The following is a 144,179-nucleotide window of genomic DNA, read 5'->3' as shown; positions in this document are numbered from 1 at the left end:
AAATGTGGTCCTGTTCCAGGATTAGTAAGCAAAGCAATTCATTTTCCACGGATATACCTGATTAAAAGTAAAACTACTTTTAAACTACCTACACTGGAGACTGACAACCAGGGGTGGACTGACAACTCATGGGGCCCCCGGGCAATAGGGGATTATGGGGCCCCTGTGTCTTTGCCCAAACTCAGAAAAGCCTATGAAAAAGGTACCAGGGGCATCTCATGGGGCCCCCTACTGACCCGAGTTTCTAAATGGTCAGTCCACCCCTGCTGACAACTAATATAACTAATAAATACCACTCCATATTGTTCATACATGACATATTATTTAAATGCTGACGTGACTATAACTAGACTTTTTAAAATCCCCTTGATCTACATAAACCAAAGGACATTATGGGGTTTATTTACTAAAGCTGGAGAGTCCAAAATCAGACTCCCTTCTGCATAGAAACCAATCAGCTTCCAGGTTTCATTGCCAAAGCTTCATTGAACAAGCTGAGGTTAGAAGCTGATTGGTTTCTATGCAGAAGGGATTGTCTGATTTTGGACTCTCCAGCTTTAGTAAATAAACCCCGTAGTGTCTGATTTTTTTTTTAAACCCTAGCTGAACATCTACAACCCTAAAAACTTGTCTGCTCCAGTGTGGACTGGACACAATCTATATTGCATTTAAATACCCTAACGCTATGTACTCAACACAGCCGGTTGTCAGAGCTTCAAAAAAATATAACATTTAAAGTGCCTAATATATTTCATGTCATCTTCCCGTGTAGAAAGGGAAAAAAATTCAATAAAAATGGCGGACAGGATTGATCTTATTTCACAAATGTTTAGCTGGCTTTCTCCGACGGCCTTCAACAATTATTAATGTAGAAGCATGGCACCATGATGGTGGGTGGGAGATTAGTGAAAGGGGAGTCTGCAGTCAATATGTTGTGTAAAGAGGAGACTACGAGGTTTGCAGTTGGCCCTATGATTAGTTACTGAGTCCAGTTTAGATTAAATTACTTAACATATTGTGCAAAACCCTTCAAGTTTATCCTCACAGATGACTTCTTGCTCAGCTTTGAATATGTGTTTATTTCTTTATTCTGCAGAAGTTCTGCTTGTGTTCACCTTGTGGAATCATACTAGCATGCAGTTTAGTGATGCAGTACAGACTTCTCGACTGCTGAGAAAAACTGCCAGGGAGAAGAGATTACAGCACTAGTCTCCGTTTTCGGGGAGGCTGACGGTGCAGTTCACAGAGGAGCGCTGAGCAAACCTGACAGCAAGATTTAGAGGAGGTGAAGATGATAGAGAGGTAGAAGGGAGAATGAAATAGGGACAACTGTGATAGCTGAGTTACAATAAACTCTGGAGGAGAATGTTTAAAGTGAAACTCCAGGAGTATATAAAAAAATAATGAAAAGAATCAACTTTTGATTAAAAATTAGTATATGAACAGTATTTTTAGGTTCAGTTAATAGAAATACCTGAATGCACATCTTTCAGGCAAAGAGTTAGGGGTAGCACTAGAAAGCAATGAGGCTTTGATGGATGCACATTTGCTGATAGTGACGTACTAACAGGAGGAGAAAGCAGATTCATTTGAGAGATGATTTATCAGTAAGCTTTTACTCTTTCATTGTTCAGTCAGCAGACTGAGTTTCTTTGTTGTTGACCAAACTGTGCTTCTGATGTAGTTGAGGTCCTAGATCTGACTGTGCTGCCTTGCTGGGTGCCTAAATAACAAAACTAGAAGTACAGAATTAGGCAGGCCATAGACAGGCCGTTTATCTGCTGAATTTTCGGCCGATAAACAAAAAATCGGTTGCTGATGTTGCCACCCATGTCCACGAAAAACGGTTGTTTTTCGTGGATTTTCCAGCATGACTGATAAAAATAAATTAGGAAATCCACGAAAAACGGCCGACGGGCTGGCCCCACTTATGGCATGATTATCGGTCGATTTTTTCGTGCGGACGAAAATTCGGCCAATAAACGACCTGTCTATGGCCTGCATTACAAATCCTTTTTTATATAAACCTGTTCCATATATACCTGTATGTATTTAAACTGTGTGTTCAACTGTTTGCCTGAAGTTGTTTAAAAGTCGCTATACAAAATAGAAAAAGCAAATGCAAATGTAGTGGTACTTAAAAATATTCAGAGACTTAAAGGGTAAATTCACATTTCATGAAAGATGAAAAGGTAATTTAACTCCAATTATCCTGGCCACCTCTTTGCACCCTGCTGCAAATAAGGACTGTGATGTGATAGTCACATTCAGGGGCGGACTGACAACTCATGGGGCCCCCGGGCAATAGAGGATCATGGGGCCCCTGTGTCCTTGCCCAAACTCAAAAAAGCCTATGAAAAAGGTACCAGGGGCATCTCATGGGGCCCCCTACTGACCCCGGGCCCTTGGGCAGTGCCCGAGTTTCCAAATGGTCAGTCCACCCCTGCTGTGATGCCCCATGCTGATGGTGTAGCAGACCGTACACTGCACACTGCCATACACATCCCTGGAGTGAGTGTCAATCATAAGGATTTCAATGGCAAGAGTTCACTTGTCAGCATGACCACATAACCATCCTGATCAATGAAAAGTACTTCTTTCTTCTTGGGCACCTTCTTCTTGGACACCAAAAGAAGAAGAGAAGCTCTTTGATGACCAATGAGTGCTAGTCATTGCAGTGTACAGTTTATAGACCTATGCACCGTCAGCATGGGGCATTACAGCCATTATGTGTAGCTGAATCCAAGGGGATGGCTAGGATATTTTTTTATACTTTGCATACTAGCACATTATGGAAGACTTACCTTAGAAAGAAGCCCTCCAGCGGCGCACTGTCACCACTACATGAGGCTTCCATCTTTATCCAGTCTTCCTTCTGGGTCCGCAGGCTTTGGCTGCTTCAATGGATGAGCCACCGATGACGTCACTCCCATGCATGCATGTGGGAGTTTCAGCCATGGCATAAAGCTCTGAAGAAAGGGCTTGGGTATGCTATTCCATCAGAGCGCATACGCCATTATTGTCACTGGCTACTGCTCCATAGAATATCTCCTAAACGGTTCATTTTACCTACAGGTAAGCTTTATTATAGGCTTACCTGTAAGTAATAATTAGAGATGAGCGAATCGAACTTGGCGAAGTGGAATTCGTTTCGAATATTAGGAAAAATTCGATTCGCACCGAATCCGAATTTTAGCAAACTTCGGATGCACGAATCGAATTTTCCCCGATCAGCCGGCAAAAAGTGTCACTGCAGAGAGCTCCGCTATTTCTGACAGTTCTCTGACAGTTCCTTCACATTTACAGCGGTTGAAACATTGTATCTATTTGTTTCCATTTAGGATACAGATGTTTTTATTCGGAAACAAATAGATACAATGTTTCAACCGCTGTAAATGTGAAGGAACTGTCAGAGAACTGTCAGAAATAGCGGAGCTCTCTGCAGATACACTTTTTGCTGTACTGGAATTCTTCTTCTTTTCATTCTTCTTCTTCTTTTTATTCTTCTTCTTCTTCTTCTTCTTTTCATTCTTCTTCTTTTCATTCTTCTTCTTCTTCTTTTCATTCTTCTTCTTCTTTTCATTCTTCTTTTCATTCTTCTTCTTCTTCTTTTCATTCTTCTTCTTCTTCTTTTCATTCTTCTTCTTCTTTTCATTCTTCTTTTCATTCTTCTTCTTCTTCTTTTCATTCTTCTTCTTCTTTTCATTCTTCTTTTCATTCTTCTTCTTCTTCTTTTCATTCTTCTTTTCATTCTTCTCATTCTTCTTTTCATTCTTCTTTTCATTCTTCTTCTCATTCTTCTTTTCATTCTTCTTTTCATTCTTCTCATTCTTCTTTTCATTCTTCTCATTCTTCTTTTCATTCTTCTTTTCATTCTTCTTCTCATTCTTCTTTTCATTCTTCTTTTCATTCTTCTTCTCATTCTTCTTTTCATTCTTCTTCTTCTTCTTTTCATTCTTCTTCTTCTTCTTTTCATTCTTCTTTTCATTCTTCTTCTTCTTCTCCTTTTCATTCTTCTTCTTCTTCTTTTCATTCTTCTTTTCATTCTTCTTTTCATTTTTCTTTTCATTCTTCTTCTCATTCTTCTTCTCATTCTTCTTCTTCTTTTCATTCTTCTTCTTCTTCTTCTCATTATTCTTTTCATTCTTCTTCTTCTTCTTTTCATTCTTCTTCTTCTTCTTTTCATTCTTCTTTTCATTCTTCTTCTTCTTCTTTTCATTCTTCTTCTTCTTTTCATTCTTCTTCTTCTTCTTTTCATTCTTCTTCTTCTTCTTTTCATTCTTCTTTTCATTCTTCTCATTCTTCTTTTCATTCTTCTTTTCATTCTTCTTCTCATTCTTCTTTTCATTCTTCTTCTTCTTTTCATTCTTCTTCTTCTTTTCATTCTTCTTTTCATTCTTCTTCTTCTTCTTCGTCGTGCCCCGTGACTGCCCAAATGAGTGAAGTGTGCGGTGATTCTAAGATCGACGGCACTCATCTGCATGTCATACTGACTGACAGTATTATTTCTCTTCCCCAGCAGACTCCAAGGGCATTTAAATTAAAGGTACAGTGTTCTGCACTAATATAAAGGCTCTCTGAAGCCTAGAAACCCTTTTAATAAGTTAAATTCGCAGCGAATAAATTCGCATCGAATCGAATTTCTCCCGCAAATTCGGCGAATCAGCCGAATCGAATTTTTGAATAATTCTCTCATCTCTAGTAATAATACACAAAGTGACTTTACTACCACTTTAAATAAAATATAAACAGGTTTAGAAATGGGTGACGTAGCCAGGTTAAAAATAAAAGACCATTATGACGAGAGTGTAATAGATACATGAATCAACATTCTCCAATATTCTATGCTGCAGAACACTATAATTATAATTAAAGATTTAAGCCCAGTAGTTTTCAAAACTTCTATAATGGCCAAAAGAATGAAGCAGAGGGGTTAAATAAACAGACCTTTATAGTGAAGGTTACTCTTTAGCTGTGTCAAACTTTCTGAAAACTAAAGCTGGCCATAAATGTTTCAAATCTCAGCCTGTTTAGCAGGGAACGGCCGAGATTCACACCATCTATGGCAGGCTGATTGTACCCAATTCTATTGTTGTATGGTTTGGGTATAACCAGCCTGTTGGATTTCTGATGCAATTATTGTCAGCAGCTATAGTCACCAACAATAATCACTGTGTTCTCCCATCAAGGATGGCTCCCCCCATGGCCCCTGCCGGGAGATAACAATCACTCCATGGGAGGGACACAGTCAGTGTTGATGGGGGAATCAAGTTATTTTGTTTCCTGCAACCCATGGTTGCAGGAGAGAAAATTGCATCCTGTATGGCTGGCTTTACTCTGTAAATTAATCATTAAATACTTCCCTTGCTGTATGTGAAAATGAACACCATTTCATTTTCAAGAAAATCTCCTGTGATATGGCTTCTGAAACTGATACTCTGGGAGCATCGAATTGCTGTGTTCTCAGCTGAGCTCAGTGGTTCCTCTCATCTACCGCCACATACAGAGCTAGTTAACGATGTAGAGGTCAGATGAAGGAACCAATAAGTTCAATGGGGGGCACACTCCTGGAGAGTTTGGCTTCAGAAGATACCTTTCAAGTTGGTCTTTCTTTCACACAATGGGGTGGTGTGGTCAGCAGCAGAGGTAAGTATTCACTTTCTTTTACAGAAGCCTTCCTCAGCTTGGGTTCGGTGAAGCCATAATGTTCTTCTTAAGGTTCCTAGGTGTTCCTTGAGCAGTGAGCAGTGTTGTACTGAATTCCTATTATATGGTAACAACATCGAAGTAGCAGGAGCATTGGAGCAGTGCAGCCTTTCCTTTACTTTCTCACATAAGTAACCACTGACATCAATATTCCCACTGGCCACTGACCCCCAGTTTGTGGAGGCACTGCACTTAGATCACTAATGTAATAGGCATTCTTTCCACTGACTACTAGTATAAGAGAACCATCCCCTCATTGACCACCATGTTGTGTGCTAATATACTGTAAGTAGTTCCCTGAAACCTGAAGATTATTACAAGGGTGTCTCCATGGTGGAAATGTTGAGGTGGTTTTACAGGGTTAGATTAATATTTTTAACCCGTTTTTTTTCTGAGAACTATACTTCTCAGGGAAATTCTGTCTGCAGTTCTCAAAACCTTAAGGAGTTGCACATGACATGCTCTCAGGTAACTTTGAGCTCTGACTTAGTATACAGCACCATGCATTTGACTCTTCACAGCCTTGACCAAGACTTTCATTCTAGTTCTACATGTACATTACGAATTCCTGTCTTTGGGCCAAGAGTTGTCAATTTTAAAGGACAGGTAGTCCTGAGCACTTCTCTTTACACATCTTCATTTTTGTCACTCCCTCCTTCTTATATCTTGTTGTGAACGACCCAGCTTTCAGGCCACCACTACAAAAACATCCAAATTTGTAAACAAAAATATGTGTTGACTGGGGCCACATCCATCTACTGCTGTAGAAAGGATCGGTAAGCAGCGTCTCTTCTTTTTGGTCCACCTCTGTGACCAAGCCCCGGTGGCCAGGGCAAAACACATCAGCAGGCAAGTCTGGAGTGGCTTTGGCTAAGGCCACATCCATCTACTGCTGAAGCATTGGGTAGGTGAGTGGTGTCTCTTCTTCTTCTCAAAAAATCTTTTACACTGTATGTATTAAATACATTGGTATGGGCAATTAAACATATTTTGTATAATCTATTGACTGAGGCCTCCCTCCTTCTTCTCTACTTCATAACTATTAGACTAACCCCCATCTTTCAAAATGTTTCTTTTGATTCATCCCTGAACCCAGTGCTTCTAGTTTGTCACCAAGCTGTACTAACAAACTGTACATTATTATTTTTATTTTATTTCATTGGCCAAATGTTACAGCCACTATTCTAGTCAATAGCTTTCTGACATTAAAAATAAAATAATAAAAAACAAACTTTTTGTTAGATCAGGAAATAGTCAAAAGCCTTGCCATTTTTTTTCAATCGGCTATATGTCTTCTGCAGAACTTATAGGCAGCATACATGGCAAGCTGACAATGCTGCTCCTAATTGTGAGACAGCGGTTTAGCACTGTCAGCCTGCAAAATAAAGGGCTGTTACTGGAAAAATGTCCAACTAAAAAACTCTGCAAATGATTCCCAAAACATGATTTTCATGATAAGACTGTATAAAGAGAGGCATGATGACAAACATTGTTTGAAAAATTGGTTGAAGAATAGGTTGTACGTACACTTTACATATTTTTGAATATGTGTGAGTTTTCAATGGAAGAACTAGAGTGTAATTGCAACTGCAGAACTTGCCCAGCCACTGCACAGTAAATGCTCTGTACTTTTTGCATACCTAATTGAAAAAAAAAAAAAAAAAATCTCAGTTTTAAGTTAGTGTTCAGTTATGAGAACTCCACGATTCAATAAATGTCATTAGTGCATACGGAATGTTTATTAAATTCAGTACACATGAATATTTAGCATAAGAATTAGTAGGTAAATCAAGCATGTGTCTGAATTTGCTCTGTGCAAACATTGCTGAGTTTTCATGCTGTAAAGTACATGTCTGTGTAAGTCTTGTTAAAGCAACCAAATCCTACAAATGTCATTGTGTATGTGTATATGCTGCTATGAGTTCTGCTGTTTTTAAGGCGCATGTCAAGCCAAAAGATTTCATTTTGGAAACACTGGGGCAATCTTAGAACCTCCATTGGGTTTTTAGAGTTATCTCTTGCATTTTGGAGAGATTTCCCCTCTCTTCAAAGTCCTGCTGACAATGATTTCAGCAAACAGGGAGTGAGAGGAACTCTCCAACAGCACAGATGGAAATACAAATACCGTATTTTCCGGCGTATAAGACGACTGGGCGTATAAGACGACCCCCCTACTTTTCCTGTTAAAATATAGGGTTTGGGCTATACTCGCCGTATAAGACTACCCCCCTCTTCCAACCAATCACGGCAAGCAATGTACCAGTATTTTCTGTGCACACTGTGCACACTGCATACAAAGCCTGCTTGGATTGGGTGGGTCAGCTCTCCCTGCCTGCCCAGCCCTGCCTGTCTCCAAGATACCATAAATTGCACAGAACTGCCACAGACATTATAATATTAATAATTACCGTATCTCATAGAAGTTAAGGGGACAAGGTCGGATGCAGCAGTACCATACCGGTACTTCCGAGCTGACACTTCTGCACATGTCTAGGGCAGCAGTAGACGATCACTGATCACCATTCCTCGCAGAACTGCATGAGACGTCGGATGCAGCCGTTCAGTGCTCGATTGATCGTGACTGAAACTGTGACATGCGCAGAATCACTGTGTATCTCTTCTCTGCATATCACAGTTTCAGTCAAGCTCAATCGAGCACTGCTGCATCCGACGTCTCATGCAGTTCTGCGAGCTACGGTGATCCGCGATCGTCTACTGCTGCCGAAGACATGCGCAGTAGTGTCAACCCGGAAGTACGGTAAGGTTTCAGCACAGCACCCGGCGTATAAGACGACCCCCGACTTTGTAGACGATTTCCAGGGGTTAAAATGTCGTCTTATACGCCGGAAAATACGGTACCTCTTCTGTTGAGTAAGGCAAGACTCTAACCCATGGAACCCTTCAACACGTATTTATTCAAACTCTTGAGGCAAACAAGATAATTTGGCGGGCTCACTGACTCTGGTGGGAATGCTCACTTGAAGCAAGGCTCTCCTTCAATTGGTACAAAAAATTTGTCTCAAACTATAAATATACAACAGGAGAACCAAACCAAATGATGAAATAATCCAAATTGATTTGAAGGCTAAGTTCACCTTTTGTAAAATAAATAAATAAATGCACACGATTTTGCCTGTAAAAAAATGTGCATTTATTATTTTTTTAAGCATGGAGTCTGCAAAGCATTGCACCCACAATCAGAAGATTGCAGGTGTAATGTCAAGCTACTACAGAAACTCCTGACAGCTGTCTGTCTATACCTCCATAGGGCAGACAGTTATTCAGCTGCAGGAAGTGTCAGAGAACTATCAGCCATCTGCTGCAGTGTCAGATGAGACTTGTAGTTCATTCATTCATTCATTCATTCATTCACAGATCATTGTGAATGAATGATGTGGCTGTGTGGGCAGAGCCCTGCACAACTGCATTGTTTTTAAATTGTGACAGAGGGTGCCATGCTGCTGCTTTAGTAACATGTTACAGGTATGTTACACCCTAAATATGGGTGTAACATGTAACATGTTACTAAAGGTGAATTTATCCTTCAGTGGTCTATAGTACGGCAAGATTACATAAATAACCAATGCATTTCAATGGTGCATGTTGGACAAATGCTAATTAGAGAAGTGCTCAGTAGGGTATCACACCAATGTTGATTAGAGCAATTTTCAGTGGGGCATGGTGGGTCGATGTTGATTAGAGCAGTGCTTAGTGGGGCATCATGGACTAATGTTGATTTGAGCAATGAACAGTGGGGAGTGGTGAACTGTTGTTGATTAGAGCAGTTCTCAGTGGGGAGTGCTGGACTGATGTTGACTAGAGTAGTGCTCAGTGGGGCGTGGTGGAACAATGTTGAATAGAGCAGTGCCCAGTGGGGTGTGGTGGAATGATGTTGATTACAGCAGTGCTCAGTGGGGCGTGGTGGACTGATGTTGATTACAGCAGTGCTCAGTGGGGAGTTGTGGACTGATGTTGATTACAGCAATGCTCAGTGGGGAGTTGTGGACTGATGTTGATTACAGCAATGCTCAGTGGGGAGTTGCATACTGATGTTGATTAGAATAGTGCTCAGTGGGGTGCTGTGGACCAATGGTGCACAATGTTGAAAGAGCAATGCCTAGTGGGGAGTGGTGGACTGATGTTGATTAGAGCAGTGCTCAGTGGGGCATGTCTGAACAATGTTGATTAGAGCAGTGCTCAGTGGGGTGGGGTGGAATGATGTTGATTACAGCAGTGCTCAGTGGGGCATGTCTGAACAATGTTGATTAGAGCAGTGCTCAGTGGGGTGTGGTGGAATGATGTTGATTACATCAGTGCTCAGTGGGGAATGGTGGACAGATGTTGATTTGAGCAATGCTCAGTGGGGAGTGGTGGACTGATGTTCATTAGAGCAGTGCTCAGTGGGGCATGTCTGAACAATGTTGATTAGAGCAGTGCTCAGGGGGCATGTTAGACAGATGTTGGTTAGAACAGTGCTTTGTGGTGCATGTCGAACCAATGTTGATTAGAGCAGTGCTCAGTGGGGAGTGGTGGACTGTTGTTGATTAGAGCAGTGCTCAGTGGGGGGTGGTGGACCAATGTTGATTAGAGCAGTCCTCCATGGCTTATGGTGGCCCAATGTTGATTAGAGCAGTGCTCAGTGGGGAGTGGTGGACTGATATGTTGATTAGAGCAGTGCTCAATAGGGTGTGGTGGACTGATGTTGCTTAGAGCAGTGATCAGTGGGGCGTGGTAGGCTGATGTTGATTAGAACAGCCTTCAGTGGGAGGTGTCTGACCAATGTTAATTAGAGCAATGCTCAGTGGGGAATGTTGGAATGGTGTTGATTAGAGCAGTGCTCAGGGAGCATATTGGATTGATGTTGATAAGAGCAGTGGTCAGTCATGGGTGTGTAACGCTGCAGAAGAGCTGGGTTTTCTGAGAGCTGTGATTTTTAACTTTGGATGCAGCATTTAGCTAATAAAAAAATTGAAACAGATCCATATTAATGACTGTATGCACAGCCTGCAATACAGTGGAAAACAGAGACAACAGAGTTAGCTTCAAGAGCCTTCAAGACTGAAGGCTCAGGACCATAAAGGTGGCTTAGTAAAGTCCACAGTGGAGTACTCTCTCCTGGAAGGGCCCTATCTGTATGTTACCACTATTGCTCCATACAAAAGCCTTATACCCCTCTCTAACTATACTGAAAAGACTGCCCAGTGTACTACTAGGAGATGCCCCACATTCATCTTATCAATCTACAACCATTGCCACCAGAGTTCACCTCTCTTCACTGTGTGCATAGCAAATAATTCTGTTCCATGCATACCTTGGCAATAAACAGATGTTCTGATCACAATACTGTATCATGTCAATAAACACTGTACCTGTGCAGAAGGAGTGTGTGTACTCCGCTAAGACCAAAGTGCCTCTCCAGCCACCGATACCATTGTGAGTACATTACTACAACAAAGAACATTACACAGCAGGGCTCCCTACACATAGCAGCTCCTTACAATTTTTCTGGCAGAATTGACTATCATATCTGCAAAGTTTTAAACTTTGCTTCTGCATAAAATACATTTTTTACGCTTTACTGGTCCTTTTAAAGAGCAAACAGTAATTTAGTCAAAAAAGAGTTAACGGAAGATACAGCAATGAGCATCTTACTCTCTGTTGCATTATTGTCTTTCACGAGGTCCAATTCAAGACATTTGGAAGAGTTCACAGCATATTTTCCATTTAATAACAGCCCAGAGATTGATTTTGTTCCCTGCTATTTGAAAACAAAATGATGGGCGATGAATGGTGCAGCTGATATTGCTTTCCAGTGCTGTGTATGGCATGTATGAAATTTCCGGCTCATTAGCATATAGAAAAGATGTATGTGAAAGGTCTGGCCTTCAGGGACCACACACGTTTATATGAAGGATGTGTTGGTTCAAATTCACAGGAACTGTGCAGATGTGGGGATACAAAACAAGTGTCGAGCCTCGGCATTATGATGAAACAAAAAGATATTTTACGCTAATGCTAATAGTGTTCCACATGTGATAGTATTTCAACATTCTATATTAAAATAAAACCAAAAACGCTACACTGCTGTTAAATGTATATTTTATTCAAGTACTAATGACTGTTCAAGCTTGCTAAAAGCTTTTTTAAAGGGACTAGTAAGATCTGTAATGCATCTAAACCCAAGAGCAAAAATGTAATATATTTTAGCTTACAAGTACTTAGAGAGTTACTCATCTCCCCCCACCTTCATTTTTCCCTCTGGCGTAACCTGTACGTATGACGTCATTGCGTATTAATGTCGATCTGTGTGTTTGCTGGCCATTCTTGGCGTTCTATATGCCGGAGGCATCACCTTTCCACATTGCTTTTATGTAAGCTTTTTTTATCCTTATTTCACATTTATGTGGATAATTTTAATTAAACAAGAGTTTTTTTAACGTACTTCACCATGGATGGGTCTTTGTTTTTTACCCATTGATGACATCTGCTATTGGGTTCACGAATCAGCTGTGGTGAAGCCAAATCTGTACATTATTTATTGAGCTCAGCATGACAAAACAAGTGACCATTTATAATGTAATGGTCCAACTAGTCTGGTAAGAGGCCCTTTTATATAGTAGTGGAAGTTCTCATCAGTAGCACATTGTTTGGCACTAAAGTGATATACAGTGGCAATAAAAAGTATGTGAACCCCTTGGGATTACGTGGAGTTTTGCATGAATTGGGCATAAAATGTTCTCTGAACGTCATCTAAGTCACAACAATAGAAGAACACAGTCTGCTGAACATAATAATTGCAGGAAAACGTACGACCATCTGTCCGCCAACTGAAGCTCCGCAGAGGATGGGTGATGCAATAGGACAATTACCCAAAGCATACAAGTAATTCAACAAAACAATGGCTGCAACAGCACAGAATACGCCTTCTGGAGTGGCCCAGTCAGAGTCCTGACCTCAAGCCGATTGAAATGTTGTGGCATGACCTTAAGAGAGCGATTCACACCAGACATCCCAAGAATATTGCTACACTGAAACAGTTTTGTGAAGAGGAGTGGTCCAAAATTACTCCAGATCGTTGTGCAGGTCTGATCTGCAACTACAGGAAAGATTTGGTTGAGGTTATTGCTGCCAAAGGAGGGTCAACCAGTTATTAAGTCCAAAGGTTCACATACGTTTTCCTCCCTGCACTGTGAATGTTTACATGTTATGTGCAATTAAACCATGGCAACATCTAATGTTTGTGTAGTATTATGTTCAGCAGACTGTGTTCTTCTATTGTTGTGACTTAGATGACGTTCAGAGCACATTTTATGCCCAATTCATGCAAAACTCCACGTAATCCCAAGGGGTTCACATACCTTTTCTTGCAACTGTAATTGCATCTATAACTCTCACCTGTGGATTGGATATTTCTTAGAAAGAGGAGCTCCAATAGAGAGACACTTTAAGAGATTGCTGTTATCTTTACAAATAACCCAGTAACGTTGTACCAAGATGCTGCCATTAAAGCAGTAGTAAACCGCTGAAATAAAAATTGGTCTTATGCAGGTCTAAGCCATAATATGCTAGTATGCAACACATACTAGTGCATTATGACACATTTACCTGCATATGGAGTCCTTCAGTGCAGCGTTGTCATGGCTTCCCCAGTGCTGCCATCTTCACTGGGTTTCGGGTTCATTAGCTAAGGCCATTTGAATGTCTAGGGCTGAGATGACATCATGCCGTGGCACGGCACTTTGCATTCAAGGGCATACTGTATGCTCATGTTTAAGAGATATTATTATTATTATTATTATTACATCGAGTTTATATAGCGCCAAAGGGTTTGCTCAGCGCTGTACAATAGGGGGGACAATACATGGCACAGTACAACAAAAACAGACAGCGTACGAGGGGTAAGAGGACCCTACTCTTTCAAGCTTACAATCTAGGAGGGAGGGGGCAGTGGAACAATAGGAAGTGGCTGAGGGGGATGAAGTGGCTGAGGGGGATGAAGTGGCTGAGGGGGATGAAGTGGTGGGAGGAATGAGGGAGAATGGCCATTAGGTGAGGGTGGGGTAGGCTTCCCTGAAGAGATGGGTTTTGAGGGAGCGCCTGAATGTGAAGAGGGAAGGCGACAGTCGGATGGATTGGGGCAGTGAGTTCCAGAGGATGGGGGAGGACCTGGAGAAGTCCTGCAGGCGTGCATGGGAGGAGGATACCAGGGAGCAGGATAGAAGGAGGTCCTGTGAGGAGCGAAGGGTACGGGTAGGGTGGTACTTGGGGATCAGGTTGGTGAGGTAGTCAGGGGCAGTGTTATGAACGGCTTTGTAGGTCAGGATTAGAAGTTTAAATTTGATGCGTTGGGCAATCAGGAGCCAGTGGAGGGAGAGGCAGAGGGGGGTGGCAGAGGTGGAGCGGTTGGTGAGGTGGATGAGTCTGGCCGCTGAGTTCAGGATGGTCTGGAGTGGGGAGAGCCTGCACTTGGGTAGGCCAGTGAGAAGAGAGTTGCAATAGTCAAGGCGTGAGATGATGAGGGAGTGTACAAGAAGTTTGGTGGTGTCTGGGGTGAGGAAGGCACGTTTTTTTGGCAATATTGCGGAGATATTCATTGTCACTACAGGTAAACCTGATTGTAAGCTTACCTTGTAGGTACAAGTTAAAATAGGGGCTTAACTACCACTTTAAAGAGCATGAGTGGTCTGCTAAGATCACTTGTGTGCACCAGAAAACTTTAACAAACCTGTAGGTTACAGCCACTTATGTATTCCAGCCAAATATTGACCTTCTATAATTAGTTAACCCCCTTCTGTTGGCAATCATAAGGTCACCTATAATTATTCACTTTTTTCTCCTCAATTGGCAATGCTCTCCTGTTATTAAAGCCCGTGAACATCGAAATCTTTAAATACACATCTAAGCTCTAAGTAATGAGAAGTTGCTTTAATTTAATTTACAAAGACAAAATGTTGCTTTGTGTTTCTGTTAATTCACTTAACTAAGGGAAACACTGCCTTTACCTTGCCTGCCTTTTGCGGAATAAAAAACTCTCATCTGTGATGAAAATAAGCCAAATGTTTATTAACTAGTAAATCACTACTCAGATATATTGTTTCAATAAAAGCTATAGAAAGGCCGCTCTATTTCTGAGTCGCTGTTTAAATCTGTAAGCTGCCACATGCTGCAAGAGGAAGCCTTCCTGTAATACACAACATGCATATGAGTTTGATGAGATAGAACTTAGCTTTAGGGCCTTGATGTAAAATTACTCGCAAACTTTGTCAACTTATTTGTTTTTTTGCTTGAGGCTTGACAAATTAGATTGTAAGCTTTACGTGGCTGGACATCTAGAATAAATTTAATATATTGAGTTGAGTATATTGTAATCTCTATATTAAAATTCATAATCCTTCTTGAAGTTGATATTAACTGGTGTTATGCCGTTAAGAATGAAATAGATAGCCTTTTATTGAAGGTAACAAGTCATTTTTCAGGACTCTTGCAAAAACTATGATGAAAGTAATATTGGTATGGGTTTGATTGGGATGATTTGCATTATATATAAACTCCATTGAAAAAAATCTAAAATAAATTTGAAAATGTTAATGTCATTGCGTAAGTACATTTTGTATTCTATATTTATAAGCCTTTTCCATAACATTACAAGCAAAGGGAAACAAATGGAACAATCCATCACATGATCATTGAGGTTTCACATGGGTTAAACTGCAATAGCTATCTGGGGAACAATCCAGACTATGAAGTTGTTCAAAAAGAGCCCCAAAGAAAGCATTTTTTATCATAAAGTCAGACGGAAAACAATCCTGAACTCAAGGATACAATGGTGAAGTGGTAGATATGACAGTAGAGATCCAGAGGCCCTTTCTCTTGTAAATTAACATGTTCTGGTCCACATAAAATCTGTAGTGTCATGTTAACAAGTATATTGTATGATCAGGAATAAGACATTTAAGGGGGAGTCCCAGTTATGGACATTAGCAAGATGCAAAAGTCATTTTCATTATGTTTAAATCCACAGCTTTTATTAACTGCTTAACACCAAGCTGCCACATATGTGTGTAGCACCCTCCTAGAGTAGGCTGCTAGGAAAATGTTGTTTGGCTGTCTTGTAATCAGAGAAGCAGGGGATTGATTGGTTAGGACTGCTCAGTGTTTCACAGGCTGCTGCTCTGTTACTTTCTCCTCTCTTCTAGAAGATTCTAGAAACATAGTGGAAGGAAGGTGTTAGGTGCCGCCTGGCAGAGTCTCTAGCAGCCCACTGCATGGATTTCCTCAGGGCGCGGGGTCTAAGTCCCAGCCTGCTGTTCACCAGGGCCCCTGATGGTGGGGATGGACTTGGTGCAGACTGGAACCAGGTCGCGACCCCCGAGTGCGTCCAGCGGTGGTAGAGAGTACTGGCAGGGGAGTGCAGGGACGGAATCTGATTGGAAGAGGCAGACAGACCTACTGGTATGATCTGAGCGGGATGGATGGATGGTCGGGTGAGGTATGCGTGGTCAGACAGGCCGGGTCGGTATCGTGCGAGCAGCGAGGTACAGAAGGAGCGAGCAGAGGATGGTCAGGTCACAAGCCAGGTTCAGCAGGATGCGGGCAGCACAGTACCAGGGGTCAAGCAAAAGAGTAGTCAGGCAAACCAGGGGTTAATCAGGAGAATAGCAGGATCAGGAACAAGCAGAGGTCGGCAACGGATACACAGGAACACAGGATCAGGAACAAGTAATAAGACCAAACGGCAATCTGACATACCTGATTCCACATTTAATTAGCCCGCCTCGCGCTGTCATTGGTGCCAGGTGCGTGACCGCGATCGCGAGTGCGCATGTGCGAACCTCGCCACCGCCGTGCGTGCCCAGGTCCTATCGCTCGCCTGGTGGTAAGTGCTGGTGTTCTGCGCATGCGCCGCCCGACACGATGCCGCAGAACACCCGCGTCCTGACAGAAGGACTATTTAATGGACTCCAGACAATCCCTGGGGAGGTGTGCCCAGTAGGTGGTGAGAGAGCCCATAAATAGTTTGAGGCCTGAGCAGCTGGATGCAGTGTTCCTGGGTCCAGTCCTGCATGAGGAGAACCCTCTGCAGGGGCTCTGCTCCCGGGGCAGTAGTGCTGGAGAAGACTTTGTGAAGAAATCGAGGTCCCAGCTAAGCTTAGCTGGGGGGGGCTATTAGGGTCTGGAGAAGCTCATGGGAGAGACCCATCAGGAAGTTGGTTGGGAAAAGTCCAGCTGTCCTATGGTGGTGTGAGTCTACATCTTCCTCACTAGGAAGAGCTTGGTTGATATCCGCTACCGATGATCCTGTGGCTAAGAGAGTAGCTGACCTTCAGTGCTGGAAGAAAAGTGACTGTGTGCAGCATTGTTAAACTTTGGAAAGAGTACAGGTCACCTACAGCATACGAGATCCTGTAGGCCGATCAGCAGTTTGTGCACTGCAGCCAGAAAGAGAGGAGTCCTCAGGTTTTCCAGTTCTACAGTTTTGGGATATCCCATGCTCCCTATCCCTATCCAAGTTCATCGTTCCTAATAAAAACCCTAACAAGAACCCCTAGTCTGTTTTCTGAACCAGTGAAAGAAAGAAAAACATGCTGTTTTCCTGGCTGTGTGTGCCCTAAGGGGGAAATGGGACCCAATTCACTAGTAGCTCTTTAGAGGGTGCGCTACATGTGCGTGCATCTGATGTTTCTTGTTTGTGCTGGGAGTGAGTTCACTCAGAACCCCCAGCAAAGTAATTGTGTTGTTTCCCACAACTTCCTGGGTACTGTTTATGATCAGGGGACATTAGGGTTGGGTTCCCCATCACACGATTACTGTGACAGGAAACCACCATGTTCACATGGTCGGAAAGCCCATGTCACGCCTTTGGCATTACGAACTATTGAAGGGAGAGCTCTCTGACTGCAAAGGGCTGAAAAAGACCTGGCGATCCTGCCATCAAGGTCTTTGCTCTGACACTTCCTGTTAAAGGGTGACGACCCTCTATCTACATCCAATTGTGCACCTTAGTTGTCTTCCTGACACAGATCCTTCCAGTTACACAGGTATGGTTCACTGTTGTCACCATCAGGAAACTTGCTCTGAGAAATGCCATGCAGCTATCACCGGAGGCTGCAGGAGATTAGCAACACTGAGATACAAGGATGTCATGCCTTTGGCATTACGAACTATTAAAGGGAGAGCTCTCTGTCTGCAAAGGGCTGAAAAAGACCTGGCAATCCTGCCATCAAGGTCTTTGCTCTGACACTTCATGTTAAAGGGTGACGACCCTCTATCTACATCCAATTGTGCTCCTTAGTTGTCTTCCTGACACAGATGCTTCCAGTTACACAGGTATGGTCCACTGTTGTCACCATCAGGAAACCTGCTCTGAGAAATACCATGCAGCTATCACCGGAGGCTGCAGGAGATTAGCAACACTGAGATACAACAAGGATGAAAAAAATATTAAAAGCGCGTCCAACCATCTAGTAGCTGGTCTCCCTTTTCTCCCGGTTAAGCAGTATTGTATTAAAATAAAAAATACTGATTGTTCATGATACACAATATTTTGACAAACCAAATGTCATTCAGATAGGGTTCAGTTAGGGATTACATCCACAGTAACATCATATTATTAAATATTAAGGTTGCGATCAGTCACCTCTGGGCACTATGGGCTTGATGGAAATCTAGAAAGCAGCAATGTCAAATCCTCTGCCTGCCACCAGGGTGGTCAGATCAGATCAGTAGAAGGCTCTTACTTATAGTGACACTGATACAGTAAATTTTATAATGCTCCAGGTGAAGACCTTTCACATACATCTTTTCTATATGCTAATGTGCCTGGAAATTTCATACATGCCATACACAGCACTGGAAAGCAATATCAACTGCACCATTCATCGCCCATCATTTTGTTTTCAAATAGCAGGGAACAAAATCAATCTCTGGGCTGTTATTAAATGGAAAATATGCTGTGAACTCCTCCAGATGTCTTGAATTGGACCTCATGAAAGCAGATGATGCAGTGGAGAGCAAAATGTTCATCCTTGTATCTTTCCTTAACCCTTCTAGGAACAGATTACTGTTTCCTCTATAAAAGGACTAGTAAACCTAAAGCGATACTATAGTGATCGTAAAAAATTTCTTTTTTTTTTCTTGTTCAATTATTTCATTAGAGCAGATTGTTAAGTAAAACAATACAGTTTGGTCAGGAGAATATAGTGATAAAAACAAACTGTTCATTTGTATACATCCACAAATAAGTATAACAGAACATCCCATTAAGTACAATAGTGGGATGGGATTAAGGTACAACAGTAGAGAAAAGAACTGTGAAACATAAAGGGAGTCTAAACTCCCCAAACTAAATGAGTTGCTTAAGTACTCAATGGTCAACAGTTGGTAGCAAATGTGGACAGTGGATAAAAGCTTATGAAGAAAGCACAAAAAAAAAATAGAGAGAAAGTGGAGACACCAGAAAAGGGAGAGAGATCAGCAAAAAAAGGAGGTCGACGACTCTGCATTAGGGCAGGAAGGTGTTCAAAAAAGTTTTGTGGATTGCTGGCAAAAAGTTAGGGCTCAAATAGCGAGGTTTCAAAATGGGGAGGAAGAAAGTACTCCACCCATGGTTGCCAGATTTTCCGATGCTGTGGAATTTTATCTAAGATGGTTGTCTCAATTTTAATGTGGATCATTGCTAGGGTAACCCTATTTTTGGTTTCTATAATACAGAGCGATGAGGATTTCCAGGCCTTTGCTATGGTCTATTTCGAGGCTGTAAAAATTTGAATATCAAGTTTCGATTGTACTTTTGTGAGATGAAGACGGCAATGATTCAACAGTGCAAAAGCAGGCTAAGGGAGATTGACTTATCAAATAAGGGGGAGAGAAATCTAAAGATGTCAACCCAAGACTGCTGCACAATTGGGAACATCCACCAAATGTGTACATGATTTCCCTGTTTGTTACAGCCTCAAAAAAGGATTTTTTAAATTACCAAACAGGTCATATTTACCTGCTCTGTGCAATGGTTTTGCTCCAGCTCTGATCCTCCTCTTCTGGGGCCTCCCACTGGTCATCCTGTCTCCTCCCCCCTACAGAGTACCCCCCTAGCAAACCACTTGCTAGGAATGCGGACTCAATCCCGAGTTGCACTGTATGGGTCTATTGACACACACTATGCGGGTCTGCCTCACCTTCCCCCCTCACCTTGTCACTGGATTTTATTGAAAGCAACAGGAGCCAATGAAGGGTTATACACTGATGTATGAAATCTGGATCTTCCTGCAACAAAGATCCTGCCCATAGAACACAGGTGTGCTTACAGGCATAAATGGTTGTCTACCCCCCACAATATTAAATAATATAGATAAGGTGTGATTTATGTGTGTATTTGTACACGTGTTAAATACTAACCAATAATGAAGATTTTAGTATTCTCTACTGATACAAAAGAGGTGATAGTTTACTGATGGCAATGGCTACATTCAGATCAGTTATAAAAACAACACCTGAATACCTAAAAATTTGACATTTTTTAGGTCCGTGTGCAAGAGCCCTAATTGGTGAATAACATGAAAAGCATTACGATGAAGGGAAAATAATCATAGAAGAAATGTATGAAAAATAGAAACAAAAAATATTTTGCCCTAGAAGTATATGAATGCTGCAAAAGTATTTTGCACTTTTTCTACAGACTGTCTGAGTGCTCCTTAAGTGGATTTTGACTTTCTCATGACAACACAGTATTAAATATCCAGCAGTCAAACCCAGCGGTGATATGAAATCTTCAGCAATGCTACGTAGTTAATATCCATGGCATTGCTCCTCTTCTGGACCATGGCCGTCCTACTGACAATAAAGTCACAGATAAAATCAGTAAAATGCAGATATTTAACCATCATAGCTGATGGAGATTAGGCTGGTTTGTGCTGAAACCACAATCATTGAAACTCTCATAACGGTTGTTTGTTTTTGAGCGTTCTTCACCACCGATGTTGCATATGACTTAATTAATATAGTGGGAATATGAAGTCAGTGAAATTGTCATTCCAACACTGGGTAGTGCCAATGACAGCCCTTGGAGCTTTATTTCAAAAGAAAATCTGTGCTATGGGAATAATATGATCCCAAAACAAATATGTCTTATTACAATAAAGTAGAATGAAAGAAAATCAACTTTAAAGTGTCATTAAACCCACATCATTAAAAGCTATTAATAAATGCTGTGAACTCTCATTCACTATGGGATTTGTGTTCTGTATTCTGCAAAAATCCTGGTTGATCCTGTTGTTCTCTATCTCCCCCTTCTGTATATGCACCCAGTGCAGTTGGGGATTTTGCAGAGCAGTGTTCAAAAGTGCTCAGTTTTCAATGAGTTTGTATGCTGAGTATTTCCTTCCTACCACATCTGAGCAGCCCATGTGACTACAGAGCAGGGGCAGACTGACCATTTGGAAACTCGGGCACTGCCCGAGGGCCCGGGGTCTGTAGGGGGCCCCATGAGATGACCCTGGTACCTTTTCCATAGGCTTTTTTGAGTTTGGGCAAGGACACAGGGGCCCCATGATCCCCAGTTGCCCGGGGGCCCCATGAGTTGTCAGTCCGCCCCTGCTACAGAGTCACACATGTGAACATATACACAGTGGTAAATGACAGCCTACTCCTTCCTCTTCCATTCCCATTTACCAGATAAAAATAATGGCGGGGGGATATTACATCTTGATTTATGGAGGCTTCACATCCCTGTTATTCTAAAACATAGGCTGGAGGGGTGTGACACAGCCTGTGACCGGCGGAAATTCACCCATAACATATTGTTGCCAAATATAATACATATTTGATTTCAAATATATATTTGTATGATGATTTAAAACAGTTTATTGATATGAATTAATTATTTTTACTTTGTATCTCAAAAACTGTTTTTTTTTTTTATTTTGAATATGTGGCCAGCAGGAAATGCGTAGAAGCTCCTCCTGCTTATGCTTCCCTGCATACAGGCAGGGATGGTAACAAAACTAATGAACTAAGCCCTAATTGTAAATCATCATCTTTGGCAAATAAATCTATGCCGGATGAGGGTACATGTACCTACGAGCCATCTGGCCAATTGATGCATCTAAAATATAATCTTTATTCAGATATATAAAATGTATGCTAAGCTGTAATTAATACCTATTGGAGTGGAATGTACTGCGCACAACAGTATTACTGGATACCATTACAATTATTTACCTTACATCCAAATGGTTAATAACACCAGACCAGATAAAATACCATACCATGTTAGATGAAGTTACGGCATAAAGAAGACACTGTAGTTCGATCATAAGCCTATCAGATGGAATATATAATCTCTATTAAGCAGATAAAGTTACCCCATGGACAGAACTAATTGGATACTATAATCTGTCTTGCTACAGATATGTAATACGGGTACACTCATCCACGGGCCTTAATGTCAACCTCTAATGGACAAGCCCCATATATCACCATATCCAGTCAAAAATGCTTCACTATCTTGAGGAATGCAAATGGTGCACTATAAAGCGCAGTACAGACCACTCCAAAAAAGGGGGAGGAGATGAGTAAATACCATGTGCATTCAAAAAGTGATCCCAAAGAAAGACCCAAAGAAAAGGAAAAAACGACATGTTTGGCTCAAAAAAACAGAGCTTCGTCAGGAGTATAAAGAATTAAAATAGGTCACATAGTGACTGGAAGTTGTGCTCAGTTTCAAATGGTGGCAAAATGGCACCTATCATTTGTTTCACCTCTATATATAGAGGTGTTGGCCATCAAAATGGCCCCCGCACATGCTCAGTTCCTCAGCAGACGCCTTCTTGTACACAAAAAACAACACCACAGCAGTACATCCATCCACAACACAATACACACTGCTGGTGTGCTCAAACAATGTTAATACCTCACTAATTAAGGACCACAATTACAGTTCATACCATTATATAGCATTTATGGAGCAAAATCAAACAAAAAGCGCAGAGTCCCTAATCGAGTTTGGGATGGGAACAAGTCACATGACAGCTTGAAGGAGCAAAAAGCAGAGAGATGATGTTAATACCAAGTGAAAAATACCTTTATTAAAAGTAGAACACTTACATGTCAGAAATCACCAATCGGCCAGTGGGTAATGACACAGCAGGCTGAGACACCAAAGCCAATCAGCTGAAGGTACACAGAGGTAATGGAAGACCACATGGCATGTAGCAACAGGGGCTTCAAAGGGCCAGCAGTTAGTGTGGATAAAAAGAGCTGGTGGCGTCTCCAGTCGCACTGTGAGGATGGCAGCTGCCAGAATCCTTTAGTGATGTCGGGAGGAGGCAAGCATAATGCATTTCAAGGCTCTCAGCCCTCTTTTTCAAATGCATTTGAAAAAGATTGGTGATTTCTGGCATGTACATACAGTAAGTGTGCTACTTTTAATAAAGGTGTTTTTCATTTAGTAGTAACTTAAGCACCCTGCTTTTTGCTATTTCCTGCTTTATGAGGTGACCCTACCCAGATCTTCCGGGAGCTGCAGAGATGAACCACATGCCATCCATCCATCTGTCAGGATATAAGGTCAGGTTCAGAGACCAGTTACTACAGCAGTTGTAAGGCTTACCTGAAACCAGCAGGATTGGTACCCCAGCGGCCAACCCTGGGAATGACGCAGGCTCACCTGAGGTGCGGGGTCTAAGCATCCACCGGTCTTCCCCAGAGCTCCTAATGGTGGAGATGGATTTGGCTGCGTGTGAATGCCAGGTCGCAGATCTCAGGATCACCCCACCAGGGAATGAGTAGGCTGGAAACCAAAAGCGGATCAAACAGTTCAGGGATCAAACAGAAGCGGAGTCAGTCACAAGCCAAGGGTCGGTCACCAATGGTAGTAGATAGGATGAGGCAGAATCGTAGTCAGTAGCAAGCCAAAGGTCGGTAACGTAGATGAAGACAGCAGCAGGAACAGTAAGCGGGATATTGGCTGGTAAGGCACAATAATCTGGCAAGGAGGAAGTGCATGGACATGGCTTTTATAAGGAAGTTCATGGAAGGAGCAAGGAGTTCAAGGTTCAAGAGAAATCAAGGCACAAGGCAGTATTATCCAAGAATTGTCAAGGGAGCTGTCCAGCATTCCAGATAGCTCAGTGAGAAGAGACATTGCCTCCCACTGCAGAAGGACCAGGTTTGATCCCAGGCTCTGACACCATCTTTCTATTCATCCACCCTTCTTTCATCCATCATCCATCTATTCATCCACCCATTTACCATTGCAATAATTGCTGCTATACCACAGACTCTTATTGTGCTTATCCATGGACTAATTGTTGTCACATAGTTACACAATGTTTTGTGTAATTTGTACACATTTCTTTTGTTTTTGATCATGTAAAAACTGTATATCAATTAGGGAAAAGGGTACTTATGTTTTTTTTAATTAAAATATTTACAGTACCATCTTCCACATGCAGAAAAAGAAGGTACAATGTAAATTATACAGTGTATGTTTAGTATCACTTTAAGTTAACCTGTCCTCATAGCTGCTACTATTTGACAATCACCCTTCTTTAAAAGTAAAGATCCTCAGCAGGTAACCAGGCAATGCCTCAAGGCTAATCTGATTATCATACTCATTAACTGTAGCTGAGGGCAGGTTCTGTATAAGGCAAAGAGATTAATTGGTTGCTGAGGTTGCCCTTCAGTGCCTACACCTTACACAGAACCTGTCCATGAATGCAACATAGATGTGGAAGCGGCACTGAGGGAGCAGTTGCTCGGACCTCATTGACAAAGTGAATGTGGCTGTATTAGGTATATAATGTTAAAAACATCCCCACCATTTTATATATGTGAAGCTTCATAGTACGGAATCTCCCACCCATAGCTCATTGGCCTAGCAAAGACAGCTTGTAGGCAGCTGTAGTATGGACTCCCTGCACAGATGGCACTGTGACGGCCGCTGTCATGCAGATAGGTCAGAGGACATGAGGAATTCTTGTACCTCTAAGGCCTCCATAGATGTCATCAGAAGAGCAGTTGTCTGATGGGATGGTGCAGAGTTGGATGATCTTGGCAGGCATCTATAGTGTGGGCAATGCTAATAGGCAGCACTGTCCCACTGCAGTTTGTGTGAATTTGCGAAGTGGCTAGGTCAAGGACAGGGACCCACTGGTTAGAGACAGTTTGTCTACAGTAGGGAAAGGTTCCAGTGGAGGAGGGTCAGTGTAGTGTCTGCACTCCTCTGTCTCCACCCAGGAGCACCTTCCATTCTTCTGGTGACTTGTTGCCAGATCGCTCTCCAGCTATCTTCTCCATCAGATGTTGCTTGGCATCGTAAGCAATCTAGAGTGTCTTCTGTAATAATGAGACTGTGTTTGCCAGACTTTGTGTAAAGTACGGCAGTGCCAGGCTTGGCCATGTTACACAGGTCCTGTTACCACATTGTGGGAACTTTCATATTAATACATTTTACTGCATTCATCGGTCTCCTGGTGCATTCTCTCCACTCAGGGTACCAAATGCTTGGCCCCACCTACATGCCAATGTCTGGGTCCCAAACATGGTTTGGATCAAACCTTTGCCCTTCCCTACCCATGAGGTGTAGGCAAGTCTTCCTGGGGACACCTGTTCTATTGACAGCTATCAAAGCTGGGATTAAGGTAAATTTCCTCCAACTTCCTGTTATATCTCTAGCACCAGAACTGAAGGAAAGTCTCCTCAACAGGGACATAAGCAATACTAAAAACCTGATAGAGTTTTTTGCCCCTCCCTTCTGCATCTAAACCTAAAATTTAACTCTACTTTTATTGAGAAAAAAACATTCCCACCCCCTGGGTTATCTATGTACATTGCAGAACTTTGTTGCAGATTCTTATCTTGTGTTTTTCTGGAGAGAGAACTGTTTGTTTCTCTGTGTCCATGTGTTGAGTGAATCTGTATGGGACTGGTTTCATTATTTTCAATCAGCTGCTGCACCTGCAGGGCTCTAATGGTAAAAATTGCAGGGTCTGCATCCCTTTAGATTTAATTTTCTATTGGGAGTATCTCACATTTATGTTGTAGGGGGTGCCTGAAATCTGATTTGTATCTTAGTGCAGACTTCTGGGAAAATTAGTGAGACAAACACACAAGCAAGAAATGACATATTTTGTTGGGGGGGGGGGGGGGTGACATTCTGTACACATTCTGTGTACAGAACACCTCCAGGTAGCCATATTGCATTGAAACGTTTTGAATAACATTCAATTACAATATGACTTGTGTTGCAATTGTATCTGCTATTTTTTATTTGTTATTATTTGCTATTTTTTTCACCATGAAAGTGGAGATACCCTTTAAACATATTATGTACACTCATTAATGAGGTAGTAATTATTTTAAAATAATAGTAATTATAACATTTACATTTTAACATCTTCTTATATTGAGTCTTGCCAGCTTTGCATCCATGTAAAAAACTCTGCTTTCAAGTAAAATTTGCATAAATTGCAGTAATAAGGATCACTAACATTTAATCATATATTCATGATTGAGTAATAAAATACCAATATATAGGATCATTTTCCAGCCAAACATATTTAAACATAACATGGTGCAAGAAGCCAGGAAATCCTAAATGGATTTATTTTTATCTTCTCTGAAACACAGCATCAGAAAAAGGAAAGCTACAAACTCTAAAACGATGTTAAAATGGTATCAAGGTTAAAACGTGGGAAAATAAACTGAGGCAGATCTGTATATTTTTTTAAAGGGAAAAGATCATAAAAATGTATATTCTGCAGAAAAATAGGTAAAAGAAAACAAATATATACAACATAAAGCATAGTAGCATTATGACTACTACTACTACTACTACTACTACTACTTCTACTACTACTACTACTACTACTACTACTACTAATTTTAATAATAATAATATAATAATCAAAATAAAAACAATTTAAAAGTCTAATTTGTTGCAATATATGTGAACACTGAAATCTATTTGCTTTGAGTGCAAAAAAAATCAGCACAGGGAACAGTATTTAGTTTCAATGCAAAGTGCCCCTTGTGCTGGTGTTGGCTTTCCTAGTTGAAATCCAAAGTCTTCTTCCCACCCTCCCCCCCCCCCCCCCCATACCCCTGCAATGGTAATCTTTCAGTGCTGTGAGGCTTAAAGTAACACCAAATATTATTTGTTTTTTCTTTTAAATAAAATAGATGCTCTACGTACTGTACCTTCTCTGTGCAACAATATCCCACACTTATACCTCCGAATGCCCATTTAGCAAGCCCAGTTGTATGCTCCCATAGACACCCAGTGACTGCTCTATGGCCCATTTGCTCCTCACAGGAGTTTGACTGACAGCAGCAGGAGCCTATAAAAGCTGTGAAACCAGGAAGAGAGAAGAGTGGTGCTGCAGCTTGGACAGCGTTGGATCAGTGAAAGGAATCAGGTAAATGTTTAGGGATGGTGGGGGTGGAGGGGACAGTTAGTGGATAGTTTTTTTTTTATTTTAATGCTTTAAGGTAAAAATCATTTTGACTTTAGAACCACTTTAATATGAGTGCTGGACCAGTCACAGGCACTCATCAAGAGTGCCAACTATGCCTGCCCTTTCTGCCCCCCTCTTCCCTTTAAAGAAGGTCTACTATAGCTTGCATGAATGAAAAAGCACTCTATGATTGAAGGAGTTAGATCTTTAAGACCTTTAATTTATCCACCTGTCCTCCATTCATATATCACTTTTCTTTGACAAAAGCCAATGGAGGAGGGGGTGGAAAGGGCAGGTATAGTCAGCACTCTTCATGAGTGCCTGTGACAGGTCCAGTGCTTGTATTAACCCCCACAGCCATATTCTTCCAGCACTGTGGAGGTTAATATGAGTGCTGGACCTGTCACAGTCATTCATCAAGAGTGCTGACAATGCCTACCATTTCCACACCCCCTCTTCTGTTCATAAAAGCTATGTACTGTGGCTTCCATCAATGAAAAGTGAATGGAGAACAGGTAGATAAATGAAAGGTCTAACTCCTTTTTTCACTCAAGAGAGGTGGGCAGGAAACCTCGAATTTCAACCAGGACAACTGGCACCAGCAGACTGGACACTTCTCATTCAATGTAAGTATTGTCCCCTGTGCTAAGTAAAAGAAAAAAAGTTACCATAATCAAATTTAAAGCTTTAAAGTTGGTTTCACACTGGTGTGCTGCGGTTTGGCGACAGCGCAGATGTATCTACAATTTTTGTGCGACTGACACATGGTTTTAGCTACAGTCCCACAGACTTTCTATTAGGTTGATAGACTTTTTATTAGGTTGCTCATTTTCGCTGCGGTTTCTGAAAGTGCACCAAAGATACAGCATGCAGGACTTTTGATGCCCTTTTGGAAAATGTGGCAAAAGCATGCAACCTAATAGAAAGGCTATGGCAGCAGGGCTAACCCTGCAGGAAATTCACGGATACATTTGTGCTGTGGCCAAACTGCAGTGCACCATTGTGAAATCGACCTAACAGTTGGTAATTGACTACATTATATAAAGAGGACTTTACCTAAGCTTCCAGAATGTTTATATACCTAGATATGTTCATCTTTGGACCAGCAGTCCATTTTGCAGCCAAAGTGGATCATAGAGCTGACTGGGGACTGGAAGATCCCTCATCATCTCTATGGTCTAAGAAACCATAAGGAACAATCATTTTGTCACTTTTGGTTAGGGCAAATGTAAACACAGCAGTTTTTTTTTTTTACCTCATGCTTTCAAAGATAGAGGAGAGATCTGGGGTCTTATAGACCCCAGATGTCTCCATAAACACACCATGTCATGCTTTACTACTATCACAAGGGATGTTTACATTTCTGGTAATAGGGATACAAGTTTAAAACTAAAAATAATAATTCAAAATAAATAATAATAATTAAAGAAAAAAGTAAAGCTCCTATGTCCCCCCAGAGGCGAATGCATGTCATACATTATAACGAGTACTAGACCACCTTTGTAACTTTAAACTGGCAACCTGTAAAAACCATTAAAGCGTTGCCTATGGAGATTTTTAGGTATCGTATTTTGTCACCATTTCACAAATGTGCACAATTTTAAAGCGTGATTTGTTAAGGTACGTATTGACTAGAAGTAACATCATCTTTTATATTTTATCCAAAAAATTGGGTTATATATTGTGTTTTTCACAGCACTGAAAGACTACCACTGCATTAAAATTCATTAAAGTGTTTTTTTTCCCTAAAATAATTTAATTGTGTTTGAAAAACTGCTGCACAAATACTGTTTGACATTAAAAAAAATTGCAACAACCACCATTTTATTTTCTAGGACCTCTGTAAAAAAAATAAATATATATATATATCTATCTATCTATATAGATATATATCTATATATACATATGTGTGTAATGTTTGAGGATTTTTCTAGCAAAAAAATACAGATTTTTACATTTAGGAGGGAAGTGTCTGAATAGACCAGGTCTTTACGTGGTATACATACTTTTTTTATTTTCAATTCTTTAAATTTGCATACAAGATTGTACATTTCTGAGTTATAAAATTGCAATCATTTGTAAGATGAGGAACTTTCTTTCTGTGTATTTCATGTCAATCTCTGTCCATTCTTGAACATCCTGATCATCTCTAAGTACCTGTGAATGCATGCTACAACTATCAAATGTATTTTTACTGTCAAGCATTTCCTTGGAAAGCAGCTAAGAAATACATCAAATGAAGCACGTTTACCTTCCGAATTCTCCTATCTTGGTTTGTATTTGAAATAAAAACTTACTTAGATACGCATCGGACTCAGCAGTATGCTTCCGGGTGCTTCTGAATTGTTTTGACTTGTTTCTGGGTCACTTTGATTTGCTTTTAAGTCGCTAAAGGAGTTACTCTGAATTGCTTTTGAGTTGCTTCAAACTGCTTTCAGCTATGTTTGCACTGACTTGTATGTGGAAGAAAAACAGCTACAATACAAACATAAATCCATGCATGTGTTAAAATGCAATGTTTTATTCTCTGCATGTGCAAAAAATATATATTTTTGCACAGCAAAAGCTGTAACAAAGACCTCTATCCCAAAGAGCAGTAAAAAATGACTCTGGGATTTTTCAGGTGAATAATTTATCGGAAGGTTAACTATCAAACTGCATAATTATATAAAAATATTGTTCTTGACTAGTTTATTGTTCTTGACTCACCCAAGGCATAGGTTGGTCATGTTAAAAACATACAAATCCATGATAAAAACAGCATCAAGATGTCAAAAAACATATACACATAACCAATGAAACCACAAAAGTGCAGTTCCTGAACAGGAGAATATGGTGCTACCATTTATTTCACTTTAATAAAAGTATCATATGATAGTAAATACGACTATTATCAATAATCTAGCGTCCATAGGCCAAAGTGCATGTGTGCATATATATTAAATAATAAATAAGTAATAATAAAAAAACACATGCCAATTCATAGACTCATGTCCTCACTGCTGCTGATATACACATAGAACCCTATTTTTTTTTGTCAACCACAGCTTACTCATACATTAAATACATTCAACAACCTGAGAAGAGGCAATACGTTGGACCACCCAAATATATATAATAAGCATACACAGTTGTGCTAAAAAGTTTGCATACCCTGCAGAAATTTTGACATTGATATTGAAAATATGACTGATAAAAAAAAGTGTCTTCTATTTAACCACTTGCCCTCCAGAGGATTTTCCCCCCTTCCTGACCAGGCCAGTTTTTGCTTTACGACACTGCGTTACTTTAATTGACAACTGCGTGGTCATGCAACATTGTATAAGCCGTGTACTGGGGTGGGCTCCCCAAGATACAGTGAAGTCACAAACGAGGAGGCAACCCCAACACCAGGTTTTGCCACAAAAGAATTTTACTTAGATGTGGCAAATAAACACAACCACAAATGCTGGGAACATACAGTAAATTTACATACACCCAGCCCAAAGGCTGAGACCCTTGTGCTGCACAGCACGGTGCCTTCTGATGGATGACGGTAGAAAGCGAAGTAATTTACGTATTGGCGGGCACAACTAAGCTGCCACACCTTACCTGTTATTACCCTAAAAGAGCAGGAATCAGTGTATGGGTGTACGGTATGGGCTAGCCTGCGGTGCAGCACAACAGCTTACAATCTTACACAAATCTACAGTATTCCCCCTCCCATAACTGGTCCTGTAGCACATGCCTGAGTATTCCTTCTGAGCAAAACGCCAGTCTGGCTTGAATTTGTAGGATTTTATCAGCTCTCCAATGTGAAATGTCACTTTAAGTTGTGGAGTCCTTCCAATGATCAGTAACAACACTTGTGGCCTGACACAAACAGAGACACTAACTATAGGCCTGTCTCAGTCTCTGGAGGCGTCAACACTGAAATGAGGTGCGTGTACGATCTTACTGACCCGGGTCTGCCTTGTATCCGCTGGTGACTCAGAACAGAACAAATGTCTCTCCAACAAGCATGCGATCTCATCAGCCTTCCTGGCAGCGATCTGCCTTTCTCTGAACAGGATCAGCATCTTGAACACCATCAGCTTCACTAGCTGCAGTTCTCACACCTGGATGCCAATGGATTCTCTGCTCACATGGTTCTTTTCCTTCACCATCATCAAAACATGGCTGCAGTCTCTCTTCCTGTTCACTGAGCTCCCATGTGTAAAACCCCACCCCTTCCTGAATATAGAAATATCTATGCAGTCTGAGGCTGTGTTAGAAAAACAGTGACATCTTGTGGCTAAATCACAGAATGTCAGTAAAACATTTCAAAACATTTAATTCACAATGACAGCTGTTTCCCCATCTCACAACTGCACCCAAATAAATTTACATCCTTTTTTTCCCACAAATAGAGTTTTCTTTTGGTGGTATTTGATTTCCTGTGCGTTTTTATTTTTTGCTCTATAAAAAGACAATTTTGAGAAAAGAAAACAAATATTTTTGACTTTTTGGTATTAAACATGTCCAGTAAAAAAATCTTAAAAATCAAATTTTGTCATACATTTAGGCCAAAATGTATTCTGCTACATGTCTTTGCTAAAAAAAAAAATCACAATACATGTAAATTAATTGGTTTACATGAAAGTTATAGCATTTACAAATGGCGGTATAGATACAGGGATTTTGTTTTTTAATTTGTACTACTAATGGCGGCAATCAGCAACGTATAGCGGGACTGCGGCGGGAATTCTGACACTGGGGGGGAACTGACGTGGTATCACTGACATCCCCAGTGACAATACAATGATCAGTGCTAATAAAAAGCACTGACACTGTACTAATGGTGCTGGCCTTGGTACAGACACACAAGGTGACACAAATGGGTAAAAATGGCAATTCAAGGTTATTTTCCCACATCTGTGGCTTTTTAAATAGCAATTAGTGTCTGTGTATAAATAGTGAATAAGTTTGTCAGTGCTCACGTGGTTACACTGAGCAGGATAGATGCTGAGACATGGGAAGCAGAAAACAACTGCCAAAGGACCTGCATAACAAGGTAATGGAACTTTATAAAGATGGAAATATAAAAAGATATTAAATCCTTGAATATGCCAGTCAGTACTGTACAATCATTTATTAACCTCTTTGCGCCGTCCGCACACAAATGTGCGGCCTCCTGGCATCTGGGCCTTGATGCTGAGCAGCCGCACATTTGCGTGCAATTAAGAAAAACATATGTGCTGAGAGCGCGTGCCCTGCGCACTCCCACCACACATGTCCGGTAATCACGGAAAGGTTTCGATCTCCTCTTTCGATCGGGACCTTTCCAGATCATGTGACCACTGTGACGGTGAATCACAGCGGTCACATGACCTTAAAACCCCGCCCTGCCTCTCGGCTTCTGAAACCTTTAAAGGGCCGGGAGGCGCAGACGCCAAGGGGTTAAGAAGTCAACAGTTTTAGGATCTCTAGAAACCAAGCCAAGGTCAGGTAGACCTTGGTTTGGAGAAATACAGGCTGCTCTGGAAAAAGACTGTGTATTTTTTTAAGGAGCACAATACAAAAATATTTGAACAAAAGTGAGCTTTAAAAAAAGAAAAGAAAAAAGAAGCCTTTACTATGCCAATGCCTCAAAAAAGACCAGTTACAATATGGTCAACAACACTAATAAATAAATTCTGCCTGGTTACTATTGATTATTGTCATTTAGACATGTGCAGTTCATTTTGGTACAAATTGAAATTCAGGTGAAATATTGTTATTCGGAGATTCGAATGTATCTAAATTTCTGAATCACAATAGTAATGCATTTCAACGAATCCGAAATAAAATTTAATGAAACAAATTATCTGAATTTCGAATTCAAAAATAAATTTTAAATGGAAACATATTTCAATAATTCAAATAAAAGGTATAAAAAAGAAATAATAGAAAGGAATAGAAAAGAATAGAATAAATACGCCTTCTTTTGAAATTCAAATTTCAAATAGAACAGAATAAAAAAGAAAAAATACACCCATCTTCCAAATTTTGAAATATATGAAACAAATCTGAATGTACAAAAATAATTCCGTAACTGAATCATTCTAACATAATGAATATAACGAAACAAAATTAATAAAAAATGAATCCAAAAGGAAACTAAATAATTTTTTCTATTGTGTACATCTTTTTTGTTATTTGCTTGATCTTTTTTCCCTTGCTGAAAAAGATACATTGACTCTATGCCCCTGAATCCTTTTCCTTGCTCTGCAGCATATCAGATTGGAAATTCTACAAATGTTATATTCTCAAATGTTCCATTATAATTGCAGTGACAATAGCCTATGTGCCTGCACTAAAAAAAAAATAAAAATAACTTAACAAAAACTCATTGTTTCAAACCTTTCTTTTCTATCACTTTCCCCGCTGTGGTCAAATGGCAAATATATTTTCTGGGCAACCGGCACAGAACAACCTATCACAAAAGAGCCATGTTTGGGTTATATAGGATGGTATCGATTGTTTTATGCATTTTTCTCTCTTTTACCACTGGTGCCATTCGTAGCCTGCATTTTAGAAGATAAGAATAACTATTAGCTGGTGCTGCTTGCTTTCTGAGCGCTGTTACAATTATTTGTTCACCAAGGGAGTGGATGAAATTGATAAACTTCAATTTTTCTCAAACATTAGACCCTGATGATAACCAGCAACTAGAATCTGTGCATGGGGTAAAGCTTTTCAAAGCCAATATGGTAATTCTCTCCTTTATATTATAAACAGACCTCAGGTGTTGAATATGTTCTATATTTCACACTGTGGCTTATTTATAATATCCTCACCAATGAAACGCTCCTATTCCCTCTAAATTATTTAGCCGCCTTCTGCATAACACTGTGAAATTGATATAATATTGATCTTCTGCAGATAGAAACACATTTTGTTTCAGAAAAATTTTGAAACATACATAATTCATTTGGATCCTTTTGCACTTGGCACGGGACATCAGTCTGTTCGGGCATTGCGGCATGATTTCTGATTAATTTGGATGCACTTCAGGTGCTCGCTGTGCTTTACAGTGCAAATAGCACAATGCAGTTACATTGTTTAGTTTTCTTTATAGCTGGGAAAAAAAAATAGCTAGTTGGATGGCTTGGGGGTTTATGTAAATTTATGTGAGCGCAAGGGGGTATTTATATATGAGAAGTTTAGATCTGTGGAGGATTAGTGCATTCAGAGAACGGATTGCAAGTGGCAATATTTAGGTAACTAAATGCAATATATTATCTCCCCGTAGACCGTAATAAAATTCATGAATGCAATTTAAAAAAAATTAAAATATTGCAGGTATCTGAATTTGACTTAGAATAAGCCTCTTGCAGTCCTTGTACAGCAGAGTTAAGGCCCCTTTCACATGGGGCAGACTCTGTCTGTGATCTGCTTGCGCAGCATGAGATCTGTCTGCTAAAGGGGGATGACAAGTCTGTGTTCACTCCGCTTATGCAAGGTGGACATTGACACAGCCTGCTCTCCTCTATGGGAGGTCAAATGTAAACAGAAAAGAAAAAAGCAGATCTTTCTGAGTGCAGTATGTAGGTTAAAAGGTGATTTATTAACAATAAGGCAACTCACAAGAGAAGCTGTGTAAACCACATATCACATATAGCCATCTTTTAAGAGGAATCCTAGCAGGACCGCTGAAGGTAGTTTCTCCCCAGACCTAGGACGGTCGCGCTGGTCATCACCAAGGCTCCGGCCAGGCAAGGGGATCCTGGTGCTTACAGAGGTTACGTCACTGGAGCACGAAATCCAGGAGAGGTTGGTGGGCAGATGCGCATTCATGAAGTCATGAGTCGTGAAGATGGCCTGAAGAAGGAGCAGTTATGCTTCGAACGCACATCTGCCCACCAACTTCTTCTGGATTTCCGGTTCAGGTGACTTCAGCGCTGTCAGCATCAGGATCCCCTTGCCTGGCCGGAGCCTTGGTTTACATAGCTTCTCTTGTGAGTTGCCTTATTGTTAATAAATTGCCTTTTAACCTACATACTGCACTCAGAAAGATCTCCTGTTTTCTTTCTTCTTTTCTGTTTACATTCGACTTCCCATAGAGGAGAGCAGGCTGTGTCCATGTCCACCTTGCATAAGCGGAGCCTTGGTGAGTACCAGTGCGACCGTCCTAGGTCTGGGGCAGGGGCAGACTGACAACTCATGGGGCCCCCGGGCAATAGGGGAACATGGGGCCCCTGTGTCCTTGCCCACACTCAAAGCACACCCACCCAAAAAAGCCTATAAAAGGTACCGGGGCATTTCATGGGGCCCCTACTGACCCTGGGCCCTCGGGCAGTGCCGAGTGCTCGAATGGTCAGTCTGCCCCTTGTCTGGGGAGTAACTACCTTCAGCGGTCCAGAAAGGATTCCTCTTGAAACGTGGCTATATGTGATATGTGGTTTACACAGCTTCTCTTGTGAGTTGCCTTATTGTTAATAAATTGCCTTTTAACCTACATACTGCACTCAGAAAGTGCTGCTGTTTTCTTTCTTCTTTTTTGCCCTACACAGAGGAGCTTCCACTCTGACAGCTGGCTGCTTCTTCACTCTGAGTACATTCATTTTGGAACATAGTCATATGGACTTATTTTTACAAGGACTATGGACTAGTAACCCTTCTATATATGTCTGGGTGTAGGCATCATCCTGATGTCAACATTTTTTGCAGGTGATGGGCTTTCTTTTACATGTGATCTGAGTGGCTATACAGCTGCTCGATCACTTCTACAAGGCATGAAAGGGGGCCTCCCTCCCACCGCTGCCTTTACCGGGGTCATCTGAGCGATCATGGAATTCAGTAATGCCTTTGCTTGGTGTTCGTGTACTCTGAGAGGAGAGAAAGCTACATCCATTCTTGCCTCCCCTCTGTGATGTAAAAAACCAGAAGCGACAAGGATTTCATCAACTTTGGTTTCAGTTTAATGTTTAAAAATTCTTACATTTTGGACAATTTCATGCTCCCAAGTTTGTGGGAACAGTTTGGGGGTGGCCCCTTCCTGTTCCAACATGACTGCGCACCAGTGCACAAAACAAGGACTATAAGGACATGGATGAGTTAGTTTGGGGTAGACGAACTTGACTGGCCTGCCCAGAGTCCTGACCTCAACCCGACAGAACACCTTTGGGATGAATTAGAGTGGAGACTGTGAGCCAGGCCTTCTCATCCGACATCACTGCCTGACCTCACAAATGCGCTTCTGGAAGAATGGTCAAACCTTCCCATAGACACACTCCTAAACCTTGTGGACAGCCTTCCTAGAAGGATTGAAGCTGTTATAGCTGCAAAGGGTGGGCCAACTCAATACTGGACCTACGGACTAAGACTGGGATTCCATTAAAGGTCATGTGCGTGTAAAGGCAAGAGTCCCAATACTTTTAGCAATATAATGTATATTAGTAAAACCTCTGCTTATTTCACCATGTTTTACCCATAATTGAGAATGAATATTACAAAAAAAAAATACTTTGATTGTAAATCTAAAAAACTGATACTAATGTATTGATACAGGTCTTGTCTACATTATAATACATTGATGGATTTATTGATATGAAGTCCCTGGTGTTTTGCATAAGTAAAGCTTCTATATTTAGTGCTACTGCAGAAGATTGTTGGGGATTGTTAGCAGATTAGTCTCATGAGATTAATCTCCCAAGTGTATACTAAATGGCAATCTCAAATCTCTCTAATAAATGATCTTGTGTGATTAATCTCCTGCTCCCATTCAGGTCCATGGAATAGAAAAGGGGAGATTAATCATTAATAGTTTGTTATATAAGATTAAATTGCAGCATTGTGCAGTTGTGAGAGATAAATCCCTCAATCATACTACTGAAATTCTCTTAAGTAATAGATCACATTAAAAAAAGGGAATTGGATAAATCCTCAATGACACTTTTTTGGTGATATGGTCCTTTAAAATGACCTGCACTAGATTAAAAAATCTATGCCGCCTGTTTCAGTAGCTTTAGTGACACTTGAGGCAGATTTAGGTATTTCTTAATAGTGCCACTTTTACAAAAAGGCTTCATTAATGCATATAGGTGAACTGGCTCCTGTAAGATAAGAATATGAAGCAGTCTTAGCCATTGCTCCTTCGCAAACCATGCCCACTGGGGCTTAGTCATAGAGGTGACCTCTATGACTAAGCCCAGGCAAGCTGGCAAAATGCGTCAGCGGGCATGGTTTGCGAAAGAGTGATGGCTGAGGCCTCTACCTATCCTTATCTCAGATGGGCCGGTTTGGAGAGTGGCCCTATATGATTGACACTTTAAGATGAGTATGTCTGGAAGCTAACACCCCCTCTCCTGGAGACCAAAGGGAAAGTATCTCTCTTCCCGCTTCAGAGTGGAATTCCAAATTTTCTTGGCTCTATTAATGCATAAAATTAAAAAAATATTTACCTCCAGTTCATAGATATCAAAACATGAGGTAGTCAAGACCAACTACAGGTTGGAATATAGAAACAGGCTGAGTGCCTGTCTCTGTATTCTGTTTAGTAGCGTGGCACATTTGCCACCTCTTCTCCTTCCCCTACTTATCTGTCACTGGTTGTTAAGGAGGCTAAATAATAATGAATAACAATAAAGTGTAGCGCAACAAACTAATATCTCATATAAAAATTAATCAAAAAACATTATTAAAGTCCCATTAGAAAAGGTCTCTTATAACACCACTGTCAGGGGCAGACTGACCATTGGAAACTCGGGCACTGCCCGAGGGCCCAGGGTCAGTAGGGAGCCACATGAGATGCCCCTGGTACCTTTTTCATAGGCTTTTTTGAGTTTGGGCAAGGACACAAGGGCCCCATGATCCCCTATTGCCCGGGGGCCCCATGAGTTGTCAGTCCGCTCCTGACTACTGTGCAATGTGTATAAAATAAATCTTCTCTCTTCTTCAGTGCCAACCATGCCACCACCATTAGGTGAAAAACCTGCTAACCTCACTTTATGACCTCATCAATAGGTCATTATGCGCTCAACTATGGACATACTTGTGTACACCCTCTTCCAGCTCTTCTCCTTTACCGCCACAGCATACACTCCTCCAGCTGACACTCTCATATTATATGTATTATGGAAAACAAAAAAGTGGAAGCATAGGTGAATGAATCTGTTTCCCGCACTCACATTTTCATGTGAAGACATGTCAGAATCCTAAAAAAACCTAGAAGACATAAGGCAATTATTGCCACTGGCTACAGTTTGTATCAAATCAACTTACTTTGTGTTGTATCTGCAATGAAGTGAATGTAAACACTTCACTCCATCAGAGATACATTAAAATACAGTATATATAAACCCAGGAACACAATTGTTAAATATTGCAGCTTTACAGTCCTTAGATGTTAGGACTGCATTAGCACCTTTTTCAGGCTTTTATTCCTTTATTTCTACCTGGTGATGCTAGCTGTCCTTACCAACAACTGACATCATCTGGCCCATTCACTTACATGGCTGGGAATCCTAGAAAATCACTGATCCTGGGCGCATTGGAATTTTTAAATTTTGTCCCCAGGGTAATGCGTTTGATGTGGATGCATCGCTGGATGACATGATTGACAGTGGATATACATCACAACCTTTTGTTTTGTTTAGTTAAAGGATTTATTGAGAGCTGTCTGTGTGTTTTTTTACTATCGATTTTTTTTTCTACTATGTACTTCTTACTCATTCACATGGGAGGGCAGTATATGGGGTTCCCTTATATTTAAAGGGTGTTTTCAGATTCTGATAAGCCCCCCACTTGAGGATTCCTCCACAACCACTGGGCCAGGGTTGTGGGGAGGAGACCCTTGTCCTCACTGACATGAGAATAAAAGGCTTTGCCAAGGGGTCACCCATGCCAAGATACCCCACCATCCCATATGTAGGAAAAATATATTTGAAATATTTTTTAAAAATATTCTTCTCAAATATATTGACATATATTTAAAATACTACAATTTTGTCCATATTCAATATATTAAAAAATAATATATATATATATATATATATATATATATATGCTGTATGTTGAAATGCATTTTTATTACAAAATATATGAAGAATATTTTTAAAAATAAATTTTCAAATATACTATATGTCTTTAAAAATACATTTAATCTACATTTTTGGAATGCATTTACAAATACATGTAAAAATATATGTTAAAATAACTTTTTTATATATTAAAAACATCTGAAGAATATATTTAAAAAAAATATTTTTAAGAAACGCATTTCAACATGAAGTATATATATATATACATATATATATATATATATATATATATACAAATATATTGAATACGACCAAAATTGTAGTATTTCAAATATACATACTGTATATGTCAATATACAGTATGTGGGAAGAATATTTTTAAAATATATTTCAAATGGCCTGGTATGGGTCGCATGCTCATCCCCCTCTTTCCTGGCTACTGCATACTCAGATGACGGACTGGTATGGATTTTTTAGGGGCACCTAAAGCTTTTTTTACTTGAGTAAAGTTCCCTCTTAAAATCCACACCAGATTTAAAGGTCCTGGTATGAATTTTGATGAGGACCTCACACTATTTATTTATTTACACTTTTTTCCAAAAAAGATTGTTATTAGAAGAAAGCATTCATAACGATACATGTACAGACGGAAATCCAAGGTCGGACATATCACTGTATGGCGCTTCCCGTGTCGCAGACGGGTCAAATCACAACAGGCAATACAAAACATACCATTGTAAAACATTGTGTCAACGTAATGTTACAATCCAGGAAATATGCAGCAGATATGAAATGCGCAAAAAGATATATTTTCTTATGACCTTTGAGCAGCATTTTCTATCATGGGAGTGTGAAGAGTATGATAGAGAATATGAACAGCATATGCTCAAGTTCTGGACCTGCTTCACGAGTCTAAGAATTGGATATGAGTGATATGGGGCGTAGTACGTCTGTTTGAAGGACAGTGTTCTGTATCGGTTATGGTACACAAACAAAGATAGGAGTAGGTTATAGGTGGGAGCTAGAGATCAGGTAGAGAGAAGGTTAGTTAGTAAGTAGAATAATAAGGTGATACAGGTAAGTATAAAAAAAAAAAAAAGGGGGGGGGCATAGGGTAAGGTAAAACCGAAAGGAGGAGTGAATGTCTGTGGCTAAGTGGCTCTCAGCCTGTGAAATGAGCCACATTAAATATACCTACTTATAGCTCAAGACGTGGTGCGTATCAAAACAGTCAACCGGGTAATATGCGGATACCGGCTCCAAGGGAGAAAGCCTTGGCAAGAGGCTACGGTATATCCGGGCATACATCAAGAGGTATCCCAGAAAAGAGGACACTCCACAATATCAGGACATGTCCAGTCAATCGTTGCTGCATTAGTAGGTGGTAGGTAGGGGTGGTTTTAAAGTGCCTCCAACAGGCCCAAGTTCCCCTGAATCTCTCGGGATGTTCCTTGGCAACAGAGATCAGTTCCTCCATTTCCTCAGTTCTACTGATCCTCACAAACCATTCACGAAGGGTGGGAGTGTGCGTTATTTATTTACACTTAACTCTCAGTTGGGAATCCCAGCTGAGAGCTGAATTTGCCAGGCAGAGATGAGTCACTGGTTGTTAGGATGCTGGCTCATTCCTGCTCCCTAACAACCAGGACAGTGGTAGTTGATCAGTGGTAGTAATATAAGTGATAAATATTTCACTTCATACTCCCACTGGAGATTCACTTGGCCTAACACCTATTTGTTTGTCTGTTTGCTTAAGATGTTCCATAAACATTGCACAGTGCAGAAGTCTCATTCATATTATTTGATCTACTGGTTGAATGTCCTTAGCCTAGTGTTAAGGTATTTTCTCTATTGGTGACTGTTAACTCTTGTAGTCAGTGGTGTATGTAGGTTTTGTGCTGCCCTAGGCAACACAAAAATTGGCCATCCCCAAACACCCCCCTGTGGAGAAAGCCTGACACTGACCAATGCCACTCCCTGCCCCAGTGGAGGAGAGAGCCTGAGACATTGACCAACAACACCCCTGCCCCCTCACCCGAGAGAGCCTTCCACTATCATTGCCCCTCATACACCACCTTCCCCACCCGGCGAGAGAGACAAGACACTCACCTTCATAGCTCCAGACATCCTCAGAAATGAGAGTCAAGCTCTGCATATATTGTCCACCAGCCCGCAGCCTCTCTCAGATCCCACCTGATCCTCATGCTACGTTTGTCCCTTCTTCAGTCCCTTCTTCCAGGGCAGAGCTGCCCCCTTAAAAAATGATGCCCTAGGCAAATGCCTTCTTTGCCTTATGATAAATGCGCCCCTGCTTGTAGTCGAATGTCCTTATTGCTATTTTTCTCTTAGAACTGAATGTTAGCGAATGTCACACTTGCCCAGCAAAAAAGTAACAATAAAACTATTACACTATTACATATTAAAAACATAACAAAATATAAACCCAGTCTGTGGGGACAACATAGCCACTTGCTGACTCAGCAGAATCAATGGGCATCTTAAATTATAACTAAAAGCAAACCTTTTTTTTTTAGTTTTGGATAGAGTGGAGAGGGATTAGGGGGCTTGTTAGTTTTGACTACCGCCTGTGCTGCCATTAAGGATATTCACCCTCTCTATTTGCCCCATTTACCATTATCATTGAAAATAAAAGAAAATCAGAAATTTTGGATTATCTCCAGAAAAGTACTGCATGGGAAATCTAGTGGACACTAGCTCTGGTGACCTGGGTGTCCCCAAGGAATTCCCTTAATTTGTAGAGATTTCCTCTCATGTCCTGTTTGGCTATGAACAGCAAGTAAATGGAAATCTCCATAATGGGATACAGATGGCAAAAAATAAATATCACAGGGGTTTTAACTCTGTCTTGCTCCATTCAAAAGGAAATTAATAAAAAATGAACATTTTAACTCTTCAATAACATACATATCATGAGTCCAACATAGATTTTTCTTAACCATTTGCCGTCCGCCTACTGTTTTTAAACGGCAGGACGGTGTCTCTCTAGGGGCGGGTTGCCATTCATAAACGGCACCTGCATTTTCTAGCTCTTCGTGCTCCTTCGGAGCGCGCAGCTCCGTGATCCAGTGCCCGCGGTGTCCTCTGGACACAGTGGAACACCGATCGTCGGACGGGACCTCTGTGTGAGGTCCCGATCATGTGATCACTGATTGACCAATCAGTGATCATATGCAGAGTAGTAAGCAAGATGTCACTTGTGACATCATTGCTTACTATGTGTGAAATCTGTGAATGATCACAGAGGTCACATGGTACAAGGCTATTCACAACAGCCTTGTACCATGTGACAAGCTGTGACCAATCACAGCTCACTCAGTAGTTCTCAATGGCTGTAAGAATGCAGACAGAGAGAAGGAGAAATGATTGCTTTTGCAGCCTTTATGGGTGTAAAAGCAATCAGTGCAAAAAAAAAAAAAAAAATCTTCATCACACCCCACAAGTAGTACAGTGTCACCATGGTGACACTGTACTGCTAGGGTGACAGTATGTAAAAAAAAAACAAAAACAAATAATAATATAAAAAATAAAAAAAATGTAAAAAAAAATTTGTTTACAATTATAATTTTTGGTTATAAACTAATTTGTGTTATTTTTTTTTACTAAAAAGATAACGGAATAAATTTTGGCCAAGATTTATGATGAAATATTATTTATTTGCAACATTTTATAAGAAAAACACTTTTTTTCAAAATGTTTGGACTTTTTCATTTAAATAGCAAAAAAAATTAAAAATCCCAGGGGTGAATAAATACCACTAAAATAAAGCTTTATCTGTCTCAAAAAAATGCTAAAAAATTCATATAGGTACAGTGTTGCATGACCACGCAATTGTCATTCAAAGTGTGATAATGCTGAAAGCTGAAAATTGGCCTGGACAGGAAGGGGGTGCAAGTGTCCGGACAGGAAGTGGTTAAATAAGGACACTGCAGAAAATGTTCTTTCCAGTGTTTTGAAATATGAAGACAATGACTTTCCTAGCCCCTGTCTCTAGTTGAAAAGTGAAACTAAATGTAGCAGTAGAGTGATTGAGGGACTGTCTAGTTAAAAACTGTACCTTCTAGCACCAAACAGGAGAACATACCAAGGGCACAAAAATAATCAAGCTGCTGTGGAAGCCCACAAAGCCCCCTAAACCATTACAAAGTGTTGCTTTCCATTGTGGAGCATTGCCTTAGTGTGCCACTGCAATGCAGCAATGCGTGTTACATGTGTTCCTGTGTGTTGCTGTAATATGAGCAATAACGCCTTTGTTTTTTTTCAATATATCAGCTTTTTTGCACCTGATAAGAAATGACTGAAACTCTATATAGCACTTGTGATGCCAGTAGATTTGGTGCCTCAACTGCCTGAGATGTAATCTTCGAAGATATGTTATACTAATGACAGGAAAATGGTTGGCGAAAAAATGTTTCTTGCATGTCAACTGTCACCTAGCTTAGATTTGTGATGCAGATGATAGCCTTGAGCAAACAATCAGCTATTCACTAATATAACCTTTGGGGTCACGATTCTAATTAGCAGACAAGTCATGCTGTCCCAGGAAAAAAATATTACATGATAATAAAGCAAAAACAGTAAATGTAATTATCTCCAAGCCCTTGTCAAAGAAAATGATTGTTAAGTAGCCCTTAGCTATTTTTTTTTCTTTTTAAAGGGATGTGTTGTTTTAAAATAATGCTGGGCATCAGGAAAATCCTCTACTGAAACTTTTTTCATAAGACAAGAAAAAAACTTTCATTAAGTTAATGTGCCTTTAAGGGACCTGAAATGTAAAATTCAATCCAGCTGCATAATTAATAATACATGCAATAAATGCAAATGTTATTAAACAAATATGTATTTTTTAATATTAGAATTAAAGTGATACCCTCATGAGGGCCACTGTGTTGTGGGTACTCCTAATCTTCCCTCCGCACAGCCAGGCAACAGGTATTTTTCATACAGATTTACATCCAAAGACAGTGACTAGCCCATGAACTTGGTTTTGTTGTTTTATCAGGGGAATTCAACTTGGATAGGGATTAAGGATTATGGGATGCCCAATTTGACTTGAAGCAATGAAAGGAGGACACTTCCTTCCTATGTACAAAGCAGACCCTGGACTGTTCTTTTCCTGAAAGCCATCAGTCTTTGTGGATCAGTAGCAGCTGCCCCTTACGGGCAAGGAACTAGCAGCCCCTCAAAAATCACTTTACTTCTCATAGCTACATGCAGAGATGTCTAGCTTCACAGCCTGCAAGCACTACCAGCCCTCCTGGCTTCTCGGAAGATCTCCCGAGATAAAGGATTGAGCCCAATGCTGTCCTGTGAAAGCTTACTATGTTTGGCAGTCTTTCCCTTTGTGGATCCTAAAGTGTGCTGCTGTCCTCTTTGCTCCCTTACTATGCCCAAGTACATGCACATCTGCCCGGCCCGCCATTGTTCTGCGCATGCGCATATTTGTGCACCACGAGTCTTCACCTGTACTATGAGCAAGCCTTTCCTGACAGCCTCCTTTCCTTCTGCATTCCTCTTGCTGCTTCTTGTCCTAGAAAAGTGCTTGACACTGATTTTCAAGCTGCCAGTTATCAAACAGCCTTCTTCCTCACCCTCCTCTACCAATCTGTTTGCCTGTTGAAATCTTGAGTAGAAATCCCAGTGCAAGCTTAATGTTGGTCTGCATTCCACTGCTTCTAAATTATTGACCCAGCCTTTAATCCCTGAAAAGTGGAAGGAAAGGGAAAAGGCCACATGTTCCTCCATACCTGGAAGGACCAATTATTACCAAGAATTCCAATGGGGAAACAAAGTGGCAGTGGAGTGCAATGAAGGTTTGAGTGGGAGAGGGATGACCTATTAAGAGTAATGTAATATGTTTATTTTAAAATATCAGTTGTTTGTTGAGTTATCAAGAGTGTTGTGCCAGAAGTATAAGTAGGGTCATTTATGCCCAGTTGGTTGAGTTGAGAAAACGGTTAAATATCTGGAGCAACCTTCTAAATAGATACTTGGAGTTCTTGTAACCCTACTGGTAGTCTGTTCTGGGTCTGAGGACCTGTGAGCTCTGCCCCCATAAATGAATACCAAGACAAACTAAACATTTTGCAGGTATAAATGCCATTAATTCATAGGTGGTATAAGTAGGAACTGGGGACACTATTTTCCATACTTGACTTTGGTCATGACCCTGCTGTTTGATTATGCCTCTCTATCTCCTCCTTCTTCTGTGCACCAACAGCCTCTTTAACCTATTTAAGTATTGGACTGGTTTCACCCTCTTCTAGTTTACTTCATACTAATTATGATGTACTATTAGAGAAGCTCCAACAGATATGGCATGAGCTTCACTTTACTAGAGCATCTTGGGCTGGCTGTAAAGCATTATCAAAAATGTTCCTTTCCCCCATATCTTATATATCTTCTGAACTCTTCCACTTCATTTTTTGCCTATTCATACCTGTAAACTACAATTCCTGGTGAACGCTTTTATCTGGGTCAAAAACAACAACATTCAAACCAAAGAAAAGTTTTACCCCAAACTTAGAACTTAATGCAAGTCTATGGGGCTGAACTTGTAAATTCAAAAGTGCCCATTTTGAAGGCTTGGGGACTCCCATTCCCTGAGGGATATGGATCAGTGAAAAAAAAATTCCAAAAAGTAACGTTTTTAAAGGTGCAGTCATTTTTCACAGCTTAAAGTAATCCAATTCATTCCAATCCATTATGAGGGACCACACAGTAATTTTTTTTTTTAAGTGCATAGGGTTCCCCCTTAAAGTCCATACTAGGTCCTTTAGGCCTGTTAGAAACTTTTAAGGGGAACCCACCTCCCACAAATGAGGGTAAAAAGTGCGTGGGGTTCCCCCTAAAAGCTATTCCAGGCCTAAAATTCCTACCAGATCCTTGACCTGCACACAGGTCTGGCAGGCTCCTACCCATTCACCAAAAAAGTGTAAAATATGAATAAAAACAAAACAAAAGTTTTTAAAAAGTCCTTTATTTATTGAAAAAAGCCCAAAAAAAAATGGTTCCTTCATTGTAATCCATCATCAACCACAGTAACCAGCATTGTCAGGATGACACCTACTCACCAAAATTTAAGCACTGTCTGCTATCTGACATTTGCGAGTCAGATGTAAACAATTAGGCAGAGCTATCGGTGATGTCAGTGCTAGGTCCACCCAACTGTGCTGTGATTGGCCAAATTTGCACCTGACCTGTCATCGGCTGCATTGCTTTGGCCAATCACAATACACTGTCAGAGCGCAGTGCATTGTGGGGTGTGGAGGGCGTGTGTTCGCTGAACACATATGTTTGACTTGAACATCAAACCCATCACTAACAGACAACAAGAGTGTTCACTTCTGCTTCTGCTTCTACCTCATTCTTCAGAACCTAAAGTCCCATTACAACTAAAATATATTCTCTAGATTATCACCTTTATTGTTTACTACTCTAAATCCAATCTATGACGTATTATGCCGTTTAAACTCTTTGTCCTGTGTGTATTGTTTGTTGTTTTGCACTACTGTTTTCTCTAGAAGCTCTGGCCATTCTTGGGGAAGTTACCCAAGCATGGCTGGATTACTATGCTGTTCTTCTTGTTATTGATATAAAGTTGGAAGTTATGATTCATATGCCTTATTTCTTTATATCTTTTATAATTTTTTAAAATAAAAGATTTATGGTAAAGAAAAAAAGAACTAGTGACACGATAATAACACTTAAATCTCCACCGTTCTTTTGTTACAGTCAGACAAAACACCTGAACCTTCAGTTTGCTCTGAGTGCAGATGTGTTGAAAATCTGAGCATCCAACACTTCTTTAGATATTCTACCCCCCTCCTCATTTTATATTAACATTTTCTGGAATAATCTAAGACATGCAAGGACTGAGTTGCCACTAATCAGGATTTAAAAGATGTATGTCACCCATTCTACTCATATAGGTGAAATAATGTATGTGGGTATGACCAAGCTGACTAAAAACAGCTTTGTAATAGAGATGAACAAATTAAAAATTTTAAAAATGAACTTTGCTACCAAGCTACCAATATTGATTTTGATGGGATTTTGACTCACTGAGCGTCTTAGGTGAAATTTGATTATTATTATTGATTTAGTCAAGGACTGAATCGTCCAGTGCTTATCTGTTCCTGTCCTAATTTATGATGCTAGCTTTGGAATGTGCGCACACTGCAAGAGACTCACGCTGACACACAAGTTCAGTCTATGAATACTTCTAGTTTATTATAATGAGAAAGTGAGCTTATATATGCAAAATGATGCAAGAGTCATGTGACAACAGCATAAGCATTATATTAGTCTTTGATTGGTCATTTCCACACGAAAACAATCTCCGTCATGGTATAGGTGTGATCTTCTTCCAGGCCTTATGTTATAGGAAAACAACATTCCTTTGTTTCAAGTTGGCACGGTGGGAGGGGGGCAGTATGTGTGAGCAGACATTTCTTAAGCAAAGATTTCTTATAGTACCACAAAGCCCAGCAGGCAGAAAATATTCACACAACATATGTATTAAAGTATAAAAGTAAATATTTATAAAACGTATAGAAATAGCGTATATAAATATATATTCAATAGGAAACAAAATAGGCATTTTACCAAATCCATCACATTATTATTACTATTATTATTATACAGGATTTATATAGTGTCAACAGTTTGCTCAGCGCTTTACAATATAACAGAATACAATACAGCAACAATACAGTTCAATACAAGAGGGTTAAGAGGGCCCTGCTCCTTGGAGCTTACAATCTAAGAGATTAATATAGTGTTCTTTGTATTTGGTTTACTTTTTGTGCATTTGTGATGCTCCAAAGTAATTTAAAGCCTACTGCACCCTTAAAAAAACCACAAACCCTCCTTATGTTTTCTTTCCTACTGATTCCATAGCATGTGCATTTTTTCCAAAAGCTTCAATTATGCCTACAATCCAGGTGCCAGATTTAAGCAATCTGCTGGCTACACTGTCTGACATTCAGATAGCCACTGGAGAATCTGAAAGATAACTATAATGCCATCATGCTGAAAACAAGTTTAAATGTGAGTCATATCAAAATATAATTTCATATAAGCTGTACAATTATAACTTAAATGTTTCTTTGCTATAAATACACCATCATTTCCCTTTATATAACTGGAATATTGTGTTATCTATGCAGAATCAATTATTGGAACGCATGTTGTATGTTTTTAAGCACTTGTAGTCCCTGTGCAGCAATGTCTCAGTCTCTAGAACAGATTTAATGAATGCTTTTAAGCCTAATTATTTTTACTCACATTATGAATTCCATAAATAGAAACACAGCTTTTATTTATTCATTTGTACCCAGCCTTGCAAATGAAAAAAAAACATTATTTAAAATGCTGTATGATAGAACTGATTGCTCCTTTACAGTTAAAAAAATAAATATATATATTGTCAAAAGTATTGGGACGCCTATCTTTATACACTCATTAACTTAATGGCATCCCAATCTTAGTCCGTAGGATTCAATATTGAGTTGGCCCACCCTTTGCAGCTATAACAGTTTCAACGTTTCTGGGAAGGCTGTCCACAAGGTTTAGGAGGGTGTCTATGGGAATGTTTGACCATTCTTCCACAAGCACATTTGTGAGGTCAGGGACTGATGTCGGACGAGAATGCCTGGCTCACAGTCTCCACTCTAATTCATCCCAAAGGTGTTCTATTGGGTTGAGGTTGGCACTCTCTGCAGGTCAATCAAGTTCCTCCACCCCAAACTCGGTCATCCATTTCTTTATGGACCTTGCTTTGTGCACTGGTGCGCAGTCATGTTGGAAAAGGAAGGGGCCATCCCCAAACTGTTCCCACAAACTTGGGAGCAGAAAATTGTCCAAATTGTCTTGGTATGCTGATGCCTTAAGAGTTCTCTTCACTGGAACTAAGGGGCCAAGCCCAACCCTTGAAAAACCACCCACACCATAATCCCCCCTCCACCAAACTTTACACTTGGCACAATACAGTCAGGCAAGTACCGTTCTCCTGGCAACAACCAAACCCAGACACATCCATCAGATTGCCAGACAGAGAAGCATGATTCATTACTCCAGAGAGCATATCTTTACTGCTCTAAAGTCCAGTGGCGGAGTGCTTTACACCACTGAATCAGACTCTTTATGCACTGTTGTTGTGCTAATCTCAAGGCCACATGAAGTTTGAAGGTCTTTATCTATTGGCTCTGCAGACAGTTGGAGACTTCTGCGCACTGTGCACTTCAAAATGCGTGGCCTACCACTTCCTGGCTAAGTTGCTGTTGTTCCCAGTTGCTTCCACTTTGTTATAATACCACTAACAATTGATGTGGAATATTTAGTAGCAAGGAAATCTGACTGATGGACTTTTTTCACAGATGGCAACCTATCACGGTACCACGATTGAATTCACTGAGCTCCTGTGAGTGACCCATTCTTTCACAAATCTTTGTAGAAGCAGTCTTCATGCCTAGGTGCTTGATTTTATACACCTGTGGCCATGGAGGTGATTGGACCACCTGAATCCAATGATTTGAAGGGGTGTCCCAATACTTTTGACAATACAGTGTGTGTATATATATATATAGACTATAACTTTTTTTGTTCTTACATAGTTTATAAGATTGAAAAAAAAAAAGATAGTTCCATTCAGTTCAAGCTATATGTGTCTGTTTTTTTTTAACAATTACCATAGCCCTAAGGAAGACATTTATTTATTTATTTGTTTATTTATTTTAAGTTGTTGACATTGTCATCCAGTACCACTTCCTGGGGGGCCGAGTTCCACATTATTACTGCTATACCAGAAAAGAACCTTTTCTGCATTATAAGGTTAAACCTCTTTCTTCTATCCTCAAAATCTGTGTGTCTTCTTCAGTAAACAGATTGTTACAAATACTGAAATCACCTTTGATATGCTGTATTTGTACAATGTAATCATATCCCCTCTTAAGCGCCTCTTCTCCAGTGTGAATAATAATAAATTCTCATAGCCGAGGTCCTCCATCCCTCCTATTAATCTTTTTGCCCTTTGCTGAACTTCCAATTCAACAACATCTTTCCTGACGATTGCTGACCAAAACTGAACTGTATATTCAAGATGAGGCCAAACAAGTGTTTCTTAAATGGTAGAATTATTGATTTATATCTTGAATTTATGCATGGGATATTTTCCTAGCTTTGTCAGCTGTGGCTCGGCATTGCATGCCCTTGTTAAGTCTTTGATCAACAAGTACCCCAGATCCTTTTCCATCACTCTATTTTCCTAGGGTAGCCCCTCCTAATATACAAAACAAGAGCGGTGTAGCGAGCACTTGGAGATTAGAGAGCTGCTAGCACTAAAAGGTGAACAACCCAATACTGAATAAATAACACACTAAGCAGCGCTATAAACCACTACATTAAAAATAACGATTTCTATAAAATTATGTTACAAAATTAATGTAAATAATCTAGTGAAATGAACATACTCATAAACAACATTATAAAGCCATTAGGCATTAGGTGCATACAATCTTGCATATATAACATGCATACTGTATATAAATGAACACCAAGTCAAGTGAAAAGTTCTAAGTGCCAAATAAATAGGTAAACAGTTTGTGTGAAAGAAAAAATTCCAATATCTTTTATAGACATATGAACCAGTGACATAAATCCAGCTGTGATACCTCTTGTATGAAAGCCTTCACCTCTATGCACTCATCAGAACTCTGGTAAAAACAAGCCCACAGTATTACTCCAATCTGTGACAGCCTCCTTCACTCATTCCTCTTGATGGATTCGATCAGAGGTAACCAGGACACACCTTAAAAAATAGCTCACCACACGGAGCCCAGATAAAGGTGCATAGTGTAGTATTTTATTCAAAACACAGTATGAAAAAACATATGGAATACATAAAACAAGCAATCGGACTTATACAAATGGCCACCGGACCACACACAGACTCGGCGGTGTGACATCAGCACGTAGGCTCCTCTCTGATGCGTTTCGTGCACACTCACATTCTCAAAGGGACTCACCTCCTGCTGACGTCTCAAATACCCATCTTTAAATAGCCTGCATGCACGTACAAAACGATCATGTGCCATTTTGTTGTAGCTTATGACCCATAATTACTTCTGGTTTGATAGGTTGTTCTATTTACAAACCAGGGGTGTGGCTATGGGAGCTAAATTTGCTCCGAGCTTTGCAGATTTATTTATCGTAAGGTGGGAGAAGAACATCATCTACTCTAGAGATTGGCCAGAATTAAAGTTTTACCAGCGCTATATAGAAGATGTCTTCCTCCTATGGCCAGGGACTGAAGAGGCAATTAACAACTTAGTTTTGAGTTTTAATAACAATAATTTGAATATCTGTTTGTCTCATGTGTATAGTAAAATTGAAGTTAATTTCTTGGATCTGACTAATGGTAGGAGTATTGTTAATAAAACTTTATAAACCCACCAATAAAAATAGTTACATCCCCAATGATAGCTGCCACCACCCACTTTGAATTAAGAATATACCCAAGGGCCAATTCTTGAGGATGAGAAGTAATTGTGACAACGTAGAAGATTTTTATATACAATCTGGGATACTGAAAGCTAGATTCCAAGAAAGAGGTTATAATGAGAGAATACTATTAAGCAAGTAGCCATTGTGAATAGCGAATTGTTGCTTGCTGTTCAAAGGGACAAAAAGAAGTCGGATATTAGCTTCCCTTTTATTACTAATTTTTCCATCCAGCGTATGGAGGTGAAAAATATTATTAGAGGACTTAGGGAGATTCTCAGGAATGACCCTGTTCTGGCAAGAGTGTTGCCAGAGAGACCTGAGATTGTGCTTCGTAGAGCATTCACTTTGAGAAATAAGATATCCCCCAATGTGATCCATCCCCCAAATGAAGTATTGCTATTTGCTGAACTGAGAGGTTTCCATCCCTGCAATCGATGCATGATATGTAAATTGGAGGAATTCAGAAGAAATAAAATTGACTCTTTTAGTTGAAATTCTACTGGTAGGAGCTATCTTGTAAACTCTTTAATTACCTGCAATAGTGGATATGTGGTGTATCTTCTGGATTGTCCCTGTAAAAAACAGTATATAGGGAGGACAACTAGGTGACCAAGGGATCTTTTGAGAGAACACCTATATAATATCAAAAAAGAGCTCAATGGACATTCAGTTTCAAGACATTTCAGAGAATGCCACCAGAGCAATCCCCTAGGAATTAGATTTGTTGGAATTGATTTGATTCGCCCCCACTGGAAGGAAGATAATAAATGCAGAGCAGTGTCTATGCTTGAAACAAAGTTAATATATGAGATGCAGACACTGTCCCCCTTAGGGCTAAATATTGACAACGACATCAATTCCTTCATTGATAATAGCTAGGATTCCTCCATTATCACCATTTTAATTATGGGCTGGTATGTTGGAGTAATGTGTTTAGGTGTCCATGCATATATGAGTATTACATCTCATAAGCTTATATATGTATCAAAGATAAATGATTATTCTTGTCTAGTATTTTGCTGCACTTTCCATATGTAAATATTTTGTATTGAGGCTTTTTTTAGGTTTTATTTATTTTTTTGTTACATTTTTATGTTGTAAATTTAAATAGCCTGCTTTTTATTTTAAATTTAGTTTTTAGGGTTTTTTTGATATTCTGGTCATTTTTTTATCACTTTTTATAGTTACCTAGAACGACCTGGCCTTTGAAGGCTTAAGGAGTGTATTTCATACGGATGGCCCATAACCTTGCAGTATTTAACATAGGCTATAGGTCATCAACAATATGGTGTCTAATTCAGACCAGATAAGCTACAACAAAATGGTACATAATCATCTTGTGCGTGCAAGCAGGCTATTTAAAGATGAGTATTTGAGATGTCAGCAAGAAGCGGGTCCCTTTGAGAATGTGCATGTGCACGAAACACATCGGGGAGGAGCCTACATGATGACCTCACGGCGCCGCGTCCATGTATGGTCCAGCCGCTTGTTTTATGTATTCCACGTGTTTTTCATACTGTGTTTCGAATAAAATACTACACTGTGCACCTTTCTTTGGGCTCCGTATGGTGAGCTATTTTTATTAATGTGTGTCCTGATTACCTCTGATTGGATCCATCAAGAGGAATGAGTGAAGGAGGCTGTCACAAATTGGAGTAATACTGTGGGCTTGTTTTCACCAGAGTTCTGATGAGTGCATAGAGGTGAAGGATTTCACACAAGAGGTGTCACAGCTGGATTTATGTCACTGGTTCATACTGATTTATAAAAGATATTGGACTTTTTTCTTTCACACGGAATGTTTACCTATTTATTTGGCACTTAGAACTTTTCACTTGATTTGGTGTGCATTTCTATATGAATATTATATATGCAAGATTGTATGCACCTAATGCCTAATGACTTTATAATGTTGTTTATGACTATATTAATCTCACTAGATTATTTACATTAATTTTGCAACATAATTTTATAGAAATCGTTATTTTTAATTTAGTGGTTTATAGAGCTGCACAGTGTGTTATTTATAGCCCCTCTTAATCTTTAATGAATCTCCCACAATGCCATACACCTGGAATGATACTTACCTACTACTCAGAGCAGGGTTTGCCTATGGGGATAAATGTGGCCTACACGCACATGGGCAGTATAGAGTGATGCCAGCTAGGAATATGTCAAAGCAAGGATCACTGGATTAGGAGGTAAAGCAAATATTAACCCATTTGGGCTGTAGTCAGTGGATTTGTACTATACTTTCCCTTTAATACATACTGTACATATTGCCTGATGAACATATTGCACTTTTTAAAGGTTCAGTTATTTTTTCAAATGAATAAATACATTTGAATGTACTTACATAATTTATATATATTGTATATATTTTTTTTTACTTTTACATGGGTTGCTATAGTTATGTTTGGATCAATGCTGCATTGTCACCTTTGACTGCTCACTACAGTAGCTGCAGATGAGAAGAAAGTGCCCTTAGCATTTCTACTAGTATTTATCTTTTATTTCTGTTTCATCTTTGCTTCTCCTTGCTTCTCCTTGCATTTTCAATTTTGTCTTCACAGATCTATTTATCAATATTTTCACCAAAGATTCGCATGTTTTTTAAAACTATTAGAGATATTTTTATTGTTTACTTGGCAGAGGTAGGCCAGTGTTTAGTCTATTATATTGTATTATATTTTATGTTATCACGAGTATTTATTTGACATGGACAATTTAAGCAGTGCTTTACATATTGTACATGTATATCAGTTTCTTCCCTGAAACTTACAATTTAAGGTTTACAGTGGCTATAAAGGCTGAAGGTTTTTTACCTTCATGTATTCTATGCATGAAGGTAAAAAACCTGTTTTTTGGAGACCCCCCCCCAGCACCTTAATACTTATCTGAGCCTCATCTCGATCCAGCGATGTGCACGATTCTCTGGGGAATCTCCTCCCTTATTGGCTGAGACAGCAGCTGGAGCCATTGGCTCCCACTGCTGTCAATCACAGTCAGTGAGCCAATGAGAAGAGAGAAGGGATGGGGTCACAGGTGTGTGTGTGTGTGTGTGTGTGTGTGTGTGTGTGTGTGTGTGTGTGAATGAATGGGCATACAGAGTAGCAGCTCCGGAGAGAGCCTGCTTGGGTGCTCCCATAGCAAGCTGCTTGCCCTGGGGCACTCAGTAGAAGGGAGGGGCCGGGAGCACTGGCGGGGTATGGAGGAGGATCAGGGCTGCTCTGTGCAAAACAATTGCACAGCAGGTAAGTATAACAAAAAAATGCCTTTAATATCACTTTAAACCTAGACTCCATGCATATATAAAATATCAAGATGCAATCAAAGTTTCTATTTATTTTTTATTATATATGATTTCGATATTTAAATATATTGACATGAATAATCTCCTGCAAAGTAGGGCTCAAGGGAGGACCAGTAAAATGAAAGATTGCATGATGTTGTCAGTCTAAGACTAGGAGCTTGCTGGCAGGAGGAGAGCATAGTCAGAGCAGAGTGATGACCTCATCAGTGGAATTCTACATGCTAATTTAGCAGCCAAGGGATTGGTCAGTGACCGAGCTGTGTTGCTTATCTGCACTGGAGAAAAGCGAGTCCTTCAGCCAGGATATGTAGTCAGACCTTCCTGGGTCACAGCAGTGGCTGAACAAACTTATAAAACATCTGGCGGTTCAACAATATCCTGCATTAGTATTTCAACAGTGTATTTAGCGGTTTGTCTGGAGTCCAGTGTTAAAGGGATTTTTTTTTTAATTCTCAGTGATTAAGCTTTGTAAGGTTTACCTAAATGAAATTTTGATGTAACTTTCTACATGCTTGAGCTCCATATTTGTGTTATTGTATTAAACATAGTAATTTACAGATTCACAGCTCACTTTGCAATTACTCAATTACCCTGCCCTCCTTTAAGAGAGTCTTAACAAGGAAGGGCGGGGTGGGGGGTTGGAGAGAAGGGGACAAAGGATTTTTATGGGTGTCCTATTATTATTATTATACAGTATTTATAAAGTGCCGATAGTTCGCTCAGCGCTCTACATTACAAAGGGGGACAGAACATGTGACAGAACAATAACAATACAATGTAAAACAAGAGGGGATGGAGGGCCCTGCTCTTTCAAGCTTACAATCTAGGAGGGAGGGGATGGTGGCACAGGAGGAGATAGCTGTGGGGGATGGAGTGGTAGGAAGAGTGGAGGAGGTCGGCAAGTTAGCAGGGGGTGGGGTAGGCTTCCCTGAAGAGATGGGTTTTCAGGGTGCGCCTAAAGGAGAGGAGAGTAGGTGATAATCTGATGGGTTGGGGCAGGGAGTTCCAGAGGATGGGTGACACCCTGGAGAAGTCCTGGAGGCAGGCATGGGAGGAGGAGACCAGGGAACTAAAAACTCAGATTTTGCCTATAGCATGTAATTTTATAATAGGACAGTCATGTTTGCTCACCACATACATGAGCTGTGCTTTGTTCCTTGAACATAATGCAAGTGTTTAAGTCAGTCGACTTATTGAAAATAATGAACTTCCTGTGTGCATGATATTTTATCCCATCTTGACACTTGTAGTCCACTTGGATGTCTGGTAATGGATTTCTGATGATATTATTGATAAAACTATTACTATTTTAAACTATTTTAAAATGAATAAATACAAAAAAAACTTTATAGCTTTCAGCTGTTTCTTTATGTTTATTTCTGCTATTGGATAAACTTGGCAACTTCATATAAGAGAGAGACAGCTGTTCCTGACTTCCCATGACAGAGGATCACCCGGTATGGCAGCTTGTTGCCAGTTTGAGAGGAGGACCTCAATTGTGGCATAGAACTTTTCACCTGGCCTAAGAACAACCACCAGAGGCCAAGGACTAACATCTATATTAAGCATCTCTCAAGGTCATTTTATCTAATTAGGGAATCCACCAGAGAATAAGGGCGCCAATGCCGGCTGGTCTGAGTTACCATCCCACTGGCCAGTGGCTAGACAAGGCAGTCTCCCAGTTGTTAGGCTGCACTATGTTTACCACTGTCAAGAACCTCTTGTCAGCCATCAGAAAGATTGTGCTCATTTTTATGCACATGTGCAAAAACTTGCACATGATTTTGAACATGGAAGCCTAACTAAGCATAGAATATTTAAACCTGAGACCAGGGGCGGACTGACAACTCATGGGGCCCCCGGGCAATAGGGGATCATGTTGCCCCTGTGTCCTCGCCCACACTCAAACCACACCCAGAAAAGCCTATGAAAGGTACCAGGGGCATCTCATGGGGCCCCCTACTGACCCCGGGCCCTCGGGCAGTGCCCGAGTTCCCAAATGGTCAGTCTGCCCCTGCCTGAGACCTAAATGGGATCATTGCAGGATGGTCCTTCAGCTTATTCCCTTGTTACCTATGTTTGTGAAGTCTGCTTGACTCTGTTCCTGACCCGGCTACGTCTGACTCTTCTCTAGATTACCCTTGCCTGCTCTTGTCTGCTGCTCATCCATATTGCCAACCTTGGCCTGGACTTTTAAACAATTCTGTACTTTGCACAAAGGATAGACAGCATGCTGGCAGCAAAGAAACAAACAGAGGGCACTCGGGCCTAGTGCATTAACTTATAAAAATGAGATTTATTGAATAAAAAGTAGTATACTCACAAAAGAATAAAATCAAAGACACATCACAAAAAGACAGCATTGTGGCTGTTGGGGGACTGTAGGCCTCCAAATGGCTGATGTGATTTGAGGCAGAACCTCTTCCTCCCTACTTTTTATTCAATAAATCTCATTTTTAGAAGGTAATGCACTAGGCCTGTGCGCCCTCTGTTTGTTTCTTTACTTTTGTTATTTATGTAAACAGCGCCTACCCCTTTAGTAAATCAATGGCAATGAGAACAAGAACAAAATGGAAACTAAACAAATGCAACAGGAATTAATTAAGAAAATGAATACGATGGAATGTAAGTCCTGCCTGTGGTGGAATGTGGTATAGTTTGGCAGATATCTTGATGAGAAAATTGGCCCTAAAGACATGCAAATGCAGATCTTTCTAAATGTCATAAATGTCACAACTGCCTTTAAGGAACCCTGGGAAGCTCATTTTGATACCTATACATGCTACATGACAACCTATATGGAGGAATACTAATGGAGAATATAATTATGTTATTGCAAAAACAGATGCTTTATTGGTGTAGCTCAAGCCACACCAGAAGCATCCATATAATATTCAAATGGATACTGAAACACATACATAGGGCACTTGAACTGGGAATTATTGACAATTAGGACAGCGAAATGGATTGAGATGCTTATGTGTCAGGGTAAGCATACAACTGGGAGCTAAAATATCATCAACAGTTTTTGCACAGACTTAATGATGGCAGTGTAAGCAAAGGATGAACAATGTTTGTTTAGTGTTGATATAGTTGTTGCTTAGTATCTCATGCCTTTTGACAACTTACTGCATTGCCATTTTCATGATACATATCATTCCATTCATTAGGGATATTCTTGTATGTAAGACATTGCTTATTTTATCACTGTAGCACACTGTAAGTGTAACCTCTTATGTAATTTCCGTGCTGTAACTATGGATGCAATATTCCATATGATTGTTAAATGCAACATCTGTATGTTTTATTTTGCCTTAAGTTTTTACCAATAAACAATTTGAATAAGAAAGTTGTTTGTCTGATAATTCAGCTACACAGAGCACAATAACAACTAATAGATTAAACACACATAAATATATAGAGTGGTTAAAGTCCCATACAGTACCTACAATGGCAGTTCATCTGCACCAACTTGCAGTCACAAGTAAGGCCCAGCAAGATACAAATCCCCCAAGCTGAGTGATTCATTGGCTACAGCAGCGTAATCTGTAAATGCTGTTAAAGTACACTTGTCATGAGAAAAGCATTGCTTTTCTCCTTCTGATAATTCTGGTTGTGAAGGTAATGGGCTGGAGGAGAAACAGCTGCTGCTACCCTTTACCCAGGCCATGCTGCCGATGAGACCAACTGAGGTGCCCATCTAAAGCAGCATTCATGGAGGCAGTAGAGGTGGCAATGCATCACTCTGCATCAATGAGCCTTTATGTGTGGACACACATACACACACATACACCTACACAGTATTACTGCTGCCTGAGGCAGCCTTCTTTGCCATGGAAAGGGGAGGAGGGTCAGATAAAAATGGCATCTACTTCAGATATGGCTCTGCCCTTCCCATGTGTTTGTGGTGCAACCAGGAATATGTCCTCTGCTCAATGCTGAGGCGTGATGCCAATCTAGACCTGTCCTTCAGAAGCAATAACTCAGTCCTTTGGGTTCTCTGTATGGGATGTGATAGAATCATTTGGCCACTAAGTTACCTCCCTTTCTTTGCTGTGTCAAAAAAAAGGTCACATGACTGCTGCTATGATGCTGGAACTAGGAAAAACCCAACATAGGACTAATTTATGGAGAGGTTTGTCTAATTTAGACATGCAGCTCCTGCAAGATTTCTGGGACCATTTTAAGGTGCAAATGTCCTATAAATAGCAAAGGCTGAGCAATAAGGGGTCCCTTTAATAGGAGTAATATTGGGGATAGTGCCAATTACTGAATATTAATATTCAGGATTTATATAGCACCAACAGTTTGCACAGCGCTTTACAACATGAGGATAAACAGTACAGTTACAATACTAATTAATACAGGGGAAACCAGAGGGCCCTGCTCATTAGAAGTTACAATCTAGGGTCAAGTGACAAAAGGTAATAACTGTAGGGGATGAGCTGATGGAGAAAGTGAAAATACAGTTGTTAGGTGAAGGTGGGATCGATTTCTCTGAAGAGAAGGGTTTTCAGGGATTGCCTAAAAAAAGGACAAGTTAGGAGATAGGCATATTGGGGTAGGGAGCTCTATGTGATGAAAGAGAAGCTTGGGAGAAGTCCTGGAGGCAAGCATGGTAGGAGATGACAAGGGAGCTAGAGAGCAGTAGGTGTTGAAAGGAATGAAGAAAACAGTTTGGTTGGTATATTGAGACCAGGTTAGTGATGTAGCTTGGGGCAGAGTTGTAGAAGGCCTTGTTATATGGACGGGCTATTGCTGTGGATTGTTCTTGGGAATTTAGGGAAGTTGTTAGTATTTTGAATTGAATTTGTTGGGTAAGTGGAAGCCAATAGAGGGATTGACAGAGAGGGGTTGCAGACATTGAACGGTTGGTAAGGTGGATGAGCCTGGCACCCGCATTCATGATGGACTGAAGGGGCGAGAGCCTATGTAATGTTAAGCCTATGAGGAGGGAGTTGCAGTAGTTGAGGTGAGAGGTAACCAGGGAGTTAATTAGAAACTTTGTGGTGTCATTGGTTAGAAAGGGGCGTATTGTTGCGGAGGTTGAGGCGGCAAGCTTTGGACTGTGATTGGATGTGGGGCCAAAAAGATAGTTCAGAGTCCTGGATTACACCTAGCACCCTGGCATGTGGGGATGGGTTGATAGCAGGGGTGGACTGACAACTCATGGGGCCCCCGGGAAATAGGAGACCATAGGGCTCCAGTGTCATCGCCCACACCCAAAAAAGCCTATGAAAAAGCCAATGAAAGGTACCAGGGGCATTTCATGGGGCCCCCTATTGACCCCAGGCCCTCGGGCAGTGCCCAAGTGCTAAAATGGTCAGTCTGCCCCTGGTTGATAGTTGTACCATCAACCTTGATAGAGAAAGATACCATAGGTTCTGAAGTTGGCTTCACCCTATCCTTGTGAATGCACTCTGTGCTGTATTGCACTGCTTTAAGGAAATCATCTACCCCATTGAACACATCTTTGCTTTATTCATATCACTACAATAAAATTCTAAACTTTTCTAAGGTTTCGAATTTTAAAAAAACTGGTTATTTTGGATTAATACAAGGGAATCCCCCCTCCCCCCCACATACACACCACACACACACACACCACACACACTGACCCAATACAGCTCAGATTAATTGAAAACTCAGAGCTAAAAGAAAGCATTCTCAGGCTGATTTGTTTTTTTGGAAACAGTTAACTCATGTATTCAAAAACTATCACACACTGTTTTTGTTTTTGTCAACCCACTGAACTGTTTGATCGGAATGGCAAATTTTTGTAAGAAGAGCTATCACTCATTTGTTGTTTTTACATTTTTACATTGCCTATGAAAGGCTGTGTCATGCCCTCTGTTCTGCTAGTACCCTAGAAATGCCTGGTGGGTACAGGCTGTGTTGGGCTGAAATAATGTTTAACCACTGATCAGCAAAAAGCATATAGTATCAGAAAGTTGTCTCTCTACTTGTTCAAGATCAGTAAAATTGTTTAAAGCTAAAGCATCAACAAAACAGCCAGGCAACTAGGATTCTCAAAGAGCGAAGTTGACAGCTTGCATAATTTTTTCATGACAGGCAAACTTTTCTACGCAACAGTTGAAAATGTGATCCTATTTATAAAGCCCGCTCAATAAAAAAAATCTGAATTCTATTTGACTGTAACCAGATTTGAACGAGCTTCTTTAGTGTCAGGTGGTGGTTACTTCCTAACTTCAACTCACCGCATGATATCACAAATAGGCATGAGGTTCAGGTTTGTCACTATAATAATAGGTAGGGGGATAATCCTGCTAGTTTAAAATTCCTAGTCTTGGAGAAATTATATGCAGATTCAGAAGAATTTTTTTAAACCATAATGCGTGGCCTTTTACCTCTAACCAACAGGCTTCAAAGATCTACTAAGGAGGTTTAGTAAAGCCAAAACCATCACTATAAAAGGAGGGACACGTGACAGCCATAGTTTTAGTGGTTTGGAATCTACTGTAGTAAAAGGATAGAGAAAAGTGACAAACCACATAGGGAGAGAATGGGGTGAGTTTGGAAACTGTACTTTAATTTTGATTGCTGGCTCTTTGAGTAATCACTTCTTTGCCCAAAATTATTATTATTTTTATTTTATGACTATTGTATTTATTTATTTCAGGTACTTATATAGCGCTTTACATATATATTATATATTCACATCAGTCCCTAACCCTCAAGGAGCGTACAATCTAAGGTCCCTAACTCACATCCATACACACACATATTAGGGCCAATTTAGACAGGAGTCAATTAACCTACCAGCATGTCTTTGGACTAGAATTCTAAATTATATAATAGCTCTATTTTTGCCCCAACATGTCTGCATCCACTTACTGTTGACATACTTATTACCTTTACTGGAAGTCTATTAAAAGCATCAACTATTCCTTCTGTATATCAATACTTTCTAAGATTAGTTTTGAAGTTGCTAATTTGAGGCCATGTCCCATTGTTCTTGATCTTGGCTTCATACTGAAAATACCACTCTCCTAGGCCTTTGTCACACTCTCATGTATTTAAAGGTTTCAGTCATATCTCCCCTTTCCCATCTTTCATCAAGACTGTACTGTCATGGTTTAGGCCGCAGTTTCCTGATTGTGAAATTCTTACTTCCTTGCTGCAGTGCTTCCGCTAGACCTGTGATTCTGCTAACAAGTGCTGCTGGCTTCTGTGTTCTACCTATGGGCGTCACCTGCTCTACTGTGGATTTATATTCCTTTCCCTTCTATCCCTTTCTGGGCCGCCACCAAATCTGCTTCTCTATATAAACTTACTCGGTGCAGCCCACGTTGTCTGAGCAACTTCTTAGTTTCTCTGTGCTCCTGCTTTGCCATGTATTACTTGTATTCTGTGTCTGACTTCCTGTGCACCAACTCCGGATTTGTCTGCTAATTTTGCTTCCCAACTGCTCACCCTGACCTTGGTTCTTTTCCCAGGTCCTTTTCTGTCTCCTGCTAATTGTACTCTGCATACATGAGTGGTCTCTACATCTTCAGTTGGGTTTATCTGGGGGCCACAACCTGGTTCCAGTTTGCTGCAAGACCATGTCCACCCCTGATGACGAAGCAGGCTGGGACTTACATTCACTGCAATGGGGAACCATGGCCTTCCTCAGGGGCTCACTGCCATTAAAAACTAACATGTACATATTAAGTTTCTGATGTCTCTATTGATATGTTTTATCACCATTCCTGCTGCCCATCTCCGGGCTTGTTTTAGATTATCATTCACCCCACAGTCAAACTCTTGCTGAAGAAGAAACTTCTTGAGAAGAAAAGCAGCAAATTTTCTTAAATGGACCATAAGAAAAATACATAAATAAATACTTCTATTACCGGTATATTGTTTTGTGAAAGTGACCCACTGGGGTTAGGGTTGCTTTAACCATTTGCCGCCCGGCCAATGGCCGCTTGGCAGTCGCAAAAATGCACTAGATTTCTGGGGTGGACGCCATTTGGTGTCCTCCCGCACATGCGCAGTTTCTCGTGCTTGCAGAGCCGTGCAGCGGCGCGATCTGTCACCGGCCATGTACCTCAGACACGGCCGATGACAGATCTGAGTACCGGCCCCCGTTGCCGGTACCATGTGACCTGCTGTGACCAATCACAGCAGGTCACATGACAGTTGTATACAATGGATGGCTTCATTCATGCCATCCATTGTATACTAGTGTCTAGCTGTGAATGATCACATGCACATGTCATGTGATTAGCTGTGGCCAAATCACAGCTAAGCACAAAAAAAAAAAAAAAAAACCCTGAATGAATCGATGTCATTCAGGTAAATGCTTGCTTGTAGCAAAGTAATTCTGTGCTATAAGCAAATTGTGTAAAAAAAAAAAAAATACTGATCACTTCCCCAAAGTAGTACAATGTTACTATGGTAACATTGTAATACTTTGGTCATAGTCAAATATGAAAAAAAAATCTTTAAAAAAATAAAACAAATGTAATAAAAAATTAAAAATAATAAAAAAAATAAAACAATATATTATATTTTTTTTTTCATACTGTCACCAGTCAGTGTCCCTGATCACCGCCATGCAAGTTATATGATGATGCTGTACTGCACTGGTGACAGTATGTAAAAAATAATTAGTGAAAATAATTTTTTTCATTTTTTCATTTTTTCAAAAAACTCGCCATTCCTCTTATGAAGTACGTCGGACTGTCTACTTTACAAAAAGGGGTAATTTGGGGGATATCTGTACTGTTCTGACATTCTTGGACCTCAAGAAATTAGATTGTCTGTCAGTACTTCAGGATTGATCAATATTCAGATCTATACCATAGTTTGTGAACTCTATAACTTTCCTACAAACTAAAAAATACATCCTAATTTGGGTTATTTTCACCAAAGACATGTAGCAGAATACATCTCGGCCTAAATTTATGAAGAACAATTATTTATTTGTAAACTTTTATAACAGAAACAAAGAAAAATGTGTTTTTTCTTCAATATTTTTGGTCTTTTTTTGTTAATTTAGCAAAAAGTAAAAACCCCGGTGGTGATTAAATACCACCAAAAGAAAGCTCTAGTTGTGTGAAGAAAATGATAAAATTTTAGTTTGGGTACAATGTTGTATGACCGCGCAATTGTCATTCAAAGTGTGAAAGCGCTGAAACCTGAAAAATGGCCTGGGCAGGAAGGTGTAAAATTGCCCGGTATTGAATTGGTTCAATCCCAGAGGAATGGACTGGCAGGGAAGCACCGGGAAGGTAAGTACACATGGGTGAAATGGTGAACTAGTAAGAGATTATGTAAACTTTCCCTGAATGGACAAAGGGAGAGAGTCTCCTTAAAGCAGGGGATGCACAGATAAGTAATTATTCTTATTTACATATTATCAGCCCTCCCAGTTTTTGAAAATGAACAAAAGTGTTAATGGGTTATACCTACAAATCTTAAGAACCGTGCCATTAGAGACTATACAAACATTTTTGCTTAGATTGGAAGTCTTTATTAAGGCAAAGAGTAACGTGCAGTGTTTCATTCTTCACATAACACTAGTTTCCAAATATTTCACTCTAAATGATTCTGCGTATTCGGAGGCTGCATACACTATCACACCTTATTACCATAGTTTGTATACAATCAATACTCTTCTTCACAGTCTAATCATATTTAGTTGTCATCTCCTATCACTATCTCCTTTAATGAACCATTATCGCTATCTCATCTACAAAAATCATTAGAATGGGACGAGTGTTTTTCTGGGTGTGCAGCACAGAATGTTAAATCTACGATTGTTCAAACAAAGTTTCTTTTCTTATCACTGATTGCTCAGGCTAGGTTTGATTGCTGATACATATAAACTCGTCAGTTTAATAACATTAAATTGGATTTTGTTTTGATGCTGCTAAGAGCTAAAATTCCAATTTGTTGCTTATTGGGCACATTGTTGTCTAAGTGACAAAGTGCATAAGGGATCCCCTGGGGGGACCACGAGTGGTACATGATGTCCCATCTCTAAAGTCAGAGCAGATAAATGCCCCCCTCCCCTTGTTATTGTACAACCTCTACTACCAATAAGTGTTAAAGTGGTTCTAAAGGCTAAAATCTTTTTTTATTTTACCCTAACGCATTCGATGCATTAAAACGATTCTAAAAGTTCATTTTTTGGTAAAATAATAAACATGTCTATACTTACCTGCTGTGTGCAGTGGTTTTGCACAGAGCAGCCTGGATCCTCCTCTTCCTGAGTCCCCAGCAGGCTCTTTTGGCTCCTCCTGTCGGTACGGTGCCCCCACAGCAAGCCAATTGCTATGGGGCACCCGCTGCTCTATGTGGCCATACACACATGGAGCCGCGGCTTGGCCTCACCCCCTCTCTCTCCTCATTGGCTGACTGGCACAGGAGGCAAAGATTCAGGACAGCCGAGGCTGTTATTCACATCGTTGGAGTGCAATGGGGTTCAGGTAAGTATTGAAGGGGTTAGGAGCACTGCTGTACACAGAAGGTTTTTTTACCTTTATGCATAGAATGCATGAAAGTAAAAAACCTTCAGCCTTTACAACCATTTTAAGATAAAAAACCTTCTGCATGCAGTCCCCCAGTCCCCCATTATCCTGACCTGAGCCCAATCTCAATCCAGCAATGTGCATAAGAGCAGCAGCTCTCTACACTCTCTCCTTCCTCTTAGGTTCAGACACAGCAACTTAAGCTATTGGCTTCTGCTGCCGTAAATCACAGCCAGTGGGGAGGGAGCGGAGGGCAAGGAAGAGCTGTGCTCCTTGTTTCAGTGGTTGCACAGAGTGTGGCTTGGTTGCAAGCCTGCATGAGTGCCCCCATAGCAAGCTGCTTGCTATGGGGGTATTCCATACAATCACTTTCATATATGGTCTATATGGTCTACCTACTACTGCCGGTTTCATCTTCACTGTGAAGTTAATCTACTAAAGGCAAATAGGCTGTTCACTTTGCAAGTGAAGTTGTGCTTTGCATGGTAATTTACCCCAGAGCTTAGTGAATGTGGTGAAATTTCACTTTGCAAATACCCAATTGTGTGCAAAAAAAATTAAAAAACAGCATTTTTGTTTGAACATGATTGGATGATGGTGGCCAGCAAAGCTTCACCTCATTCACTAAGCTATGAGGAAAATTCCCATGGAAAATGTAACTTTCATTGCAAAGTGAACAATCTATTTGTCTTTAGTAATTTAAATCCATTGGATCCAAATATTGATCTTACAGACAGCATATAAAGGATATTGAAGTATACAAGGGCTCTGATTAGCATCTCATGGGCATGAAGAAGTCTCTAAGGGCACGTATGGTTAAGTACAAGAGGTACAAGAAAAACAGAAGCTCAAGATAAAATGTGGAGACACTATGGGGTTGATTTACTTACGGCAAAAAGACTGTGCATTCTACAAGCGCAATTGCTCCAGAGCTTTGTAAATGAGGTAAGACTTCACTTTGTGAGGAATATCCAATCAGATGCAAAGAAACTTTTTTCGCTTAAACATGATTGGATGTAAATCGACCTATGAGAGTTTATTTATAAAACATTAAGGCCAATGCATTTTGGTGCTTCTAACAAACCCCGTATTGGGGTTTAGAAGCTGGCTAGTATTTGCATGGTCATAGACTTTAAGGGTTAAAATTATAAATATTAAATTCACAGTATTAAAAGCAAGCTCCAGCAGATTTGCAATCAGCTGCTGAAGACTCTTCTTTAATACTAATAAAAGAAGCCCTTCGAAACCCCTAAAACATGTTGGATTGTCCCTTTTGACAATTCATGATAAAATAAACTCATCATGTTTTTTGGAATTTGGTCTGGTTTTCCTGGGTTTTTTCTATATCTCTTGTTTTATCTTCACTGTCAGTTCCCCACTTTCTTGGTTCCAGAATGTAGGGTCCACTGCCTAATTTTCAGAATATTATCAGAATTATCAGAATGAAACTCCCCTTTTTCCTTGCTACAGCCCCTATACAGTACTTTGTAAATATGTTCCTAGTCACTGAGAAGACCTCATGTCTCCTTACCTGTTATTCTCCTTCCCAGGTATCTGTACATGGTTCCCAGCTACATACCAGTGCCAATGCACTAGATAAGATAGCTCCTCTGCATCTCCAGGATTTCCAGGATGCCACATGGAACACCAATCATCTGTCTGCTCTGAGCTCATTCTGTTCTACCTTTACCTGACAATTTGAAAGCAAGCTTATGTACAGAATATCATTCATGCAGCAATTCTTGGCAGCCTTCCAAGTTTAGAATTCTAAAGAAGCATTTCTTCTTATTTCTTTCTTAGTAGGAGTTTTAATCTGAAATAGTTAGTTTCCCCTTCTCTCCAGTAAAGTCTGACTTTTTGAACAGTTCATCTAGTAGTTATAAATGTGTTAAAGCTGAATTCCAGCCACAAACACTTTCATTTAAAGGAGAAGTATGGCCAAAGCTCTTGGCCATACTTCTCCAGAGTGCACTCTGATGCTTGGGATCTAGATTCAGCCAATGGCTGGTTAAAGACGTCACAGAGCTGGTAAAGGGATCTGCAGGGATGTTGGGATACACCCAGATACCTTACAGGCAGCTGGCTCAGTCTTTTTGTGTGCTGTTGAGAGGCTGAGTCAGCTGCTCCTGCCACATTCACAGGCTGGCACTCCAGTGAGCAGTGGAGGGCCAGAAAACAAAACAATGACTGACAATCACCACTCTTTATTCAGAGCAGACCCAAAAATTGAGCGATCACTGGCATTTGATAGCTCATTTCTCGGTGTGCAGCCAGCAGGGGACAGCTGCAACATCGAATCAATGCTGCAGTTACCTAAGTGAGTATGTATGTTTATTCTTTTTCATTCCCACACTTCTATTTTAAGTATATTTTCAAATCACCACAAAGAATATTTTGTGTGCACCAAATGCCTTTGCAAACTAAGTTTTACCATATAAAAGTAGCAGCTACATTATCACTGTTCTGCACATATCCTGTGCAGAGAGCAGAGCTGTGGGAGGAACCCAGTAGGACCACCCACTACAGGCTGCATTGCAGACAACTACTGAAGGGGGAAGAGGCAAGACCAGTTCCCCTACACAAGGAGCGAGAGCAGGAGTGACTGGTCTTTATTACATGAACCCCCTGCACAGAGGCAAAGTTTCACACAAAATTACCGAACAGATTTGGAGGATATAGACAAAGCACACCACAATGCAAGTAAGAATACACAAGCTTCTGGTATTTAAACAAAATTTACTTTATGAGGAGTTGGTCTTAATTGCTCAAGAACTCTGACTCACATGTCCCCCACAGAGACACAATATACTGTGTATATATATATATATATATATATATATACAGTCAGGTCCATAAATATTGGGACATCGACACAATTCTAACATTTTTGGCTCTATACACCACCACAATGGATTTGAAATGAAACGAACAAGATGTGCTTTAACTGCAGACTGTCAGCTTTAATTTGAGGGTATTTACATCCAAATCAGGTGAACGGTGTAGGAATTACAACAGTTTGCATATGTGCCTCCCACTTATTAAGGGACCAAAAGTAATGGGACAATTGGCTTCTCAGCCGTTCCATGGCCAGGTGTGTGTTATTTCCTCATTATCCCAATTACAATGAGCAGATAAAAGGTCCATAGTTCATTTCAAGTGTGCTATTTGCATTTGGAATCTGTTGCTGTCAACTCTCAAGATGAGATCCAAAGAGCTGTCACTATCAGTGAAGCAAGCCATCATTAGGCTGAAAAAACAAAACAAACCCATCAGAGAGATAGCAAAAACATTAGGCGTGGCCAAAACAACTGTTTGGAACATTCTTAAAAAGAAGGAACACACCAGTGAGCTCAGCAACACCAAAAGACCCGGAAGACCACGGAAAACAACTGTGGTGGATGACCGAAGAATTCTTTCCCTGGTGAAGAAAACACCCTTCACAACAGTTGGCCAGATCAAGAACACTCTCCAGGAGGTAGGTGTATGTGTGTCAAAGTCAATAATCAAGAGAAGACTTCACCAGAGTGAATACAGAAGGTTCACCACAAGATGTAAACCATTGGTGAGCCTCAAAAACAGGAAGGCCAGATTAGAGTTTGCCAAACAACATCTAAAAAAGCCTTCAAAGTTCTGGAACAACATCCTATGGACAGATGAGACCAAGATCAACTTGTACCAGAGTGATGGGAAGAGAAGAGTATGGAGAAGGAAAGGAACTGCTCATGATCCTAAGCCTACCACCTCATCAGTGAAGCATGGTGGTGGTAGTGTCATGGCCTGGGCATGTATGGCTGCCAATGGAACTGGTTCTCTTGTATTTATTGATGATGTGACTGTTGACAAAAGCAGTAGGATGAATTCTGAAGTGTTTCAGGCAATATTATCTGCTCATATTTAGCCAAATGCTTCAGAACGCATTGGACGCCGCTTCACAGTGCAGATGGACAATGACCCAAAGCATACTGCAAAAGCAACCAAAGAGTTTTTTAAGGGAAAGAAGTGGAATGTTATGCAATGGCCAAGTCAATCACCTGATCTGAATCCGATTGAGCATGCATTTCACTTGCTGAAGACAAAACTGAAGGGAAAATGCCCCAAGAACAAGCAGGAACTGAAGACAGTTGCAGTAGAGGCCTGGCAGAGCATCACCAGGGATGAAACCCAGCATCTGGTGATGTCTATACGTTCCAGACTTCAGGCTGTAATTGACTGCAAAGGATTTGCAACCAAGTATTAAAAAGTGAAAGTTTGATTTATGATTTTTATTCTGTCCCATTACTTTTGGTTCCTTAATAAGTGGGAGGCACATATGCAAACTGTTGTAATTCCTACACCATTCACCTGATTTGGATGTAAATACCCTCAAATTAAAGCTGACAGTCTGCAGTTAAAGCACATCTTGTTCGTTTCATTTCAAATCCATTGTGGTGGTGTATAGAGCCAAAAATGTTAGAATTGTGTCGATGTCCCAATATTTATGGACCTGACTGTATATATATATATATATATATACACACACACAAACTATGTTGCCAAAAGTATTGGGGTACCCCTCCAAATCATTGGATTCTGGTGTTCCAATCACCTCCATGGCCACAGGTGTGTAAAATCAAGCACCTAGGCATGCAGACTGCTTCTACAAACATTTGTGAAAGAATGGGTCGCTCTCAGGAGCTCAGTGATTTCAAGAGTGGTACTATGATAGGTTGTGCACCTGTGCAATAAGTCCATCCGTGAAATTTCCTTGCTACTAAATATTCCACGGTCAACTGTTAGCGGTATTATAACAAAGTGGAAGCAACTGGGAACAACAGAAACTCAGCCAGGAAGTGGTAGGCCACGTAAAATGCCAGAGGGGGGTCACACTGTGCAGAAGTCGCCAGAGTCAATAGTCTGCAGAGTCAATAGCTGAAGACCTCCAAACTTCATGTGGCCTTCAGAGTAGCACAACAACAGCGCGTAGAGAGCTTCATGGAATGGGTTTCCATGGCTGAGCAGCTGCATCCAAGCCTTAAATCACCAAGCACAATGCAAAGCATTGGATGCAGTGGTGTAAAGCAGTACTCAGTAGAGACGTGTTTTCTGGAGTGACGAATCACGTGTCTCTGTCTGGCAATCTGATGGATGTGTCTCGGTTTGGCGGTTGCTAGGAGAACGGTACTTGCCTGACTGAATTGTGCCAAGTGTACAGTTTGGTGAAGAGGGGATGATGGTGGGGGGGTTGTTTTTCAGGGGTTGGGCCTGGCCCCTTAGTTCCAGTGAAGGGAACTCTTAAGGCTTCAGCATACTAAGGCATTTTGGACAATTTCATGCTCCCAACTTTGTGGGATCAGTTTGGGGATGGCTCCTTCCTTTTCCAACATGACTGCACAAAGCAAGGTCCATAAAGACATGGATGAGTGAGTCTGAGGTGGAGGAACTTGATTGGCCTGCACAGAGTCCTGACCTCAACCCGATAGAACACCTTTGGTGTGAATTAAAGCGGAGACTGTGAGCCAGGCCTTCTCATCGGACATCAGTGCCTGATCTCACAAATGCGCTTCTGGAAAAATGGTCAAACATTCCAATAGACACCCTCCTAAACCTTGTGAACAGCCTTCCCAGAAGAGCTGAAGCTATTATAGATACAAAGGGTGGGCCAACTCAATAATGAACCTTATGGACTAAGACTGGGATGCCATTAAGGTTCAGGCGTCCCAATACTCTTGGCAATATAGAATATATATATATATATATATAGAGATATATATATATAGATATATATACAGTATATATTTATATATATATATATATATATATACACACACATATTTAGATGTTTTTTTCCTGTGGTACAAAGAACAGATGTACCAATAGGGGCTGGTGATGCAAGCAATACTCCAGAGTAGCATCCATGAGAATTAAAAAGCAATAATAGGCTTTTCGCTTGTTTCCTGCTTTGGCCCTGCCTACCTTTTTCTCAAGGATAGTTATCTTGGGAATAGGGTAAGTACACCCCAAGACTATTTAACTTGTCCTAAATTATTCCATAACAGAATAGTACATATTGTACCATATAACCTCCCAACCCCTCTTGGGTGCAATATTATCGACTAATATGGAAGATGAGATTCCAAGCTTACAGTCGATGCTTCAGCAACTCTAGAAGGCTGCATGGATCAATTTCTGACATGCCACAATGTAAAATAGTATTAAAGAAGCTGTACATTTTGTCAATAAAAAGCAGTCTTTGAGCTCAGAGTCAGGTGAATTTTGCTTAGGCAGATATTATGTCATCAGTCTACTGTAGGCAGGTGGAAGCATTTTTTCAGTCTCTTCTCCTCCTGTGAACAGACTTTAACATTGATACTTTGTAGGAAGTCACAAGATGAGAGGCTGCAAACGTGATGGTAATCTGCATCAAATATTTGTAAATAGGGATGAGTTTTTGTTAAACTTGGGTTTGGTGTGAACTCATGTTGAGCTGAACCTTGAAGGAAGCTGTCAGTGCTGGCCAAATCAGCTAAGACTAAAGCATTCCTCGCTCCACAACTGCATGTACACAAAGGGACGTGATTGCTTGTGACATCATTGAACAAATATGGCCATATATATGGCAATGTGACCATATTAGGTCAATGATGTCATAAGCATGCCCGACCCAGGGAATGCCTCAACCGCAGCTGATTGGGACAGCACTGACAGCTTCCTCCTGGGTTTAGCTGAACATTGATTTGGACTGAACCCAAACTCATCCCTATTTGTGAACATAACCAAGAACTACATAGGTACCAGGATTCATATGACTGGATATTTGAGCTTGCATTTCAGGTCAAGCAGCACGGTAGATACAAAAATTGTCTTGTGTCTGGACAAAGATGGTACTTTCCTTTTGGAAATAAAGGCAAATTAAAGCAAATTAAAGCATTGTCATGAGGAGTAGTGATAGGCCGAACAGCCCCCTGTTCATTTCGCGGTCAAACATTAGAACCTACTGAAAGTTCGACTGCAAACTTCAAACAGGGACAATTTACTATCTTACCTCATCTGTGTATGTGGTAAGATACAGCTCAGCTACTAAAATACCACATGAGTTATATTATTAAGTCATGCGGCATTTTAGTAGTGAAACATAATTTTATTTTTTTTTCCCTGCAATAAATGCATGCTGTTTTGAGGGCATTAGAAGGAATAGGATTACTTCTTTCGAGTCTAACTCGACTGGTAAGAACTATTGTATTGATACTTTTATTACTTGTAATAACAAATATGTTGCTTATTTGTTGGAATGTTCCTGTACAAAACAGTACATAGGGAGGACCCAGGGGCAGACTGACCATTTGGAAACTCGGGAACTGCCCGAGGGCCCGGGGTCAGTAAGGGGCCCCATGAGATGCCCCTGGTACCTTTTTCATAGGCTTTTTTGAGTTTGGTCAAGGACACAGGGCCCCCATGATCCCCTATTGCCCGTGGGCCCCATGAGTTGTCAGTCCGCCCCTGGGAGGACCACTAGGAGACTGAGGGACCTTTTAAGATTTATATAATAACATTTATATAATATTAAAAAAGGGTTTAAAAAACATTCCCTTTCAAAACATTTTATAGAGTGCCACAGTAGGACCCTACTGGCATTACGTTTGCCTGGATTGATATTATTTATCCTCATTGGCATGGATGTAATAAGCGTAATTTGGTATCCATGTTAGAGACCCATTGGATACACAAGATGAGGTCCCTAACCCCTCTAGGTCTCAATGCAGATATAGATATAAATTGTTTCATTGATATTAGTTGATTGATTTATTCTTTAAGTGGACTGCTTGTTATTTGGCATAACATTTTTTTTTTAATTTTTTAACTTTTTCTTTTTACCCGGTTGATTTCTTATAATGGTGCTTGACTGAATATAAATAGTTTAAGAATAAATTTGAATAATCCTTTTGTTTTGATTTTTGAGCCTGAACCTTTTTTATTCGGATAGTTGTTTTTTATAATGTCTGTCACTTTGGGCTTGGGCTTTGATCTACAACAAAATGGCATGTGTTCGTTCCTGCGACGTTCACAGGTTATTTAAAGAGGCTGTGCATGATGTCTGCAGTAGGTGTATCCCCTGAAGATGTACTGGTGCATGAAATGCATAGGGAGGGGCCTTATGTGCTGAAGTCACACCACCATATCCTTTGTTTGAAATGGCAGCCATTTGAGTAAGTTTGACTGCTGGAGGTTTTAATGTTCATTCCACATGGAACATTCATTTATTCATTGTTTTACTTACCTGGCTTACAATAAACATACTACACCATGAGATGAATTCTGGGCTCCGTGTGGTGAGCTACCTCTTGCAGGATTGCCTGCTGTCTGTGGTAGTACCTGGGAAGACGAGTGTTCTGCTAAGGTTATAATATGCATTGGGCGCTATTACAATTAAATGTCTGGTGAGTGCATAGTGGTGGAGGAGTCACCCAGAGAGATTTCTCCGTGTGATCATTTGCACAGATAAATTGTTATTCATGAAGAGTTTATTCCTAAATTTGGACATTCTCTTTGATTGAGCACTTTATTTCGATCACCATATATATCATTTGTTGTGGGGACAAGAACCTCTTCCTCACAACCCCAGCCGGTGGTTGTGGGGGTATGCCTATGTGAATTAGTATATGGTACATGGTACCACTACCCATTCACAAAAAAAAAATAGCAAAAAATGACAGGAGACAAGTCCTTTATTAAAAACAAAAATAACAAAAATGTCCCAAGAAGTAGATGCAACGTCAATCACGATACCCACCACCACTGCCGACCCAAGAAAAGAAAAGAAAAATGCTTCACTCTCCACGCTGGCTTCCCCCATCTGACAGCTGTGCTGGGGTGACAGTTCTTAAATATTTTGATGATGTCACAAGGGGCAGGGTTACGCCCACCCCCTTGTGACATCATCATGCGCTGAGATTGGCCAAAGCATTGCACCTGACCTTTGGTTTGATTCATTGCTTTGGCCAATCACAATGTGCTGTCAGAGCGCAGTGCATTGTGGGGCACGGTGGGCAAACAGACGCCCTTATCGTTCACGTGTTCAGCGAACACACGTACGGCTCATGTTCGCGTCGAACTTACATTCAACTCGAACATGAAGCCCATCACTAATGAGGAGTACTGTGACCTCAGTGAGAGGAAATATATACCTGTAAGTATTAGAAACCCGTTGGATACACAAGATGAGGTCCCTAACCCCTCTAGGTCTCAATGTAGATATAGATATAAATTGTTTCATTGATACTAGTTGATTGATTTATTCTTTAAGTAGACTGCACACTTACACATTAGTTATCATGCATCACATAACCTGAAAATAAATAACTAGTGCAAGGTCCACCTTTACTGATGCTGGATGTTTTATAGACTGGTAATAGTACACATGGGATAATTACAGCTAAGAATCACCACCTTGTACACCTAGCATGTTGGACTGATTATTATTATTATACAGGATTTATATAGCGCCAACAGTTTGCGCAGCGCTTTACAAAATGAAGGTAGACATTACAATTACAATACAATTTGGTACAAGAGGAAACAGAGATCCCTTTCATTAGAGCTTACAATCTAGGAGGAAGGGTTGAGTGATACAAAAGGTAATAGCTTTGGGGGGGATGAGCTGATGGAGGAAATAAATGGCGGTTTACTAGGTAGAAGCAGGATAGACTTCTTTAAAGAGAAAGGTTTTTAGGGATCATCTAAAGGTGGATAGATTAAAAGATAGCCGGACAGGTTGGGGTAGAGAATTCCATAGGATGGAAGAAGCTCGGGAGAAGTCCTGGAGGCGAGCATGGGAGGAGGTGACACGGGAACTAGAGAGCAGAAGGTCTTGGGAGGATTGAAGAGAGCGGTTCGGTTGATATTTTGAGACCAGGTTGGTGATGTAGCTGGGGCAGGGTTGTGGATGGCTTTGTAAGTTGTTCTTAGTATTTTGAATGTTATTAGTTTATTCGACTGATAAAGAATTAGGAAAGAAGCCCATATGATTATTTAATTTCTACATGATTTTTTAAAATGTTTTTAAAAACTTAGAAAAAAAATTAAAACAGAGTTGGTGGCTTGGCTTGTGAACTTGGCAATACTCATCAATATCCCCTGGGGGCAAAGATACCTGCTCGACCACAGCTTTTGTTTTCAGCTAATTGATTTTCTTATTTCTTTTATATTTTTTTATGCACTCTTACTTATGACTTAATTCATATGAAGAAAGTCTTTATTGCATTCCAAAAACTTGTTAATGCTTAATAACTGCTTATCAAAAAATATGAAACAGATGCTAATTGATATTTCTCTGATGACAGGTATTTTGTGACTAGTGACACTTTAAAGATTTTTTAAGACAATGCACTAATGTTTTAGGAATTTGTTCCAATTGGAATTTAGCAAAGTAGTGCAATTAGACCTAACAAATTTGACAGTATTCAGTTGTTGAATGTGTTAGGTGTTAATGCTTATTTAAAGCTGAAAATTTGTCAGCTTGGGGCATAAATAGGTTTTAAATTTCTAAATGTACAGAATTTAGCACTTTAAGATATGTAATAAGTCCCTTTTTGTAAATTTGCCCTTCCTTAGAGATCCACATTTTAACGACTGATTACTTGAGTTTGTTATTTCTGCTTTCATACTCTTGTTCAATCCTTCAGGGGAACCAGCAGAAAGCTGATTATAGCTCATTCCATATCTTAAAATGTGATGACCTTCGGATTTAGGTCCATCATGACTTTGACCTGAACCCAAACTGTTTGAATTTCTCCAAACCGGCAAACTAAATGGCCCTTTTTGGCCGCTTTACCAATGTGCCCAACCACTGACTGCTGCAGCCAACAGCCATTCACAGCTGCCACTATATTAAACTATAACTAAAGGCAAAACTTGTTTTTTTAGTTTTGGATAGGTAGGAGATGGATTGGTACACCCATCAGTTTTTATTGCTATCTTTGTCTCTGTTAGGGAGATTCACCCTCTATATTTGTCCTGTTTACCATTCTTACTGAAAGTGAAAGTAAAAAAAAATCTCAAATTTTGGGTTGTCCCCAAAAAAATAATAGAAGGGAAATCTTCCAATGGGGACACTAGTTCTGGTGACCTGGGGGTCCCTAAGAGATTCCCTTAATTTGCAGGAATTTCCTCTTACTTCCTGTTTGGCTATGGGACAGGAAGTGAAGGTAAATCTCCCCAATGGGACAACAATGGCAACAATAAACCTTACAGGGATTATAACCCTTCCTTAGTCTATCCAAAATTAAAAAAAAAAGTTTTGCCTATAGTTCTGCTTTAAGCTTCTGGCTGCCCAGAAAAAGGTTGGCATCCCAAATGATGTCACTGACCACAAGTTCTATAGGCGCTTCACTTAACATGGAATTTTATGGCATCCTTAAAGCAAATTTCTGAATAAATTGTATATTTTTAATGTTGCCCTTTAGCCACTTCAATACACTTTTACCCCCTTCCTGCCCAGGTCAATTTTCAAATTTAAGCCCTGTCACACTTTGAATGACAATTGTGCTGTCATGCAACACTGTACCCAAATTAAATCTTTATTTTTTTTCACACAAATAGAGCTTTTGTTTAGTGGTATTGAATAACCACTGGGTTTTAATTTTTTGCTAAATAAACCAAAAAGGGCCAACAATTTTGAAAAAAATAACGTTTTCTTTGTTTCTGGAATAAAATTTTGCAAATAAATAATTGTTCTTTATAAATTTAGGACAAAATGTATTCTGCTGCATTTCTTTGGTGAAAATAACCCAAATCAATGTTTATTATTTAGTCTGTAGGAAAGTTATAGAGTTCACAAACTATGGTATATATCTGAAAATCTATCAATCCTGATGTACCATGGACCTTTCTCATTTCTTGAGCCCAAAAATGTCAAGACTGCACAGATATCCCCCAAATGACCCCTTTTTGGAAAGTAGAGAGTTCAAGGTATTCAGTAAGAAGCATGGTGAGTTTTTTTGAAATTGTAACTTTTTGTCATAATTTTTTTGGGGAAAATTAAGCAATTAAAAAAAGTTTCACAATTTTTTTTTTTATTGTTGCCAGTGCAGTACAGCTTCATCATATACAGTAACTGGTGTGGCAGTGATCAGTGACACTGACTGGTGACAGTCCAAAAACATAAATAGATAAATATATATTTTTTTAAATTGACATTTTTTTCATTTTTATACAATTTTTTTTAGCACACTGTGACCAAAGCGATATAATGTTACTAAAGTAACATTGTACTACTCTGGAAAAGTGCTCAAGATTTTTTTATACAATATGATTGCTTATAGCAGTGCATTTCACTGCTATAGGCAAGCCTTTTACTGAATACAATTGATTTATTCAGTGTGTTTTGTAGTGATTACTTTTGATTGGACACAGCTAATCACATTTTGTACAAAAATCAGTGCTCAATAAACTCTCTCCAGTCCTTTAAAAGTCCATATACAAGTAGTAATAGTCTCTTTACGCTCTCACCAGACAATTGATGTAGTAAGGCTTTGTATATAAACACATTATCTTCTCCTCCTCTTAACCTCCATCCTATAAGTTCCCAAGTGACATACAAATCAAAGAAAATGCATACAGTGTATAGCCATGTGATGCCAGTGACGTCCACCTTCCTTAATATTTACTCTTAGCCTCAGTAAATAATTCCTTGTGTGTGTGTATATATATATATATATATATACATATATATAAATATGAAATAAAATAAATAAATATATATATATATATAGTGCTCAGTGTAAATGAGTACACCCCAACAGATTTATCAGACAACCTTTACTTTCCTTTAAGAATCAACATTTTCTAAGGGACACTATACTACAAAATACTCCCACAAATGCGGACCACTGATTGCAAACAATATTTGTTAATTTGCACACACAAAAAAGTATTTTTCCTAACAAATTCATTCAAGACCTTGTTGGAAAAATGAATACACCCCAATGAAACTCTAAGGAACAAAGCTAAATTTTAGACAACACAATTCTAATTAACAAGAATTCAACTACAGGTGAGTTTAATTATTCATTAAACAGGTGTCCAGCAGGCAGTTGATTATAAAAGGGTGTTACTTAACAAAGCAAATCCCTTCCCATGTCATGCTGTTAGCAATGGCACCACAAGAAAGAGAAATGTCACAAGGCCTGACAAAGAAAATAATTACTTTACATGAGAAAGATGAAGGCTACAAGAAGGTCAGCAAAGCTTTACTTATCAGTAAAAATACTGTAGAAAAAGTGATTAAAAAATTTATCTGCAACCATCTCACAGAGACATCCAGGCAGTCCATGGAGGTTAACACCTCGACAGCAGCGTCTTTTGATGAGAAGGGTGGAAGAAAATTGTCATGCAAGTTCACTGCAGTTAGCTAAAGAAGTAGAAAGCCAAACTGGTGTGATTGTTTCTCGTGACGCAATACGGCGTACACTGCAGAGGAATGTCATGCATGGGTGTTGTCCAGGCAGGAAGCCTCTCCTAAAGCCCATGCACAAAAAAGCCCACCTGGAATTTGTCAGGGCCCATGCTGAAAAAGAAGAAGACTACTGGGACTTTGTACTCTGGAGTGATGAGACCAAGACAAATATTTTTGGAAATGATGGCTTCAAAACTGTATGGCATTGCAAAGGTGAGGAGTACAAAGAAAAATGCATGGTGCTTACATTGAAACATAGTGGTGGCAATGTCCTTCTGTGGGGCTGCATAAGTGCTGCTGGTGTCAAGGGGTAGTTTTATCTTTAGCTGCTTGATAATTATACCTTTTGGCACTGCTGAGCACCCTTTACAGCTAATCACATGGTGTAGATAGGCTGTGATTGTCCCTGTCTGTACCATTTGATCATTGACCAATCACAGCTAGCAACACAATTGTACACAATGAATGGCATGAATCAAAGCTATTCATTGTTTACAATTGTCATGGTACTGGCAGCAGGCTAGTACACTGACAGATCATGCCTGCATGGCTGCGTGTGAGGCTTGTTCCAAGAGGACATCATATAAACATAGGAATGACGAACGCCCTGCTTGTGGTTAATTCACTGGACTTGAAGTGGTTAAGTCCTAATAAAAGACCTGCTCTATAACAAAAAGTTTTTTGTTTTAATAATTTTGCATTGGGCCATGACCTGCTATCCAAACTCGCCTTGAATAGGGCAGATAAAATTTCAAATTTCATCTTCCATAGACTTCAATGAGGTTCAGGCAATATATTCAGGTTTTGCAGATTTTTTAAAATTGTTTGATAAACATGTTGAACCCCCAAAAAGATTTAATATATGCAGCTTGCAAGTCCCTAGATGTCCTGGCTGCATTGCTTTTTCTTTTTTCAAAATTTGTTTCCTTTAATTTCACCTGGTGATTCTGCAAGAAAGACATTTCCTGACCTAGGAAGACAACGCTCACTCAACCTTCTGAATCACCCTCCTCTATACTGAATATTTTAGAGGTTCATGGCTCTGTAATAAGGAGAGATAGCTGAAAATAATGTAACTGATATCAGTCAGCACAGGCAAAAAGCATAGAAAGTTTTCTGCTCAGGAGATTTTCAGCAGGATCAACAGGTATTTTTTGAGCTTGTTAACTGCCTCCCACCCATCATATGACGTCCTCCCACTCTAACTGCACATGCACTCCCCCAGGGGTTCGTGGCACGGTGATTGGTGGTGTGCTGTGTCCCTGCGTGTCACCGATCAGAGTAAAGGGCCGATGACCTTGGTTCTGTCATATGATCATCTATGTGCAATCATCACAGCTGATCACATTTAAACAAGGAAATACCAGTTTTTGGCAGTCCTCTCCTCACGCTGACAGCACATGAGGAGAGGAGAGCTGGTAATCGGCATCCTCAGAGGGGACATCTACACTGATGTTCAGAGCCCTGATGATCAGTGTAGCCCCATCAGTGACACCTGTCAGTGCCCATCAATGCCACCTGTAAGTGCCCATCAGTGCACATCAGTGTTACTTATCAGTGCCTACTAGTGCACATTAATGCCACATATCAGTGCCCATCAGAGCTGCCTTTCAGTGCCAACTATCAGTGCTAGTCAGTGTTGCCTATCAGTGCCATGAATCAGTGCCACCTATCAGTGCCAGTCAGTGCCTCCTATCAGTGCCACCTAACAGTTCCCATCAGTACCACCTAAAAGTTCCAATCAGTACCGCCTATCAGTGCCCGTCAGTGGCACCTATCACTGCCCATCAGTGCCACCTATCAGTGCCATATATGAGTTCTGTCCTTCAGTGCCCATCAGTGATGCCTGTCAATGCCCACAAGTAATGCCTGTCAATACTCATCAGTGTCACCTACCAGTGCCTCCTCATCAGTGCCGCCTATCAGTACCGCCTATCAGTGCTCATAACTGCAGCCTCATTAGCACACATCAGTGAAGGAGACAAATTCATTATTTACGCCTATCAGTGCTCATCACTGCAGCCTCATTGGCACACATCAGTGAAGGAGAAAAATTACTTATTTACACAATTGTATAACAGAAACTAAGAAAAAACTTTTTTTTAGTTTGTTTAGCAAAAAATAAAAAACCCAGTGGTGATTAAATACCACCAAAAGAAAGCTCTATCTGTCTCAAAAAAAATGATAAAATGTTGTTTGGGTACAGTGTTGCATGACCGCACAATTGTCATTCAAAGTGCGACAGCGCTGAAAGCTGAAAATTGGCCTGGGCAGAAAGGGGGTAAAAATGCCCTGTAGGCAAGTGGTTAGACAGATATAACAAAAAATGTTTAACAGTAAATTTAACAGACCAAAAGTTCATTTCAGTTCAGTTCTACAGAGGTTTATTGGATGGGCTTACTTATTCTCTGGGGTTCTTTAACTTATTGATGCCCATGCACATATGTGTGTAGAAGCAAATGTGGGCGTTAATGTCCAGGGGCTACACATATGCATCAGTCAACGGCCGATGTTTCTGTGCTGAGATCGTGCTCACTGTGCACTCCCAGAACATAGACTGAGCTGTCCCCACTAATGGTTGATAGCTGACAGGACCTGCTCCCGATCATGTGACCACTAGGATAGCCAATCACAGTGGTCACATGGTCGCCAACCCTTCCAGCCCCCCCAGACATTCAGAACCTTTAAAGGGATGCTGTGTCAGGTGGGAAGTGGTTAACGAATATATGCTCTGTTAACAAAAGGTGGGATACACTCAGAAGATGGCTTTAAAGAACCCCATGGGAAGCTACTGAGCAAAAGTGGACAGTGCAATGGAGATCTACAGGGCATCAATATAAGATAAGGTTTATGTGGGGGCAGGGAGCAGCTTGTGGGATGTGTTTAGTATGTTGGGGGGGAGTAAAAATAATTGCGCTTTGCCTGAAAGCGCATTTATCCTTCACCCCCTTTAATTCTGAGGGTAATTTATACATTCCTAACAGAAACACATTTTAAAGTTTTTCCCTTAAGCTATTTAATTGACAATATTTTTTATAGATTTGTGTAAAGGTATTTTTTTTTCAGGACAGGTAGGACTTTTATTTGGTAGAATGATAAAGTCAATATCTTTTTATTTTAAATGCAAAAGACAGTTTAAATCAGGCAAAAAAATGCTCTTCTCCTCAATATTTCCTGTAGCTATTCTATCCTAATGAGAACAGCCTGAGGAAATGACTCCAAAAATTATTTGTCTGATTCTCCTGAGTACATGCACACCAAGTGTAGTTTATATAAAGGATGATGCTTTTATTAAGATGTACTTTTTCTCCTATTCTTGATTTTTGGTTTAAAGCTGAAGTATAATCTGCTTATATTGTGCATTCTCTGGTTTCTCTTTCTCTTATATCAACATGCAAAGGATATTATTACATAAAACCTTTCCATTTTCACTGTATGACTTGATTTACAAGCAGTGATGTCTCAGTGCTTTCCCACGTCATGGAGGCAGATCATGGCTTGCTGTACATCTAGTCCTGATGTAAACATCAAAACACCTTCAAAGGTGGATGTCAGTATGAGTGTTGGGCATTTCTATGCAGACTAAATTTTCACACAGACTGCTCTAATATCCACATATGCTACTAAGCCTCCATTATTAGAAGCTTAGAATCATATTGGACTTATAAACAATGAACCAATCATTTTTGAAGCCTTACAATGGCCCGTTTCATTTGCATGGACAGCTCCTTTGAACGCATGATGTAGGTTCACAGCATTAGATTCCAAATGTAAATACCACACTTAGAATCAACTCTAGACCTTTTACCTGCTTAATTGATGAAGAAATAACAAAGAAGTAGCCCACACATGGCCATAAAACAGCTTTTGATTCAATTGTCCAGTTACTTTTGGTCCCTTGAAAAAGGGGGGATTGCTGCTCTTAAGAGCTGTAATTCCTAAACCCTTCTTTCAATTTGGATGTCCATACCCTCAAATTAAACCTGAGAGTTTGCACTTTTATCCCATATCCATTATATAACTATAGCTTGAATTAGTTTTGGTAAATACCTGAAAAAACTAAAATTGTGCATGTGTCCAAATATATATGAACCTCTAACTGTATATATATATATATATATATATATATATATATATATATATATACTGTATATATAAATTTCTGCTATAAAACATATCCAATAAAAAAATTTAAGAAAGTAAATTTCTTAATACATTTTGGCCAAAATGTATTTTGCTACATGTCTTTGTTAAAAAAAATAAATCCTATTAAGTGCATATTGATTGGTTTAAGTGAAAGTTATGGCATCTACAGTATATATACTGGAATTTGTATTTATTTATTTTTTTTTAATATTACTAATGGTGATGATCAGTGATTTATAGTGGGACTGTGATAGTGCGGTGGGCAATCTGACACTGACACTGAGTGAGAACTGACTAACTGTCACTGACATCACCAGTGACATTAATATAATGATCAGTGTTAATACTATCCACTGTCACTGTACTAATAACACTGGCTGGGAAGGGGTTAACATCTTTGGTAATCAAGGGGTTAAATGTGAGCATAACAATGTGTAATGTGTGTATTATGCGCAGCTTTTTACTAACCATCTCTCTATTTCTTCTCCCTGCTTTGCAGAAGGAACTTAAAGACTGTTCCCTCTGTACAGAGCCCCGTGTTGACTGTGAATAGACACAGTTGATGACCAGGTCCTGGCCATACATCATTTGCAGGGACTTACTGACTATCTCCTGCTGTGTAAAACCACAGCGGGAGTTGGCAGGCGGGGGCATGTAAGTCCTGTACCTGTAAGAGGATAGCAACATACAGGTACGTCGCTGTGGCTGTACGGGCTTCCCATCCACAGTGCATTGAGAGCAGGTGGTCCGCAAACAGGTAATGTAAGAAACTGGCCAGAGACAGTCAAGCTGAGGAGGAAAGGTTTGGATAATTCTAGATCAGTGGTTCTCAACCTGTGGGTCGCGACCCCTTTGGGGGTCGAACAACCCTTTCACAGGGGTCCCCTAAGACCATCGGAAAACACATATTTCCAATGTGTAAAAAGCGGCTACTGTGTAGAAAGCAGCTGCTGTGTTGAAAGCAGCTACTCTGTTAAAAGCAGCTACTGTGTTGAAAGCAGCAGTATTGGAGGTAAAACGACACTTCATGAATTATAATTACTGGATAAATAATTTTATGGTTGGGGGTCACCACAACATGAGGAACTGTATTAAAGGGTCGCGGCATTAGGAAGGTTGAGTACCACTGTTCTAGAGCTTGGGATATGAGGCTGGCTCTGTCTGACTTGCTGCAGCTTCTGATGTATAATTTCCGCAGCTTCAGTACAGGTTAGGAGCTTTAGGTTTTTGCACCAGTTGCCCCCAACATTAATCCTGGAAGTATCTTGCACACTGAGCCATAAAGCTCAACCAAGGGCATCTGTTAAACTTCACCTTGTACGGGTTGTACATCATTGCTCATTTTATCTAGGGGGTTGAAATAAGTAGAAATACTTTTCTTATTTGGGATTTCGCAAGCTTCTTTCACCAAAGTTCAATGCTGTTTGTCTTTGTCACTTTCCATTTTCAGTTTTTCATGATTATATATAATTCAAGACCAGCAGTCCCATATTGTTGATGAAGACAATGTAGACCCACCTACCTAACGGGAGCATTTAAGGAGAGTGCTGGACGTCGAGGTGGAGAGGAATAAGATGAGTACCCTTCTTAAAAAGAAAAGGTCTGTTATTAGTGACAACTGCTACACAATATCAGATAAACTGGTTAACGCCTATAACCGCACTTGAAAGATTATTATCAAAAAGTATTAATTTTTATTATACAAGCAGACATGGGAAAACTCATATATCATATTTATAAATTATTAAATTACATAAGATTGTGCTTATTCTAATCATTCTAAACAAAATGATAACATAACCCTTTCATTGGTGGGAAAGGGGTCCCATTGCAAAGTAAATTTGATTCTCAAAGTTCAGCTTTTACTGTAAGGTAAAGAGTTACCTTATAAATAATAAATAGCCATGTGTGTCCATTCCTTAACCATTTGCCCTCCAGAGGATTTTCCCCTCTTCCTGACCAGTCCATTTTTTGCATTACAGCGCTGCGTTATTTTAACTTACAATTACACGGTCATGCAACGTTGCACCCAAATTAAATTTACGTCCTTTTTTTCCCACAAATTGAGATTTTTTTTCAGTGGTATTTGATCGCCCATGCGTTTTTATGTTTTGCGCTAAAAAAAAGACCGATTATTTTGAGAAAAAAAACAATATTTTGGACATTTTGCTATTAAACATGTCCAGTAAAAAAATGTAAAAAATCTAATTTTGTCATAAATTGACGCCAAAATGCGACATGTCTTTGCTAAAAAAAAATCCCAATACGTGTAAATTAATTGGTTTACTTGAAAGTTATAGCTTTTACAAATGGCGGTATAGATACTGGGATTTTTTTTTTCTACTTGTAATGGTGGCGATCAACGAGTTTTAGCGGGACTAGGGGCAGACATTTTGACACTGGGGGGAACTGACTTGGTGTCACTGACATCCCCAGGTATGACACCAACTGGTTAAGTAACACCAAACTAATAATAACAATGCTTTCGATCGGGACCTTTTCCAATAATGTGACTGCTGTGACGGAGAATCACGGTGGTCACATGACCTTAAAACCCCGCCCCGCCTCCCGGCTTCTGAAACTCTTAAAAGGCCGGGAGGTGCAGGCGCCAAGAGGTTAAGCAAACTCACAAACATCACAAATTTTTTAGTGAAGGTTTTAGATGTAAGGTGGTATCTTCACTAGCACGTTGAGGCCTGTGAGTAATAGTGGATCTTTAAAAAGTTGTAGTATCCAATGGGTGAATTTCTGAGGCAATAATGGTAGTGGTTCCTTTAAAGAGGCAAGGTTTTGGTCTCTGCATGCAGTGTCTTTAAACAGTGGAATGGCAATATGAAGGGATATGGGCATCCACACGCTCACCAATCTGGCCTGAAGGCAGTCTCGCAAGAACATGATCCTCTGTATGAGCACTAAAGTCTTGCTGAGATGAGAAGTGAACACTTGGCTGGTCAGCCGCTTGGAAAAGTTAGTGATCAGCACCAGGGTCTACTGTGCTGGTCTGAGGCTGAAGAAACGGCTTTTGCACTCGACCCCATAGGCTGTGTCCCAGAGATGAGGATCTGTCATCTGGAATGTGACAAGGGGCGGACAGACCATTTGGAAACTTGGCACTGCTCGAGGGCTCAGGGTCAGTAGGGGGCCCCATGAGATGCCCCTGGTACCTTTTTCATAGGCTTTTTTGAGATTGGACAAGGACACAGGGGCCCCATGATCCCCTATCGCCCGGGGGCCCCATGAGTTGTCAGTCCACCCCTGAATGTGACTATAATTGCCTAGGCAGCAATAGTGTGCTGTCACTGTAGGCAGAATGGCAACCCAACCATTCTGGAAGATGTCACAGGCCAAGAGAGCAAGCCCTCTGATTTCAGTCAAACAAATAGTCTCTCCCGTCACCCCATTCTGTGGTCCAGCTTCATTGGGATGTTTAGTTCAGAAGATGTTGAAATAATCCAGTGTCAGCTGGTGGTGGGACTACAGATCCCAAGACTCCCTCCACTAGTTCAAGTAATTCGTTCTCCACGCTGTTGACAGGAAATGAGGTAGAGTTCTAGATAATAAGCTCTATGGGGAGAATGCTAAATTATCAGGAAAAATCACTGCTGCCACAGATACTGAAAACAGAGGTGGGTATGCCAGGGGCAAGATACAATGTGGCTGGGAATGGAATCATACTAGACTGGAGGCAGAATCCCTTATATAAGGACTTATTCATACCAGGGAGTTGATTTACTAAAGGCAAATGGACTGTTCACTTTGCAAGGGAATTATCCCGGAGCTTACTGAATGAAGCAAAGCCCTGCTGACTTCTATTATTCAATCATGTGCAAGCAAATATGCTATTTTGCTTATTTTTCCTGGGTATTCTCTGCAAAGTGAAATTTCACAGCATTTCTCTTGCCTTTAACCACTTCAATACCAGGCACTTATACCCCCTTCCTGCCCAGGCCAATTTTCAGCTTTCAGTGCTGTCGCTCTTTGAATGACAATTGCGTGATCATGCAACACTGTACCCATATGAAATTTTTATAATTTTTTTTTTCACACAAATAGAGCTTTCTTTTGGTAGTATTTAATCACCACTGAGTTTTTTTTTATTTTTTGCTACATAAAAATGCACTTTTCTTCGTTTCTGTTATAATATTTTGCAAATAAATAATATTCTTCATAAATTTAGGTCAAAATGTATTCCGCTGCGTTTCTTTGGTGAAAATAATAAACATAATAATTGAATTTGTATTTTTTTAAAATGTTTCTATTATTTCTTTATAAAATGTTTTCTTTTTTTTTTTACTTTTTTATTTTTCAGCACACTGTGACCAGAGCAATATAATGTTACCATAGTAACATTGAACTACTCTGGGCAAGTGATAAGGATTTTTTTTTTTAACACATTATTATTGCTATTACCAATGTATTTCATTGATATTTGCAATCATTGTTACTGAATGAAACTGATTCATTCAGTCTTTTGCTGTGATTGGGCAGAGCTGATCACGTGATACAGATGGGCTGTGATTGGCCTTGTCTGTATCATGTGACTGCCTTGACCAGCCACTGCTAACAACATAATTGTTTTGTTTTGTTTTTTTTTATAAATATTTTTTTAATTTTCCAAACAGGTACAAATCACAATCATTTTCTCCTTTATCAAAAGGAAGAAAATAAAAAAAACAGACATAAAATCATAAAATCAATATCTTCCTGTTAACATAGTTTATCTATTTCCCATATCCCCAACCACCCCTATCCCTTCCCCTCCCAACCCCCACCCACACAACGGCCCCCTCCCCCCCTCCCACTCTGCATTTCTCTTCAAACCCAAAAAATTCTTTCTACAAATTTGTTTCAAGGGGTATAAATCATCATCATATATATCAACATAATTGTATACAATGGATGGCATGGCAGGAAGCCATCCATTGTCTACAGTTGACATGTGAAAAATGTTGCACAGCCATTGCTAGAGTACATGTAGGCAGGAAGAGATTGCAGGAGATCAGCAACACTGAGATGCAAGTGGGAAAAAAAAATATTTTTTTAATACAAAATTTTTTAATAATACACAGTGCTTTAGTAAACTTAAAGTCTTTAAAGTGGTTGTAAAGACTGAAAGTGTTTTACCTTCATGCATTCTAAGCATGAAGGTAAAAAACCTTCAGTGTGCAGCTCCCTCCTTAGACTTACCTGAGCCTGATCCAGCAATTTGCATGAAAGCCAAGGCTCTCCCGGGTCTCTCCCTCCTCATTGGCTGTGAGACAGCAGCGGGAGCCTGCTGGGAGGGTGGGACTGAGACATGCTCTGTGTTTCCCATAGACAGATAAAGGCTACTCGGGAGTGAGCACACAGAAGTATCCCCAGAACAAGCAGCTTGCTCTGAAGACACTCAGTGGAGGGGTGGTGGGTGGGGGGAGGGGTCAAAAGCACTAGCGGGGGACCCGAGAAGAGGATGATCAGGCTGCTCTGTGCAAAACCATTTAACAGAGCTGGTAAGTATGATGTGTTTTTTAAAGAAAAAAAAAAAGAACCCTTATAACCACTTTAAGTTAGAGTACTGCGTACACCATTCTTATGAGTTTGATCACTCCTGCATGCTTGGATGAAGCGTATAAATAAAGAATTTAAAAAATAGCTAATAAACTTGTGAAGTTTCCAAAAAATAAAATTGACAAAAACAATAATTAAAAAAAAAAAAATTCTCTTCAATGTTCTGTAGGTTCTGGGTATAAATCTCTCCATTGCAGTTGGTCAATAGGGGGTTAAAAAACCACATCCCTTTGGAGTCACAATAAAAGGATTATGATAGCTTCAATCAAATTCAAAGGAAAAGACATTTCAATCTATTACAAAAAAGTTGCAATATAGCAAAGTGAAATGTATGATGAAAAATATATTGGGAACAGATTTGAAAGAAGTCGGCAGCAATAAGGGAAAGGAATAAATGTGAATTCCCATCTGCATCGGGGCGAAGCAGTTTGAGCAGAAAAACAACATATTTGGTGTGGGATTTGTTGTTCTTTGAATCCAAAGGACTATGCAATCTGTTTTCATTGTGTACAAAACCGCCACTGGAGACAAATGCGAGTCAGTATGGAAAGATGTGTGCTGAAAGGGCATTTGTGGAAGTAACTTTAAAATAACATTTCTCAGACTTCACATGAGATGATTGAACGGCACGCATGCAGTAACTATTGCGTCCAGAGTTCAGAAATAGTTTGCAAAAGAATGGCAAACTAAACTACAACACAATATAGTTTAGGAAAAAATTGAATCTGATTTTCAGGTATGGAAATTTTATACATAGTAACACTGGTCCAGCTTGGATCAGTGTAAATACGCACTGTATGTGCCATACCGGTAGGATGCTAGAAATCACTGTTATAGCTTCTGCTACTCCAGTGGAAACTCGGGCACTGCCCGAGGGCCCGGGGTCAGTAGGGGGCCCCATGAGATGCCCCTGGTACCTTTTTCATAGGCTTTTTTGAGTTTGGGCAAGGACACAGGGGCCCCATGATCCCCTATTGCCCGGGGGCCCCATGATTTGTCAGTCCGCCCCTGCTCCAGTGGTCTCCACTTGCTTTCAGATCCTGTGTCAAGCAGCTGCCCTGCTGCATTGTGAGCACAGGCGCTCATCATTTAGGGAATGCATTGCATTTTTCCACATTGGCTAATCAGAGAACACTTCATTTATTGAGAACATGCAAAGTGTTCTCTGAATGGCACTTGTTCTAAATGGGCAACCGTCTCTGTTTAGTAAGCAGCAAGGCAGCCACTCAGTGCAGGACACAGGAGCTAGCAGCAATCACTGTAGCAGTGTTGCCTACTTCAGTGATTTCCATCTTCCATGGATATCCCTCTCTGTTTAGTAAGCAGCAAGGCAGCCACTTAGTGCAGGACACAGAAGCTATCAGCAATCACTGTAGCAGTGTTGCCTACTTCAGTGATTTCCATCTTCCATGGATATCCCTCTATCTCATTCAACATGTTAACATCAATTTCTTCAACTGCAAAACTATGCTGCTGCCTTTACTATCAATTGCCTACCCACACATAAGTAAATGGGCTCCTGGGATATGTAGTTCTGGGAGAATCCCTACAATAGTAGAAACTGAGCTTCCAGCAGCTGCCCCTGTAATAACTTAAAGTGATACTAAAAGTTTTTTCTTTAAAATAATAAACCTGCCATACTTATCTGCTCTGTGCAAAGGTTTTGCACAGAGCAGTCCCGATCTTCCTCTTCTTGGGTCCTCCACTGGCGCTCCTGGCTCCTCCCACCTGCCGATTCCTATGGCTTTCAATGCTATTTCTATGCTGATGACATCTAAATCTATCTCTCTTCCCCACAGCTCACTCCATCAGTCTCCAATCCACTTCCTGAAAATCAGTCTATTCATAACTGAGCTCATAATATTTCCATCCCTACTTGCCCCTTCCACTGACTTCTCTGTCAAAATCAATGGCTCAACCATCAACTCATCCTCATGTCAGGGTTCTAGGTGTAATCCTGGATTCTGAACTATCTTTTCGGCCCCACATCCAATCACCATCCAAAGCTTTCTGCCTCAACATCTGCAACATCTCCAAGACTTGTCCCTTCCTAAGCAATGTCACCATAAAGCTTCTAACTCACTCCCTGGTCATCTCCTGCCTTGACTACTGCAACTCCCTCCTCACTGGCTTACCTTTGCATAGGCTATCCCCCTTCTAGTCCATCATGAATGATGCTGCCAGACTCCACCTTACCAACCATTCAGTGTTTGCCACCCCTCCTTGCCTCCACTGGCTCCCGCTCACCCAACGAATAAAATTCAAGATACTTACAACAACTTATAAAGCCATCCAAAACTCAGTTACATCACTAACCTGGTTTCAAAATACCAACCTAATCGTTCTCTTCGTTCCTCCCAAGACCTCCTGCTCTCTAGCTCCCTTGTCACCTTCTCCCATGCTCGCCTTCGGGACTTCTCTAGAGCCACTCCCATCCTCTTGAACTCCTTTTCCCAATGTGTCCGACTATCTCCATCTCTGTCAACCTTTAGACGATCCCTGAAAACTCATCTCTTCAGAGAGGCCTATCCTGCCCTTACCTAACAACTGTACATGTATTTTGTCCATCAGCCAATCCCCCACAGTTATTACCTTTTGTATCTCTCAACCCCCCCTCCTAGATTGTAAGCTCTAATGAGCAGAGCCCTCCGAGTCCTCCTGTATAAATTTGTATTTTAATTGTACTGTCTGCCCTTATGTTGTAAAGTGCTGCGTAAACTGTTGGCACTGTTGTTTTTTACTATATACCATACAATAAAACTCAATTCAGTGTCCCTGGAAAGAAAACCTCTGCAGAATTTTTTACTATATTGTCTAACCAGATTAGAAAGGAACAATATAACATCCAGAAAAAAAAGGATCCTTAATATGCCTGACCGAAGCCACTCTTTTATCACCCTTTTGATGCTAAAAACCATTGGCTAAACTATACATTTTTAGAAGATAAAAATGAATTAAGATCAAGCGTTCTCATTTCTTTCTGACAACATCATTATCCGTCCTTATGTGCAAATGAAAAGATAAAGCCCATTTTTCATGAGCACCTCTTTATGGGGGGCTCAGGTTAACGTCACATGCTTGCATAAGAATGGCGTTCCGATCTTTCAAATATCACTATTTCATTTGCCATAAAACATGCAAAGCCGAGCCGCACATCATAAAAGGCTTAGCAGCTCTTTTTAAGATACACTTCACCATTTAGAAATACTCTACATCACTGATTTAAAAGACTTAAGTGATTTAATTTAATAGCTTGCATGCACCATTGATTTGTTAATCTAAAGATTGGTTTTTGTGAACTAGTTCGGATGAACTCTAGTCTGAGAATATATTTAAAAGAACACAGAACACTTTCTACATCCGGTAATCCTTTGTTGTCCATTATAAGGATAAGTAAATGCTGAGCACCCCAAATGGAGTTCCTTCAGCAATATACTTGAAACAAAATACAGGGATGGTAAAGGGAAAGTATAGTGTTTGCTAAATACTGTTTCTTGTTGTATTTTCAAGTATTTAAAAGCCAACACATTTTATTTTTTGATAGAGTAAGTGTAATAGTGAATAGAAATTGTTAGTAATGCGTGTGGACATGAACTAAAATATGGCTTCTCCAGAAACAAATTGAAAAGGACTTTGTATTAAGGCCAAGATCAAAGAAGACTAGATAAATGCATGAGGATATTATCATTTGTACTTGTAGGACTCCTGAGACTATTCATTGCTTCCACACTTGGCCAGAATTGTTCCTGAATGGGGAAGGACACTGTGGACATCCTGTGTAATCAAGCTCAAACCCCATACCTCTGGTACAAGATACTTTCCACAAAGGATGAAGCCTGTGATTCACAGGGAGACCCAAGTAAGGGTGGGTCCCAAGATTGGACTAGAGGCCCTGATGTGTGAAAGATCTCAGAGAGAATGAATGTTAGATAGAATAAAGAAGACCCCTTTATTCCCCTGTTCCCTATCTCTCTATTACCCTATTGCTTTTCCTCGTCTCCCTATTTGTAAATAAATTCAACCTTTGTCTCACGATATGGTGGTCCTTCACTGGACATAAGGTACTCAAAATAGAGCAACATTTTCAGCAGCGTATTGAAATGCCTGTTAGGTTTTTCTTTTCTATCTTAGATAGTTGTCATCAGAACATGTGTCCCCTTTGGAGGATTTACACTTTTATACTTTTCTGGTGATCACTCCGAATTTTGGAGGACAATGGTCACCAGGACAAGTAGAGAGTGTAAATTTCCCCAGCTTAAACACAGACAACAATAACAACCTGACAAAGGTTGATATTCCTTCAAAAATTCACATTTTTGAAAATGCACTTCAAAACCCATACAAGTTTACATTATACAGTATATTTCTGAACATAGAGGACATGTCTGTATCTTCAGAAAATACATTTAAAAATTTCTCGTACACATAAAAAAAATGAAACCTCTAAATTTTCTGTAAAGTAATGAGAGTTTTAGCTCCTGACCATTTTTTTTTGCTTGTGAATCCCTTTTTATATCAACAGTTAAAAGGATGCATAAATAAGTAAGGTTTCCACCCTGTATATCTGGAAGCAGCAATCAATATATCACTTTAGTGGCAATACAAATACACTATAAATGAAAGCAAAATTTCTTTCATCAACATGAATCATTTTTCCTCTATTATCTCAATCTAAAAACCATAATTTGAAGAATTAAAGAAAAAAATACTATTTAAACACAGAGGATTTTTATATACTCTCATTGACTGATGGCCACCCCAAAGGACTGGGGTCAATCCTTCTGTAAATCGCATCCTATTATACAGTCATCAATAGAGCAGTGAGCAGGAATACTATATTAGGGTGGATCATTATCATGGCCAGCAGAATCTCATTTTATGGAACAAGTCCTCCGTTCCACATTTAAAACATTCAGTTTCAATCCCTGGGTGATGTCCACTTTGTTCATTTATCAAACATTGGATAATTACAGTATTTCCAGTAATAAAATACTTTCCTTTTTATGTTCTCACATTGGTGTGATTGATCTAGTAGAAATAATTCTAGACAGTGATAGAGAAAACGAATTTAACAGATTTATGACAGATCTCTTATCCATAAAGCAAAGGCTACTGTCTGTTCCCTGACACTGCTTGAAGTGGAATAAGAGGGCATTTTATGTTGTATAATAGCATAACTTTGAGGAATTGGAAAACATTGTGAACAAAGGAAGACAAAACAAAGAAATGTTAATGATATGTAGTTTGAGATAGGTAGATAGATAGATAGATAGATAGATAGATACATGGATTAGGACTCACATATATGCAATTCCTCCATACACATATAGATACACATATCCCATAAGCTAAGTTTAGAAAGCATAAAACATCCTTTTAGCCGATTCTTTGATTTGACTGAGTATCTCATTTTACTAAATAAATTGTTAACTTGTTGTTTGTCTACTATTTCTAACTTACACGTTTGTATCAGTTTGTAGAGTATAAAGCCCTTCACCTCCTGAGCCATACAAGGCCACATGCCCTAAACATTGTTCACATGGTACCTTGCCAGGGGTTGCAGAATATGAAAGTCCCCTTTAAAAAAATGAGGTTACTTATTATTTTAAAAAAGTGGGTGGTAAGTCAACACACAACAAGTATTAAAAGTTCTTTACTTAAAAAAAAAAAGTTCTACGGTGTAAATACATCATCGATCGCATTATCCAATGCTGTAGAGTCATGTCAATTTCAATGAATGACCCTTGCTGAAACAAAACAGGGTGACCATTGACATTTGCACTCTTAACGGACTCTCATGGTGAATGATATTTCTCGGGCTGACAGCTGAAGGTAAACAAAGGGTGCGGGGGGGGGGGTCCCGGGTGATGTCATTGACCAAATATGGTCATGACCATCATTCCACTCCTTTGAGATGTGTTCCTAAATGGCAGTTAGATACTTCATATAAGCATCTTCTACTCCAAAATAAGAGTTAAAACTAAAGTTACGTGTGTGAAAAAAAAACAAAAAACAAGAAACTCATTGTGGTAAAGACTAGCTTTGTGATTATGAAGCAATGGAGAAGAAGGGGAGTACATATTATAGGATTTGAGAATATGACATCCTCGATATAGATACACATATAGATACACATATCCCATAAGCTAAGTTTAGAAAGCATAAAACGTCCTTTTAGCTGATTCTTTGATTGGACTGAGTATCTCATTTTACTAAATAAATTTTTAACTTGTTGTTTGTCTACTCTTTCTAACTTACACGTTTGTATCAGTTTGTAGAGTATGAAGCCCTTCACCTCCTGAGCCATACAAGGCCACATGCCCTAAACATTGTTCACATGGTACCTTGCCAGGGGTTGCAGAATATGAAAGTCCTCTTTAAAAAAATTAGGTTACTTATTATTTTAAAAAAGGAGGATGGTAAGTCAACACATAAGTATTAAAAGTTCTTTACTTTAAAAAAAAAAAGTTCTACGGTGTAAATACATCATCGATTGCATTATCCAATGCTGTAGAGTCATGTCAATTTCAATGAATGACCCTTGCTGAAACACAACAGGCTGACCATCGACATTTTGCACTCTTAACAGACTCTCATGGTGAATGACATTTCTCAGGCTGACAGCTGAATGTAAACAAAGGGTGTGGGGGGTCCCGGGTGATGTCATTGACCAAATATGGTCATGACCATCATTCCACTCCTTTGAGATGTGTTCCTAAATGGCAGTTAGATACTTCATATAAGCATCTTCTACTCCAAAATAAGAGTTAAAATTAAAGTTACGTGTGTGAAAAAAACCCCAAAAAACAAGAAACTCATCATGGTAAAGACTAGCTTTGTGATTATGAAGCAATGGAGAACAAGGGGAGTACATACTATAGGATTTGAGAATATGACATCCTCGATTAAATATTAGCTAATACCAGAATTTTAAGTGAGTAAGCAAAATTATAATTTGTCCTAATAAGGGGGGGAGGGGTCTATTTTTTTTCATTTAATTTTTTCACTTTTCACTCAGTTTTCACCCAGGATTCAATTAAATAAAAAAAGTTTAAATCTGGGGGAAAGGCATAACAAGGAAGATGTGACTCTTGTGTGAAAACTTTCATAAATAGACTCATTTTAAAACATTATCCTTTCTCCAGCTGGCCTGAATTTTTCTTTAAGACTTCTTTATACTTAACTTTATACACAGCCCCAGAATGCCTTTATTTCTTTCCATTACCCACCTGGCGAAGTGCCTTCCTAAGGATTCCTTATGCACCCATATTTTCACCATTGATCCAGCCCAGCAAGAAACCTATGGACCTCATCTGAAATTTATGAAGGCGCCTTGTTTCCACTTTCAATCACCTGCTTTTCTTTCTGCCAGTGTAATTTATAGCAGGTTACGGCAAGACCAAAGAACTCTTAGCAGAAAAAAAAAGACAGGGAGGAAAATCAGTAGCGTGCACATTTTGCAAAGTGTTCTGTACCTTGTCAGAGTTTTGACAAAGTTTTCATAACCCGCTAGAATATAACAGAAAGAAACATCCTTTATGTAATTAATATTTTATGTTATGCACATCACCTTGTTCTTCCATTTCTTCAAATATAAAGATATATATGCTAGTAAACCTGGCATTGTGGAACATTAAAGAAAAACTCTTAAACAAAAAATCTTTTCTATAGCTTCTAAAGGCAAAAATGTTTAACTACTTCTGCTCTAATTCTTATACACCGTTTATGAGCCAGAACAAATTTTTATATTTCTGCAATAGGCCCATTGATTCAGTAATAACTTTGTCATTACTTGAAACAAGGCTTTCGTTTTGTGTTAGTCTTGCAAAAATTATTTTATTTTTTATTCAACCCATAGACCAACCCCCCCCCCCCCTAAAAAAACCATATTTTTTCTACTTTTCTACTCAGTGCTTAAAAATAGTGTTACTGTAAAAAAAAAAAAAAAAAAAAAAAAAAACAATTATCATTTATCCCCTTTAAAAGTAGACAACAAAAGCAATGGAAAAATATTTCCAAATTAAATAACAGCTTTTTTTTTATGCTTAATTTTTAAAGCACCACTGAGAATAATAATATACAAAACAAGTAGAAATGGAAACTGTAAATAAATAAGAAAATATTTTAGTAAAACAATAATTAGGAGAGAAGGGGAAGAAGGAGTTGATTAGGGTTGATTACGATAAACGAAGAGTCAGTAAAGGGTTGAATAAAAATGTTACCTTTTTTACTTACATGTCAGGTTACTTTATCCACTTCTGCACCGCCTTATAGAAGAAATTCTGCTACAGGTCAGCATGGGTGAACAAAATCACATATATATGTGTGATTTTGAAGTTTCGGGTAGGGAGTCCTATCCGTGCCGCTATTCGCGGCCTCGGCTGTCAATCACCAGGTCCAGGCCGGTGATTCCCCACCAGCACCTGACGATATCTGAGGATTTCCGTCAGGGGAGAGACCTGTATGCAAACAATACAGATCTCTCCCCTGTCATCTCCTGCAAACTGCTTTGTATGGCTTTGCATAGCAGAGCTATACAAAGCAATGTGCTTACAGTGAAACACACACACAGCCCACATAGTAAAACAGCACACAGCACCAGGGGCGGATTGAGAACTCATGGGGCCCCCGGGCGATAGGGGATCATGGGGCCCCTGTGTCCTTGCCCAAACTCAAAAAAAACCTATGAAAAAGGTACCAGGGGCATCTCATGGGGCCCTCTACTGACCCCGGGCCCCTGGGCAGTGCCCAAGTTTCCAAATGGTCAGTCTGCCCCTGCACAGCACACAGTTACCCCTTTGATCGCCCCACATGTTAAACCCTTCCTGCCCAGTGTCATTAGTACATTGTCAGTGCTTTTTATTAGCAATGATCACTGTATTGGTGTCACTGGGGATGTCAATAACACCAAGTCATTTCCCCCCAGTGTCAGAATGCCCGCTGCAGTCCCACTAAAAGTCGCTGATTACCGCCATTACTAGTAAAAAAAAATTCCAGTATCTATACCACCATTTGTAAACACTATACCTTTCACATAAACCAATTAATATATATGTATTGGGATTTTTTTTTAGCAAAGACATATAGCAGAATACATTTTGGCCTAAATTTATGACAAAATATGATTTTTCAAATTTTTTTTACTGAACATGTCTAATAGCTATAAGTCAAAAATACATATAGTTTTCAAAATTGTCTGGGTTTTTTTGTTTATAGCGCAGAGGCAATCAAATACCACCGAAATAAATCTCTAGTTGCTTCATTGTAACTCACCTCCATCATACGAGTCAATGGGCCAATATGCCTTTTGGATCACACCTGGATCCTTCACGGGTAAGATCTCCTTGCTATCCGACCTCCAAAGAACTCTTCCCTCACTGGCGCCACAGACAGCGTAAAAGGTATCCCTTCCCCTGGGTAGGTAGGTGACCTCAATACCCTCAAATTACTCACATGTAGTCACGTAGCTCATGAAAGAAGAAGAAAAATTCTCCATAGTGCAACAATGATTTATTCCAATGTGTATAGATGCAAAAAACGCCAAGTTTACACTCACTTTTCAGTAGTTATACAAGAGCATTCACACCACCTGTTCTGGGTGTACTTTACATGAAGCAAGGTGTACCAAGATGGCTGCCACCGGAATTACGTCACCGCGCATCGACGCGTTGCGTCACGCTCCATACGTGACTTCCTCAGGATCTTCAAATTTTTTGCACTTTATTGGACGTTTATTTACATGATTGTTTTTTCACCATGTTTTATATTTTTTGATTCACATGTGAATATTTTAATTTCAATAAGTTTTTATTGAGAATTTTGAAAACATAACAAATGATGTTATATAGTTCAACAGGGAATGCCGTAATACAATGTAAACAATAGGTTTCATCCCTCCAGTTAATGGGGGATGTGGAAGGGTTTTATAAGACAAGAACATCAGAGGTATTCTAGTTATTATGTTGAACTTGATGAAGTGCATGAGGTATTGGGGGAGATATAGAACAAGAAAGGAGGGGGGGAAGGGAGGGGGGAGGGTATTCAACTTGGAAGGGAGAGGGGGTACCAGTCTAGGGTTGGCTGTTACTTGGTTTTATGTTTGCTATTTGTTAATCAAATTTGTATTGTGCATTTTGGGTTATGTAGCCATCGAGCCCATTGAGAGGTGAATTTGTGTTGAGAGGAATTATTGGATGCAGATCTTTTTTCCATGTCACATTGGAAGTTAAGATCTTGGATTAAGAGTGTGAGAGAAGGGGCGTTAGTGCTGTTCCATAGTCTAGTAATGTTGATTTTAGCTGCGAAAAGTGTGTGGACAATGATGGTACGGGAGTTAGGTGGAAATTTTTCAATTATATGTAGGAGAGCTAATGAAGGGTTCGGGATGGTCAAGGTTCCAGATATTTCTGAGATTAGATTGAAGACACTGTTCCAGTAGGATCTAATGGTTTTGCAAGACCATAGGATGTGTATTGTCGAACCTATGTCATTACACTGTCTCCCACATGTGAATATTTTATGTGTTGTTCATTTTAAGCACTTGTCTCTTTGATATTTGATATATAATTATCCCGCATTTGGGATTCACTGTTTATACACTTGATGTATGATTATCATCCCGTTTTGTGGGATTGGGAAGTTTGTTGTTTTATCTCACCATATATCTGGTCCAATTTTAGGACCAAGTTGATTGTTTCACCATATACTATACCATACTATATGGCACTATATTTTAGATCCCTCTAGGATCTCAGCACTACCATGTTTTGTTTCATTATTTATTGATTGTATGTATGTTGTTTTAGCGCTGCACCATATACATTTTATGTTAACTGCATGATGCTATCATGTCGATATGGACCAAAATCTCTGAGGAATGTTTCCAACACCTTGTTGAATCTATGCAACAAAGAATTAAGGCAGTTCTGAAGGCAAAAGGGGGTCCAGCCCGGTACTAGCAAAGTGTACCTAATACAGTGGCCGGTGAGTGTATATGGAGGAGCTGAGGTGTTACCCTAAGATATTCCTCTGATTGGGGCTACAAACACCTCTCCCTTTCTACATTTCCATTAAATTGAAAGAGGTGTTTTCTAGCTATCAGTATATAGCCATGAAAGCTGATAACATTATTCAAGATTTTTCTGACAGTTTGAGCAGGTGTTTTCTGTTGTACTTAGCCCTAAAAGGTACTCCTACCTCATCTAAGGACTTTTAATCTGCATTATATGATATATTGTTTTTAGGTTCAGACACACTTTAATGTTACTTAACAGTTTCCCAAACAATGCAGGCAGGCACCTACCATTATGTGCCTTCTTCAGCTTCATGGGTGCAGGGCAATGCCAAAAGGTAGGCACTTACCGTTATGTGCCTTCTTCAGCTTCATGGGTGCAGGGCAATGCCAAAAGGTAGGCTGAATAGGAAGCCTCTGTGGCCACCTACATAAAGAGGAAGAACAAACCTATACTGCAGAGGCAGCTTACAGCTTATGGCCTGAGAAGGGGAAGGGAAGATTGGCCTTTTCACCTTGGTTGCAAAAATACCTTTTCCTAGCACTGTCTTGATGCCCCACATTTTGGAAGTTGTTAATACAAATATGTTTCAACACTTTCAAGTAGTTTTTTTCGCAATAGAACCATGCTACCTCCCTTCTGCAATAAAACAAACGTATCTACCTGTTCTCAGTCTCAACAATAGAATGAATGAACTTTTGCATCAAAGTGGCTGAAGATCCTGAACCTGGAAGAAGACTGGGTAACCAATGTCGGCACCGGCGAGTGAGAAAGAAGTAAGCTGCAGGAGGTAAGTTCATTTTTTCTCCATTTCATGTCTTGGTGACCATACATCAAGGGGTAGTGTTGCAAATACCCCACTTTCCCTATTGTCAACAGAAACAGCAATGCCAATCAGATTGTAACCTTACTCCACTTTTATTAATTTTTAAAGAATACATGTCTTTAGAATAATAGTAAATTGAGCCACTGTTGGCTAAAAGCTCTTCCAGAGAAAAGAGTCATATTTGATATCTCATCTATTGACCCAGTAAACATTAAACCCCAACGTTTTGTATTTACTATACAGTCTCTGTTTTATTTTCCAACCCATTCTTGTCACAGTGGCAGTCACTCGGCATGGGACCCAGAAGCCAATGGCAATCACTGTAGTAATGGTGCCTACTACAGTAATTCCAGTTTCCACATTGATCTCTCAGCTATGGCAGAAACATACTTCCATTGGTCCAAGCTTTACTAATGTCACTATTCAAAGATAACCATACCTGGAATTCAGCTTTAAATGATGAATGTAAGATGATTTTGTTACAGCATGCAAAACTGTATTCTGATGTGATTTTTAGTAAAAGGGCGGAAAGGTCCCCTTTAGTGGACTGTAGTAATTTAAGGATTTAAACTCCAGGGTTTGAAACAAATTGGAAGCAAGTAATCTGAATAACTTGAACGTTTAGCAATTATTTTTATAATCATTCCAATTGCTGTTCTAGAGGATGGATACTAGAAGCTTTACAACTGAATTATAAGGGAAGGCAGAAGGAAACCCAGACTTGTCCCCCAGAAAATATTAACAATAATGGTTATCTAGCAATTGAATATGAATGCTGAAAATGCCCTGGACTACAAACTATCTAACTAGGATAGAAAATATTCTCTGAAAGCCCAACTGTACCTTTAGGAAGAAAATAAATAGTTAAACACAGAGTGTTGAAAATAATTGTATAGTAAAGACTTACTTTTATTTGAAAATCTAGGAAATAATCTTGAGCAGCCTAACAAAGTTCTGTGGCCAGGCAGTTGTCTCTTTGCAAGGGTCCCACACATCCCTTGCTGACTCAGGATTGCTAACTGAATTGCTCTAACTCTCAGTCAGCCTGTGGCCATTGCAGAAAGACAGCTGCCTTACAAAACTTTGTTAAAGTGGTTCTAAAGTTAAAACATGTTTTGCCTTAATGCTTTACCGGCATTAAAAGAGAAGTGTGTGTTTTTTTCCCCCCAAAATCATACTTACCTAGGTGGATACAGCATTGGTCCGATGCTGCATCTGTCCCTTGCCGGCTTTAAAAGGTGAGAACTCAGAAATCACATTACCGCTGATTGCTGATTGTTGAGTTCTCAAAGCTGCTGTGAGCAGAGAGCGGTGACTGTCAGTTACCGCTGTCTGCTCTGCCCCCCCGACATGCTCACTGGAGTGCTGGGTTGTGGAGGGGGTGAGAACGGATGGCTTAGGCTCTCAGCACCTCACTGAGAGGCTGAGCTAGGTGCTGCTCAAGACACTGGGGTGGATCCTGACTTTAAGATCGGGATCTTTCCCCAGGCCTGGACTGGCTGAGTGAATTCAGTCAATAGCGGGCTTCAGTCCACTGCTAGATGAAAACAGGTCACAGGAGTGTTGAACGAGGTGCACTCCTGTGATCCAGAGGAGAAGTATAGCCAAAAGAGCTTTGGCTGTACTTATCCTTCAAGACAAAAAAATTCCACCACGGGGAGTGCATGCGCGGCCGGCTCGGGGATGGACGTGCAGTAGTGTTGGCTCCGTCCACCCGCCAGCAACAACGCGGCACATACCGACTCCGGGGGAAATAAACAGCACACTCTGACAGCCGCAGTGTGCCCGCAGCCCACTAGACATGCCCCGCAGGAAACAGAGCTCGGGGCAACCAGGGAAGCTTACTAATTTCTTCCCGGCCGTCATGCCGGGAAACCAAGATGGCGCCCGCAATGCAGGGACACAGGGAGGCAGCAGCCCTTCTGGGGAGGACTACAGAGCCCAGAATGCAGATCCTAGGCTGCAGCAACAGCTCTATCCTGGGGATCCTGGTGAGTTGTAACCTCCCTTATCTCCCACGACCAGGAGCCCGGCCAAATCTAGGCCATGACTGGACTGTGACTCTGATAACATAATACAGGCCCCAAACCTTCCGCATCAGTTACCTCATATGACCATGCCTACCATAGACGCATTCCCTGCGTCCGATCAACCACTCACCGAGATAAGCATGAAGAACATGCTTGCGTCCTTGCGGCAAACCCTGCACAATGACATATCTGCACCTCTTAATCAGATTACCACCCTAGTGCAGCAGCAAGATCGTAGAATTCGCCATATTGAAACCAACATGGGTGACATAGTGGCGGCACACAATGATTTGATTGATGCCCATGCGGATCATGCGTCCGATATCGAACAAATTCAACTAAAACTAGCCGACTTGGAAGATAGATCACACCGTAATAATATAAAAATCAGAGGGATCCCCGAAACAATTACTAATGAGACACTGCTGCCGTATCTACAGCACTTCCTCAAATTACTAATACCATCACTCTCCGAAGTAGAGACCACGATCGACCGAGCGCATCGACTTCCTAAGCCCTCATTTCTATCGGCTTCTGTACCTAGAGACGTGCTTATCCGCATACACTTCTATCATATCAAGGAGAAAATTATGTTAGCGGCTAGAAACCCGCCACCACTCCCACAGTCTCATGCGAATCTACGCTTATACGCTGACCTATCCAAAGCCACACTCTCAAACAGGAAAAAAATGATATCAATCACTAAAGCCTTAAGAAACCATGGCATTGCCTACCAATGGGGCTTCCCCACTAAACTACTAGTACGGAACCAAGGTAGAACCTATACTGTCAGGAGTCTGGAGACCGGCCTGGACCTCCTTAAAGCTTGGAGCATTTTGCCCTCTGATTTGCGGGAAAACACACCCAGCTCCATTCAAAATATGGAGGCGACCTGAAGGGCGCAAAGGCACATGCTGCACCTATATTCTATTACATCTTCCCCCCGGAGGCCATTTACAGGCCCTACAACTGCTGGCACTCGGCCTAAATTCCATGTTCTCTGTTTTTCTAGTTTTCATTAGACTCGACCCCCCTGGAGGTCTAGACTTGTTCATATTCCTCCTTTTTGAAGTAGCAATCAAGGCTACAATGGTTACTTGCGTTATCTGCAAGTTTTTTTTTATTGTTGTTTCTTCCTCTCCCATCTTCCCTCTCTCATGGCGCCACCGAATACATACTAAGAACACACAACTTGAAATAATCTACCAAACAACAACCCAACTAGTTCTATACCTAGGAAATAGGTCCAATGATCAAGATCACTTCACTTAACGTCCGAGGCCTCAACTCCCCCTTCAAGAGATCGATGCTATCTAGAGAAATTCGGAAATCTCGAACTGACTTACTCTTTATACAAGAATCCCACTTTACTACGGAAAAGAGCTCCTAATCTTTATCTTCACAGCTTCTCTCAACTATATATGGCGAATAATACTAGGAAGAAAAACAGAGTAATTATTGCCGTTAAGGACTCTCTAGCATTTAATTACACCTCTTCCATAGTCGACCCGCAAGGGAGATATATTATATTGATATGCCAAATTAACGACATTACCTATACACTGGTGAATGTATATGGTCCAAACAGCAAGCAAACTCTTCAACCTCATCTCCAAGCACAAACAAGGGAGACTCATTATTGGGGGGGACCTTAACGTTCTCAATAATTCTCATATGGACTCATCCTCCAACAAAAAAACTGCCAACCTCGACCTCAACTACGTTTTACATGACTACGACCTATACGACATCTGGAGATGCCAGCATGGCTCTGAAAGAGACTACACATATTTTTCATCACCACACCTTTCGTACTCAAGAATCAATATGTTTATCACTGATAAATGGACACTGCAACACGTGTCATCCTCTACGATTGGTATTATAACCTGGTCTGATCATGCCCCGATCAGCATTTCCCTAGATGACAGCCAACGGTCAGCAATACCACCCATATGGAGACTTAATTCCGCACTCTTGAAATCACCAGAAAACCAGAAGTATATAATGGATGCCCATAATCTCTTTTTTGAAACTAATGCCACCCCAGATATCTCTATCACCACACTCTGGCTAACATACAAAGCCTACATGAGAGGTATCTTCATTCAACTAAATTCCCGTATTAAAAAACAGAGATCCCAACAAATAGACCAATTATTGGCCTCTATACATGCAAACGAAGAAATTAACAAACAGAATCCGAATCCTTCCTCATCCGCGGCCCTAAATAGAGATAGAAATAAATTACGTGCCATTTTACTACATTCCTATGACACGAACCTTCAAAAAACAAAAACACAATTCTATGCACTTGGCAATAAAACAAACTCCCTTCTCGCCAAAACCATCAAACAAAAAAAGTCTTAAAAATAAAATCTCCATAGTCCAACATCCAGAGTCGAGAACCCCAATGTCGAACCCACAAGACATAGCTAACGCATTTGCATGTTACTACCAAACTTTATATAACATAAAGGATGACCCAGATACGATACAACCAACGAATCCCTTCATCAAAAATTTTCTAAGTCACACAGGTCTTCCTTGACTCTCCTCTTCCCAACTAGACTCCCTCTCGGTACCGATTTCACCCGAAGAGATTGAGAAAATTATAAACGGTCTACCCATGAACAAATCACCAGGAAACGACGGTTTTACTAATGAATATTACAAATCATTCGCACCCAACCTTAAGACACATCTCTCCGCCCTTTATAACCATGTAGCTTCTAATGGAGAATTTCCCTCTGATATGCTACAATCCATAATTACCACTATCCCGAAACCAGGAAAAGACCCCCAGTTAGTCCAGAATTATAGACCGATCTCTTTACTTAATACAGACCTTAAAATATATGCCAAGATAATAGCTCAACGATTACTCCCATACCTTCCTACCTTAATCCATCCTGACCAAGTGGGATTCATCCCTGGGAGACAGGCTCCCGACGCGACTCAACGAATTCTATCACTACTTCACCACCTTGAATTTGACAAACAACCATCACTCCTCCTTTCGCTTGACGCGGAAAAGGCGTTTGATCGAATCCATTGGCAATTTATGACACATACACTACAGAAATACGGAATAACAGACTGGTTATTGTCAGAGATTCTTTCCCTATACTCCAAACCTTCTGCTAGAGTACTTACAAATGGCACGCTTTCACAACCTTTCCCAATATCGAATGGCACCAGACAAGGATGCCCTCTTTCGCCCATAATTTTTGCGTTACTTATTGAACCACTAGCATCCAATCTCAGAAACGATCCAAATTTCACTGGAGTCAATTTTCTTAAGAGTGAACACAAAATTAGCCTCTTTGCGGATGACATTATCCTAATGATTACAAACCCCAACAAATCGCTTACAGCAATTCGCACTCATATCCATGCCTACGCAGCAGTCTCATACTATAAACTCAATGAACCCAAGTCTTCTATCCTAAACCTTTATACACCCGCTGCAACCCAGAAACTACTTACTAAACGGTTCCCTTTTAAATGGGAAAAACATAACATACCCTATTTGGGGATCAAGCTAACTGCCAAACTCAGCCAACTATATACAACTAACTTCAAGCCATTACTTGACACAATCCCACAAGAGCTCAAAAGCTTTCGCTCAAATACCCTTTCAATACTAGGCAGAATAGCAACTATAAAAATGTGCATACTGCCCAAAATATTATATATTTTTCGCACTCTACCTATTCCAGTCACCTCCACCTTCTTTTCCAAACTCCAAAAAATCCTGAATAAGTTCATATGGAACTCTAAACGCCCTAGATGCACCACAAACCTCTTAATACGTCCACCCACCAGAGGTGGAGCAGGTCTCCCGCATATAAAATCATACTATCAAGCCGTACTGTTAGACCAGCTTCTCTTCTGGTGGCACCCGTCTCCAGATAAAACTTGGACTGTCATGGAGGCTTCCATGCACACACCAGGCTCATTGACAGACGCCTTATTTGTGCCTTCTGTAAAGTGGCATAAATCTTTACATACACACCCATGCGTGCAAGCTTCTTTGTTAGCTTGGCACGACTTTTTGACCTTCACTTGCTCTCGCAAGGACAATCTTCACATCCTTACTCCGCTTTCATCCTTACATTTCGTATCCCCACACTTGAACTTGGCCTCATGGAAAATGCTGGGTATACAATATATCCAAGACCTTTTCAGCACCCAAAACCCAGACTCATTTCAGACTCTCCAAAAGAAATTTCATCTCCTAGATAAGGACCAATTCACCTATATGCGAATAATTCACTCTCTTTGTAAAACAAACATACCACTCAAAATAGAAATCCCGGCTACTGCACATCAATTCCTAAATAGGTCCATATATCCGAAGAAAGGAATATCTACTTTTTATACACTTCTAACAGTAGCGCAATTCACAACATCTACTTCATCCTTGATTAATTGGGAAAAGACCTTATTACTCCCGACAGGCCCACACCCCTGGGAAACGATTTTCAACATTACTTATAAAGCGTCAAAATGTAGTGCCCACTGGGAATCATACCTGAAAATCCTCCACCAATGGTATCTAACTCCCGTTAAATTATCTATATATTACCCCCAACAGTCAAAGGCGTGCTGGAGACATTGTGGGGAAACTGGCTCACTTTTCCATGTGCTTTGGGCATGCAAATCTCTTAAATCTTACTGGAATAAAGTTTTCCAATTGATCTCCTCAATTACAGACGTACCTGTGGCTCCAAATCCTGCCCTAGCCCTCCTTCATATAAATATAGATAAATTCCCTACAAGCTCAAGCACTATTATCTTACACATCCTAGCGGCGGCTAAGATCAACATCACCAAACTCTGGCGATCCTCGTCCTCTCCCCTGCTGTCACGTCTGGTGACTGACCTTAATTTGCAGTGTGAGATGGAACGAAGAACGGCCATTCGAAATTCCACGTACCATAAATTTATATTACACTGGTCTCGATGGTTAAACCACCCCACCTGTTCAATTACCTGATTACTAACTTTAACTTTTATAAGACACATACCTCTAAGATAAGAATAATGGTGCCTTACCCCCCCCCCCTCTCCCTTTCTCTTTCTACTCCCTACTTAACCTTATATCCACACTTAAGACTCATATACTCCAACATGGTCCACATAATAATGAGCATACCTCTCATGTAAATATGACTACGATATTAAGTTCCCTGGCCGCTCGGTGGGGACTGGCAACCCCTTCCTACCCCTCTCATGTTTTTAATCTGTATATGTGTACCTGACATTTCTAATGGTTATATATCTGTATTGAAGTTAAAAACTTTTTCAATAAAAATATTTGAAATAAAAAATTCCACCACTTGTTTTCTGCTTCATAGGAGACTCTGAGAGTAGTGGGAGCAATAGGTTCTTGCTGATGCCAGTCAAAGTCCTGTTAGGAGGGTGTGGAGGGCATGCCTGAGCCACATTGTGTGTGTCTATGGATGCACATAGCCCGGTCTGGGAGTGTGCCTCCATGGGTTCCCTGTCAGTATATGGCTTGCTGAGGAGGCGCCCGCAGGAAGGAGGAGGAAACAGTGTCGGTGGGGGACCAAAAAAGAGGAGGTAAGCCATTGCTCTGTGCACTATTGTTGCACAGAGCAGGTAAGTACTGTATAGCAGATTTTTTACTGTAATAAAAGTGTTCTTTAAGATACAGGGGGTGTTAAATACAAAAATAAACAAGGGTCAATACAATATAGCCCCATGCCATGTTATTGAAGGCCTTCTTTGCATATCAAAGCCAATGAAGAAGCTCTCTCTCTCTCTCTCTTTATATATACATACACACAATGTAATGCCAAAAGTATTGGGATGCCTGCCTTTGCATGCACATGAACTTTAATGATATACCAGTCTTCGTCAATCCAGAGAACCTGATTTGTCACTCCAGAGAACACGTGTCCACTGCTCCAGACTCCACTGGTGGCGTGCATTGCACTTGGTGATGTAAGGCTTGGATGCAGCTACTGTATGCAGCTGCTCAGCTATGCAAATCCATTCCATGAAGCTCTCTACGCACTGGAGAAGTTCTGGAGATGAGCATGGGAGCAGGAGACAAGGGAGCTAGAGAGCAGGAGGTCATGCGAGGAGGGGAGAGGATGGTTTGGGTGATATTTTGGACAAGATTGGTGCTGTAATTTGGAGCACAATTACAAATGGCTCTATATGTTATTGTTAATGTTTTGAATTTTATTCGTTGGGCAATGGGAAGCCAGTGGAAGGATTGGCAGAGAGGGAAGGCAGATATGGAATGGTTAGTAAGGTGGATGAGTCTGGCAGCAGCATTCATGATAGACTGAAGAGGGGATAGCTTGCGATTAGGTAGACCAGTGAGGAGGGAGTTACAATAGTCAAGGCAAGAGATAACCAGGGAGTGAATAAGTTGCTTAGTGGTTTCAGAGGTTAAGAACGGGTGCATCTTGGAGATGTTGCGGAGGTGAAGTCTACAAGATTTGGACAGTGATTGGAATTGGGGCTGAAAAGTCAGATGGGGGTCTAGGATTACATCTAGCACCCAGGCATGAGGGGAGGGACTGATGGTTGTAATATTGATCTTGGTGGAGAAGTCAGGGGAGGGGGCACAGGCTGGAGGGAATAGTATGAGCTCTGTTTTGGAAATATTTAGGCTTTTATATATATATATATATATATATATATATATATGTATATATATGCTTTACTGGTTAAATACATTACTATAATACAATATTTTAAGTGTGTCTAACCACATATAAATTACATTTTGATTAGAGATGAGCGAAGTATTCAAAAATTCGATTCGACTGATTCGGCGAATTCGTAGAAAAATTTCGATTCGAGTCGAATATATTCGCTGTGAATTTAACTTAAAAAAGGGTGTTTCTAGGCTTCAGAGAGACTTAATATTAGTGCTGAACACTGTACCTTTAATTTAAATGCCCTTGGAGTCTGCTGGGGAAGAGAAATAATACTGTCAGGCAGTATGACATGCAGATGAGTGCCGTCGATCTTAGAATCACCGCACACTTCACTCATTTGGCCAGTCACGGGGCCAAAACCAGAGTGTGGAGCCACAGTGTGGCGGTGGAGGCAGCAGCAATGGGAGGCCATACAGCACCCTATGACAAAAATGGAAACCACCAGCAGTGTGAGGAGACCTGAAAGTGGCACATGGCAGAGTGTGGCGATAGAGACAGCAGCAATGGGAGGCCGTACAGGGACCCATGACACACTCTGGACCTGGCAGCAGCATGAGGAGGCGGTACAGGGGCCCATGGCAGATTACGGGCCTGGCAGCAGCATGAGGAGTCGGTACGGGGGCCCATGGCAGATTACAGGCCTGGCAGCAGCAATGGGAGGCCGTACAGGGACCCATGACACAATCTGGACGTGGCAGCAGCATGGGGAGGCGGTACAGGGGCCCATGACAGATTACGGGCCTGGCAGCAGCATTTGGAGTCGGTACGGGGGCCCATGACACACTCTGGACCTGGCAGCAGCATGAGGAGGCGGTACAGGGGCGCATGACAGATTACGAGCCTGGCAGCAGCAATTGGACAGGAGGACGTTCAGTTTCTGCACCGTCTGGTGCGTGCTCGCAAACTGTTGTCTCTTGGAAACGGATTCCAAGAAAGACTGCTGACGGAATCCGTGAAGAGGAGTAGCAGGAGAAGGAGCATCTGAACGAGCGGAATATGCCAACAAGCGACAACAGGGGCCCATGGCAGATTAGGGGCCTGGCAGCAGCTATGGGAGGCCCGTAATCTGCCAGCACCCTATGACAAAAAATGGAACCCACCAGCAGTGTGAGGAGACCTGAAAGTGGCACATGGCAGAGTGTGGCGATGGAGACAGCAGCAATGGGAGGCCGTACAGGGACCCATGACACACTCTGGACCTGGCAGCAGCATGAGGAGGCGGTATATAGGGGCCTATGGCAGATTAGGGGCCTGGCAGCAGCTATGGGAGGCCCGTAATCTGCCAGCACCCTATGTCAAAAAATTCTACACACCAGCAGTGTGTGAGACCTGAAAGTGGCACATGGCAGAGTGTGGCGATGGAGACAGCAGCAATGGGAGGCCGTACAGGGACCCATGAGAGACTCTGGACTTGGCAGCAGCATGAGGAGGCGGTATAGGGGCCCATGGCAGATTAGGGGCCTGGCAGCAGCTATGGGAGGCCCGTAATCTGCCAGCACCCTATGACAAAAAATGGAACACACCAGCAGTGTGAGGAGACCTGAAAGTGGCACATGTTTGGGGCATGATTCATGGCGGATTTAGTCAGTTGTGTCAGGAACTGGTGGTTTGAAATCCAGACTAATCCACGCCTGATTCATTTTCACAAACGTCAGTCTCTCCACACTTTGGGTGGACAGTCGTGTCCTCCGCGGAGTTGCAATACCTCCTGCCGCACTAAACACGCGCTCCGATGCCACGCTACTGGCCGGGCATGACAGCCTTTCAAGGGCAAATTCAGCTAGTTGGGGCCAAAGGTCAAGTTTCGTTGCCCAGTAGTCAAGGGGATTGTCTACCTCGGTTGGCAGGGTGCTGTCCAAGTAGGCCTAAGCCTGTTGTTTGAGGTCCTGCTCCAGGTCCACCTGATGCTGCTGCTGCTGCTGCTGCTGCTGTGGCTGGTTAGTAGTTTCCTCACTGCGCTGGTGAAGAAAGCTACTCATCATCGACTGCAGACTGAGGCAGCCGCTGCTGGTGGAGCTGCCACTGCTCCTACCACCCCACCCCTCCCCTGCTGCCATGGCAGCGGAACGCGAGCGCACAGGGCCCACAGTGTCTGAGGATGGACGTTGGCGCAGACAGGCAGAGACCAGCTGACTACATAGGTGGTTTTTATAGTACGTTATTTTGGCCTCCCTCTCAGCAGGTGTGAAAAAGGCCACCATTTTTGAACGGTAGCGAGGGTCCAACAAGGTGGACAGCCAAAAGTCATCCCTCTGTCTGATGGTTATTATTCGGCTGTCGCTACGCAAGCAAGCGAGCATGCTATGGGCCATTTGTGCCAAGGAATGCGAGGGACTCCCTGCCTCCATCTCCACAGCATACTGCCACGGTGCGTCTGGGTCCTCTGTCTCCTCCTCCTCCTCCTCCTCTACCAGATGCTCCTGCTCCTCCACTCCTGTCCGCTGAGTGGAAAAACCACCCATTTCACTCAATAATTCCTGAGCACCAATGTCCTCCTCTACCTCCTCCTCTTCTTCCTGTCCTGCCCCCACAGGGGTCATGTGGCGTTGAGATCTGTGCGCCACGTCTACCGCACCCTGACCAGCCATTGTTAACAGCATTTGTTCCAGGACGTGCAACAGAGGAATGACGTCGTTCATCCCATAGTCCTGCCGACTCACGAATAGCGTGGCCTCCTCAAAGGGCCTGAGCAAGCGCAGGTGTCACGCATGAGCTGCCAATGGCTGACATCTAAGTTACACAGGGAGTACCTTTATCCGCTTTTAACATCAGGAAATCGGTGATGGCCTTTCGCTGTTCGTAAAGGCGGTCTAACATATGTAGGGTTGAATTCCACCTTGTTGCAACGTCACAGCATGAGGAGTCGGTACGGGGGCCCATGGCAGATTACGTGCCTGGCAGCAGCAATGGGAGGCCCGTAATCTGCCAGCACCCTATGTCAAAAAATTCAACACACCAGCAGTGTGAGGAGACCTGAAAGTGGCACATGGCAGAGTGTGGCTATGGAGACAGCAGCAATGGGAGGCCGTACAGGGACCCATGACACACTCTGGACTTGGCAGCAGCATGAGGAGGCGGTATAGGGGCCCATGGCAGATTAGGGGCCTGGCAGCAGCAATGGGAGGCCCGTAATCTGCCAGCACCCTATGTCAAAAAATTCTACACACCAGCAGTGTGAGGAGACCTGAAAGTGGCACATGGCAGAGTGTGGCGATGGAGACAGCAGCAATGGGAGGCCGTACAGGGACCCATGACAGACTCTGGACCTGGCAGCAGCATGAGGAGGCGGTATATAGGGGCCTATGGCAGATTAGGGGCCTGGCAGCAGCTATGGGAGGCCCATAATCTGCCAGCACCCTATGTCAAAAAATTCTACACACCAGCAGTGTGTGAGGAGACCTGAAAGTGGCACATGGCAGAGTGTGGCGATGGAGACAGCAGCAATGGGAGGCCGTACAGGGACCCATGACACACTCTGGACTTGGCAGAAGCATGAGGAGGCGGTATAGGGGCCCATGGCAGATTAGGGGCCTGGCAGCAGCAATGGGAGGCCCGTAATCTGCCAGCACCCTATGTCAAAAAATTCTACACACCAGCAGTGTGTGAGGAGACCTGAAAGTGGCACATGGCAGAGTGTGGCGATGGAGACAGCAGCAATGGGAGGCCGTACAGGGACCCATGAGAGACTCTGGACCTGGCAGCAGCATGAGGAAGCGGTATATAGGGGCCTATGGCAGATTAGGGGCCTGGCAGCAGCTATAGGAGGCCCATAATCTGCCAGCACCCTATGTCAAAAAATTCAACACACCAGCAGTGTGAGGAGACCTGAAAGTGGCACATGGCATGAGACACTGTGGACCTGGCAGCAGCATGAGGAGGCGGTATATAGGGGCCCATGGCAGATTAGGGGCCTGGCAGCAGCTATGGGAGGCCCATAATCTGCCAGCACCCTATGTCAAAAAATTCAACACACCAGCAGTGTGAGGAGACCTGAAAGTGGCACATGGCAGAGTGTGGCTATGGAGACAGCAGCAATGGGAGGCCGTACAGGGACCCATGACACACTCTGGATTTGGCAGCAGCATGAGGAGGCGGTATAGGGGCCCATGGCAGATTAGGGGCCTGGCAGCAGCAATGGGAGGCCCGTAATCTGCCAGCACCCTATGTCAAAAAATTCTACACACCAGCAGTGTGAGGAGACCTGAAAGTGGCACATGGCAGAGTGTGGCGATGGAGACAGCAGCAATGGGAGGCCGTACAGGGACCCATGACAGACTCTGGACCTGGCAGCAGCATGAGGAGGCGGTATATAGGGGCCTATGGCAGATTAGGGGCCTGGCAGCAGCTATGGGAGGCCCATAATCTGCCAGCACCCTATGTCAAAAAATTCTACACACCAGCAGTGTGTGAGGAGACCTGAAAGTGGCACATGGCAGAGTGTGGCGATGGAGACAGCAGCAATGGGAGGCCGTACAGGGACCCATGACACACTCTGGACCTGGCAGCAGCATGAGGAGGCGGTATATAGGGGCCTATGGCAGATTAGGGGCCTGGCAGCAGCTATGGGAGGCCCGTAATCTGCCAGCACCCTATGTCAAAAAATTCTACACACCAGCAGTGTGTGAGACCTGAAAGTGGCACATGGCAGAGTGTGGCGATGGAGACAGCAGCAATGGGAGGCCGTACAGGGACCCATGAGAGACTCTGGACCTGGCAGCAGCATGAGGAAGCGGTATATAGGGGCCTATGGCAGATTAGGGGCCTGGCAGCAGCTATAGGAGGCCCATAATCTGCCAGCACCCTATGTCAAAAAATTCAACACACCAGCAGTGTGAGGAGACCTGAAAGTGGCACATGGCATGAGACACTGTGGACCTGGCAGCAGCATGAGGAGGCGGTATATAAGGGCCCATGGCAGATTAGGGGCCTGGCAGCAGCTATGGGAGGCCCATAATCTGCCAGCACCCTATGTCAAAAAATTCTACACACCAGCAGTGTGTGAGGAGACCTGAAAGTGGCACATGGCAGAGTGTGGCGATGGAGACAGCAGCAATGGGAGGCCGTACAGGGACCCATGACAGACTCTGGACCTGGCAGCAGCATGAGGAGGCGGTATATAGGGGCCCATGGCAGATTAGGGGCCTGGCAGCAGCTATAGGAGGCCCATAATCTGCCAGCACCCTATGTCAAAAAATTCAACACACCAGCAGTGTGAGGAGACCTGAAAGTGGCACATGGCATGAGACACTGTGGACCTGGCAGCAGCATGAGGAGGCGGTATATAGGGGCCCATGGCAGATTAGGGGCCTGGCAGCAGCTATGGGAGGCCCATAATCTGCCAGCACCCTATGTCAAAAAATTCTACACACCAGCAGTGTGTGAGACCTGAAAGTGGCACATGGCAGAGTGTGGCGATGGAGACAGCAGCAATGGGAGGCCGTACAGGGACCCATGAGAGACTCTGGACCTGGCAGCAGCATGAGGAAGCGGTATATAGGGGCCTATGGCAGATTAGGGGCCTGGCAGCAGCAATGGGAGGCCCGTAATCTGCCAGCACCCTATGTCAAAAAATTCTACACACCAGCAGTGTGTGAGGAGACCTGAAAGTGGCACATGGCAGAGTGTGGCGATGGAGACAGCAGCAATGGGAGGCCGTACAGGGACCCATGAGAGACTCTGGACCTGGCAGCAGCATGAGGAAGCGGTATATAGGGGCCTATGGCAGATTAGGGGCCTGGCAGCAGCTATAGGAGGCCCATAATCTGCCAGCACCCTATGTCAAAAAATTCAACACACCAGCAGTGTGAGGAGACCTGAAAGTGGCACATGGCATGAGACACTGTGGACCTGGCAGCAGCATGAGGAGGCGGTATATAGGGGCCCATGGCAGATTAGGGGCCTGGCAGCAGCTATGGGAGGCCCATAATCTGCCAGCACCCTATGTCAAAAAATTCAACACACCAGCAGTGTGAGGAGACCTGAAAGTGGCACATGGCAGAGTGTGGCTATGGAGACAGCAGCAATGGGAGGCCGTACAGGGACCCATGACACACTCTGGACTTGGCAGCAGCATGAGGAGGCGGTATAGGGGCCCATGGCAGATTAGGGGCCTGGCAGCAGCAATGGGAGGCCCGTAATCTGCCAGCACCCTATGTCAAAAAATTCTACACACCAGCAGTGTGAGGAGACCTGAAAGTGGCACATGGCAGAGTGTGGCGATAAAGACAGCAGCAATGGGAGGCCGTACAGGGACCCATGACAGACTCTGGACCTGGCAGCAGCATGAGGAGGCGGTATATAGGGGCCTATGGCAGATTAGGGGCCTGGCAGCAGCTATGGGAGGCCCATAATCTGCCAGCACCCTATGTCAAAAAATTCTACACACCAGCAGTGTGTGAGGAGACCTGAAAGTGGCACATGGCAGAGTGTGGCGATGGAGACAGCAGCAATGGGAGGCCGTACAGGGACCCATGACAGACTCTGGACCTGGCAGCAGCATGAGGAGGCGGTATATAGGGGCCTATGGCAGATTAGGGGCCTGGCAGCAGCTATGGGAGGCCCATATTCTGCCAGCACCCTATGTCAAAAAATTCTACACACCAGCAGTGTGTGAGGAGACCTGAAAGTGGCACATGGCAGAGTGTGGCGATGGAGACAGCAGCAATGGGAGGCCGTACAGGGACCCATGACAGACTCCGGACCTGGCAGCAGCATGAGGAGGCGGTATATAGGGGCCCATGGCAGATTAGGGGCCTGGCAGCAGCAATGGGAGGCCCGTAATCTGCCAACACCCTATGTCAAAAAATTCTACACACCAGCAGTGTGTGAGGAGACCTGAAAGTGGCACATGGCAGAGTGTGGCGATGGAGACAGCAGCAATGGGAGGCCGTACAGGGACCCATGACAGACTCTGGACCTGGCAGCAGCATGAGGAGGCGGTATATAGGGGCCCATGGCAGATTAGGGGCCTGGCAGCAGCAATGGGAGGCCCGTAATCTGCCAACACCCTATGTCAAAAAATTCTACACACCAGCAGTGTGAGGAGACCTGAAAGTGGCACATGGCATGAGACACTGTGGACCTGGCAGCAGCATGAGGAGGCGGTATATAGGGGCCCATGGCAGATTAGGGGCCTGGCAGCAGCTATAGGAGGCCCATAATCTGCCAGCACCCTATGTCAAAAAATTCAACACACCAGCAGTGTGAGGAGACCTGAAAGTGGCACATGGCATGAGACACTGTGGACCTGGCAGCAGCATGAGGAGGCGGTATATAGGGGCCCATGGCAGATTAGGGGCCTGGCAGCAGCTATGGGAGGCCCATAATCTGCCAGCACCCTATGTCAAAAAATTCAACACACCAGCAGTGTGAGGAGACCTGAAAGTGGCACATGGCAGAGTGTGGCTATGGAGACAGCAGCAATGGGAGGCCGTACAGGGACCCATGACACACTCTGGACTTGGCAGCAGCATGAGGAGGCGGTATAGGGGCCCATGGCAGATTAGGGGCCTGGCAGCAGCAATGGGAGGCCCGTAATCTGCCAGCACCCTATGTCAAAAAATTCTACACACCAGCAGTGTGAGGAGACCTGAAAGTGGCACATGGCAGAGTGTGGCGATGGAGACAGCAGCAATGGGAGGCCGTACAGGGACCCATGACAGACTCTGGACCTGGCAGCAGCATGAGGAGGCGGTATATAGGGGCCTATGGCAGATTAGGGGCCTGGCAGCAGCTATGGGAGGCCAATAATCTGCCAGCACCCTATGTCAAAAAATTCTACACACCAGCAGTGTGTGAGGAGACCTGAAAGTGGCACATGGCAGAGTGTGGCGATGGAGACAGCAGCAATGGGAGGCCGTACAGGGACCCATGACACACTCTGGACCTGGCAGCAGCATGAGGAGGCGGTATATAGGGGCCTATGGCAGATTAGGGGCCTGGCAGCAGCTATGGGAGGCCCGTAATCTGCCAGCACCCTATGTCAAAAAATTCTACACACCAGCAGTGTGTGAGACCTGAAAGTGGCACATGGCAGAGTGTGGCGATGGAGACAGCAGCAATGGGAGGCCGTACAGGGACCCATGAGAGACTCTGGACCTGGCAGCAGCATGAGGAAGCGGTATATAGGGGCCTATGGCAGATTAGGGGCCTGGCAGCAGCTATAGGAGGCCCATAATCTGCCAGCACCCTATGTCAAAAAATTCAACACACCAGCAGTGTGAGGAGACCTGAAAGTGGCACATGGCATGAGACACTGTGGACCTGGCAGCAGCATGAGGAGGCGGTATATAGGGGCCCATGGCAGATTAGGGGCCTGGCAGCAGCTATGGGAGGCCCATAATCTGCCAGCACCCTATGTCAAAAAATTCTACACACCAGCAGTGTGTGAGGAGACCTGAAAGTGGCACATGGCAGAGTGTGGCGATGGAGACAGCAGCAATGGGAGGCCGTACAGGGACCCATGACAGACTCTGGACCTGGCAGCAGCATGAGGAGGCGGTATATAGGGGCCCATGGCAGATTAGGGGCCTGGCAGCAGCTATAGGAGGCCCATAATCTGCCAGCACCCTATGTCAAAAAATTCAACACACCAGCAGTGTGAGGAGACCTGAAAGTGGCACATGGCATGAGACACTGTGGACCTGGCAGCAGCATGAGGAGGCGGTATATAGGGGCCCATGGCAGATTAGGGGCCTGGCAACAGCTATGGGAGGCCCATAATCTGCCAGCACCCTATGTCAAAAAATTCTACACACCAGCAGTGTGTGAGACCTGAAAGTGGCACATGGCAGAGTGTGGCGATGGAGACAGCAGCAATGGGAGGCCGTACAGGGACCCATGAGAGACTCTGGACCTGGCAGCAGCATGAGGAAGTGGTATATAGGGGCCTATGGCAGATTAGGGGCCTGGCAGCAGCAATGGGAGGCCCGTAATCTGCCAGCACCCTATGTCAAAAAATTCTACACACCAGCAGTGTGTGAGGAGACCTGAAAGTGGCACATGGCAGAGTGTGGCGATGGAGACAGCAGCAATGGGAGGCCGTACAGGGACCCATGAGAGACTCTGGACCTGGCAGCAGCATGAGGAAGCGGTATATAGGGGCCTATGGCAGATTAGGGGCCAGGCAGCAGCTATAGGAGGCCCATAATCTGCCAGCACCCTATGTCAAAAAATTCAACACACCAGCAGTGTGAGGAGACCTGAAAGTGGCACATGGCATGAGACACTGTGGACCTGGCAGCAGCATGAGGAGGCGGTATATAGGGGCCCATGGCAGATTAGGGGCCTGGCAGCAGCTATGTGAGGCCCATAATCTGCCAGCACCCTATGTCAAAAAATTCAACACACCAGCAGTGTGAGGAGACCTGAAAGTGGCACATGGCAGAGTGTGGCTATGGAGACAGCAGCAATGGGAGGCCGTACAGGGACCCATGACACACTCTGGACTTGGCAGCAGCATGAGGAGGCGGTATAGGGGCCCATGGCAGATTAGGGGCCTGGCAGCAGCAATGGGAGGCCCGTAATCTGCCAGCACCCTATGTCAAAAAATTCTACACACCAGCAGTGTGAGGAGACCTGAAAGTGGCACATGGCAGAGTGTGGCGATGGAGACAGCAGCAATGGGAGGCCGTACAGGGACCCATGACAGACTCTGGACCTGGCAGCAGCATGAGGAGGCGGTATATAGGGGCCTATGGCAGATTAGGGGCCTGGCAGCAGCTATGGGAGGCCCATAATCTGCCAGCACCCTATGTCAAAAAATTCTACACACCAGCAGTGTGTGAGGAGACCTGAAAGTGGCACATGGCAGAGTGTGGCGATGGAGACAGCAGCAATGGGAGGCCATACAGGGACCCATGACAGACTCTGGACCTGGCAGCAGCATGAGGAGGCGGTATATAGGGGCCTATGGCAGATTAGGGGACTGGCAGCAGCTATGGGAGGACCATAATCTGCCAGCACCCTATGTCAAAAAATTCTACACACCAGCAGTGTGTGAGGAGACCTGAAAGTGGCACATGGCAGAGTGTGGCGATGGAGACAGCAGCAATGGGAGGCCGTACAGGGACCCATGACAGACTCTGGACCTGGCAGCAGCATGAGGAGGCGGCATATAGGGGACCATGGCAGATTAGGGGCCTGGCAGCAGCAATGGGAGGCCCGTAATCTGCCAACACCCTATGTCAAAAAATTCTACACACCAGCAGTGTGTGAGGAGACCTGAAAGTGGCACATGGCAGAGTGTGGCGATGGAGACAGCAGCAATGGGAGGCCGTACAGGGACCCATGACAGACTCTGGACCTGGCAGCAGCATGAGGAGGCGGTATATAGGGGCCCATGGCAGATTAGGGGCCTGGCAGCAGCAATGGGAGGCCCGTAATCTGCCAACACCCTATGTCAAAAAATTCTACACACCAGCAGTGTGAGGAGACCTGAAAGTGGCACATGGCATGAGACACTGTGGACCTGGCAGCAGCATGAGGAGGCGGTATATAGGGGCCCATGGCAGATTAGGGGCCTGGCAGCAGCTATGGGAGGCCCATAATCTGCCAGCACCCTATGTCAAAAAATTCTACACACCAGCAGTGTGTGAGGAGACCTGAAAGTGGCACATGGCAGAGTGTGGCGATGGAGACAGCAGCAATGGGAGGCCGTACAGGGACCCATGACAGACTCTGGACCTGGCAGCAGCATGAGGAGGCGGTATATAGGGGCCTATGGCAGATTAGGGGCCTGGCAGCAGCTATGGGAGGCCCGTAATCTGCCAGCACCCTATGTCAAAAAATTCTACACACCAGCAGTGTGTGAGACCTGAAAGTGGCACATGGCAGAGTGTGGCGATGGAGACAGCAGCAATGGGAGGTCTCCCATTGTCCCAACATGGCCCAAATAGTCCCAACATGGGCCCCCTGGCCACGCTTGACTTTCTGGCCACATAGTCGACATACGGCTACGTTTACTTCCTCGGGCGGCTTGACGAAAAATTGCCACACCGCCGAGTAGGAAACTTTGCCCCCGATACTCCTCACTGGCTGACTGCTGCTTCCTCCGTGCACACCGGCACCACTACTGGCCGTGGTGGTAGGCTGCAGTGGAGCTGGTGCTCTACTCCGTGGCCGTTTGGCTCCACTGACACTGCTTCCACTGACACTGCTGCGACCCTGCTGCTGTCTCCTGGGCAACCCACCGACTGTTTCGCTCACTGCCAAGCTGCCACCCTCTTCTCCTGATGATGCGGAAGAAATTGCCTGATGACGACGAGGCTGCCAAGTGCGATCAACCTCCTCATCATCAAGTAGGGTCTCCGCCTCACTACTAGCCCCCTCGGCTGCGTCTGGGTCTGGAGACAGACCTGTCTCTAGACCGGCTACCGGGCCACTCTCCTCGCCACTACTTCTTCGCCTAGCTGCTGAAAAGGCGGATGTCTCCCCCCGTTCCTGACCGCCCTCTGTTAGCTCTTCCTCACTGTACAGTGGGGCTGAGCCCACAGCATGCGATACTTCGCTTGGTGAGGGAACACCAAAGGACAGGGGCAGGTAGAGGACACGTGATTTCAGTGGGCTTGGTCCCGGGCCATGCCAACTAACGGTTGTGTCTGACGTACCCACCGACCGTTGGCTGTAGGTGTCAGAGGTGACCTGGGAAGAGGAAGACGACCGAGCCAACCAATCGATGACGGCAGGGTTGTCGGTGGAGACACGACCGCTGGATGACACCGGGAGCACTGGCCTCTGGCTGCGAATAGTGCTGCCTCGACCCCTTCCTCTGCTGCCACGTCTGCTCGCTCCTAAAACATTGCCTCCTCTGCCACTCCTCTGCATGTTGTCTGACATACTCTTTAATTAAACGATTATGTGTCCCTGAGTAACAATTCTGTGTCCCTGAGTAACAATTCTGTGTCTGTGCGAGTAACAATTCTGTGGCCTTAAGTAACAGTTCTGTGGCCCTCAGTAACAATTCTGTGTCCCTGATTAACGTTTCTGTGGCCCCAAGTAACAGTTCTGTGGCCCTCAGTAACAATTCTGTGTCTGTGCGAGTAACAATTCTGTGTCTGTGCGAGTAACAATTCTGTGGCCCTAAGTAAAGTTTCTGTGGCCCTAAGTAACAATTCTCTGGCACTCAGTAACAATTCTGTCTGTCCCTGAGTAACAATTCTCTGGCACTCAGTAACAATTCTGTCTGTCCCTGAGTAAAAATTCTGTGGCCCTAAGTAAAGTTTCTGGGGCCCTGAGTAACAATTATCTGGCACTCAGTAACAATTCTGTCTGTCCCTGAGTAACAATTCTCTGGCACTCAGTAACAATTCTGTCTGTCCCTGAGTAAAAATTCTCTGGCCCTAAGTAAAGTTTCTGTGGCCCTGAGTAACAATTCTCTGGCACTCCGTAACAATTCTGTCTGTCCCTGAGTAACAATTCTCTGGCACTCAGTAACAATTCTGTCTGTCCCTGAGTAAAAATTCTGTGGCCCTAAGTAAAGTTTCTGTGGCCCAGAGTAACAATTCTCTGGCACTCCGTAACAATTCTGTCTGTCCCTGAGTATGAATTCCGTGGCCCTAACTAGCGTTTCTTTGTCCCTAAGTAAAGTTTCTGTGGCCCTCAGTAACAGTTCTGTGTCTGTGCGAGTAACAATTCTGTGTCTGTGCGAGTAACAATTCTGTGGCCCTAAGTAAAGTTTCTGTGGCCCTAAGTAACAATTCTCTGGCACTCCGTAACAATTCTGTCTGTCCCTGAGTAACAATTCTCTGGCACTCAGTAACAATTCTGTCTGTCCCTGAGTAAAAATTCTGTGGCCCTAAGTAAAGTTTCTGTGGCCCTAAGTAACAATTCTCTGGCACTCAGTAACAATTCTGTCTGTCCCTGAGTAACAATTCTCTGGCACTCAGTAACAATTCTGTCTGTCCCTGAGTAAAAATTCTCTGGCCCTAAGTAAAGTTTCTGGGGCCCTGAGTAACAATTATCTGGCACTCAGTAACAATTCTGTCTGTCCCTGAGTAACAATTCTCTGGCACTCAGTAACAATTCTGTCTGTCCCTGAGTAAAAATTCTCTGGCCCTAAGTAAAGTTTCTGTGGCCCTGAGTAACAATTCTCTGGCACTCCGTAACAATTCTGTCTGTCCCTGAGTAACAATTCTCTGGCACTCAGTAACAATTCTGTCTGTCCCTGAGTAAAAATTCTGTGGCCCTAATTAAAGTTTCTGTGGCCCAGAGTAACAATTCTCTGGCACTCAGTAACAATTCTGTCTGTCCCTGAGTAACAATTCTCTGGCACTCAGTAACAATTCTGTCTGTCCCTGAGTAAAAATTCTGTGGCCCTAAGTAAAGTTTCTGTGGCCCTGAGTAACAATTCTCTGGCACTCCGTAACAATTCTGTCTGTCCCTGAGTATGAATTCCGTGGCCCTAACTAGCGTTTCTTTGTCCCTAAGTAAAGTTTCTGTGGCCCTCAGTAACAGTTCTGTGTCTGTGCGAGTAACAATTCTGTGTCTGTGCGAGTAACAATTCTGTGGCCCTAAGTAAAGTTTCTGTGGCCCTAAGTAACAATTCTCTGGCACTCCGTAACAATTCTGTCTGTCCCTGAGTAACAATTCTCTGGCACTCAGTAACAATTCTGTCTGTCCCTGAGTAAAAATTCTGTGGCCCTAAGTAAAGTTTCTGTGGCCCTAAGTAACAATTCTCTGGCACTCAGTAACAATTCTGTCTGTCCCTGAGTAACAATTCTCTGGCACTCCGTAACAATTCTGTCTGTCCCTGAGTAACAATTCTCTGGCACTCAGTAACAATTCTGTCTGTCCCTGAGTAAAAATTCTGTGGCCCTAAGTAAAGTTTCTGTGGCCCTGAGTAACAATTCTCTGGCACTCCGTAACAATTCTGTCTGTCCCTGAGTATGAATTCCGTGGCCCTAACTAGCGTTTTTTTGTCCCTAAGTAAAGTTTCTGTGGCCCTCAGGAACAGTTCTGTGTCTGTGCGAGTAACAATTCTGTGTCTGTGCGAGTAACAATTCTGTGTCCCTAAGTAAAGTTTCTGTGTCCCTAAGTAACAATTCTCTGGCACTCCGTAACAATTCTGTCTGTCCCTGAGTAACAATTCTCTGGCACTCAGTAACAATTCTGTCTGTCCCTGAGTAAAAATTCTGTGGCCCTAAGTAAAGTTTCTGTGGCCCTGAGTAACAATTCTCTGGCACTCCGTAACAATTCTGTCTGTCCCTGAGTAACAATTCTCTGGCACTCAGTAACAATTCTGTCTGTCCCTGAGTAAAAATTCTGTGGCCCTAAGTAAAGTTTCTGTGGCCCAGAGTAACAATTCTCTGGCACTCCGTAACAATTTTGTCTGTCCCTGAGTATGAATTCTGTGGCCCTAACTAGCGTTTCTTTGTCCCTAAGTAACAGTTCTGTGGCCCTGAGTAACAATTCTGTGTCTGTGCGAGTAACAATTCTGTGGCCCTAAGTAACAGTTCTGTGGCCCTCAGTAACAGTTCTGTGTCTGTGCGAGTAACAATTCTGTGTCTGTGCGAGTAACAATTCTGTGGCCCTAAGTAACAGTTCTGTGGCCTTCAGTAACAATTCTGTGTCTGTGCGAGTAACAATTCTGTGTCTGTGCGAGTAACAATTCTGTGGCCCTAAGTAAAGTTTCTGTGGCCCTAAGTAACAATTCTCTGGCACTCAGTAACAATTCTGTCTGTCCCTGAGTAACAATTCTCTGGCACTCAGTAACAATTCTGTCTGTCCCTGAGTAACAATTCTCTGGCACTCAGTAACAATTCTGTCTGTCCCTGAGTAAAAATTCTGTGGCCCTAAGTAAAGTTTCTGGGGCCCTGAGTAACACTTCTCTGGCACTCAGTAACAATTCTGTCTGTCCCTGAGTAACAATTCTCTGGCACTCAGTAACAATTCTGTCTGTCCCTGAGTAAAAATTCTGTGGCCCTAAGTAAAGTTTCTGTGGCCCTAAGTAACAATTCTCTGGAACTCAGTAACAATTCTGTCTGTCCCTGAGTAACAATTCTCTGGCACTCAGTAACAATTCTGTCTGTCCCTGAGTAAAAATTCTGTGGCCCTAATTAAAGTTTCTGTGGCCCTAAGTAACAATTCTCTGGCACTCAGTAACAATTCTGTCTGTCCCTGAGTAACAATTCTCTGACACTCCGTAACAATTCTGTCTGTCCCTGAGTAAAAATTCTGTTGCCCTAAGTAAAGTTTCTGTGGCCCTGAGTAACAATTCTCTGGCACTCCGTAACAATTCTGTCTGTCCCTGAGTATGAATTCCGTGGCCCTAACTAGCGTTTCTTTGTCCCTAATTAAAGTTTCTGTGGCCCTCAGTAACAGTTCTGTGTCTGTGCGAGTAACAATTCTGTGTCTGTGCGAGTAACAATTCTGTGGCCCTAAGTAAAGTTTCTGTGGCCCTAAGTAACAATTCTCTGGCACTCCGTAACAATTCTGTCTGTCCCTGAGTAACAATTCTCTGGCACTCAGTAACAATTCTGTCTGTCCCTGAGTAAAAATTCTGTGGCCCTAAGTAAAGTTTCTTTGGCCCTGAGTAACAATTCTCTGGCACTCCGTAACAATTCTGTCTGTCCCTGAGTAACAATTCTCTGGCACTCAGTAACAATTCTGTCTGTCCCTGAGTAAAAATTCTGTGGCCCTAAGTAAAGTTTCTGTGGCCCAGAGTAACAATTCTCTGGCACTCCGTAACAATTCTGTTTGTCCCTGAGTATGAATTCTGTGGCCCTAACTAGCGTTTCTTTGTCCCTAAGTAACAGTTCTGTGGCCCTGAGTAACAATTCTGTGTCTGTGCGAGTAACAATTCTGTGGCCCTAAGTAACAGTTCTGTGGCCCTCAGTAACAGTTCTGTGTCTGTGCGAGTAACAATTCTGTGTCTGTGCGAGTAACAATTCTGTGGCCCTAAGTAACAGTTCTGTGGCCTTCAGTAACAATTCTGTGTCTGTGCGAGTAACAATTCTGTGTCTGTGCGAGTAACAATTCTGTGGCCCTAAGTAAAGTTTCTGTGGCCCTAAGTAACAATTCTCTGGCACTCAGTAACAATTCTGTCTGTCCCTGAGTAACAATTCTCTGGCACTCAGTAACAATTCTGTCTGTCCCTGAGTAAAAATTCTGTGGCCCTAATTAAAGTTTCTGTGGCCCTAAGTAACAATTCTCTGGCACTCAGTAACAATTCTGTCTGTCCCTGAGTAACAATTCTCTGGCACTCAGTAACAATTCTGTCTGTCCCTGAGTAACAATTCTGTGGCCCTAATAACGTTTCTGTGGCCCTAAGTAACAATTCTCTGGCACTGAGTAACAATTCTGTCTGTCCCTGATTATGAATTCTGTGGCCCTAACTAGCGTTTCTTTGTCCCTAAATAACGATTCTGTGGCCCTCATTAACAAGTCTGTGTCCCTGAGTAATGGTTCTCTGTCCCTAAGTAACTTTTCTCTGTCCCCAATTATCGTTTCTGTGGCCCTAACTCTGTCCCTGTCCCTAGTACAGAGCGGTCTGCCTCTGTTCAATAACTGCAGGCAAATGAAGAATTCCAAAATGGCCGCTATTTATAGCTCGACCATTACACAGTGCTGGCTGGCTGGCTGCTGATAGGCTGATGCGATCACATGTAGTTGAGGAATGCATTATGGGTCAGCGCGCCTTGTCTGCGCGCCTTCCCAGACATCCCCGCTCCGTCGCCGCACATGTCAGCCGCCATTTTCTGAAAAATTTCGATTCGCGCGTCCGAATTAGGCTATTTTTCGGATTCGGCACGAATCGAAATTTTTCCGATATTCGACTCGAATTCCACTTCGGATACTTCGATTCGCTCATCTCTAATTTTGATCATCATAAACAACATTTCAAAAATTCTACTAAGACAATAGTTAATTGCTGTACAAGTGCAACAATAACACGAGTAATTAAAAGAAAATATGAAATGCAGATATTTACTTCTTTTTTTAACCTAAAATCCCAAAATAACATTTCATTAAAACATTGTAAAAATAATGTTATTCAAATTTTAAGTCTTTTCCTGCCTCCTCCTGTGCGGCAATAAGTACTCTGGGCAATTACCACCTTGGATGCTGAACTTGAGTGAATTTGAATATTTGTTAGCCCACTAATTGTTTTCTCTTGGTTTCTGGAAATAAGCTTTAAAGGGATATCTAACTATCTATCTATCTATCTATCTATCTATCTATCTATATGGAAACTGTCAGTGCTGGGGTTGCAAGGAACACCCTATTCTACTCTGTGCTTGGATGCTGCAATGGAAAAATCATCTCAACACAAAATGAATCTGGACACTTGCATAGTTGTTGAAGCTAAACAGAGAAAGAACTAGATTATCCACAAAGCAGAACACCCAGGGAGTCCAGATAAAACCTTAATACCGTATATATACAGTCATGGCCGAAATTGTTGGCACCCTTGATATTTCTCCAGGAAATCATGTATTTCTCACGAAACGTATTGCATTAACACATGTTTTGCTATACACATGTTTATTCCCTTTGTGTGTATTGGGACAAAACAAAAAAAGGGAGGAAAGAAAGCAAATTCGACATAATGTCACACAAACCTCCAAAAATGGGCTGGACAAAAGTATTGGCACCCTTTCACAACTGCGGATAAATAAGAATGTTACAAGCATGTGATGCTCCTGTAAACTCACCTGGGGCAAGTAACAGGTGTGGGCAATATAGAAATCACACCTGAAAGCAGATAAAAAGGAGAGACGTTCACTTAACCTTTGCATTGTGTGTCTGTCTGTGCCACACTAAGCATGGACAACAGAAAGAGGAGACGAGAACTGTCTGAGGACCTGAGAACCAAAATTGTGGCAAAATATCAACAATCTCAAGGTTACAAGTCCATCTCCAGAGAACTAGATTTGCCTTTGTCCACAGTGCGCAACATTATCAAGAAGTTTGCAACCCATGGCACTGTAGCTAATCTCCCTGGTCGTGGACGGATGAGGAAAATTGATGAAAGATTGCAACGCAGAATAGTCCGGATGGTGGATAAGCAGCCCCAAACATGTTCCAAAGACATTCAAGCTGTCCTGCAGGCTCAGGGAGCATCAGTGTCAGCGCGAACTATCCGTCGACATTTAAATGAAATGAAACGCTATGGCAGGAGACCCAGGAGGACCCCACTGCTGACACAGAGACATAAAAAAGCAAGACTACAGTTTGCCAAAATGTACTTGAGTAAGCCAAAAGCCTTCTGGGAAAACGTCTTGTGGACAGATGAGACCAAGATAGAGCTTTTCGGTAAAGCACATCATTCTACTGTTTACCGAAAACGGAATGAGGCCTACAAAGAACAAAACACAGTACCTACGGTAAAATATGGTGGAGGTTCAATGATGTTTTGGGGTTGTTTTGCTGCCTCTGGCACTGGGTGCCTTGACTGTGTGCAAGGCATCATGAAATCTGAGGATTACCAAAGGATTTTGGGTCGCACTGTAGGGCCCAGTGTCAGAAAGCTGGGTTTGCGTCCAAGATCCTGGGTCTTCCAGCAGGACAATGACCCCAAACATACGTCAAAAAGCACTCAGAAATGGATGGCAAAGAAGCGCTGGAGAGTTCTGAAGTGGCCAGCAATGAGCCCAGATCTAAATCCCATTGAACACCTGTGGAGAGATCTTAAAATTGCTGTTGGGAAAAGGTGTCCTTCCAATAAGAGAGACCTGGAGCTGTTTGCAAAGGAAGAGTGGTCCAAAATTCCGGGTGAGAGGTGTCAGAAGCTTATTGATGGTTATAGGAAGCGACTGATTTCAGTTATGTTTTCCAAAGGGTGTGCAACCAAATATTAAGTTAAGGGTGCCAATACTTTTGTCCAGCCCATTTTTGGGGTTTTGTGTGACATTATGTCATATTTGCTTTTCTGCCTCTGTTTTATATTTGTTCCAATACATACAAAGGGAATAAACATGTGTATAGCAAAACATGTGTTAATGCAATACCTTTTTTGTGTGAAATACTTGATTTTCAGGAAAAATATCAAGGGTGCCAACAATTTCGGCCATGACTGTATTTTTTTATTTTACTGTTCTGCCTTCTATGGGACAAAGTACATGTTGCACTTTGTCTAATGTTGACTTGTGCTTTCTAACCCTACTTATGAGATCCAATCTGCCCCCCTCCTCTCCTGCCACTCCCAATCTGACAACAGCTGGGAAGGAGATGGCTGCTTTATAATGTCATCTTATCTCAGCTCTGAGCACTTTCCACAGACAAGTAATGGCAAGAGTCACATGTTGTGCATTTCATGCTTTGGGACAACATATATGTTTTATTTTGTTCCATGTCGCCTAGTGCTTTCTAACCTTACTTCTGAGATGCAATCTGCACCCCACCCCACTCCTGTCATGGCCAATCTGAAAACAACTTAGAAGGAGATGGCTACTTTACAATGGCAGCTTATCTCAGCTCTGAGCACTTTCTACAGACAAGTAATGGCAAGATAAATGCAGAGGGAGAGGATGTGTGTCAACTTCTGCTTTCCTCTTGCCATTGCATCATTACCATATAATAATATAATTACTACCATATAATAATGCAGAAGCCTGGGTTCTAGATCTTTGACCTTTTGTTAGAACAGCCAGTGTTAAAATCGAATTTACAACAAATTATAAGATCTGCCAGCATGGTAGAGAAAGGATTGTTTTTGATAAACATAGATGATTTAATTTTCTTCCTGGCAGAACAAAATGTTTACTGCTAGCGCCAGTATTTGCATGTAAAAAATCCAACAGGCTGGTTTACCCAAGTCAATCAATGGATTTGGGTACAACCAGTTTGCCCATAATGGATCAAATTTTGGCCAGTCTCTCATGAACCAGCCGAGATTCGATCCATCTACGGCTCGCTTAAGGCCCCACTAACTCTTGTGAATGCGCCCGTTTGAGATTAGCTGCCAGAAGCCCCACTGAAAGCAATTTACAGCCAATAAAATGTAATCTCTCATGCAGCAATTACCTGCAAATGGTTGCCCATGGATGAAGACTGTATGCAAATGATGTTTCTGGGGGCAGTCTGTATACTTATGGTCTACATAATACCTCCAGCTTGCCGAACTGCAACGAATTTTACAGAAATTACAGTGACTGCTTATGGAAATGAAAAGGTAATTTTTAATACCATTAAATTGCAACATGCCTTGTATAACAATTGTATATGCTATATTGTACTATTTGCTACATTGTTTCTGCCAAAGTAGAGTTATCCTTTAAGCGACACAAAAGCTTTGCTTTAGGCCACATTAGAACAAAAACGTTATACCTCTTTTTATACATTATACATTTATGTAAACACCGTAAAAAGATGTCCTTTTGTGCTTACACCTACTTAAAAAAGTATAATTTAGCAAAGGAATAAAAAATGCCCTGGGAAGTAATTGAGGCTCAATAAATTCATACAGTGGTGTGAAAAGTATCAGCTTGAAGGGTCTTTGATCAAATGTTATCTGAATTCTTGAAACCTCGCTCAGCCTTTTTTCAGTAAAATAATCCCTTATCTAGGTCAATTGATTATTGACACTGAATATCCCAATTTCCCAGAATCCAAGCACTGAAGAGTACTGCCTGGTGAGAGAAAAAGGCTGTTACATTATATTAGATTATTACACTTTCAAACCTAATTAACCCCATAGGGACTCATTGGTAGCTTAATGCGGCTCAGTGTTACCAACGAGATCTCCCTTTCAACTTTTTTTTCCTTTTTTTTTATAACCGTCAGTTACAGACAGGCCTGGTGTTATGGATGATTAGGCCTTTATAAAACCATGAGATTCCATTTCTTTTCGAGATCATCTACAGTCGCAGCAGAGTAGCTTCTATCTCTCAATATGATATTTTTACATTGCAAATAGAAAAACATGGCAAGTGGAGATATTTCTGCTGAAAACATCTAGATTTTACCACCGGAGTACGGAATAATTGATGTACTCGATAAATATACAGCTATTCTTGATTCAGCTACAAGAGATTCATTATGTTGCCACTCCATAGCTCAGCTTATCAGGGGTATAAACATATCTAACTGCACTTAATAAATCTGAGGAAAATAGGAGGCTATTGTAGCAAAATGGATTCCTCTACATGTTGTAATGTGGAATTTAACTCTGCAAGTTAGGTAATTTGGGATTGCAGCATGTGATAATTACAGAAAATGCAAACCTTAAAGCACATCTAAACTCAAAGGCAAGAATGTAACATATTGCAGCTCACCAATTCTTAAATGGGGGGCTGCATTAGTTTTCTTTTGTAGGCTTTCCTTTATTTTTACTTAGTGATCCCAACCAGTAACACACTTCCTGTCTTACACCACGGTCACATCAAGCCTGACTTTGAAATTGTGTGACTTACAGTGAAGTCGCACGATTTCAAAGTAGGGGGACGTACTGATTTCATGTGTGATTTGCAAGACCCAGCAAACACAAATGCTCCTGCGCTTGGGGATGGACTCGATGCAGGCTACAACCACATAAGGAATGTCCTGGAACATGCACACCTTGCTGCCCTCAAATGGACCGGGGAAATCCAAATATACTGAATGAGGAAAGAAAAAACAGAGGGTGCACAGGCCTAGTGCATTACCAAAAAAAATGTTTAATAAAAAATAAAGTATGTGTTGTACTCACAAACGACTATATAGTCAAGGCACATCATAAAGAACAGCTGGGTCAACACCGTGCTGAGTAACAGTCCTCAATAGGGAGTATAGACATCCAAAAGGCTGAAGCGTTTCGAGGACTTGCCTCTTCCTTGAAACGTGTCAGCCTATTGGATGTCTACACTCCCTATTGCGGACTGTTACTCAGTGCGGTGTTGACCCAGCTGTTCTTTATGATGTGCCTTGACTATATTGTCGTTTGTGAGTACAACACATACTTTATTTTTTATTAAACATTTTTTATGGTAATGCACTAGGCCTGTGCGCCCTCTGTGATTTGCAAGACATCTGACGCAGATGTCTATGCAAATTGCACCAAAAGTAGTGCATGTACTACTTTATAAATCGGTGCGGCTCTGACCAAGTCAAAACTGCACCAATGTAATTGCGGACAATAGGGTGCGACTTGGCATGTGATTTGCAAGTCCCATGGCATGCAAATCGCATGTCAAGTTGCACCCAGTGTGACCGGGGTCTTAGAGTGTCTCTACTCCAAATGGAGGGCAAAATAAACCCCTTTGGACAGCAGCATTGTCATTCAGGGGGGTAGTGCTAGATGCAGTAGCAGATTTTGATTGACTTGTCTAACAAAGTGGCTCTAAAGCAGCAGTTCTCAACCTGTGGGTCGCGACCCCTTTGGGAGTTGAACAACCCTTTCACAGAGGTCGCCTAAAACCATCGAAAAACACATATTTCCGATGGTCTTAAGAACCTGAATACGGCTGCCAGACTCATTCACCTTTCCAACAGCTCCATTTCCACCACCCCCCTCTGCCAATCCCTCCACTGGCTTCCGATTGCACAACAGATCAAATTTAAAATCCTAACTCTGATGTACAAAGCCGTCCACCATACTGCCCCAAATTACATCACCGACCTAATATCCAAGTACCACCCAGCACGCACACTCCGCTCCTCACAAGACCTCCTTCTCTCTAGTTCCCTGGTCTCCTCCTCCCATGCCCGCCTCCAGGACTTCTCCAGGGTGTCACCCATCCTCTGGAACTCCCTGCCCCAACCCATCAGAATATCACCTACTCTCCTCTCCTTTAGGCGCACCCTGAAAACGCACCTCTTCAGGGAAGCCTACCCCACCCCCTGCTAACTTGCCAACCTCCTCCACTCTTCCTACCACCCCATCCCCCACAGCTATCTCCTCCTGTGCTACCATCCCCTCCCTCCTAGATTGTAAGCTCGAAAGAGCAGGGCCCTCGATCCCCTCATGTTTTGCATTGTATGGTTATTGTTCTGTCACATGTTCTGTCCCCCTTTGTAATGTACAGCGCTGAGCGAACTATTGGCGCTTTATAAATACTGTATAATATTAATAATAATAACCGAGACACCGCTCCTCTATCCGTCTCCAGGCGGGTCTGCCCACATGCAAATACACCCACATCCGAGTAAGAGAACAGTCAGCAGTGATGACACCTGACCTCTCTGCCCTAGCCTATCATTTCCCACAACATCCGCCCCACCCATTGTCTGCACTGCTCCCCCAATCATCATTGAGCGGCAACATCATCCCCAGCTCTAAATGCGGGGCGGGGCTTATCGGAATTAAACTAGAACTTGACCAACCAGACGAGGTGACGTGTCAATGGGAAGCGCCAGTGAAGAAATTTTGACGTCCTCAGCTTAGGCGTGGCCTCTGTTAGGGAGCCGGCTAGCTGGGGACTGAGTGGAGGGGCGGGGAGAGCAGATCCAAGATGGCGTTGGTGTGGAGGTGAGAGTGGGCCGTGTGTGAAGAGAGCTGGCTGCTCTGTGTGGTAAGGATGGGGGAGGTGTGACTCCTTGTTTGGCGGGAATGAGAAGAACTGTTGCAGTTATGAACTAGCAACAAAAATAATTTTATGGTTGAGGGTCACCACAACATGAGGAACTGTATTAAATGGTTGCGGCATTAGGAAGGTTGAGAACCACTGCTCTAAAGGCTCAAGGTTTTTACCTTCATGCATTCTATGCATATAGGTAAAAACCTTCAGCGCAGCAGCCCCCCAATACCTACGTGAGCCCCATCTTGATCCAGCAATGGGCTTGGCTGTCCTGGGTCTCTCTCTCCTCATTGGCTGAGACAGCAGCGGGAGCCATTGGCTCTCACTGCTGTTAATCACAGCCAGTGAGCCAATGAAGAGAGAACAGGAGCAGAGCTGAGCCACATCTATGTGTGATTGAACTCACAGAGCAGCGGTTGAGGAGTGAGCCTGCTCGGGTGCCCCCATAGCAAGTTGCTTGCTTTAGGGCCACTTGGCAGGAGGGAGGGGTCAAAAGTGCCTGTGAGGGACCCAAGAAGAGGATAATCACAGATGCTCTGTGCAAAACAGTTGCACAGAGCAGGTAACTATGACATGTTTGTTATTTTAAAAAACTGCCTTTACAATCACTTTAAAGCTCCACTCTGGGATATTTTTCACCCACCATCTACCTCTCCTTTTCATCCTCATCTAACTGATCTCGTTAGTTAGAAAAAAAGATTTAAATACTTTTTTTTAACTTAGCTGCAGTTGCATGTGTTCACGTAATTGTCTGTGAGATGTCAGAACACTTCCAAATGGAATATCAATAAAGTCCTCTCAAGTGAAAGAAGGGGATGACATTATCACAGGTGGTGGCAGGGGGCCGGTGGTCTTTGGGTGCCATCGCAGTGCTGGATCAATGGTTCCTCACATTTAAACCTGTGGTTGTGAGGGACGTGGATGGGTATCTAGGTGAGTATATCTGCTTCACCAGGTGAGAGGGGAAAATGGACTATTAGGGTGGATTAGAGGGGGGTGGAAATAAGATACTATTGTAGAGACTCCTGTCAGTGTTAAATGGTTTGTCTCAATAATCTATCTGCCATTTTTACTGGACAGCTTGGTCTGTTAAAGGAAATTGAAAAATAACAGACTTCTTGGACGGATTATCTAGTAAAAACAGAGGGGGGGGGGAATAAATAAATAAAACAAATGTATTACATTTATGCATTTGCTTTTAGATACATTTTAACTGGATAACACAGGGGTTGGGAACTGCGACCCTCCAGCTGTTGTGGAAATACATGTCCATTATGGCATTGAAAATCTGAAAGTTACTAAGCATGACTCCCAGAAGCAGGTGCATGATGGGAAGTTACTCCCAGAGGCATGATAGAACTAGTTTTGCAACAGATGGCAAGCCGCAGTTGCCCAACCCTGGGATAACCACTAGACATTCCTAAGTGCTAGAAGGCTCTATATGCTAGCCAATAATGAAGACAGGGTCAGACATCAAATGATGACGTTCCAGGCAATATTTTGTGAACATGGTTGTCTTGTTGGTCCCATAAAAAAAAGAACTATTGAAAGTTGTTGGGATTAGCAATAGCATAATTAATAAGGGTGTGCAGAAAACCTATAACGGCAACATTCATTTAAAGTCTACTTATTCTTTATAGTGTACTTAATCTTTAAAAAAGACATTAAAATATAACTAAAGGTAAACATTTTTTAGTCTTGGATAGCATGAAGAAGGATTAGAGCACCTATTAGGTTTTTATTGCTGCCTGTGCCCCCATTAGGGAGATTCCCCCTCTCTATTTGTCATATTTATCTACAAAAGTGAAAAAAAATAAAAATATTTTGTGTTGTAAACAGTGATAGAGAAGTCTTCCAATGTGGACATTAGTTGTGGTGACAGCCACTTTGGAGGGATTTCCTCTCACTTCCTGTTTTGACTATGGGGCAGGAAGTGAAGGGAAATCTCCCCAATGGGACAGAGATTTAAAAAATGGACAGGGGTTATAACTCTCCCTCAATCTATCCAAATGTTTAAAAAAAAATGCCTTTTTTCAAATTTAATGCTAACTGGATGACATTAATTTGCTACTACACTACTCCTTTTTCATAAAATATCATTTTCTTGTTTTTGTTTTCTTTCTTTATAGCATCTCAGAGACACCAATCTCCTCTAGCCTCTTTCAGACACTTCCTACATGCAAACACTCCAGGATCAGCTGCATGTCATTGCTTTGGACCAGTTTTTTGATAGTGGCAATAGTGGACCATGCCTATGTAATGTGTGTCAACTTGGCCACTTGTAGTCTACTATGTATACCAAGGGCACATATGACAACTCAGGAGCTCAAAAAGTTGTCACCCTGTGACAGGAAAGACCTGAGGGAGGGCCTTCATGGCAGGATCACCAGATGTTATTTTATAAAATTATTTTTCTAATATTAGAAACACATTTTGAAATTACATTAACGTTTTAAAACTTGAGATTGAGAAAACTAGGAGATTTTAGCGTTTAGGTTTACCTATATACTGCTGGATGTTAAAATGCATCTCCAACCATTTTTTCGGGGGGGGGGGGGGCAGAATGGGATCACTGGAATGTGTACTCTGAATATTTATTTATTACAAGTACTTATATAGCACCATCATTTATATATATATATATATATATATATATATATATATATATTGCACATTAACATCAGTACCTAACCCTCAAGGGGTGTACAATCTAAGGTACCTAACTCACATTAATACATACACATACTAGGGCCAACTTAGACCAGATCCAGCTTACCTACCAGCATGTCTTTGGAGTGTGGAACGCAACCCACACACAGAGAACATGCAAACTCCAGGCAGGTGGTGCCACGGTTGGGGTTTGAACCAACGCCCCTAGTCTGCGAGGCAGAATTGCTAACCATTTAGCCATGTGCTGCCATAGAATAGATCTAAACAGCAGAGAATCCAATTATGCTTTCTTTACAGCTTAGAAATAATGAACTACAGAAAGCAGTAGACTCTAGGGCTCCCCTTACTGACTGCATGTGGTAAATATGAAATGTTCATATATTATATAAAACTTGAATGAAAAAATCTTTACACCAGTCATATTAAATAAAATGTAGTATAAAAACTAAATAATTCCTAAAAGGAGTAGTCTTTTCAGAGATGAACTAGTATACAATGTTTGGACATGCTATTGAGAAATGTGCCTTCTTATGCGGCCCAACAATGATGGACTGTAAGACACACATGCCTCCATATCACCTGTCACTTTGACTTAAACCTTCACATTCATTTTGTAAGGTCCATGATTATTTCAGCATTGCTCTCTACAGTCTCCAAAAACACCTGACATCAAGGGCTTTAGAAACTCATATTTTCACACCAGTAGTAATGATCTGCCCTGTTGTCATAATCGATCCGAGAAAAGGTCGGTGCCTTATGACTTTATTTTCTTCTTCTTTTTTTTATATATGTGATCCTTGCTTTCAGAGGTGACCCTATAAATTGTTCTCTGTTTCACAATACTTTGTAACCCCTAACTGGTCAAGCAATATATAAAACTGCCAGCTACAAACCCAACAGTGATTAAGTTTACCATTGTAGCTGTGTTGCAATATGCTTTAAATTCTTTTCTCTTTGAGTTATGCTAGTTTTAAGCAAACCAGCAAGCTTTGACGTTCCTATTATGGTAAGCTTTGTATTTATCTGTAGTTAAAGATGAACTCCAGACAGATGCCTAACACACACATGAATGCAGCTCTTTATTCATTAATACATCAATATATATATGTTTTTAACCTCTTCCCGCTGGCTGTACACATATATGCATCCTCTTGGCGGGTGGGCCTTAACACCGAGAGGCTGCATATATGAGTACCAAAATGCAAACAATATTCTGCCCAGAGTGACCACCCTGCATGCGACTGGCACTGTTACTGGCAGGCAGGGGCAGACTGACCATTTGGAAACTCAGGCACCGCCTGAGGGCCCGGGGTCAGTAGGGGGCCCCATGAGATGCCCCTGGTACCTTTTTCATAGGCTTTTTTGAGTTTGGGCAAGGACACAGGGGCCCCATGATCCCCTATTGCCCGGGGGCCCCATGGGTTGTCAGTCCGCCCCTGCTGGCAGGTAATGGAAAGCTTCTGATCTCTACTTGTGATAGAGACAATCATGGTACAGCCAATCACTGCGGTCGCATAACTGAAATGCCTCTGCCTCCTGGTTTCTGAAACCTCTTAACGAGCAAGGAAGAGGTTAAATATTGGACAAGGAGCATAACCACTTGACTTGGTGTCAGCCTTTTGCAATACATTTTAAAGTTAAGCTCAGACTTGGAGAGGGAGACGCAGCACAAAGAGGAGGTCATTTGTGCTGCAGTGCTCATAAGGTAACAAGGAGCATACTGATAGGAGGAAAGAGTAGAGTAATAGCATGGTGAGCTAATCAGTCTGCTGATTCTCCTTTCACAATGCAGTTACAATGGAGAGGAACTAAGGGAACATGTGCTACTCTTTTAGTAAATCAACCCTATTGACTTGACTTTTAGCCTGAAACCAGGGAAGCCTACCAACATCCATGCAATGTCTGCTATTCTAGTTAAAGGAGGGAAGAACAAATCTGAAGAGGGATTCTGCCTTAGGCTAGGTTCACATTATAGAGGTGCAACAGAGCTTGCACACACTTCTGCACATTTCCGCTCATCATGTGTACGGCAGGTAATTCATTTCAATAGGCTGCTCTACATGTGAGAGGTCCCTGACCCTTTTCCAAAGTAACGCCATGCTTGGCATGTGCAAGTGTGTGTTAACAGATGTGTGGGGGTGCCATTACCAAATAATGGCACCACTGCACATCTGCTAAAGGGCAACACATTTCTTTACATTTGGGAATACATGCAATTATGCACACGTTCCCTACACACACAAGGTGTGAACCTAGCCTTAGTCGTCTCTGCAGCTGCACAACACAACTGCCTGAAAGAACTTTCTGGAACCTACTCAGCTAAGCCAAAATGATACTTCTATGCATACTGTTATACATTATATTGCCAAAAGTATTTGGACACCCCTCCAGATCATCGGATGCAGGTGTTTCAATCACCTCCATGGCCACAGGTGTATAAAATCAAGCACCTAGGCATGCAGACTGCTTCAACAAACATTTGTGAAAGAATGGGTCGCTCTCAGGTGCTCAGTGAATTCAAGCATGGTACTGTGATAGGTTGCCACCTGTGCATTCATGAAATTTCCTTGCTACTAAATATTCCATGATCAACTGTCAGTGGTATTATAACAAAGTGGAAGCAACTGGGAACAGCAACTCAGCCACAAAGTGGTAGGCCACGTAAAATGACAAAGCAGGGTCACCGCATGCCAAAGCGCACAGTGCACAGAGGTCACCAACTGTCTGCAGAGGCAATAGTTTAAGACCTCCAAACTTAGTGTGGCCTTCACATTAGCACAACAACAGTGTGTAGAGAGCTTCATGAGATGGGTTTCCGTGGCCAAGCAACTGCATCCAAGCCTTACATCACCAAGTGCAATGCAAAACATCAGATGCAGTGGCGTAAAGCATGCCGCCACTGGACTCTAGAACAGTGGAGACGTGTTCTCTTGAGTGATGAATCATGCTTCTCTGTCTGGCAATCCAATGGATATGTCTGGGTTTTGTGGTTGCCAGGAGAACAGTACTTGCCTGAGTGCATTGTGTCAAATGTAAAGTTTGGTGGAAGGGGGGATTATGGTGCAGGATTGTTTTTTCAGGGTTTGGGTTTGGCCCCTTAGTTCCAGTGAAGGGAACTCTTAAGGCATCAGCATACTAAGACATTTTGGACAATTTAATTCTCCCAAGTTTGTGGGAACAGTTTGGGGATGGCCCCCTCCTGTCCAATGCACAAAGCAAGGTCTATAAAGACATTGATGAGCAAGTTTGGGGTGGAGGAACTTGACTGGCCTGTCCTGACCTCAACTCAATAGAACACCTTTGGGATGAATTAGGAGCAGAGATTGTGAGCCAGGTCTTCTTGTCCGATATCACTGCCTGACCTCACAAATGCTCTTCCAGAAGAATGGTCAAACCTTCCCATAGACACACTCCTAAACCTTGTGGACAGCCTTCCCAGAAGAGTTGAAGCTGTTATAGCTGTAAAGGGTGGGCCTACTCAATATTGAACCCTACAGACTAAGACTGGGATGCCATCAAAGTTCATGAACATGTAAAGACAGGCATCCCAACATTTTTGGCAATATAGTGTACTTGTACATGAAAGGGATTGTCTAAATCTTTATAACCTAAAGGCAAACATGTTGTATCATATATTCTTTTTTTTACCTTTTCCTTTTGCAGTTTTCCTATAAATGATATTCTACACTCTGTAGCTGAACTGTCTTCCATACAAGGATCACCTAATCAATAATTAGCAACATTCGGTCTCGAACCAAGGGGGAACAATAGAGGTTCGTTCAAATCTTTATACTTGAAAGAGATCATGTGGTGCAGTTACAGGATGTAATTGCCTTATTAAATAAATTTATTCAGAATACTGATCTGTCAATGGAACATTCCGCCTCCCAATGCTTGGCATATGCATATATATTTCATGTATATAAAATGAATATTAAAGATATGACGAGTAATTATTAATGCTCTGGTACCCTCATGAATCCATGGAATAAAATGTTAAAGACACTACCTATCTTCTTTAATTTTTCATTTTATTTATGTTTAGTTTTCCAGTGCTTGTGATTTTTTTTAATTCTATTTATACAACACAACCTAGGCAGAATTAATACAAACTGATTTACTGCTTAACTGCAAAGAAGATAGTATATTAGTTTTAGTTTTCTGCATAATAGATAGGAACTAAAAAAAAAAGATTCCAGGTAATTTATTCCAAAGTAAAAGTGTGAAAAAGTCTGTGTCTTACACCTCTGGTTCAGGGCCCCTAATAGAGTGGGCAGATGGCACAAGAGCCCAGAGTGCCACAAACACCTGTTGGTCTTGCTAGCAGCAGAGCCAGGTAAGGTGTTCAAGCTAGAGCAGAGGAAAGCCAACAGGAGACCACAGCAAAATGGACAAGCTGGGTAACGGCAGATGAAAAGTAGGTTGGAACTGGCAGGTACTGGTTGGCAGTGAGCAAGTGAGGTACTGATTGGTAGCAGTCAGGGATGGAGCAGGAACTGTCTGGCAGTATGTAGGTACTTCCAGCAGATTGCTAGTAAAAGGGTAAAGGAACAATGGAGTTGGACAAGCCGCGTCAGAGACTGGCAGTTATATCGGGTACAAGTGCATAGACAAGAACATGGTCAGGATGCAGGCCAGAGTTGGTATCATATCAGCAGTACAGCAGCAAGAAGAGCAGGCAGGAACAGAGGTCAGGAGACAAGCCAAGGCCAGTGCAGGCAGAGTTCAATAATTGGTCAAGACAACTGGTAACTGGTATCAGATGCTTGGTAACAGAACACAGGGTAACACTGTAGAAGAGACATCACTGAATATGAGTACTGGCTCAGTTTAAATTGTCCGCTTTGCACCAACATTAGTGACAAATGCGTGTGTATGAGCTTGAGTGCGCACATGAGCACAAGTGCATTTTCTATGTCTACGAGTGCACTCTGGCCTGCAACTGAGCACAGAAATCTTCCTAGGGGAGCAATTTTACCTACCGGCATTCCCCATCATGACGGGGGGTCAGAAGAGATATGTAGGGGTAACTGCCCAGTATCACTGTTAGAAGACAGCGTTTCTAGAGTGGCCTAGAATGAGCCTTTCAGACAGAAAATGAAAGCAGTCAAACCCAGGTACAAAAATGCACAAAAATGGCTTGCATTTGGCCAGAATTTCATAATATAGCTTACGTTCAAACCAGGATAAACAATTGAATGCAATTTGATGTAAACAATAAGTGCTGAAACAGTGACAAATAAATATTGGTTGCAAAAAGTTGTTTGCTTTTAAGTTAATAATGTCAACATTTTTGGTGCCCACCAACAATTATGCTACATTTAGTAAGCTGAAAACTAAAGTGCTGACTTTTGTATGCTTACCTATTGGGATTTATCCAGTTCACTTGGAGTCTTGGAGACCCTTAATCCAACAGACAAAGTGGAAGCATAGCTAAAATCATAAAATGATTTTCAATAGTGTTTCTTTCTATATTTAGCAATTTTCAGGCCAATGGACACATGCACCTCATTAGAAGAGTATTGCCTACACAGTTGCTTATGAGGAGAGTGCTGAGCAGTGCAGCCCCTAAAAAAGTGCAGATGTATTTTTAGGAAGGTGGAGCCACTATTAATCCCTGAGATATTATCAGAGAAAAGGTAAAAGTTTATTTGCAAAAAGAAGCTTATAGTAAGGTTTTGTTAAAACTTATGGAAGTTCTACCGTTTTTCTTTAAACGTTATTTAAATAATGGTTAGAAGGTAAACTGAGAATAAAAAGACACGATGCGGAACAGTATAAATACATTTTAATTTAATTTATTCCGAAATAGATTTAAAACAAAAACATGGCCTTGTTGCTAATCTAAGGTTGGTTAATTTATCAAGTTAGCACTCATTATAATAAGTAATAACAGGCCAGAAAATAAATGCCTTTTTTGCTCTTCAATCACACAGAAAATCAAGCCCTGAGCAGTTTCCTTCTAGAATAGAGATTTTGAAAATGTCAAGCCAGTGGGAACTTTTAACACACAATGACTTAAAAACACTAAGTGATGAATTGAGATAACAAACGCAGGTATGTTGTCACATCTCCATTAATCTGATTCCGGATGAATGCCTACAGAAATACATATTTCTATCATTTTCCAGAAATTTATATTCACTGCTGTAGTTAAAAAGAGCTGTAAATCCTGCATCATTACCATTTTTCCATACTGTCAACTAACGAGGAGCAGGTATGTGTCAATATTATCACCAAAATAAAACAGTTAAATTGCCCTACAAGATATGTTCACTTTAGGTATAAAGTCCTTATTTAGCCTCTAAATGGGTGGATTTGGGAGTTCAGATCAAAAAAGTGTCCAAATAATACAACTTCAATGATACAGTTGAAATATAGAAAAAATAAAATGGACTTTAAAAAGTGCCAGTTGGGGTTGATATGGAAAAGAAATACAGTTTTTATATCAATACATCAGATTAAAAAAATATTTTTTGATTTAAATAATTGTCAATAAGTATACAATTCTGTTACATATGGTATGCCTAACATCATTGTGAAATAAAGGCCTACTGCATCGTTTATTACAAATGTGGCATCACAGTGTATTTTTGTTCCAACATTGTAGACAACGGTTGAATACTGTCTGTATGCGTTTAACAATTTAAGTCTCCTTCCTCAGGATAGGATCGGTAGTATCTTACTAGACACATGCCTTTAGAGAAAACACAATTTAAAATTTGGCACAACAAGGTTTTAATATACAATCATATCACAAGAGTAGCCAAAATGTATTCAATTATTTTTCAAAGCTGCACATACATATGTGGTCAGTGAGGTGAGCCAAAAACTACACCTTAAGGATGCAATTGGCTTTAAATGGTTCCAGAGAATTACAAAAGTTCCTTTCAATTATAGTAAGTCCCCTACATACAAACAAGTTATATTCTGAGAGTTCATAAATCTATTTTGTTCGTAATTCCAACAAAATTAGTCTAGGTACCCAACTAACACAGCTAAATCAGCTACATAGTACTGTACTGTAATATGTTTGTAATATTTTTACACAAAAAACATTTGTAATCCTACAGTACAATTAACACCTTGAAAAGTGCAGTAGAGTGGTACAGCACAGGGTTGGCATTGAGTGAACAGGACAAGTTATCAAGTTAAGGACTGGAGGAGGGAGAGGAGGTGGGAGATGGCAGAGCTGAAGGATCACCAGCTATAGGAAACCAAGGGCAAGTTTCAATTTCACTCACGCCTAACAGTGATGGCACAGGTTCTGGTTCCTTGCAAGATTTAATCTTATCTTCTTATCTACCCTCTTGAAAAAACATTCCAGTGATGGGCAGTAGTGTTTTTTTTTACCATTATAGATGACACAGTAGCAGTGGATTTCATTCTAAAAAGCTTTTGCAACAACCATGTACTGTTCTACATTTGGGTCCTTTGCCTCATAAATTAACAATGCCTCCTCAAGTAAAGAAAATCCCTCTGCCATTTCCTGCATCATGAATATCTTTGGTTCTTCAGTTACTTCTTCTTCCTCTTGTCTCCCTTCATCCTTTCTCTAGGTCTCCAATTTCCCAGGTCTTCATTGTTAATAACCTCATGTTGCACAGCAAGTTCAGTGTAATTGTCCTCTTGGAAATCTTTGGACTCAACCACCTTCTCTATGAAAGTTGTGAACAAACTGCCAGTAAAGACTGTTCTAAACCCAAATCAGGGTGATGGCTGTAACTTCACACCAAGCAACGTCACTGTTTTTTTATGGCCTTATAGATATGATAGTCCTTCCAAAATTGTTGCAAGATTATTCCTGATTTGTCACTCATCTTTATTGCCTGATGAAAAGTGGGATGTAAATAATATTTCCTGAAAGTTGTTATAACACCCTGGTCCATAGGTTGGATTAGAAACATAGTATAAGATGACACGTGCATTACTTTGATGTTGGGATGAAATTCATCCATGAAATGGACATTCTTCTCCAAACAATTTCTCTACCTTTGGAATACTGCATTGGAAAAAAAAGTCCTGGAAAATGGCCTGTGTAACCCAAGCTTTGGGATTACGGTACTTTTCCACAAAACAGGAAGTATGTTTTTTAAGAGTTCTTGGGTTCTCTGAATAACAAACTAAGAGAGGCTTAAGCTTCATATCACCAGAAGCATTGCCACCAAACAAGAGTTAGCCTATGCTTTGATGCTTTATAGCCTGGCATCAACTTTTCCTCCTCACTGACATACAGTAACTTTGGTCTAGCATCCTCTTCCTGTTCAGTCTTGTCACATCCATATTGAAAACCTGTTTGGGCAAATTTTCACTTTCATCAATAATTTTTAGAGGCATTTCAGGAAATTCCTGAGCAGCTACCTTACCTGCACTCACTAACTTGCCACTTACTTTTATGTTGTGAAGGTTAGCTCTAGTCTTGAACCAATGAAGCCAGCTTGGCTGGCAATAAGAGATATGCCTTCTGATTCTTTGCCTTGTTTCTTCCAAAAGTCTTCATAAAGGTGTCTAGCTTTCTCTTGAATCAGCATTAAGCTGAGCAGGACTTGACACTGATGTGATCTTGTATCCACACACTAAGATGTTTCTCCATTTCCCCCATCACTTTTCCATGATTCTTCAATATCATTGTCGACATCACTGGCACAGCAGACTTTACATGTTGCATGAGTTTGTCCTTGTTATTTAGAATCATATGATAGTTGAATGTTGCAAGTTATAAGAATGAGCGTCTACCATCTTTTCACCTTGCTCCACTCTCTCATTTATTTTCACTTTTGGTTGCATCATTATTGCATGGTGCCTAGTAGTACTATCTACATCACTGTTTCTTTTACACTTACTTTCATACATCCTGACTTTGAAATAAAGATACTGTACTATTGTACTTTATACAGTGCTGTACAGTACACAAAACACACTGCTTGT

This window comes from Staurois parvus, unplaced genomic scaffold (assembly GCF_062004578.1).
Source record: "Staurois parvus isolate SC_StPar_1 unplaced genomic scaffold, SC_StPar_1.0 ptg000498l, whole genome shotgun sequence".
NCBI classification, from domain to species: Eukaryota; Metazoa; Chordata; class Amphibia; order Anura; family Ranidae; genus Staurois; species Staurois parvus.
This window is presented reverse-complemented; position numbering follows the sequence as displayed.